At 52.7% G+C, this 142,027-nt stretch overlaps 1 protein-coding gene and 1 long non-coding RNA gene across 5 annotated transcripts; both read right to left on the bottom strand.

Annotated features, from left to right (window-relative positions):
- Window positions 1-76,811: 76,811 nt before the first annotated feature.
- LOC117007583 lies at window positions 76,812-81,304 on the bottom strand. Its single transcript, XR_004420173.1, has 3 exons — window positions 81,221-81,304; window positions 79,349-79,581; window positions 76,812-77,053 (listed from the first exon to the last, which is right to left on the bottom strand). It is a non-coding gene; the product is annotated as an uncharacterized LOC117007583 (long non-coding RNA).
- Window positions 81,305-84,514: 3,210 nt separating this feature from the next.
- On the bottom strand, window positions 84,515-141,581 carry PTPRU (protein tyrosine phosphatase receptor type U). 4 transcript variants are annotated; one of them, XM_033080557.2, is made up of 32 exons: window positions 141,486-141,581; window positions 125,017-125,145; window positions 119,565-119,836; window positions 119,412-119,493; window positions 118,615-118,730; window positions 118,249-118,423; window positions 117,019-117,312; window positions 116,128-116,436; window positions 112,702-112,811; window positions 112,175-112,376; window positions 111,234-111,336; window positions 110,850-111,123; window positions 109,203-109,239; window positions 108,560-108,698; window positions 107,013-107,042; window positions 105,911-106,068; window positions 103,529-103,719; window positions 102,295-102,367; window positions 102,071-102,147; window positions 101,313-101,330; window positions 100,486-100,522; window positions 100,081-100,178; window positions 99,854-99,970; window positions 99,083-99,237; window positions 97,639-97,774; window positions 97,397-97,546; window positions 97,120-97,293; window positions 94,985-95,125; window positions 93,311-93,436; window positions 90,858-91,015; window positions 89,593-89,728; window positions 84,515-87,349 (listed from the first exon to the last, which is right to left on the bottom strand). In XM_033080557.2, exons 1-32 carry the CDS (start codon window positions 141,556-141,558, stop codon window positions 87,287-87,289), a joined length of 4,353 nt encoding a protein of 1,450 aa, XP_032936448.1. In that variant the 5' UTR covers window positions 141,559-141,581; the 3' UTR covers window positions 84,515-87,286. The 4 variants fall into 4 exon arrangements, with proteins under 4 accessions (XP_032936448.1, XP_032936449.1, XP_032936450.1 ...); XM_033080558.2 differs by lacking the exon at window positions 101,313-101,330; XM_033080559.2 differs by lacking the exon at window positions 107,013-107,042.
- Between the last annotated feature and the right edge of the window lie 446 nt (window positions 141,582-142,027).

The following is a 142,027-nucleotide window of genomic DNA, read 5'->3' as shown; positions in this document are numbered from 1 at the left end:
GGAATAGGGGGTTTGGGGGAATTCAGGCAGGGCAACAGGGGAATAGGGGGTTTGGGGGATTCAGGCAGGGAAACTGGGGGTTTGGGGGTTTGGGGGATTCAGGCAGGGGAATAGGGGGTTTGGGGGATTCAGGCAGGGGAATAGGGGGTTTGGGGGATTCAGGCAGGGGAACAGGGGTTTGGGGGAATTCAGGCAGGGAGTTTGTAGCTGATCCTTCCTCCCCTCCCTGCAGTACTGTCGCATTTCCAGCATCAGACACTGCCACAGCAAAGGGCTGATCTCTGCAGATCACCCCCTTCTAAAGCAGGGAAATGGGAAACATTCCAAATAACCACTTTGGAACTTTTTGAAGTGAAAATACTCCCTCTGAGGGGGAACATTTGTTTCCAATTAAGTGTTTGGTTAGAAAAGAGAGAGAAAGCTGGATGGGTGACATCCAAAGGGTCACCTCTGGTGCAGAGAGATGGGAGCTCTGCACTGACCCAGCTGGGAGGGAGGGATGAAGTTGTTTCCCTTTGGATTTCCCTGTAGATGGTGCCTCTAATCTGTGCAGAGCTGGCCCAGCTGGCAAAGCTCCATGTCCAGAGATGATGCAAACACCCAAGGCCAGAGCAGGGAACCCTGAAGTGATGCATGACTTTGCTCCCATCCTCAGGTGCACATCTGTGAATATTCCGTGGGGTTTGGAACTGAAGTGAGGAGTGCTGCTGCTGGGTATTGCTCACATTTTCCAAGAGAAGGCTTTGCAGTTTTCCTGCTTGCAGTGAGCCTTTTGGATGCCCTCAGCACTTTGGGAAGACTTCCAGGTCCCCTCAGAAGATTTTTCTGTCCCCAGCTGTGTCACCTACCCCTCCTTGCCCTGAAGGAGCCCGGCTGTCACATTGTTCAGGGATCAAACCACCCTGTGATGGAAGCTGGGTCTGAGCCATGAGCTGCACTGGGAATGGGGGCCCTGACCTTCAAGTGGCACCAGCAACTGTCCCAAACTCAGTGGGGGAACATGAGCCCAGCCTCGTGTCCTTGAACAGCCTGAGCTGAGGGGAGCGCAGGGCCGTGGGGGCAGCAGCACTTCGGGCATCAGCTGAGGAACTGGAAACTTCCACAGCAGCTATCTCTGGAGAAATCCCAAAGAGATCCTGAGATGCTGCTTGGGGGTTGCTCCAGGGTCTGGCTGTGCTGGCCTGGTGGAGCTGAGCCATGAGGGAGGGTCCCTGCTGGGGCTGTCACGGGGGCCTTTGGCTGCCACAGTCCCAGGAAGCAAAGGGGCTGGGTCAGGGGTTAAGCTCTAGGGTGTGAGTGCTGTGGGGGAGAAACTGTGCAATCCTGGGCACCCTGTGGTCAGAGCAGGGGCTGGTGACACCAAGGGTGTGGCTTTGATCCCTGTGTGGGCCATGCACTGAAATCCTTCCAGCTCAGGATATTCTGTGATGCTGTGAAACCCACTGCATTCCCAGCACCCCTTCAGGATCACTGCAAAGCACAGGCTCAGCCTGGCAATAAGATGTGCCCAAGCCATGTGCTGAGAGCTGGAGTCCCCTGCATCTGAGGCAGTGTTATTCCAGCACCTGGATCTAAACAAAGAGAGCCCTGGCTAAACCCTGCACTGAGCCATGGTGCTCAGTGGTGCCAAGTGCTGCCTTCAGCAGCCAATTCCCAGAGGGATGCATCTCTTCATGCTGGATATAAACCTTAAATTTACATCTTCAGTTAAAGAGCAGCTTCCCAGATAAGGCTTCAGTCTCTAGTGAGGATGATCAGAAACATCTCCCCCATTAAAGATTTCATCCCTTTTTTCTGATGAGGAACTGGCTGTGCAGGCGTTTTATGGGTTCCCCCAGAGGGGGTCTGGTGCAGTGTTAAATCTTTGCTGTGTCAGCCTGAAAAGTCACTCGAGATGGTGCTTAAACACCTCCTCCAGTCCCCAGCCAGCTGAAAATCCTTCCCTGCTGGATCACAAGTGGGAGATTAAAATCAGCACGTGCTGTGCATCCAGCAGGGAGGATGGTGGGGGCTGTGGGCATCCCTGTCCCCTCCCTGCCACCCACCTGCTCCAGGGCCACCTCCAGCAACTCCTCGTGTCCCTCCTGCCGTGCTCCACTTCCCTCCCCCGTTTATGGAAATTATAAATGTCCCCGAGCAAGGACTGATCCCTAGCACAACACCAGCAGTTCCAGAGTATTCCAAAATCCACATCACACAGCTGTGCCCGGCCTCCCCCCTCTGTGGGCAGCACAGAAAACCAAACAAACACAGCCCAAGTTGTTAAAATAACACTGCTTGTTGCTCAAACAGGCGAAAGCCTGGGATGCAGAATTAAAGGCTCTTATCCCTGTAACTCACCTGGCTTTATGGAGCACACCCAGCATCCTGGCCACCCACTGCTCCGAGCTTTCAGCAATGCAGGAGCTGTGGGGGTGGGGAGGTGAATTAAAGATGAAGTGGCAGCTGGAACTGTGAAGTTCCTGCCTTAATATCATTTTCGGAGCAGTGCTGTGCGTTTGATAACATGTGCCATGCACACGGTTATTTCCTTGAATTAGATAACAGCAGATAACACAATGATCCTAATCTGCCCCCCAGCCCGGCGCTGGAAACCTGGCATTACAGAGCCCGGCTTATCTGATCCTCTGAGCTCTCCCCAGTTCCCTCAGAGAGACATGGCTCAGGTTAGCACTGCTGCAAGCCAGCTCTGCTGGCGCTGGAGCTGACCCCAGGGCGTGGGGCTGGAGACCCTGAGGAACAGGGGCTGGAGACCCTCAGGAACTGGGGCTGGAGACCCTGAGGAACAAGGGCTGGAGACCCTCGGGAACTGGGGCTGGAGACCCTCAGGAACTGGGGCTGGAGACCCTCGGGAACTGGGGCTGGAGACCCTGAGGAACAGGAGCTGGAGACCCTCAGGAACAGGGGCTGGAGACCCTCGGGAACTGGGGCTGGAGATCCCAAGGAACGGGGGCTGGAGACCGTCGGGAACTGGGGCTGGAGACCCTCGGGAACGGGGGCTGGAGACCCTCAGGAACGGGGGCTGGAGACCCTCGGGAACTGGGGCTGGAGACCCTCGGGAACGGGGGCTGGAGACCCTCAGGAACTGGGGCTGGAGACCCTCAGGAACTGGGGCTGGAGACCCTGAAGAACAGGGGCTGGAGACCCTCAGGAACAGGGGCTGGAGACCCTCGGGAACTGGGGCTGGAGACCCTCAGGAACAGGGGCTGGAGACCCTCGGGAACTGGGGCTGGAGACCCTCAGGAACAGGGGCTGGAGACCCTCAGGAACTGGGGCTGGAGACCCTCGGGAACAGGGGCTGGAGACCCTCGGGAACTGGGGCTGGAGACCCTGAGGAACAGGGGCTGGAGACCCTCAGGAATGGGGGCTGGAGACCCTCAGGAACTGGGGCTGGAGACCCTCAGGAACAAGGGCTGGAGACCCTCGGGAACTGGGGCTGGAGACCCTCAGGAACTGGGGCTGGAGACCCTCGGGAACTGGGGCTGGAGATCCCCAGGAACGGGGGCTGGAGACCCTCAGGAACTGGGGCTGGAGACCCTCGGGAACTGGGGCTGGAGACCCTCGGGAACTGGGGCTGGAGACCCTCGGGAACGGGGGCTGGAGTCCCTCGGGAACGAGGGCTGGAGACCCTCAGGAACAGGGGCTGGAGACCCTGAGGAATGGGGGCTGGAGACCCTCGGGAATGGGGGCTGGAGATCCTCAGGAACAGGGGCTGGAGACCCTCAGGAACTGGGGCTGGAGATCCTCGGGAACTGGGGCTGGAGACCCTCAGGAACTGGGGCTGGAGACCCTCGGGAACTGGGGCTGGAGACCCTCGGGAACTGGGGCTGGAGACCCTCGGGAACGGGGGCTGGAGACCCTCGGGAACTGGGGCTGGAGATCCCCAGGAACAGGGGCTGGAGACCCTCAGGAACTGGGGCTGGAGATCCTCGGGAACGGGGGCTGGAGACCCTCGGGAACTGGGGCTGGAGATCCCAAGGAACGGGGGCTGGAGACCCTGAGGAATGGGGGCTGGAGACCCTGAGGAATGGGGGCTGGAGACCCTCGGGAACTGAGGCTGGAGACCCTGAAGAACAGGGGCTGGAGACCCTCAGGAACTGGGGCTGGAGACCCTCAGGAACAGGGGCTGGAGACCCTCGGGAACTGGGGCTGGAGACCCTCAGGAACTGGGGCTGGAGACCCTCAGGAATGGGGGCTGGAGACCCTCGGGAACTGGGGCTGGAGACCCTCGGGAACTGGGGCTGGAGACCCTCGGGAACTGGGGCTGGAGATCCCCAGGAACGGGGGCTGGAGACCCTCAGGAATGAGGGCTGGAGACCGTCGGGAACTGGGGCTGAGGATCCTCAGGAATTGGGGCTGGAGACCCTCAGGAACTGGGGCTGAGGAGCCTCAGGAATTGGGGCTGAGGATCCTCAGGAATTGGGGCTGGAGACCCTCAGGAACTGAGGGAAATGAAGTTGGAGACAGCTCTTGCCAGCTTTATAGGGGAGGACATCTCCAAAGTACTTCCAAGTGCAGCATCCTGGGTGGTTCTCACAGGGAGATCATCGCCCACCACTGGCTCACCCTCCAAGAGGATCCATCTCACCTCATCTAGGTGGGATAACACTTGTCCAGGACCCACTTCACAGCACTGAGAAGTCACAAGGGGGAGGGGGTTTTGGTTGTTTGGTTTCTTTCCTTTCCCTAAATCTCCCCTGGATCCTGGTGTTGGAGCAGTGCTGTGACAGTCCTGCGTCACAGGCAGGACTCATTTGCTGTGCCTGCCCTGCCTGGGATCCATCCCATCCCATCCCATCCCATCCCATCCCATCCCATCCCATCCCATCCCATCCCATCCCATTATCCCATCCCATTATCCCATCCCATCCCATCCCATTATCCCATCCCATGCCTTTGACAGGGATGGCAATGCAGAGATCTCCCCTGGAGGCACAACTTTGCTGCCTCCAGCTAAAGGCTGCTTGAGCCCAGGTTGGTGAGACACCTATGACAGCTCTGGTCCTGCAGCAGATCAGGAGGGCTTTGGACACGAATGAAAACCCTTTCCAGCAGTTCCTGGTGGGAGAAGGGGCTCAGATACACAGTGGGTCCATTGCCAAGTCTGCAGAGACAAAACCAAACTGGCCCCTCTTGTCTTGTGCTCGTCAGGGCTGGGAGCTCGGCCCCTTCCCAACCTTTCCCAGCTGGAAGCAGTTTCCTCTCCAGAAGGAAGGATGCTCCTTCCCTCCCTCAGGCACGGTGGGGAGTGGGTATTCATGTCTGGTTTTTCCCTGCTGGCATTTAATGGGCGTTTTAGCAGCACAAACAGAAAATGCTGCATATTCATCTTCCCTGTGTGGGACTGAGATGGAGAGGAGGGAAGGCAGAAGCACCTCGGGCTCGTTGCTCCAGACTCATCCTCAGCAGTGATATTGAGGATGAAGAATAACTTCATTTCCAGCCCTCCTTTTGTCTCCTTTCCTTGCTCTGCACACCTGGCAGCAGGAAAATCAGTCTGGCTGAAATGGCTGGTGGGGTGGGAGAGAGCAGATAAAACTTGGGCTGCTCGTGGAAAGATCAGGAAGTGCATCCATTCCCTGCCAGGGCTGCAGGATTGGCAGAGCAGCAGTGTGGCCAAGAGGGATGAGGGCATCTCATTGCCTGGTTCTGTTTGCTCTGAGCAGAGCTCACTGGAATGGAAAAACACAGCCTCAAGGTCGTCTGACCAGTTCCAGATGCAGCTCACGGTGAGTTTATATTCGTGCTTGCCCAGCAGGAAGTGTTAATGACTAATTAATGCCAGCCCAATTTTGCAGACTGTCCTGGCAGAGCTCTGGCTGCAGGAGCTGCGCAGTGGCACCAACACCCAGCAGAGTTTCTGCCACACAGACTTGTCTCACACAAGTAAACCCCACCAAGAGCCGTTCTGACTTGCCCAGGAAATCAAAGCAGAGCAGGGCCTTTGTGCCACATGTGCAAAATGGCACATGGATAATTTAAAGTGTTCTTTGGAAGCATCTGGAAATATATTGCAAAGCATTTTAAGGAGAGTAGTAAATGTCATGTTGGATTTTATGCAGGAGAGGACATGCAACCTGCCAGGGGTGTGACATGTTTTCCTCAGCTCAGAGTGACTGCACAGTTTTCCAAAGAGCCTGCCTGGCTTCCTGGGCTCCAGCACTGCTCAGGACCAGGGGCTGCTTTGTTCATTCCCTTCTGCAGAAGGAAAAGCAATCAGGAAGCCCTTGGTGCTGACAATCAAATCCCTTACAGAAGTTGGTGTTTCAGCAGTAATTTGTGGGAAAACACCCAGGGAGCTGTGTGGATGTCAGCAAAGAGCATTTCCCACTCCATGCTGCTGCCCCCAGAGATGCTGGGCCCTGGAAGAGCTGAGCCAGCACTTTGTGGGGTTGGATCATACAGCCAGGCTCTGCTCTGCCCCTCACCCAGCACTCACTGTGAATACTGCCCCAGGGAGGTGTTCATCAGGGCTGGGATGGAATTCCCAGAGCAGCTGTGGCTGCCCCTGGATCCCTGGCAGTGCCCAAGGCCAGGCTGGACACTGGGGCTGGGAGCACCTGGGACAGTGGGAGGTGTCCCTGCCATGGCAGGGGTGGCACTGGGTGGGCATTCAGGTCCTTCTAACCCAAACCAATCTGGAATTCTGTGTAATTCTGGCTCCTGTGCCTGTCTGGGGGCACTTCTTGCTGTCTCCTCTGCCTGGGCTGCACCTTGCTTCTCTTCTTCCTCCTCTGCAGCTTCCTGTGCTGTTGTTACATTCTGGTTCAAGTGGGTTTTAATCCACATAAAACAACGAGCAAAATGTAAAATATTATGATATGATGAATATGATTTTATATTGTAGTTAGCTCTAGGCATTCTTTTTCTTATTTCATCATGATTGTTAGATTTCTTTTATTCCTTTCATAAAGAAAAACATTTAATGTAAAAATAAAAGGAGTTTTGATGATTTGGGTGAATTGCAGTGCTCAAGGCTTTCCTCTACATGTGCTTAAAGATGTGTGTGAACTTCAGTGCAGGAGCCTGAGGAGGAAACACCTCATCCAAGTTCTGTCAAAGACAGGAGGAGTTTGATCACGGAGCAGAGAGGAGCACAGCAGCTTTGGGTGGGAAGAGGAGGGGTCCTTGTCACCCTCACATTTGGGAACAGGCTGGAAATGTCTGCCCCAACCAGGACACCCAGAAGGTCCAAGGTGATTTGGAACCTTCCCCAAAATTCCCAGCTGGTACAAAGCAGGCAGTGCTGCTGTGAGCAGTGTTGTGGGAGAGGCTGCTGCACTCTGAGCCCACAGCCCAGTGTTCTATCCTGAGGGACAAATCCAACAGCAGGGATGAGCACTGGGGCAGGGCTGGGGGGCCTGGGATCTCCATGGATCAATGGGGCAGGAGCGGGCTCAGCTCTCCCACTCCTTCCCACTCACCAGGGTCTCCATCAGGCCTCTCCCACTGACTTCTGTGATCAGATTCTGCCCTTGGCACAAACACTTCACCCAGGAAACTTGCTCTTTTAGGATTTTTTCTCCAAAGCAAAGCTGCTTAGCAGGAAAAGTTCTGGAGCTGAGGAGTTGATGGTGGGAGCCAGCACAGCCAAATCATGGGGATCAGGATCAGGGGCAGTAAATCCCCTGGGATTCCTGGTCTGAACCCTTCTGAGCTGTCCCCAGTGCCTCCAGGGACAGCACTTCAGAAGAGCTGTGGAGGGACTGTGCTTCCATCCCGTGTGGAGCAGGGCATTGCCCTGTGCTGAGGAAAATCCTCTGCTGGGTGCTGGCAGCTGGAAGAGGCTGTGCCCATGCCCTGGAGCCCAGTTCTAGAGCACAGGGATGCACCACGAGGGAGCTGTGGCTCCCAGACTTCTGAGACACCGTCACAGACAATCATCAGCCTGATACAAAGCCAATTACCAACTATTTTTAGAAAGCCTTTGACAGCCTCCTCTCTTCAAACCAGGGGATATTTATTCATTATATTCCAAATGAGCTCGGTGCCCTGGGGCTGATGCACATGTCACAGGCACGGAGTGTCAGCAGCCCGGCATTGGCAGTGGCACCGGGCACAGCAGCCCTGTCACCGGCGGGTGCCACCGGCTCAGGCATCGATGGCAGCGCTGCCTCCAGGGACAATTAAACACTAAGTGGGCATCGGGCAGGGTGACACCGGCCTGGAGAATGTTCGGGTCACTGCAAAGTACAGATAGCAATAAATCCCCAATGCTGCAGGAGCCACCTGGCCGGGAACGATGTGTCCTGTGCAGGGAGGGAGCATCAGCGTGAGGAAAAGTGAGCTCAGAGCTCAGCTGGGAGGGGGCTGCTGCTCCGCGGCTGGAATGGGCCTGGTGCCGTGAAATGGAGCACTCCTGGTGCTGTGAAATGGAGCACTCCTGGTGCTGTGAAATGGAGCACTCCTGGTGCCATGAAATGGGCATGCCTGGTGCTATGGAATGGGCACTCCTGGTGCCATGGAATGGGCATTCCTGGTGCTGTGAAATGGAGCACTCCTGGTGCCATGAAATGGGCATGCCTGGTGCTATGGAATGGGCACTCCTGGTGCCATGGAATGGGCATTCCTGGTGCTGTGAAATGGAGCACTCCTGGTGCTGTGAAATGTGCATTCCTGGTGCTTTGAAATGGAGCATTCCTGGTGCTGTGAAATGGAGCACTCCTGGTGCTATGGAATGGGTACTCCTGGTGCTATGGAATGGGCACTCCTGGTGCTATGGAATGAGCACTCCTGGTGATGTGGAATGGGCATTCCTGGTGCTGTGAAATGGAGCATTCCTGGTGCTGTGAAATGGAGCACTCCTGGTGCCATGGAATGGGCACTCCTGGTGCTATGGAATGGGCACTCCTGGTGCCATGGAATGGGCACTCCTGGTGCCATGGAATGGGCACTCCTGGTGCTATGGAATGAGCACTCCTGGTGCCATGGAATGGAGCATTCCTGGTGCTGTGAAATGGAGCACTCCTGGTGTTGTGAGGACGGTCCTGGTTCCTCTCTGCCCAGCAGAGGTGTGAGCAGCACTGGAAATCCAGTGGCTCAGCACCGGCCCTGTCTCTCAGCCAGCCCCGCTCCTCAGCCCGCTCAGCCTCGCCTCCCTCGGCCACAGCCCTGGAGACGGGAGCAGAGCCGGGTGTGACCTCCCCTAAATAAACTTACTTCTTGCTTCTGAAAGCTTTCAGACCCAGGGCCAAATTCAGAGCTGACGCTCACATGGCACAAATTCCCGTCTCCCCTTCTCTCTCCTTTTCCCCACATAGAGGTTATTTTAGGCTGGGAGTTATTTTAACTTGCACCTTTCCTTTCGTGCATAAATTACACTTATTTATATTGCTTTCTGCATCAGCAGCCAGGGGTAAGAAGTGCTCAGGGAGCCTCAGCAAACCTGAGAGGCTCTGAATCGTGCCACCTTCACCAGCAATGCTGAATTTGCCCCCTGGCGTCCCAGGGATGCAAACATCCTGACTGGAAGGGCCAAGACAGGATATGGAAGTGCTCAGCACCCATGTCCTGCTCTCCTGACTCGTGTGAATGGTCTATGATCTCCTGGCCAGGTTCAGAGAGCCTCTGGCAGTTTGTCCTGGGTTTGGAGGGGGGAGCGGAGCTCATGAGCCTCTTGCAGGGCTCTTGCCAAGGGAAGTGTGGAGGTGTCACCAATTGCTCCATCACAAAACAAGGGCTCCTCAAATACCCCTGCTAGAAAGGGCTCACAAATATCCCCACTGGGAAAGGCTCCCCAGATATCCCTGCTGGGAAGGAAGGGGAGGGTGAGAGCTGCCAGGGTGTGAGCCAGGCTGGGACATCTTTCTGCCATGGGAGGAAGGCAGATGGTATCAATTCATGGCTTTTAACACAGGACTACTGTTTAAACAAACTGGGAGTTGATTCTCAGCTGACAACTCCTCCAAAGCCCAGGATCTGTGCTCACCTCCTGCAGGAGCAGTTCAAGTGCAATCAGCTCAGCCTAATTAACGAATTGTGCCCGTCAATGTGCATCTTACCTTAAGCTGAAGGTAAAGCCCAGCTCTGAAGGTCGAACCAGGTCCTTCCCAGGCTAAACCCCACTGCTCAGCCTGGTTAAAGCTCCAAGGGTTTGACCCTGGGATCAGGATTTGCAGCCTACACTGTGTCTGGGCTGGTTGGATTCCAAGTGACAATTCCCAGGCACTCCAGTGGACTTTGCATTGAGCCACATTTACTGCTCCGAGCACTGCCTCCATTCTCTGCTAAGTGTACCCAAGTTTTAGTGTTTAATATTTAAACATGAAAGTTCTTTTGAGACATTTAAAGCGGAATTATTAACAGCCCCATGTAGAACTGACAGGTTAACAGTGCGACAATTAAAAAGAAAGGTTAAATACATTTTCTTTTCAGACCAACTGCTGTTGCCTAAGACTAATAAATCCACCAGGAGATGGTTTTTAGAGAGTGTGAGGGGCTGTGTGTCAGCTTTTATAGGCTGGAGTTTTTCAGAAATCACTACACTTCTCTTTCCAGGCAGCTACAGGTTTCAGACTATATTTAGCAGATGGGGCTTCTTCCAGAGTTGTGTGAATCAAGCTGGAAAGAAAACAAAATGGAATATAAAAAAAGCAAACCCTACTGGCTGTGGGGCTTTAAACATTCAGGTTCACAGTTGGCTTGGCTTTTTTAATGGACCATGATTCTCTTTAGTCTCGATGGCTCTGAAAACACAGGGGCTGGATAATAGCAGAAATTCTGGCTCTCTGAGGCAGCAGTTCAAGTGCTGAACTCCTGTTTCTCCATGGGAAAACTGCTGTCCCCCCTGGCTGGCAGGACACGGCCTCGAGAAGAGCCAGGGTGACTTTCTGGGGACAGTGAGGTGCCAGCTGGGCCATCCAGGCCATGAAATGGCCCCCAGCCCCTCCTGGGTGTTTGTGGGCAAAGTTCAGACCTTTCAGAGAGACCTTTTCCATCTCCTTGCTGTGTCCAGTCACACAACCATCCCTCAGTGTGATTCCCACATGCCCTGTGGTTGCACAGAGGATGTGTGGCTGCAGGGTCACAGAAAAAGCAGATTAAAGGGTGATCCTGTGACACCCTGAGCGAGGTGGCCGTGGGGGAGCAGGTGACCTCCAGAGGCCCCTGAAGCCCCAGTTGCCCTGGGACTCTGTGGAAGGAAGGGCACAAGAAGTTCAGGATAAATCCAGCCATGACTTTGGAACGTGAGGCCCAAGGACAGCCTCCAGCTCCCTGCAAAAGCCTGGGCACTGGAATTGCTGCAGGATGGGCAGACAGACCAGGGAGGGGGTGTGGCTGTCCCCTTCCCCATTTCCTCCCTCCCAGGAGTTCTCTCCTGGCCCCTCTCAGACTCCACAGGATCCCAGTCCATCTCAGCATCACCTTTCCTACAATTACATCTCTCTCCCAGCTTTTCTTCCAAGCTCCACAAGTCCCTCCTTGCCAAGGCTCCTGATGGACATTGGTTTGGGAAGGACTCACAAATACCCCCGCTGGAAAGGGCTCACAAATATCCCTGCTGGGGGTATTTCCAAATTCCCAAATTTGCCACCATGAAGGGTCATGTGACTTACAAGTAGAGAGGAGCATTTACTCACCCTGTGCTTTTAGCATGTTAAAAAACACTGTCTGGTGTTTTAAATGAGTTCCTGACAGCAGCAGTGGAGGTTCCAGACTATTAGAAGCACATCAGAGGAAGGCATTACAGGATGGCCACAAGCCATGGTTCTAATCAACCTGGGCTTGATTTATTACACTCTATAGCAACCCATATAAATTGATTAGGCATTTATTAAAATGGTTGTTAATCATGGAGGGGGAGAAGCCGAAGGGTTAAAACTCTGGGGAGAGCACCAGGCTCCCTTCCAGGCTCCATCCTCTGAGGTGTCCCTCTTCCTGCCCTCCTTCAGGCCATGGAGTGAGCATGGACAATGACACAAGACTGCCAGCGTTGTCCCAGCACTGTCCCCGTGTGGCAGAGGGACACCATTCAGCATGGTCAGCATTCCTGGTCAGCCTGGGGGAGCCACGGTGAGTGGCAGGTCTGCAAGGATCCAACAATCCCTGGGCATTAAACCACCCTCAGAGCTGCTGATGTTCAGAACCCAGGAGCAGAGGGTGCCTTTTAATGTTCAAATATATATTTTTAAAAGGTCAGTGTGACAGCATTATAGGGGATCTGGGGATGCTCCACTCCTGCCTCAGCTCTGCCCTATCTGTCACCAGCACGCGCTGGTGTCAGCTTTTCCACCCTCAGCGCATCCCACAGCTCCAGCCTGCTCTGATCTCCCCTCTTCCTGCATCCCCCGTGAATTCACAGCCGCTGAGTGTGATAGGAAGGAATTACTGTTGTCATAAAACCAGCTCATTACATCCTTCCAGCCTGAGGCTTTAATGAGCACCAGGGCTGCCCAGTGCTGTGATGCTCCCTCTGAGGCAGCTGCACATGGAATGAGTTCTGTGGTGTCTTTAATTCACTCTGTGCAGGGCAGCAGGCAGGTCCACCCTGCAAGGCACCAGGGGAGTAGTGGAGACATTGAGGAACACCTTGACCCTGCAGTGGTGCCTTGGAATTCCTGGAATGGCAGCCGGAGCTCCAGAATGGAGCTGCTGTATCCAGGGGTTCAGGGTACCTGCAGAATCAGGCTAGTTTGGAATACAGACAACTCCTGGGATGCTCTGATTCCACAGAAGTCAGCACCTGCAGAGAGACGAGTTCTCCCATCCTAAATCATCAACGAATTATTGGATGGTTGGGTTGAGAGGGACCTTAAAGCCCATCCCGTTCCACCCCTGCCATGGGCAGGGACACCTCCCAGGTGCGCCATGGCCAGGGTGCTCCAAGGGTGCTTCTGTCCAACAAGGATGTTATTCCTCAGTATTCCCCGCGGTTTTCAGCTGGTTTATGGCAAACAGGCCCTTCAGGAACAGCCCAGGAAAGCTTTGATGATCTCAGAGCTGCTTTGCTGGGACCAGTGCAATTCCAGCTGCTCTGAGCTGGCAGGAGCAGGACAAGGGATGTTTTCATGGGGTTTCTTTGCCGGGGTGTGCAGAGCAGAGCTGACACAGACCCACAGGGCTCCCAGTGACTTAATTAAAGTCAATCTGCAAACAAATCACCCATCACCCTGGAGGCCAGAATGGGGTGAACCTTGGGAACAACAGGGCTGCCCTGCAGTGAGGTTATTTCTCTGGAGATGGCACATTTTCCAGCCTGGGATCTGGAACATTCCCATGAAATCCCTTCGAGCACTGGATTTTATGGCAGCTTTTTCACCTCAGAGCTATGCTGGCTTTGCTGCAGAGCTGCAGCATCATCTCCCACCCACAGCTGCTCTGGGCTCAGCTGTGTAACCCCACTGTCCCCAGCGATGCACTCAGCTTTAACTGGGCTGGCTGAGAGGCTGGAAGGGCTTAGTGCAGCTGGAGGGGATGGGTGCAGCTGGAAGGGATGGGTGCAGCTGGAAGGTCTTTGCCCATCATTTAGCTGGGAGCTGGAAAGAAGGTAAACAAAACACATCTCAGCCAATTCCAACCAGTTTGTCCCTGTGGCCACATGTGGCAAAGCTTGGCTGTTGTCAGGGGCCTCAGGAGACTTGTCCATGCAGGGGACTCTCTGCAAAATTAATCTGAATTAAGCAAAAGCAGAAATTGCTAGTGGATTTGCTAAACTGTATTAAGCCCCAGTGTGAGTTATGCTATATGAAATTAAGATGGTGTTAATTTTAAGAAGGCTCCTGTGCATGTTTGAGGAACATGTAATCACCCTGGATCTCTCTCTGGAGGAAAACAAGGGGGAGAAGCTGTGGAGCTGGGGGAATGCAGGTGCCTGCTGCTCATTCCAAACTGTGGGAGAGGGATGTGGTTTCCTCCCCTTAAAAGCCGTGAGGGAGGCAGAAAGGACAGTGGCTGTGGACACTGGGCCATGCTGGGGTTCAGGGCAGGATTAAGGAGGGGTGTCTGTGGACCTCCCAGGCTGAGCCCCCCAGGCTGAGCCCCAGCACAGCTCCATCCCAGCCTTGGAGGAGCAGCAACACCGAGGATTTGCCCTAAGAACTCCCTTCCCCAGCTCTAATCCGTGTCACTTTAAGTACAGTAGAGAACCAAATCTGACAGCTGGTTGGGTTTACCCCAGCACCGAAATCTCCATGTGAAATACTCTGGGCTTTTAAGCCCTGTTTATGCCCCAAAGTAAGAGCAGCATTAACTCCCTGAATGCAGCAAACAACCCGACTGACACAAATGCACTTATGTGGGGAAGAGGAACAAGCTGTGCTACCATGAGTGGCTTTATACCTCCAACTAAATCCACTCTTGCCTTTGTGCTGATACAACTAATCAGCAGTTAATATGCAGTCCCATCAGCACACAGAATAACAAAGCCCTGTTTCCCCAAGATCTGCATTTCATGCTTGATTGCGAGCTCCGATCAAATCCTTTCCTGCCGTTCCAATGGGTTTTGCTAAATTCTCTCCCCTGGTGTGGAGCCTTTGATGACTGGTGAGGTAGAAGCCCACGCTCTGGCCTGTTGTTCAGACAAGAAATGCTGATTGGGAGCATTTATGGGCTTTCTCTCTTCTACCTGACCAGTGTTTTCACAGTGTGGATAAAACCTTAATTGTATGTGAGACTGCTTTCCTCCCCCATCAAATCTGCTTGAAACTGCCAATGGCTTCAAAAATTATTAAGGTCAGAATAAACATGCAGGAACGCTCACGCATTCATTCCATCATCATACAAGCTTAATTTCCTTAGGCAAGCAGGCTAAAAATATCCCCTGTGCCCAGAAGAGGTAATTACACCGGCATAAAACTCCATAGGGTTGAGCTGGTTCTTGCCGTGGTTTGAAGTGGGGCCCTGACACAGCACATCCCAACCATCCTCTTCCCACCCTACACACCTCCCACAGCCACTGCAGGGTGGGGAAAATGCTGAATTATGAATTCCCCCGGCATGGAGCAGAACCCCAGCTCCTTGTGCCAGGATGGGCAGGGACAGCCGAGCCTGGAGGTGGCTGGGGAAGGTGTCCTCTTGGAGCATGTCCCCACCCCCCAGGACAAAATGCTCCTGTCAGGCTGGGTTTGGAAGCCAACTGCTGTAATGGTGACACACAGTTCCAGATCATCCCTGCCAAGCCTCATCCAGAGCTGGCACTCCCCACCAGATTTCCCGGGCATTGGCACAGAGTAAACCCTGCAGCAACTTGTGGGCTAGGCTGGCCCCTGCCCCAGCCCTCCTGCTGCCCTCACACCTCACAGGGCAGGGGCTCTCTGTCCAACCAGCACAATTCCCACCAAAGCTCCAGATCCAACTGGCCTCTCTTTTCAGGGAGAGAAAAATCCTGTGACAGCTACACCTACACTCATGTGACCGCTTGAAAAGATGCTTGATGACTACAAGCACAGTCTAAGTGTCCCCCTTCCCAATAATTCATACAGAAGCAAAGAATTATAATTATTCCTTAAATTATTTTTAACCAAAATGAGACCTCTCACTTCAGTGTTCAAGCTCCCTGTGTCTTTCCCAGGCAATCAGGGGCACCAAGAGGAGCTAACAAGGAGAGTGACACCTTCATTTCACACAGTTCAGCTCCAGACAGAAGATTTGGCTCTGCCCAGTGACCCCAGTGAAGTGTCTGGAGCCCATCTCCTGTTGAAGGGAGTCAGCTCTTTCCCTGCAGGGCTCTGTGTGGACAGTCTCTTGGGACCGAGTACTTCTTGCCAGGCACAAGTGACCCTTCTCTAGATCCTGGAGTAGTCAATTCTCCATCAGGAGAATTTACATTTCCCATGTGAAGCTCTCCACACAGGTAACTGGGTTGGCTGTTTGATGCCATTTCCTGTTAGACAGGCCAACAAAGAGTAAATAACCCTTTAGGAGGAACCACTCTCCCTTAACATCTCTCTCTTGGGCATCTCTCTCTGCCATTTAAACACAATCAGTTGCAGGAGGAACTTTACCAGTTGCCTGGAGAAAACAGCTTTGGGAGGATTTTCTTTTAGCAGGGCACTTTCACCATTCAAATGAAGTAGATCATTAAAAAAAACAAGCACAGATCTGCCATGTAGCCGAAGCTAAAATTGAAATTGGACAGGTTGATTATAACCTGTCCCAGCCACAAGCCAGTGAAATTCCATTGGCAGGGCACGGAGGCACCTGAACCTCCCTGAGAGGAGTTCAAGCCTTTCACCGGAGCTGTAAACTTGGGGCAGCTGCTGCTGCTGCATTCACTGAGCACCAGCAGGGGTGGGCAGGCTCATTTCCATGGGGAGCCGAGCTGCTGGAGCTGCCAGGGGAAGCTCAGCATGGCAGATGCGCCAGGGGAGCTCAGTCCATGCCAGGGCTGCTCTTTGAGCCTCACCTTAACCACCCTTGCATTTCCTGAGCTCCGCAAGTTCAGTGCCTTGGGGGGAACCTGGGCCGTGGCAGAAAATCCACCCTGAAGGAAAAGCTTCCCTAAGCCTCACAAGGAGCTATTTAAGGAAGATAAAGTCCAACTCTGATCTATTCCTAGGGAATTTCCATAAATTGTGTTATTTCTGAATCTTTTCCTACAAGAATGAAGGCTAGAAGGGGTCCTCTGGCTTCATCTTTTGGCTGGCAAGGGATTTTTTGCAAATCAGCTTTTCAATAGCTGGATCAGTTTATGTGAGTTCACAGTTTAATGCAAAGGAGGATCCTTGGATTTGTGTGTGCGGTGTGGGCAGCATGTTAAATTCTGAAAACGCTGAAAGTTGGATCTATCTCAAGGAATCTCAGACAAGCCAAGCCCTGCACACTCCAGATCGTCTTTAGTCAGGCAGCTCTTTTCACCCCAAAGTGAATTTAATCCCAGTCATGCCATGGCCACCACATCTTATAGCAGTGACCCCCACAAGAGCACTCAGAACCCAAAACTCCTCCTGCCAGTCAGGAGAGGCTCTGCAGCACCAGTCCCTCGGTTTGTGATCTCCTGGAAGCACTGTGGACCCAGGATGGTTTCCTTGCTCCTCTCCCAGCATCCCCCACGTTCTCCTCTCAGTGTTTGGGAGCAATAATTTATGTGCAGAGTGAAAGAACTAATTAGAGTGTCTCTTGCTTTTTGAGGGGGAGCAGAAACCACAGCAAATGACATTCCAGCAAAAATGGGGTCAGCTCGGATTAAACTCCCTTCCCATTTATCTTTGGTCTTTAGCATTAAATTTACCATACATATTAGAAACAAATTTTAATTTTCCACAGCACTGGGCAATATCTTCTCCTTAAAGCCTAGCAGAACATTCATTAGCATCCTCTCCCTCCAGTTCAGTGTGATTGTCTCCTCATTTGCACATAAATGTGAACTTTGCTGCCCGGACAAACTTGTCTGAATGACACCAAACGTATCAATACTCAGCTCACACCTCCCCACACACAGACCTCCACCCACACTCCTGTGCCTGCCCTCCACTCTGCTGGTTTGAAATAATTCCCAAAAGCTCTGGGAAGAAGAGGCTGCTGGAAATACCAGTATGGAGAGATAGAAGTGAATGTATCAGTTGGACTTCCTGTCTAATTAAAGCAGATTTCCCACCTTAAGGTCAGGCTTTAGAGTTAAGCCCATGGCATGAAAAGGTATTTCCAGAGGGGAATTCATCCCTCTGGGCAGCCGCTGGGAGCAGGGAAGGCAGCCAGTGGTGAGGGATCCATGAGGAGCCAACAGTGCTCAACAGCCTGCTCCTTCCCAAACTGCCCCTCTGAGTCAGTCAGACCCCAAAAATCCCAGGAATAACCCCTAGTCTCATTCCTATGGATGTCAGAGGCATTCCTCTCACCCACCTTCAGGTTCTCTTAAGGCAGAGGACAGCCCTACCTCCACAGCCAGTGGGCACACAAATATTCCCAGGGTGTGATTCCTGAGGGCTGCTTCAGGGATGATCCACACCTTGAGATCTGCTTCTTTCCCAAGCAGAAGACTCACACCTCCTATGGGACAGTGATACAGGATGAATTTCGTGCCCATCTCTCCACAAAGTACTTAATTTTAAATAAATAAATAAATAAATAAATAAATAAATATTGTCCTGTGTATCCCTGCACCTGGAGGAGGGGATTTGGGCTGTGGAAAAGCTTTGCCTATCTGCACCAGGGAGATAATGTCACTTCCGTGTCCCCAGGCTCCAAGAGGACAGGACCCCACAGAGGGCAGAGGAATCTGAGAGATAAGGGAATACAAAACCCCGATGCCATTTCAGCTGCAAATCCCTAGCCCGGTGGGCAGAGCCAACTGAGTGAGGTGAAAGCTGTCTCAGATCAGGGAAGCCCAGTTCTGAGCCCTTCACAGGCATTTGTTCCTCTGCTGTAATGTAAAATCCCATTTGTTCCTCTGCTGGGATGCCCCCGCAGGTAACAACCCCACAGCATGAGGGGACAGTTGTGACACTGAGGGTGGCTGTCCCAACAGGCACGAGCAGCCTGACATTTACCGTGTATTGCAAATATATTGACCCTCTCAACAGCATCCAAATGTTCCTGCTCCTGACTCCAGCAAGGCAAACAGGGAAACAGCAGCAGTTTCTTACCTGGAGCTGCCAGGGTGCGAGGTCTTTCCCAGTGGATCACAACAACCTCCACCAGCAGGGACCTGCCTGGGCAGGAGAAAGCTCAGTGTCAGCAGCTCTGATCCTAATTTCACTCCCAGGCCTCCTGTACATGAGTAAAGAGTGAAAAGAAGTCTCAGTATTGGGATTCTTCCCGTGTAGAAGCGAGGCTGGAACACAGAGGAATTATTAGAGGGCTCGATGGTGCTGCAGATATGGGGAGAGAAAAGCCTGGGAGGAGATAGGAGATAGATAAGCAACCCTGTGCAGAGCTGATGGATAGAGAGGGAGTGTGGTTGCCTTTCCTCCCTCACTCTTTTAAATATTGATCTGGAAGCGTTCTTGGGTCTGTATCAGTGAGCTCTGATTTACGCTCCCAGCTCTGGCTGCCTGGGTTCTTTTCCCAGTGGAAAATCAAAAACCTTGTACCTACAAATGCCCATTTTCCACTTGGCCAGAGCTGTGCCGAGGGTGAGCTGCTGCCTCCAGCTGTGCACAGGTGTGCAGGGGCTTTCCCTGCAGAATGTGGGATGGCACAGTGATGGGGAAAGGCACAGAGCACTCCTGGCACCCTGCAAGGAACAGCCGTAAGGTTTTCCTCATGTGCTGTCCTTTGATGTGTCTCTGGTTCAATCCGAGCAATGCTGTTTAATGTCCCCTATGTGCCCCCTCTGAGGGCCTCTTTGAACTCGAGGAATTGGGTTTTTCTTACCATTTCCAAGCCAGGTTTAATGACTGCAAGAAGCAGCCCAGCCATGGCACTCCAGGCACGAGGTGCTCTGTCTGAGGGGCTGTCAGGGAGCAGTAAAAGCACACACGGCAAAGACAGGTCACAAGTCACCTGTGCTACTGCTCTCAGCACAAATATGCCTGCTGCTCTCAGCACTGACTTCCCCTCACCGTGCTCCAAGTGCTGCCCTGCACTGAAATGCTTTCATATCTGCAGGGAGGGGATGGGGAGAACAAAACTGTTCCCCGAAGATAAAGAGTGCAATCGTCTATTTTATTTTCCACTTTCCACATTAATGATGAGAAGTTCTCCTCCAGGGACAGCAGCAACATGCTCCACTTTACCCCTCCCCAGTCAGCATCACAAAGCATCCCTGGACGTGGAGAGGCGAAGCTCCAGGAAGATCAGAGCCGGGGCAGGAGGGGAAGCAGGGCCAAGGCAGAGCCCGAGGCCATGGACAGGAATTACACCAAGGTCAGCCCTTGAAGTTGTGTCTACAAAAGCAAACGGAGGCAGAGCAGCTCTGTTAAGATCCCCAAAAGGAAAAGAAGAAAAAAAAACAAACACAGGGCAAAGAAAAGAAGATGGCACAAAAATCCAGGCAGGAGCTGTCACACAAGAGAATGCTTCTTTTTAAGCCAAAGATAAATAATATATAAATAAGGCTTTCTGCTGCTTGAAGATACTAGAGTTGATCAGAAGCTCAAATACCTCAAGGAAATGAGCTTTGTTCACTTGATTTCTTCCTCTGACTGCTCCTTTTATCCCTGTTTTCCCTTTTTACACCAGCTCTCTGTGTATGTGACATTGTGCCCTTCTGAACAAAAAGCTCCCCCTCCAGTTGGGCCAGCACTGACTCAGCTGTTGCTCAGATTTCTTGCAAGCCACGGTTCAGGAGACAAAATCTTCAATTTGCCTTCAATTCTGGGATCACTGGAGATCAGGGAGCAGGGTGCGGGTGTTACTGGGTGAGGGTGCACCAAGGTCCTTGAGGGACTCTTTCACCTCCAGGGACCAAGGTCCTTCTCTACAGATGGAGATCAATCCTCCTGGAGCTGCTGCAGGGCTGGAGCCCCTCTGGAGCCAGGCTGGGAGAGAGAGCTGGGGGTGCTCCCTGGAGAGGAGAAGGCTCCAGGCAGAGCTCAGAGCCCCTTGCAGGGCCTGAAGGGGCTCCAGGAGAGCTGCAAAGGGACTGGGGACAAGAACAAATCTGGTACTTGCCTCTATTTTTCTGCAAGAGTCATTTTAGGCTCCACAGCCTCCCCTTGGTCTCCTTTTGCCCTCCCAGATGTTGTTTTTTCAGCAGGATGGGGCTCAAAGCTCGTGACACACCATGAACAGCCTCGTGCTAAATGCCAGGAAATTCTGCAGCAAAAGCAGGCAATCACTCTGGGCAGCTTAATCTTTGACTGCTTAAATTAAGATCTTTTACAAGGGCTTTATTTTCAAGGAAAGAGTGATCAGCTTGTCCTGAAAATGAGATTCTTTTAAAGTGTTTCATCTGCATTTCCCGCGTTTGACAAGTTTGACGTGATGGAAGCTCTGGTGGAGGATGTACTTAGAGGGCTTGGTGTAAATCTGGGCAGGGAATGGATCTGTGTTCTCAGGGAATGGATCTGCAGCCTACTCCAAGTCAATTACTGCCAATGCCCCACCTCTGCTGCTTCCCACAAGCAAATAAATCCTGAATTTGTTGCTACATTCCCATCCCTGCATTTTTCTTTGCAATTAAGTACTGCTTTATTTCATAGCTGTAAAATACATCATCCTAAAGCAGGAGTGAGGGTTTCACTGATGTCCCTGGGAGCCACCAGCAAGCCCAGGAGGTGTCACAACAGTCAGATCAGTATGGCATCACCTGGGGCTCATTAACCATGAAAGCAGTGGCTCCCCATTCTACCCAGGGCACGGGAAATTGGATATCTTTGTGTTCAGTAAGGAAGTGACAAAAATAATAACAGCGCCCTTGGTGAATAACAATGATGGACACCCCCAAACAGCCCACTGGAAGACACCAGCCAGGTGGGAAATGCAAGGAACACACATTTTACACATTCCAATTTGTTCTGCCCTTTTCCTCTGCTCAATAAGGGAGAGGAAGCGCTTGGTGTGTGGAATGGGAAAGAGAAATCAGGTGGCAAAGGGCCTTTCCCAGTGGGCACCGCTGTGCTGGGTGGAGCTCCTGTGTCCCAGCAGGAATGGCAGTGCCTGCCACCAGGTATGAACAGTGGGGGTTCCACCATCTTCCAGGCAGTTGGCTCCCATTTAAATAATGAGAATCTTAATTTTTAGCTTGATTTGAGCTGGACTTCCTTGTATTTAATTCTAGCACAGAGATGCAGGACCTGGGATCGGAGAAACCTGGTCTAGAGAGAGTTCCCTGCCCATGGCAGGGTTGGAATGAGATGAGATTTTAGGTCCCTTCAACCCAAATCATTCCATGATTCTCTGATCTTGTTGGACTGAGCTGAAGCACAGGGACGTTGATTCCTCAAGAGGAGAGCTGGGACTGCTCCTAAACAATCACAACCAGGCCCCTTCTCTGCAACCTGGATCCATAAATGATCCGTGTCCTTTTTCTTTTTTCTCCTTTCTCGCTCTTTTCCTCCTGAGTTCAGTAACAGCTGCGACAACAAGCTCAGACTGTTGGTAACATTAATTACACCCAGATGGGGGGCAGAGCTCCTTTGACACAAATCCTGGCACTCCAAACCTCAAAGTGTCCTCAGGAAAGAATGATCCAGGGGGGCATAAAAAGGGATGGAGGAGAAGAGAGGTGGAGGTGGAGATAGATGGAGGAGGAAGGAACGAGTCAAGGAACGAGCCACATTTTGTGCTTCTGCCAGTCCCACCAAGTTCTCCCAGTCCCACAATGTTCTCCCAGTCCCCCACGTTCTCCCAGTCTCCATGTTCTCCCAGCCCTATCCTGCTCTCCCAGTCCCCTCATGTTCTCCCAGTCCCCCACATTCTCCCAGTCCCACCATGCAGCCGAGTTATTGCCATGCTCCCACCCCTTGTGGGGTGCATCCCTTCCAACTCGCTCTGGCCTCCAGGAAGCCCAAGCAGGTGGGGAGAGCCCAGCCCTGCCCCCAGGCAGGGTGAGGGCCTGAGAAGCCTTGCCCTGTGCAGAAGTGGAGAATTGCAGTGGATCATTCCAGGCTGCAGAGGATGGTGGTGGGAGCGGAGCGCTGCCAGACCCCGCGCCCCACGGAGGGTGTGGGAAGGGGAGCCCATCCCTTCAGCCTAGGGCAGCAGCATCAGCTCTCCTCCATGAGACACTAATGCAAAGAACATTTATCCTCGGAGAGCCAGCCACACGTGATGACAGCTCTGTGCACACAAACGTCACTGTGCATTTCCCTCCTGGCCGTGCTGGGCTGGAGCTGCCAGCCCCAGGAACACGGGGAATGCGGGCCAGCAAGGAACGAAGTGGGAAAACACAGCTGGGAGAGACAGGCAGGACTGGGGCACAGGGGCAGCAGAATCATCAAAGCAGGACGAGGGGTTTGGGCCGTGTCCTTGACCTGTGGTGTCTGTGTTTAAGCAAAAAGCCAGCAATGGAGCAGTCGCCCTGCAGGACTGAAGAGAATTTTAAATGCAGCAATCAGAGATATCCACAAGCTCTGCTTTTCCATACAATTTTCTGAATTTGGCCCATTTCCTGCTGTGGGCTGTGCAGCACCTGTAGCTGACAGCTCTTAACAGCAGCCTCCTCATGCCCCCATTGGGATCTTGGGAGGCAGCAGTGGGAATGTCCCATGCACCTGCAGTGCTGCTGGAGATGGTTGGAATACAGCTCCATGTGAACTCACAGCAGCTGGAAAACATCCCCCCTCCATCCCCTGCCACTCAAAATACGGCTTAAATACCTTATTTGCAAATACAAAGAACAGGAAGAAAAAACTCCCAGCTGGAGGGAAGCAGCTACTGGATAAGAGAAGATGTGTGTCCATTCTGACAATTCCTGCAGGGAAACAATTGTTTTAATGAAATAAATCAGAGAAATACAGAATGGGCTGGGTTGGAAGAGCTCTTTGCAGAACCGCAGAGCCTCCTCACAAACCCAGCAGGTTTTTTGCAAGTCCCTTCCTGCAGGAAACACTTCAGACCTCCAGCACCTCTCCTTGTCAGCATTCTGCCCTGGGCTGGGGGCAAAGTCTGACACCAGCAGAAAATATGGATCCCATTTCCTCAGCGTGCTGGAGGGGGAGGCAGGGATGAGGGAATCGTGCCTGGTGGCCCAGGGAGGAGCTGGTGGGAAGACAGCAGTTTTCACACAAACCCACAGGGGGTTCATTTGCCTCTGCTGAAATCCAGTGTGTAATTAACTGATCTTTGATAACATTTGCCTTGTCAGGATAGAATTCAGATTTTATCTTGTCTGACAGCAGCATTTATGGTGTTAATGCTGGGAAAGAAAGGGAGACGCTGTAATTGTGGAAACCCTATTTAATTTGAGGATTCTGTTATCTTGTCACCGGGGCTGAGATTTCACTAATAGATTCTGACTCTGGCAAAATTATATGCTCAAATAGATGGGATTTTAACAGACAAGATTCCATTGATATTTCTGTGAAGATACAGTGGCTGCACTGGGTGTTTAGAGATGTGGTTTTTGCTTTGGGAAATCGTGGGAGCAAAGGGGTCAGAGCAGAGTTGGATCATCCCAGGGTGGGAGCAGAGGGTCCTCAAAGCAGGCAGGACACAAAACCCCTGGTGAAGTCTCCAAGGCACCAGCTGTGACTGGATCATCCCACCCTAGTGTGACCCAAGCAGGAAGGACAGGCCCTGGTGTGCTCTAGGCCGGGTCCATAAACAAAGGTGTTTCCCTGGAAGGACAAATACACACAGAATTTTCAATACCCTTCCCAGCTAATGGGCGATCAATTATTTCTATTTATGGCAAAATCATAAACTCCAACTCCAGGAACCCATTGCATCTCCATCAAGATTATTGATTATCTTGCAGCTTGCTAACAACTGTTCCTGGGAAATCCCTTCCCTTCAGCCCAGCCTGATTCCAGCACACATCCTGCAGAAACCCATCACCACTGCCTGTGGGGTGTGGATGTGGATGTGCAGGGTTTTGGAAGGCCCTGCTCACACTTGAAAATATTTGCCTGGAAACCAAAGTGGTGATAAGGCTGCCTGTGCCCGCTATCAGGCGGGAGCATGGAGCAGGTATCTGCTCCACAACACGGGAACACTCGGCTCCCATAGCATAATCCAGCCATGCTGGATTTACCCAACATTTATCTACCTCGTTTTTCCCCCCCTTCCTCTGTGTAAGATAAGAGCAACAACAACAATAAAAAAAATTAAAAATATAGGAGGGGTTTTATCACATTTATTTATTTATTTATTTATAGCTGATTAATTCTTATCGGTGATGCCAGCTGTCAGCAAGACAAATGTGACACCCCATTAACACCTGATTCCCAGGGAACGCTGCAGGATGAGCGATGTTGTTTTGGTCAGGCACCCGTTGGGTTTGGCCCAGGGCCCTGAGGTCCTGGATATCTTCCTTCCCCAGGAGTATCCCAGAGCAGGGGCGCTGAGGGAGCGACCCTGCGTCCCCTTCCTTCCCTCCCTGCCTCCCCTTCCCTCTCTCTCTCCCTCTCTCCCTCCCCTTCCCTCTCTCCTTCCCTGCCTCCCCTGTTTTCCCAGCGTGTGCTGCCTGCTCATCCTGGGGGGGAACTGTGCCTCCTGGAGAGTGTTCCATAGCCTTGGGCACTGCAGTTATTTCCGGTATTGCTCTGAGGAAATGGGGCTCAGGCTGGGACCCGAGTCAGGTTCTGCAGCCAGAGCCGGTGAAGGAAGGAGCAGTGATAGCACAGAGAGCTCGGGCAAAAGGAGCTCCCATTTCCCTTGGAAACACATCAACATCCTGCTCAAAACACATCAACCATCCACTGAAAGCCAAGAAGCTTTTGTTTTCCTGATGAAATATTGAAATTTGCAGCAGGAAGCAGGCAGAGCTCATTGCGGGGGGACGGGGGGGGGGGAAGATAAAAATCATTCTCCCAAAAGCTGAACAAATTCCATCCTTAGGGTAGGGAAACCTCCTGAGCACACTCACCTCTCCAGCCAGAATCCTAAAATAGTTTGGGAAGGGACCTTAAAGACCATCTTGTTCCAACACAGGGACACCTCCCACTGCCCCAGAATGTTCCAATCCCCAATGCCCAACCTGGTCTGGGACCCTGCCAGGGGTCCAGAGCCAGCCACAGCTTCAGTGGACACTTCAGTGCAAGTTCTAAACTTCCACTGCCCTATGTCCCTGAGTGCCACATCCACAAGCCCTGCAAACCCCTCCAGGGCTGGTGACTGCACCACTGCCCTGGGCAGCTGTGTCAGAGCTCGATAACCCCTTCCCATGGAGAAATGTCTCCAAACATCCAATCTAAACCTCCCCTGGTGCATCTTGGGGACGTTTTCTCTTATCCCATCACTTCTTACCAGGGAATAAAATCCTTTCCTTGGGGGAGAAAAGCCTGTTTGTTTAGAGAGTTCCTTCCAATTCCATTGAGACAAAAATTAAACTCCCAGGAAGATGTTTTGTTCCATCTTGCTTGCTTTTTACCAGTTCTCTCTCTATTAGAGTTAGTGAGATTCTTTTGAAAGCACAGAGTCTCATCTTCACCTCTGCTCTCTTTTTGGAAATTATTGAGTGCAGCTCTCTTATCTGGGCAGAATTAAAGGCCTTACAAGGTGTTTGTACCCTGCTATCCCTCCTCCTCAGCCCTCCAAAAATGTTACAGACTTTAAATAAGTATAATTAAAGAAAATAAGGGAAAAGAAAAGAGCTGATGGTAAAATATCGTTCTTTTGTGAAGGGGAGTGAGAAAGCAAACAAACCTTCCACGGGTGGCTAGAAACAAAAGGAAACAAAAGCTGCTCCGGGGCAGATTTGCTGGGACGCGTGTGAAACGCTGCACTGCAGATGAGCCCTGTTTGGTTTGGGCTCTGTCCCGGGGGTGACGAGGCATTAACCCCAGCACGGAGCTCTCTCGTGGCTGGGCTGTGCTGTGCCCAACCCTTCCACTGGGATGCCTCTGTCTGGGCTCTGTGCATGGAGTGATTTTTGCTGCGTGGCTGTGTGGCGCAGGGGTAAACCCGACAGTCAGGCTGAGTTTAGGATCTGGATCTTCTCCCGCTGGTGTTTTTGTGCCTTATCTGTTAGTGCAGGGCTGGAGCAGGCAAACACAGCCAGGAGACGCGGAGGGGCTGCTCCTGCTCCCAGCCCCAGGTCTGCGGGAGCGCTGGGCCTGGGGGCCCAAAGGAAGCCGTGCTGCCCACCCAGCGCAGCCCGCACCGGCAGGGTCAGCTCAGGCACTCCTCTCCACTCCTTCCAGTGGCACTGGGACAGAAACTGCTCTTCTGCCAGGCCTGACGCCCTCCCCCGAGCCCGCTGAGGGGTGTGCAGCACAAACCCTGCAGGAGCTCTGGCTCACTGCTCACTCCCTGGAGCCAGCCTCAGCTTGTCGCAGAACAGATTTCGTGTGAGTGGGGGCTTTGTGTCCCACCAGGAATGCTCTCAGTCTGCTCCCCACTCCTCTTGGAACAGCTGAGCCAGGACAAGAGTTAGAGATTTTGTCCTTCCAGGTGGAAAAGGAACCAAGAGTTAATCCCACGCATTTGGCAGACATTTGCAGGGTGAGATTTAGGGAGAGGGGCTGGGTGTGAGCCCAGCAGGTACCCACAGCTTCACCCTGAATCCTCGTCCTCCCCATCTGCTCTCTCTTTTCTCAGAGCTCCTTGCTGGGAAGACCATTTCTGCAGAACGTGGAGGAGAGTTGTGATCACTGGCAGAGGAGTCAGCACCGTTTGTTTAATAAATACTGATGGGAGGGCGGTGGTGGGTGAGCGGAATTTCACCTTGAAAGCTGCCCCGGGCAGCCCTGCCCTGCTCGGGGCACTCACTGATGTGCAGAATGTGTGTGAGACGAGTTAAACACCAGATGTCGGCGGGTGCTTGATGGAGTCGTTAGTGGGAGCACTGGAGTGGGCAGTGCTCGGGGGAATTAATGAAATCGTTCAGCCCTAGCACCAGAAGAGGGAAGGGCTGATGTGAGATTTGGAAAGAAGTGAGGATTTAATGAGGTGCAGAGAGGCCACAACAGAGGTTTCTGCTCTAATGGGGAGAACGTGGGGTGGGAGAAGGGGCCGGGACCCCGGCACAGCCCAGCGGGTGCAGGGGAGATTTGAAGCAGAGCTGAAGTGCCGGGGCGCAGCCGGGAGCTGCCTCTGGGGCACCGCACCCGAGCACAACTATGGAGAAGTGAAAGGAAAGGGGAAAAGGCCACATCGAGAACAAGCAGAACCCATTGCACTAATGTGATCAAATCTGCTTCTACTCGGGATGACTGAGCAAGGCTCCCGTACAGATGGTGAATTATTGGGTTTTTAAAGAACACATCTTCCCAGACACACAAAACCAGGGACAAAAGTTTGAAGCTTTTTCCTTGAAGAGTCCCAGCGGTCTGAGTGATGATGAAAAGACCAAGGGCACAAGTCCAGGTGGTAAATCAGTCCAGAGAGTGCAGCACAGTGCTGCAGCCCTGCCCTCCCTTTCCTCATTAAACGCTTTTATAGCCCAGGCTGGGGGCAGGTGAATTTGCATTTAAACTTTCCTTCTCCCTCCGTGGTGGCACCTTCTGCCTTCTGCTTCTTTAAATCAGGAGATGCAGAATTGCCAAAGGAAAATAAAATAAAATGTCATCTTTTTTATTTAATATTTAACTGCTGCTTAGACTCCTCCAAGAAAAGACCCTGATATTACTGTTTGGATTGAATGACGATGGCTCCGCCTGAAAGTTATATATTGCTGGTGCTCCATTATTCATTAATCGTAGCTTTTCCTGTCAAGATCAACATGTACTTCTCAGCTGGTGCCTTGCCTGTGCAATGCCTCAGATAGAGAGGGAATGTAAAAAATATGCCTCTTAATTGTTTGGGGATTTCAGACACAGCTTTTAAAATGTCAGTGTTGGCTCCTGAACGATGGCATCCTTTTCCCTGTGAGCTCTGGATTTCCAACAGATGTTACCAGCCCCCAGCTGCAGCAGCTCCTCCAGGATCTGGAGAGGGAAGGAGCTGCTGCAGAGTACAGACAGTGAGGTCTGGGGCTCAGTTCTGCCCTGGACAAAGCCCCGGCTTGGGGACTCGGTGCAGCCTGAGCACCACTTGCTGTGCCAAGGCTGGAAGAGGGACTGGGCTTTCAAAGGGTGCTGGGAGCTGCCAGCAGACAGAGAAGTTTAGGGGGAAGGAAATAAATTTAGGGAATTTTCTGTCCTGCGGCTTAAGGGTGAGCATTCCTGGGTCATATCCTCCCTCCCCAACAGACCTCACCTGGGTCCGAGGACACCTCTGTGGTTCACCTCTGGGGGATGAAGGTCAAGTTCCATGGGCCCTGCTCTCCTGGAGATGCTGAACACCCATTTGCCCATGGGAAGCAGGGAATTGATGCCTTGGTTTGCTTTGTGCGTGTGTGCAGGTTCTGTGTTCCCTATTAAATTGAATTTATCTCCATCCATGAGCTCTCCAGATTTTGCCCTCCTAATTCCCTCTCTGATCCCACTGTGGGGAGCGAGCTAGGTATGAGGGGCTGGGGCTGGCTGGAGTTAAACCATGACATTTCTGCAAGCAGGACACTCCTCAGGACATGAGGTGGTGCAGTGGAGAAGGAAAAACCACAGGTTTCAGCAAAGTTGGAGTGAGTTAATGACTTGTACTGAGGAGAAATTGTTCCCAAAGCAGCTGTGGCTGCCCCACCCCAGGAAGTGTCCTAGGCCGGGTTGGACACTGGGGCTTGGAGCACTCTGGGACAGTGGAAGGTGTCCCTGCCAGTGGGATGAGGTCCCTTCCAACCCAAGGCATCCCTGGTTCCATGAAGAGCACACAGAACAATCCCATGACAGTCCCAGAGCACCCTTGGGGTCTGTGGGTTCAGGGTGGGCACCCTTGGGGCACAGGGCTGTGCCTGGCCAGGAGCAGAGTCTGCCTTGAAAGAAGCCCTGCTGGGAGCTCGTTCCCATGGCCATGGTGCTGCCAGACCTGCCCTGCCCCATCCCCTGCCCCTCTGTGTTCTCCCTGTCCCTGACCATGTCCCTGTCCCTGCTGGTAGCAACAGGAGGGCACAGTTCAGCTGTGCCCCCTCCCCAAGTGAAAGCCCAATGTCTCCAAATGTCCCTGGGATGTCAGGGCTGTTTCCACAGTCACTGAACGTGTCTGTTGTGGGGCAACCAGGAAACCAGGACGCAGGGACAGCCCTGCTCCCCTCGCTTGTCCTTCAGTTTAATGGGATAAAGGCATAAATCATAGATCTGATACTGCACGTGTGCTCTGGCTGTATTTTTTTTATAAAGAACATTTGCTCTGATTTATAGAGCCCTGGGTTTTGAATTAGTCTAGCTTGAAAACTGAATCAAATCTTTCCATCAAGTCTGGTTTTTTGCATTATGAATGGCTTAGCTGTTTAGTAATGGAATGCCAATCAGCCATTGCGCTCTCCATGGGCAATGCCAAGAGGATCATTTCGGAACATAGACTCTGTGATTACCTGAAATGAACTGTAAAATTGTATTTTGTTTAAAGCTTTCTCTTCTGCTGGGAGGTTCCTGAGCAGATTGTGGAGTCGCCTTGCCAGTGGTGTGATGGGGGTTAAAGCAGGAGGGGCACACTGAGGGAAGAGGCATTCCTTGAGCTTCTGCCAGAGCTTCCTCATGTGTGGAACCAGGGGGATCACTTCCTAAGCCAAAGGGGTGGCCAACGAGCTCAGCCCACAGCACATATCTGGCTTATACACACAGTGGGACAATGGGTTTTTCCTGCTTCTGCCTGCTCTCCCTGCTTGGGGAAGGAGAACCGCGTAGGAGCAGCACTCCTGGCACAGAGGCTGCTGGAGCCATGGATCCAGCCACCAGCCTGGAGCCCCTCACCGACCTCTGCTGCTCCTGGAGCTGCTCTCTGGCTTTGCAGGCAGGAAAAGATGCAGCACAGCCCCCAGCTTTGCACAGAAGCTGTGCTGGGAACACTGCCCCACATGGGGCTGGGGCAGCTACTGGCACAGCTGGAGATCCCGGGGACAGGTAGGAGTTAGAGGACAAGGAAAACCCTGGAATGTTTGGTTCCCACTCCCCCCAGCATCCCATAGCCTGGCCTGCCACAGAACAGCCTCCCATGGGCGTGGATCTGACCCAGGACAATCAGCTAACATTTGTGCCCTGAGCTCAAACCTCCCGAGCCCCCTGACCTCCCCAGAGCTGCTGCAGCCCCATCAGAGCTGCTGCAGCCCCACCAGAGCATGAGAGGTGAGAAATACTTAAAAATCCTCAGACTCCGCCAGGCTGACCCTCCCCAGCAAAGCCCACCCTCCTTCCAGACTGAATTTGTCAGAATTCAGCTTTAATGGAGTTCTTTCCAAGGAAGGCACTTGACACCAAGGTGACAGAGCTCCCCACCTTCAGCTCATATTTTTACTTTGTCACATACACAGAAGCATAAAAATAAGCTGTTTTTCAATCAAACAACCCAAGGTTGTCCAAATCTTTCATATTCAACCCGAGTGAATTATTCAGTGAATTATTTTGCTGTATTTAATGAGTTCCAGTTTGATTTGACGACGTGTAAGTTTACAAACACTCTCTGTTTGCTCCCATCCATCTCAATATGAGAGATTCGCTGAGATATTCCTTTAAAGTCACGTTTAATGGCTTTGGGTTAGGTCTCATTAATACAGAAATGATTTTACTAAAGAGCTCACACGCTAAACCCACTCTGCAGAATACATCAGCAAAAAACACTTTAAATGGGCTGAAATAAATAAAAAGCTTTCTGGAGCTTTCATATGCAACTCCAGAACATCTAAGCTGAGATATACTCGAATGGTTACATTAAATCCTTGTTTTGTAGAGAAAACTGGTGCGATTCCACGTGAGATCATGTCAGGCCAGGCTCAGGGCCACAGCTCCAGGCTGGCAGTGGGGAGGGAAGGGGCCCCTGTCTCATCTCAGCTGTCCTCTTGTAAATTTGGGTGTTTTGGCTAGTGCTTTGACCCCCTTTTCTAGCCTCCCTGTGTGAGTTTTGCCCAGTGCAGGGGCATCTCCCCTCCACACTCCTTCACACACACAGCCACAGGAATTCAGAAAAATCAGGAGGAAAAAAAATAATATTAACATGAGCATCAGACTCCAAATTGGCTATTTGCTGCAGCTTTGCGCCTCATGGGGGACTGTGAGTTCTGGTTGAGGCTTTTCCTGTCATTACATCTCGTTTTCCTCCCTGTCCTGTGCCACTGCTTCAACATCTGATGCAGCTTCACTCAGGTCATCCCTGGGGACTTCCTCCTCTGCTCAGCTCCTGCTGACAGAAGGTGGCAGATGCATCGTGAATCCAATTCCTCTGTCAAATTTGCTGGGAAATAACTAAAACATTAAAAAATCATAGAGGTGGGAGAAAGCAGAGATGCACACCCTGTACTCACAGCGTGGAGTTTCTTTAGAACTCAATTTCCTTCAGAAAACGGACAAAACACCTGCAAGAAGTTCCCAATTCACAAATTGTGCACAGGGTCTCACCAGGAGGGTGTGCTAGTGGTCAGTGAGAGGCACAGCAGAGAGTGGGGCTGTCCCTGCCTCAGTTTCTCTGCTGAAAAGCAGAGCTGGAGGTTCCAAACCCTTTTTATTTTAATTCCCTTTGAGGCTGACACGTGAAGAGCTACCCAGGAGCAAAGCAGTCGCTATTAAGTGCTGGATTCTGGGAACAATACACGTTTGATTGTAGCAGTGGCAGTAGATTGCCTTCCATGAGGGTGTCCTGGCAAGTGCTGGAGCTGGGATCTCTCCCAGTGGGAAGAGGCACGAGCTGTGATGTATCGCTGCACTCTGGAAACAGTCAGAGCATGTTCCTCGCAGTGGGAGCTGCAAAGCAGCTCCTTAAGCTTTTATCACAGCAGGGCAATATCGACAGCCAATGAAGCGCCCCTTCCCCGAGCCCTTGCAGAGGGAGGAGTGCTAAAATCCTCCACCCGTCCAGCTCCCTGCTGATTTCCATCCGTGCTGAGCTGTCTCGGGCTGCATCTCACCAGAGGGGGGTTCTGCCTGAGGGGCTGTGCACGAGGACAGCGGGCTCCACAAACCAGCTCTAGCCACTGGACAGAGGGGGGCAGTGCCCTCGGGGTGGGGACAAATACCCAGGGATTTCCTAGCTGGGAAAATCAGGGAGCTGCAGGATGACACCCCAGACCTCACTGAACCCCCACCCCACACCCTGTCCACGCTGGTGACTGTCAGGGAGGGTCCTATGCTAGAACAAATTCCATGTGAGATGAGGAAGGGGTCCCAAAGGCACCCTGATTCCCAGAGACTGACAGGCTTGGCACTGCAGCATGGAATAAGATAAATCTGAACAAACACAAGGTGTTTGATACTTCACCTCTGCTCCACCTGCCTCCCTTCCCTCTGTCTCAGTTCTGCCTCAGAACTCCAGCCAAGGGTGATTAAGTCAAAGAGCAGATTTCCTGGTGTCCAACCACTTGGGGTCAGGATCTTTTAATGCCCTGGCACGCGAGCGCAGCCTGCAGCACAGCCCCTATTCATTTTCGGGATCGTTACTATTGACATATCACTCACGATCCCTCCATCGATCCTGGCACACGGGCAGGGCTCAGAGCTGGCCTGGAAGCTCAGCTCCGCTGCAGCCTCTGGATTGATGGGCAGGGAGCAGAGGCTCTTCCTGGAATCACAGGCTGGGTTGGAACGGCAGCTCTGACAGTGAAATGCCAGGATTTTGGTAATTGCAGGCCTTGGGAAGGGCTCTGGAAGAGGAGAGACAAGAGCTAGAGCGCTGTGCCAAGTGCCTGTTGGAGATGCTGGCACAGCACTCAGGTCCCCAGCGTCCCTACATTTGCATCGTGCGTTCAGTTTGGGGGCCCTCAGGACAAGAAGGACCTGGAGGGGCTGGAGCATGTCCAGGGAAGGGAACAGAGCTGGGGAAGGAGCTGGAGCCCCAGGAGAGGCTGAGGGAGCTGGAAAGGGGCTCAGCCTGGAGAAAAGGAGGCTCAGGGGGGCCCTTGTGGCTCTGCACAACTCCCTGACAGGAGGGGACAGCTGGGGGGGGTCGGGCTGTGCTCCAGGAACAGGGACAGGAACAGAGGGAACGGCCTCAGGCTGGGCCAGGGGAGGCTCAGGGTGGATTTTAGGGGAAATTTCTCCACAGGAAGGATTGTCAGGTACTGGCTCAGCTGCCCAGGGCAGCGGGGGAGTGCCCATCCCTGAAGGGCTTTAAAAGCTTGTGCAGGTGACCTTGGCAGTGATGGTTGATAATCTCAGACTTTCCAACCCCAATGATTCTATGATTCAGTCCTTCTCCCTAAAAAATTGGTGAACCTACTGTTCCAAAGCTCCTGGATCACCATTCCAGGAAGAGTAGAGCTGCCCACATCCCCAAAACCAGGCAGAGCTGAGGTCCGTGCAGAGGAACTCACCCCCTTGCAGTCAGCTCCTCATCACCTTTGGGTGGCTGCAGACATCTCAGGGCACAGCAGGGCCCTGTGTGCCTGTGGGAAGAGTGGGATGCACAAATTCCAGCTCTCCAGCTTGATTCATGTGGCAATTCCAGAGGCTCTGAAATGCAGCGTTACTTGCACAGAAAAAGCCAACGCAGTGACTTTCACAATAACTTTCTGTTAAATGATGCTGCTTTCAGGCCCCAGGAAAGGGGACATGAACAGTTGGGAAGGCAAAAAAATAAAAGATATTTTTAATTTTAGGAGGTTTTTTCCCTGCTCTGAAATATTTCACCTCCGAAGGCGGAGCCTGGGCTGGCAGGGAAGCACAGCAAGGTTATCAGGAGCCCTGGGCACAGCCAGGGCAGAGCTGTGACCTCACAGGAAGCAGGGCAGAGCTCTGCAAAAACAGTGTCCTGTCCTTGTCACCCTCCACACGCAGCTTCTGGGGGTGAACAAAGCCTCTCCCTCTCTCCACACTAAACTGTCCCTGTCTACCTCCCTAGTGAGGCCTCCAGCTCATCATCTGTGTGCATCACTAGATGAGATAAAGACTGAGGTGTAAGGCAGATGGAGATGGATTGATGGAAAGCTGTCCAGCCATCCATCTACTCCTCCAGTCATCCATCCTGCTCACTGAGCCCTGCTGCACTGCCCAGCTCTCCTCCTGGATGAAGACTGAGAGGAGATGGATGGATGGATGGATGGATGGATGGATGGATGGATGGATGGATGGATGGATGGATGGATGGATGAGTGGATCTTTATTTAATGCATCCATCTCTCTCTTCTCCCAGACCCATCAAACTATCTCCTTATTTTTCCTCTGCCTGTTTGTGCCCAGAAAGCCTGATCCATCCAGCTCCCAGTTAAGGATTTTACAGCACTTCTCATCAAAGAGCAAATGCGTTTGACCCTTCTCAGCACCATAAAATTACTTGCATCACTCCTTGCGTTTGTTATGGTTTTAATGGAGAGGAGCAGAGCCTGAGAAGGAGCAAATAGAAGGTGCTGTCCCCAATTAAATGTCAGCTTAATCATCCCATGAAGGCATGAGCAGCATTCCAACAGCCAGGTGGGTTCAGCAGGGAGTGTGTGAGGGACCCAGCCCAAAAATCCCATAAAAGCCCCATAACTCCCCTGGCATGGGTAGATCATATCCTTTGGGATGGCACCAGAAGATCCATTGCTGGGGAAAAGCAGCCCCCAATGGGGGGGAAGAGCTGGAGATTTGGGTCTGACATCTGGAGGTGGGGCTGACTGAAGCCCAGCTCCCTCCCCTCTCCAGGCTGTGTTGGGTAACTTAGGATGGCTCAGACACATGGCTGGGAACGTTCCCATTGCTCTTCCCTCCCTGGATCCTGTTCCCACTCTGGGGACAAAGGAGCTTAGCGAGGGTGGCTGCCCTGAAAAGTCTGCAGCCAGACTTTATCACACCTTAGAAACCAAGAAAATTAAAGGAGAAAGGAAAAAATATTGACTTGGAGGCCACTTAAGTCCTCAGCACAAGACTGGGGCTTTAGCAAATGTCTGTTTGGTAAAACTGAACTTCTGCACAGAGAAAGCTGCATCCAACCCCCTCCTTTCTGGCTGCCTCTGGGACATTTTTGTCTTTGTTCATTTTTCAGCCTTGATAGTTGCAAAATAAAAGACATTTCTGGTTTGAAATGATTCTGAGTTTCACAATGTCGAGTTGATTATCGTGAAATTAATTATTACAAACAGAAAGTTAACACGGTAGAAACGGATACAAAAACCTCCCCAAAATTGCCGAGGGAATTATTTGCACAGATCAAAAGCAATTTACTCTGCCAAGCTTTTATGTTGCAAATGGTTTTTGAGAGCTCCTCTTCCTAGCCCAGCGTGGTTGGTAGGGGAGGTTTGCTGAACCTAAAACATTTGGCAGGGCAGGAAAATTTTCCCTCCTCCTGTGTAAGTGCGGTCATTCCCTGGAGGTGGAGGGATCACAGGGAGCAAAACCCAGGGCAGCCCCAGGAAGGGGCTGAGACATCCCCCTGCTCCCAGATCTAACACCAAGATTGAAAATTGAAGATGAGGAGATGAGGGTGGGAGCACCTGGCTGGATAAGCCAAGAGCCCTGCACAGCAAGGGGGGTGCCTTGGGTGCAAAATATTTTGGGAAATGCCCTGACAGGCAGGAGGGGCCAGCAGGCACAGCAGGACACGGAAAGGGCAGCTGCCTGTCTGCTCATCTCCCATCCCAGGCAGTTTGTCCTTCATTTCCTGAGCTACAAATTCACTTGGACACATGTTCTGAATTTAGAAACAAGCACATTTGGTGGAATTCATATTTTATGAGACTCCTTTTAGGGGCATATTGTAAAAGAAATTACTAAATCTAATTTTTCCATTCTCTTCAATCTCTTAAAACTTCCTAACAAGTGTGAGGGAACATAAAAGGACCTGCTTAGGCTGTGCTGTGAACCAGGAGATTCAGGAGTCTGTGAACATCCCAGAATTTACCTGTACCAATGAGACATTTAGAATTAGGACATGGTTTCCTCCACAGCAGCCCAGGAGAGCTCTGCCATTACCCCTGACTCAGGTCTGGGGTAGGAATCCAGTTAAAACATTAGAGACCTGCAGCTCCAGGAGTGTGTTCTACCCCTGCTGCATGGTCCTGGACACAGGTTTCCATCTTCCACTTTATTCTTCATTTAATCTTACAAACCATACACACAGAATCACATCCAAAACAGTTGAGGCTGTGAAGTCCAGCACTCAGACCTCCGAGAGCTCAAATTTGCCATTCTAATTTCACAGATACAGAGACACATGCATGTCCCTGCACTCCAGCTGTCCACTTAGTGCTGACAAAATGTCAGGGCCTCACTGCTGCAGGAGCGGCTCGTGGTTTTCCCAGACACAAAATGTGGATGTGTTGCAGAAAGCCTTCCCCCGAAACGTTCTCCCCAGAAATGGAGGGTCCTCAAACCCCCAAAAAAGGCTCCCCTTTGCCAATAAGGCAGGATTTGTGTCTTGGGCTATGACTGCATTAACACCAATATCAGCAGAGTTTTGGAGTGCTTTGGAGTGCACCCCCCCCCCCCCCCCCCCCCATCCCATGCTCTGGACATGACTGGGATGCTCCTAGAGCACCTTCTCACCCAGGAGCTGGCCAGGAACCAGTTCAAGCTCTTCAGGATGGCTCCAGAGTGTGGACAAAACTGAAAGAGACACATCTCAGTCCCAGCTGAGACACCCATGGAGATGCCCAAGAGGGCCAAGTCCCCATCCCTCACCCCCAGCCAAAGCTCAGAGGTTTGGGATTTCAAGTGTGCAAACTTTCTCTCCACCTTCTCCAATCTATAAATCACCCTTCAGACACTTAGGTTGGGGAAATAAATAGTCCCTGCCACAAGCAGCGAGAGATAAAGTCATAAGAGTTCAAATGTGTGTCTAATCCCTTTAATAGATCTCTTGCTATTAATTTCAGCACTTGCTGTGGCTCTGCCAGGCCCTGCCATCATTCTTGGGGATGATATCTGCAGGTGGCCTATCTGCCCCATCCAAACACTTTTCATATTTCAGACTCTGGGCAGTCTTTGCGTTCAGCACAAAGCAGCCAAACACCATGGGAGTCACTTAGACATAAATCTGCCACCCATCCCATAGGAAAACCAAGGGCTAGAGGGGACAACGAAGAGGTCCTGGGGTCATTTGGCAGTGACAACCTCCCACACAGCTCCAGGCTGGCACAATTCTCCTGCTCATTGATGTTGGAAGGTGTATTTGCTTAGGATCTGTGTGGGACAATCCTGGGCACAGCACCTCGGGATCTGGAGGGGCTGGAGCATGTCCAGGGAAGGGAACAGAGCTGGGGAAGGAGCTGGAGCCCCAGGAGAGGCTGAGGGAGCTGGAAGGGGGCTCAGCCTGGAGAAGAGGAGGCTCAGGGGAGCCCTTGTGGCTCTGACAGGAGGGGACAGCCGGGGGGTCGGGCTGTGCTCCAGGAACAGGGACAGGAGCAGAGGGAGCGGCCTCAGGCTGGGCAGGGCAGGCTCAGGGTGGACACCAGCAGGAATTTCCCCATGGAAAAGGCTGTCAGGCCTTGGCAGGGGCTGCCCAGGCAGGTTTGGAGTCCCCATCCCTGGAGGTGTCCCAGGAATTCCTGGATATGGCACTCAGGGCTCTGGGCTGCAGACAAGGTGGACATCGGGCACAACTTGGACTCTATGACCTTGGAGGCCTTTTTCAACCTCAGTGATCCTGTGACAGTTTGGAAAAGTGTAGCATTGACCTGAGAGTCTCCAGAACAAATCTGGCCAGTTTGTGCCCTTATAACTGACATCCCTGGGCACACTGAAGGTCAAGTGGTGAAGTTTCCTTTCTGCTCCAATCACCACTGATTTTTAAGAGACAACAGAGAGCAATCAAGGAGCCTGCATGTCCTTCCCAGAAGTTAACGGGCCCTGACACCTCATCCTGTGCTGAGAGAGCTCTGCCAGGAGCTGCAAGGCTGAGCTTGCGACTGCCATGTCCCCAGTGCCCTGTGGGTGCCCAGCTCAGCACCTTCCACCACACGGAGCAGGGGAGCTGCTTGGGCACCATGGCTCCGCAGCCAGGAGCGATTTACAGCCCCCAACTCTCCACCTCAGCTCCAACTGTGTCCAGCCAAGGGCAGCACTGCCCAGACAAAAGGCAAAGGACAGAATGCAGCGAGGACATGGGAAATGCAGTGTCCTCGGAGCACACTTCAGCCTGTATGAACAGCCATGAGCACACTGCAGTGATGTGAACAACCATGAGCACAGGGCAGTGATGTGAACAGCCATGGGCAGTGATGTGATGTGAACAGCCATGATGAGCACACTGCAGTGCTGTGAACAGCCATGAGCACACTGCAGTGCTGTGAACAGTCATGAGCACACTGCAGTGATGTGAACAGCCATGGGCACAGGGCAGTGATGTGAACAGCCATGAACACACTGCAGTGATGTGAACAGTCATGAGCACACTGCAGTGCTGTGAACAGCCATGATGAGCACACTGCAGTGATGTGAACAGCCATGAGCACACTGCAGTGCTGTGAACAGCCATGAGCACACTGCAGTGATGTGAACAGTCATGAGCACAGGGCAGTGGTGTGAACAGCCATGAACACACTGCAGTGCTGTGAACAGTCATGAGCACACTGCAGCCCAAGTGAATAGCCACGAGCACACTGCAGCCCAAGTGAACAGCCACGTGCACTATGACCAGATGCTTCCAGCAGAAAATTGCTTGGCATTAATTCACAGGCAGCTCAGCTCGTAAAGCCGGGCCAGGCACAGGAACTGAGCTCGGCATCCACTTTTCATGTCCTCTGTCCCTCTCTCCATGCCTTTGTTGGGATGCCAAAGCCAATCAGGAGGTGATGAACCTCCCTGGCTCATGTTCATTTCTGGTAAATAATGACCATTAGTATTCAGGCCAAAGACCTTGCAGCACTACCCAGTTCAATATTTGCTGCCCTGTAACAAAGGCAGTCTATTTCACATGCAGAACCTGGGAGTGTAACCTTTTGTTACTTGAGTTTCTTAAATTTTTATCTCAGAAATCAATGAAAGAATTGGAATACTACATCTCATTTTATGGCCCGAGAAAAAGAAGGAGAGCAGAAGAGAAAATTATGAAAGAGAGGGAAAGGAATGAAAAACAACACCCAAGTTCATCCAGATATCCTCATAAATTCTTTAACAATTTAATTACTGGGCATTCTGTGCTTTGGTTTTAAAGCTCTGAATGAGTGCTGGGGTTATTCTGTTGTGTGGTTTTTTCCCCCCGCAGAGTCTATAGAATTGCTTGTGGTTTGTAGTTGATCTTCTTGGAGAAAGAAATTATTCTCCATCCAATTAATCTAATTAGAACGTAATCAAGTTGTAGAGATCTGTGCAGCAGTGTGAGTGATTAGGAAAAATTACCTTTCTGCAAAGAGTTTGAATTTAATTTTAGTTCCATAATCTGAAGCCCAAATAAAGGAAAGTGTAATTTGCACTGCAATCCTTCATGCCATGCTGCCTCTTTCCTGGGAGAGCAAATTCCAGCTGGATCCAAACATGGCCCAATCCATGCAAAACCAGTGGGCTCCATTTTCTAGAGGGAAATGGGAAGAGAGACTGCTCAGGATCACACAAGGGTGGGTGAGAGCTGCACTGGGAGGTGGCAGAGTTTGGGTGTGGGATGCTCCAGGGGTGACTTTTGCAAGCAGGTTCTGGAAAATTCCCCAGTAGGATGGAACCGACATCAGCTTCCAGCTTATGGGGCCCGAGGGAATGGCTGGAGCTGTGCCAGGGAGGATCAGGCTGAGTGTCAGGGACAGGTCCTGCCCCCAGAGGGTTTTGGGGCACTGGCCAGGCTCCCAGGGAATGGGCACACCACCTCACCTTTGCTCTTGAAGGAAAGAGGTGAAGAAAAAAGAGATGGTGGGAAGGGGAGTGAAGAGGGGGGGGTGGAAATTAATTGCTTAAAACTCCTATTGCTCTTCCCTACCTCCTTCATTACCTCCTGCTTGCTGTGAGTGCCAAGGTTCATTTCCCAGCTGGCAGGGCCTGGTGCCTCTGTGTGCCAGGGCTGGTGATCCCAGAAATGTTCCCTGGAACCAGAGGGGGCTCAGCTGGGGCTGCAGAGCCAAATAAGTGTGAGCAGTGTCCCTCATGCAGCAAATCTGTACCTGTCTGGTGATGGATGGATGGATGGATGGATGGATGGATGGATGGATGGATGGATGGATGGATGGATGGATGGATGGAATCATGGATGATGGATGAAGGGGCTTGGAGTGTTGGCTGGGAGCAGGAGCAGAGAGGAAGGAAGATGGTATCTGGTAGGCAACGGAATCATAGAATCCCAAAATTGAAGTTAGAAAAGCCCCCCAAGACCAACCTGCTGGATGTCCATCTTGTCCCCAGCCCAGAGCTCTGAGTGCCACATCCAGGAATTCCTGGGACACCTCCAGGGGTGGGCACTCCAAACTTCCCTGGGCAGCCCCTGCCAAGGCCTGAGCACCCCTTCCATGCAGAAATTTCTCCTGTGTCCAGCCTGAGCCTCCCCTGGAGCAGTCTGAGAATCAAAGAGGAGATCCCTCATGCAGAGACAGTAGGATGGGATGCTGCAATCAGAAATTGCATGAAAACCTTTCCTTTCTTTGGTGACACCTGGCTAGGTGATGCTGTACCAGTCACTGGAGGGGCTCATTTGTAAGAAGCATATCTCTCTTTTTTTGGTAATAATAAAATGCGCCTTTTGCAGTGAATCCTCAGAATTCCTTTAAAATCTTTCACATCCTGCACACCTCCTCAGGCTGGATATGGCCAGGACAGCCAACACCAAGTTCTAAATGAAAACAGCAGTGAGGTGAGACAGCATGATCTGAACACAGAGAATATTCTCCTTTTACCTCAGGGAATATTACTTTTTATGGATTTTTCCTGGCCTGTATTTGTAGCTTGTTCATGTTTTGTGCTCCGTTCCCACAGGAGGCAACTTGCAGGGTTTTTCCTTTGGGCTTCTCTTGAACAAATCAGGATTTTTAAAAAATAAATTCCATATTCCAGTGAGAAAAGGAGGGTGGGAGCTGCTGGCAGTGATGGAACAGCCTGTATGTCACAGAGAGCCCATTTTTACTGAGTTTGGATGTTGTGAACTGAGATCTTCATCCTGCCAGGAACTCCCCAGGGTTGGCAAGGTCTCAGCTGGTTTCCCAGTCTCCTGCTCCAGGAACAGGCCTGGTAGAAACACACTGGACCATCCTGTTTGCAGCCCTCAGAACACATCTGCAGACAGACAGGTTCACTCCTGCCTTGGGATGCGTATTTTAGAGAACCAGTATCAACATTTGGGATTTCCATTCTCTAAATCTGTGTTTCTTTGGAGCTCATTGGGAAGGAGGTTCAGGCATGGTCTGTGGGTTCCTGACCTCTGCTTTTGAGGAAAACTCTGACTTCTTAATGTTTCTTGCCTGTTTTCCTGCACATCCTCCAAGGAAAGGGTCTGTGATGTGGTGTCTTTCCTTCCCTGGCTGGAGCTGTGCTCACATGAGCATCTCACTCCTAGGAAAGCCTAAAAATAAAAAAAAAAATTGGTCCCTACCCCAAAAACCTTGAAACTTAAATCCATGAGAAGTTCAAAGAGGGAAAGCGAGACAGGCACAGAGAGGACAGTGATTTATCCAAGGTCACCCAACAAATCAGTGGCAAAGGATGTTCCAACCCCCACAAAAGTCCTTCATAGCACAAAAATATTTTCTTGTAATGCAAAAAATCCTCTTTCCTATATTTAGCTTGAGAATTACTCCTGAAACACATTAGTTCTCCAGGCTCCTCGGACAAAATAATGTTATTAGACCGAATGCCAGTGGAGGCAAAGAAGATTTGACATTTCACTGAAAATTGCACCCAGGACTATTAAGGAAGGGGAACTTATTTGGATGCAATGCAGGCATGAACTCTTCAGATTTACACTTTTCAGTCAGAGCTGCCTGCAACCCTACTGCAAAATCCGAGGAGAATTTTGTACTTTTCCCCTCCTCTCCCTCCCTTTACTCTGAGACAAATCTCCAGGAAAATTCATTACATGGTTTAAGCGGCGGGATTTATCATTCCATTCAGCTTCCCCTACTCTCAGCTCTCCTCGCTGTCACACCAGCGAGGTAATTCTAATTTGTTTCTTTCATATTTCACCCGTGATGTGCGACTCTAGATGACGGCGAGAAAATAGAGACGAGAGCAGGGAATGGCTTGGGGCTGCACAGGATGAATTTCAGCAGCTGCGTCACTATTTGGGGCTGGGGAGCCTCAGGAGCTGGGGAGACACTTCAGGTCAGTTCATGGGGACCTAATGCCAGCCTCTAGAAGGGCTCCTGCACAGTGTGGGGGCAAACCAGGAGCACAGGTGAGTTTGTCACCTGCCACAGAGAAGGACTGTCACCCTAGAGAAGGGCTCTAGCTCAGCTGTCCTTGGGGGTGCTGCATTCTCTAACATCTCCACCTGGTCAGAGCCCTTCATCCCACCCAGAGTCTCCTCCCTGCAAAGTACGAAGGTGGAAGTAACCACCCCTCCAGGGACACTTCGCACCTCTGACTGATGGGGAATCTCTGCTAGGTGCTTGGTGTCACCAGACAGCATCCTCCTGAGACAGGACCCCCACACTGAGAGGAGACAGGCAATGCCAGCAGCTGGCTTGGTCACAAACTCCCTGGAGCATCAGGAAAAAGCCACCAGAGCTTGAAGGGACCCAAGGCAGCAGTGTGCCCAGGACAGATGCAGCATCCTCATCCCTGTCCCCCATCATGGCCCAGGTTCCAGGTCACATCTCAGGGGAGGTGACAGTCCTGCATCCTGTCCCCTCTCCCTCCTCCCCCTAGCCCAGGGAGAACCTCCACAGGTCAGTGTGCAGCTGGGAAAGCCTCTAGTGGGAGAACCACTTTTGGACAAGACCCTAAATCTGGCACCCAAGTCCCATTTAAAAAAAATCCTTGATTAGGCTGTCCTTTAGCCAATGTAAATAATAAATTGATGGTGTTTCCTAATAGCCTTGTATAAATACATCTTCCAAATAAACACCCTGGCCATACCCAGAGAGTTTGTTCCTCTCTGCCTGGAATTATCACCTCATAAACAAGAAGCTGCTCCATACGATCACCTAATTGATCCATTTTGCCTGATTCCCAATAAGCTATAAAAAGGTACATTTGCTGTGGGGAAAACTAGGGTTTTTATCATCTTCTGCCTCATCTTAAGGGAGGATAAAAGAAAGAAGCCCACTTTATGTTTGCTAAAATATTTAGAACAAGCTGTGAAAGATAGAAAACATTTTAGAACAGCTGTAAGTTGTATTAATATGAGAGCCCGTCCTTGAGAATAAACTGCAGTCCCAGGCAGGTAAAAAAGCTATTAAAGAGATAAAGAGATCTTCCTTTGAATTGACACATATCTGATTTGATTGCAGCACCATTCCCATGCAGTTCCAATGTTCCTTCTCTGCTAATACCGAATTAATTCATTTTGATTATTGTTATTATGGCGAATGGCAAGCGGAATTAGCAGTGATGAATCAGGCGCTTGCTGGGGAGTGCGGGCTGGGCTCTCCACCTCCCACCGGGACACGCCGGGCCCTGTGCGCGCTGCGGGGCCGTAAAAATGATGGAGGGGAAGGGGAAGGGAATCATCTGCAGATTAAAAAGATTCCATGCAAGGTAATGTCTGCCAGCCTTTGTACGAGACCCAAGATCATCCCTGTGATCTGCAGTGAGAGGCAGAGGAGTTTTTTCCCTGTTGAACTCCAGTTTTGGCTCAAGGGAGGGTGGTGTGGTCAGGGCTGAGCCTGGTCTAGCAGAGCAGCCAAGGGGCAGCTGCTGCAACTTCAGGGGCTGCATTTGAAAGGCAAATTTCAGCTGCAGAAAGGGGAGCAGGTCTGGGAAGCAACTCCAGAGCTGCTGCATCACAGGGTCCCTTCCTCTTGCCCAGACCAGGTTTGCCTGGATTTCTCTCCTGCTTGACTTGAACAGAGTTGGGGATTTTGCTCCACAGCATTACCAGGAAACAGAGAATCACAGAATGAAAGAATAATTTGAGTTGGAAAAGACTTTTAAAGACTATCCAAGTCCACCTTCCAATGTCCTAGGTGCCTCCCAGCACCTCATACCTTCTCCTGCAGCCTCCTCCAAGTCTGGTGGTGGTGTCTCCAAACCTGGGTCCTTTGCATGTTCAGGATCAACTCTGTCCATCCCAGAGCTCCAGAATCAAGGAGAACTTTGAGGTGCTGAAATCCCCACAGAGCAGATGCCAAGTGTGTGTTTGTTTGTTTGTTTGTTTGTTTGTTTGTTTTGTTTGCAGACACAGGAGTGGTGCAGAGCTGTTCAGCATTTCCGGTCCTCCCCTCCAGAGAAGCCGTGGGGAGCCGTGTCTGCCTCTGTTTAACCGGCAGGAGAGCAGGGAGGGATGCAGAGGTGGATGTGCAGGAGGGAGCACCGGGAGCACAGTCCAGGCTGGAAGAGGATGTGGTCTCCCATGTGCCACAGCCACCACCTGTTCCCATCCCATATCTGAGCCAAACCAGGGTGCTGAGGTGCAGGGATGTGGGAACAAGGAGAGGGTGGCAGGGGCAGGGGAAGCTGCATCGCTGATCCCAGGTGTGGTAGTCCTTTGAGGGTTATCTGGGAGGCACTGATACCTCAGGGGTGTTTATTTCAGCAGCAGCTGTGGCAGCAAAGCAGAATTTGGGGGTGAGGGTGGCCACATCTCCCATTTCCCAGTGTCTCACTAGTCTCAGCATCACCCCGGCTGCTTCAGGAGGGGTCTTCTTGCCCTGTTAATCACTGCAGGGCTCCAGTATCCCTTCTCTCTGCATATCCATCTCTGCCCCCCTTTCCCATGTCTGGGGATGCAGCTATTTCTGTATTACAGGGAAGTTTTAAGAGCAGAATCCATTAGGGGCTCATTTACAGCTGTGCCCTAAGGCAGACGAAAACCTCGCTTCAGTGAGATGATGGACTCATCCATCAACAGCTCCTCGCTGGCCTGCTCTGTCTGGGAGCAGCTGTACTGAGACCAGCACCAGCCCACACCTATGCTTTCACTCCCTGGGCAGCCTGGACATGCTCCAGCTCTCCCAGACCCCTGTAAGCAGTAGCTCCCAGACAAAACCCCTGGCACCATCCCCACGAGCTGAAGGGAGGAGGTTTCTCCTCCATGCCCTGATCTGCACCCTCTGCAAACTCCTGGGCTGTGTCCTCCCAGCTGGGTCACAGGAATGGAGTTTGAACCTCTCTGGGACAAGGGGAAAGACCCAAATTGTGTCCAAACCTTGACTTCCTGCACGGAGCTAGCAACAAAGTGAGATGCAACTCAAATTTCCTCCCAGCTCCCACTTTGATCAATCTCTTCTTATTTCTCAGTGGCCATTTGTGATAAGGGTATAAGAAGAGCTTCCTGGATCAGATCAAAAGTCTGTTGAGGCCAATCTCCCGGAGGGCTGGCACAGGAACAGGACAGGCCATAAACCATTCCCAGTTCTGGCCATCTGCAGCTTGGGGCCTTCCTGAGCCAGATGGAGCTGTGAGTAACCTGTTTAAAAGCCCTTGATGGCCCTTTTTTGGCCACATTTCTCTAATGACTTTCCAAACTCGTCTGTGTTTGGTCTCCCCTGGCCTTGCCATGAGTTTCACAATTGGATCAGGCATTGTCTGAATGTCTTTCCTCCAGAAGGGCACAGATAAAGTTATCTTGGATTTCATCTGTTGCTGGCACCAAGCTGAACTCAATCTTTCTTAAATCTCTGCCAGGAAGTGCAAGTCATGCCTGGCCAAAATCTGGTGTGGGGCAGGGCCTGGGTGCCCAAGGGACCCCCAAATGGATCTCCCTGAAGTCATCTATCTCCATAAGGTACAGTCTGTCCTTAAAATCTCCCTAATTCTGAGTAAAGGTGCTCCTATTAGGACCATCCCAAAGGTTTGTATTTTCAGATGTCATAAATTTTCCCATCACTATCAGGTTCCTGATCTACCAAGACAGAATAAATTATTTTCTTAAAAAGATGGAGAAGCTAAAGGAATTAAATTACATTTTTCAAAGTTGTGCCTCAAGAGAGGAGCTTGTACTTCTCTAATAAGGCATGAAGAGAAAGCCAACCCTCTCCAGAGGCCAAAATCCTTGGTTCATTTTCAGCTGGAGGTGGGACAGCTCTGTCCCATCTGGCTGGTCATGGACTGGCTCTGATTAGATAATGTCAATCTGGCTTTCCAAAATTTCCATCAGGCCTGAATCAAGTAAAACATAAACCACAGGTCTCTCAAATCCTGTTTTCAGCCTCTGTGGTTGGAGATGCTCATGCAAGAATGCTGTGCTGCTCCCCCTGAAAATTTCCAGAGGGGAATTGAGGACTGGGAAGCCCCCATGTGACATCCCCTGCTGATCCAGACCCTGACACTGTTGGCCATGAACAGCGATTTAGTGCTGAACGGTGAAACTTTGTTTATTGGTGCTCTCTCCATGCACCACAGGTGGTGGCAATGTTCCTTCTGGTGTTTTCTGGAGTGGATGACAAGAAAGGAAGGATTGCAAGAAATAAAAAGAAAGTTCCTAACAACGAAAGGGATCAGCACACACCTCGATCTCCTGATGTTAAACACTGCTGACACAGGCCCTGCACTGCACAGATCTGTAACTTCCTTTAAATTAGCAATTCCACAGACACAGTAGGAGCTTGCATAGGAATTGTCCATAAAGGGAAGAGAGTCACAATATCAGCCTAGCATGAAACCCTGCTTTCTGCTTTTTAATTAAGATTTCAAGCTTGTGTCTCCCCTGAGGTGCTGCAGGAGGTTTTGTCAGATACAAGAAGCAGCCGGGGTCCCTCTCAGCAAATTGGCTTTCCCAGCTCTCCTCACACACTCTTCCACACCAAATTCCCAGTGCCAAACTTGGGTTACAGCACCCACGAGATGGTAAAGCCCATAAGTTGGGGCCTGGACCCTTCCCTGCAGGCTCAGGTCCTTTTGTGAGTCCCCTTTCCCAGCAGGGTCTCCATGGAAGCAGCAGGACGTGGGGTTCAGTCCATGTCACTCTCAGTATTGGACAGAAGGGCAGCAGCTCCTGGGATGACATTTCCAGTGTGAACACCTCTGTTTATGTGTTTTTAAAAGTATTCTGCACTCTGCCATGTTCTCTCAGCATTCCCTTGGAGCTCCTTTTTCTCTGGCTGCTCCCACCTGCCATGTATCCCTGAAGCTGGAAAGGGAAATCAGAGAGACGTGAAGAATCAAACAAGTTATCATCCAGAATTAAATTTCTCCATCACAACCCTATTCCCTCACCTGGAATTTCAGAGCAGAGCGCAGTGGATTATGAACACCTCAAAGGCAAAGCAAGGAACCCAGGGCTCCCTATGGAGAGCCAAAACAACCCCTCAGACACGCGGGTCACAATCAGAAATCCCTGTCTCCCTCCCTTCTACATCACTGCCAGTTTTGGACTCGTTCAGGAGGACGCAGAGGCACCCCAGGCACCCCAGCACGGCTCTCCCCTGGCTCTGGCAGTCGCAGATGTGTCAGGACTGGTCGCTGTGCACATCCATCATCCCCAGCAATGGATGAATTCCCTCCAAAGGAAACCTTTCCCGAGCACACAGCGCTCACATGCAGCAGCCACCACATCCCCCCTGCCTCTCGCTGCATCCCTGCAGGCAGGCAGGGCCCAGCCCAGCCAATGCCCCAGAGCAGGGATTTGGCTTAATTTGCACTGAACCGGGTCCCCATCATCGCCACCTGCAACACAAAAGGAGAGGCACAACACAAAGCTGCTCATCCTGGTGCTGGTTGTCACCAAGTGGAGGGGACACTGACAGAGTGCCCTGGAAGCACCTCTGAAGGTTTCACAATTACACCCATAAAGAATTTAATGTGCAGTAAAAGCAGTGAGTGAGTTACAGAGGGCTGGTGTGGAGAGGGAAGCGAATGTTTTGCCCTACAGATGTTCATAAAATATTTAGTAACTTTAAAAAGAGGAGGGGAAAATGCAGCTCGATAAACCACTGTTATAAGCAGGTCCACTCTGCCAAGCAGCCCGCGGAATGCAGGATTCCTCTCGGACTCATTACCTCCCATCGCGGCGTTAATGGGGCTGTGGCCGCTCAATCCTCTTCCCCCACACAGCAAAGCAAACAGCTTTATTTAGAAGCTGAGATTGGAGCCCGGCTCCACCAATACTGCTGGCCTGGATGTAGTTAGGCATCCGCAGAGCAAAACTCTAGACAAGGGAAGAGAGGAAATTCAGGTCAGGAAGCTCCCTGCCCACAGCAACCTGCACCCAGCTGGAACAGAAATTAATTTGGGGAATGTGAGGTTGTGGTGTGGCCTTTTCAAGCACCTGTGTTTGACTGGGGCCAGAGGTAACTGTGTAGAAAGTTTTTCAGAAGAAATGAGTTGGCTGCCCTTGGCAGTGAGCTGGGGGCTTTCACAGAATCACAGAATCCAGGAGTGGTTTGGGTTGCAAGGGACATAAAAGCCCATCCAGTGCCAACCCTGCCATGGCAGGGACATCTCCCACTGTCCCAGGTGCTCCCAGCCCCAATGTCCAACCTGACCTTGGACACTTCCAGGGATCCAGGGGCAGCCACAGCTGCTCTGGGCACCCTGTGTCAGGGCCTGCCCACCCACACAGGGAAGAAGTTCCCACCTAAACTTCCCCTGTCAGTCTGAACCCCTTCTCCCCTTGTCCTGCCACTCCAGTTCCTGATAAACAGTCCCTCTCCAGCTTCCCAGGAGCCCCTTCAGATCCTGGAAGGGGCTCTGAGGTCTCCACACAACCTTCTCTTCTCCAGGCTGTGTTTGTGCTCTCCTGCCATGGGGATGGACCAGTTCAAGCCATATGTGGAAGACTTGTCCAGTGCTTCATCCCCTCCCCTGCCAGCCTTGCAGTGGGGTTTGCTCGGGCAGTGCTTCCCTCATTTCCAGATGTGGCAGCTGAGGTTGGAGCAGGTGCCAGTGGGGCAGCCCCAGAGGGGCTGAGCTGCCAGCCCTGGCTGGGAGAAGCTAGCAGAGCATCTGCCTTCCATAAACGAGGGAAGAGCAGGTGATTTCCAGCTGTGTGGAAAAGCCCTCCCGGGAGCAGCGGTGCCGTCACTGCCGTGGAGAAGAGCACAGAGCTCCCGATCTGCCCGAGCGTGGGTGACACAAGGAGCAAACCAGAGCATCCTCACACTGCCTCAGAGAAAGACAGGAGAGATAAAAACCCCAAACTGCTGTTTGACATTTGCTCATCCTAAATGAGGATGAAGAATTCAAAACACGTAGGGAAACAAAATAATGGGAGAACCAGAATCCCATGCAATTTCCATTTGGATGTGTCAAAACAACTTGTTTTGGTTTGGCACAGCAAGCATCAACCTGCCTCTGCCCACACTCCTGGGGGAGCTGGGGGACAGCCACCAAGGCTGAGGGTGGCACCCCAGAGGCCACAGAGGAAAAATGATCCAACCTTCCTTAAGGACATCATTGTTCTGAGCATCTCTCTTGGGGCACACAAACACCTGAGTTCTCATTTGGCTGCAGAAAATACAAATAATCAGGATAAAAGCATTTTGACAGGAATAAAATCTGTTCTTTAGGCTGCAAATCTTTTTTTCCTTTAATACAAGTGTGTGTTTTGAGTGAAAGGGAATTAAGAGTCTAAAAAAAGAAGTTCTTTGAATTAAGACTCATTTCAATTTAAGGCTGTTGAAAGGCAGAACGCCAGGTGTTGTGCAGAGGTTCCTTTGTTCATTGTCACAATTCAACGTGGATTTGCAAAATACTTTGACTAAATCTGTTCTGATTTTTCTGTCAGAAACATTTCAGGTGACAATTTTTACCCCAAAAGCTCCACTTGAGGTAACTCAGACAAAACAGTTTAACATCAGCCTGGAGGGAAGTATTTTGTTCTTACTTCCCCAAAGAAATGTACACTTCAAACACTTGCAGGGGGAGATATTTTGCAGGAATCTCCAGTTTTACAGAAACCCAGTAGAACAAGGATGTCTGCCTGGAAAAATCTTGGTCAAATCCAATATATCCCATGGTCCTCCCCAGATGGCAGCATCTGGTTTAAGGTGTCATCTCTCCACAGCTCAGCACTGAGGTGAGTGCACAAAACCAGGTGCAGAATTCCCAGCTCCAGAAATCCGGAGCTCAGTGCTGGTGCCCAAGCAGGGCCTGGGGAGCTGCAATGCCCAGGCTGGCCTGGTCCAGGCTGTGCCCCTGACACTGATGGGGCTGTGATGAATTCCAGCAGCTGGGCAGATGCCAGCCCACAGCCTCCCTGAGCTCAGCACCAGCCCTGGCAAATCCTGTTCTGGCCCTCCTTCTGTCCCTCTGTGCCTCCAGGAGGGGCTGGTGGCTCAGATGGGGTGAAGAGAGGGATTGAAACATCTGTGCACAGCCACAGCTTTTGCCTCAGGAAGGAGCAGCCTGCAGCACAACCCCCTGTGAAAGGCTGAGAGCTGATTTATCACCACCCTTTTCCAGCACAGCCATCCTGAACTCATCCCTCCGGAGCAACGAACTCTCTTTTCTCCTCCTTCATCATTCCAAGATGACAGGAGTGGCTGTTGCCCTCCAGCACAGTGGGTCAGACCTGCTCCTGTGGTGCCCAAAACCACACTGAGCTGGGGCCAGGTGTGCTGCTCTCCTGCAGGACCTCAGGGTAAAGAGACCTGAGGGGTCCAGAGCTCTTAAAGTTCAGGGCTTCCTCTTACATTGCTGGCTTGGCGAATTTAACTCTTTACAGAAGTTTAGATCTTCCTTTTTTTCTTTTTCTGCTTCATTTTTTCCCCTGTTTTTCATTGGAAAAGCTCAATTAGACTTGCCTTGTGCTTTTCCTGTGAGTTTGCTTTGGTTCACCTCGTTCCTGGAGGCAGCCCAGGTCTCTGTGGGCTGAGGCATTAAGGGCAATCCCTGCAGCCCAGAGTGATGGGGCTGCAGGGCTTCATTGAGTCCTTTGTGGAGAGTCTTCTCCTGGCAAAAATGTGAATTTTGGATAGCGAAGCAGGAACGCTTCCAAGCTCACTGGTGGAAAAAGGGGGCTGTAGCCAAGTGCTGTAATTCAGAGCAGACCCTCAGCTGACCTGATTACAGCAGAGCTGCCACCAAACCTGTGCTGGCTCAGGGGTGAGGAGCCATCCGAGCGGTCTCTGACAGTGCTGGACTCACTGAGCTCAGCTCAGCTCAGCTCAGCCTGCCCAGGTTTGCAGGATTTCATGCATTTCATCTTGGAAAGGTCCACCAGTGAAAAATGGGGGACTCTACTGCTCCAAAACCAGCAATTCTGAATGTAAAAACAAATGGAAATGTTAAGGTTGGTTTGTGTTCGAAGCACAACCACAGAGCTCATCCCTGGACCACTGTGAGCTGTCAGAGCAGGAGCCAAACCTCCCAGCTTGGACTGTGAGCTGGGAGGAACCAAAGTGGCCATGCACATCTCAGGGTCTTACCATCATTATTGCTCTTGTTACCAGCCAGAAACCCCCAGCATGGCCTTGAAGCAATTCAATTTTAAAAACCCACAAAAATATAAATGGACCTTCCAGAATGGGTTCACATTTTCCTTGGCTAATGGCCCATTTTGTGATTCCAGCTGAGCCAAATCCTAAATTCTAAGAAAAGCTCCATCATCTCCCTTCTGTTTGAAGGGAAACTGCCAACATGTCTCACCCATAATCGTCTGGATCTGAGGAGAGACATTCAGATTTATGATGGGAGGCAGGGAGCCAAGTCCCATTGATCTCCAGTGGAAATCCCTCAGTGAGAAATCCCTCACTTCCATTGCTGGCAGGGAGAGCCAGGCTTTGCCTGTGTGGCTGGATTTGTTCTCCAGCTCTCAGCACCATCCTAACGGAATTCCTGTTTGCTATCCTGTTATTATCTCTGATTGAGGGGGATGGGAGAGGGATTTAAGCCAGTCCTGCACTCTTAGGCTTGCAGTGATGTGCCTTTACAAGCCCTTTTTCATTTGTTGTCCTCAAATCGAGTTTCCTGGGAGGGTTTTCACTGCTGGGGCAAAGTCTCACCCTCCTTTACTCAGCTTTAGGCTCAGGCACAAGTGGGTCAGGGTAATGACTCACTTTCAGTATTTAAAGCCAGCCCAATAAATCCCTAAATGACTTTCTAACGATGCAGTAAACATAATCAATGCACATTAACAAAGCACTGGGAAGCCAAGAAATTCTTTGGGGGGTAAAACTCATACCATGAATCTTTCCATGTTGTTGTATCAGGCAGGAACCACTGACTCCCTCATTGTGTTCGACAGAGACGGATGGGAAATATTTTCTAAAACCATTCCAAAGCTAGCCCAGGTTTTTCAAAGAGGAGTTTTTGGAGCAGAAAGACATAGGCCTGATTTTTTTTTTTTTTTTTTTTTTTTTTGGTATGTAAATGCTTTAAGATTCAGGTACATACCAAAAGGGGTTTTTACAAATGTCAGAGAATCTGGGGTTTCAATGACCTCTGGAGGTCTCTAGCCCTCTTGAGAAGGCTTCAGTGTTACCCCAGGACCTTGTTCAGGCAGCCTCTGAATAGCTCAGGGATGACAGCTCCTCCTGCTCTCCCAGGGCTGCACAACCTTCCAGGGAATGGAACTGAATTCTGGGAAGATTTAGGGTTTCCCAGCTGAGTGTATTCCTTTCCCATCTGGAGGGGGAAATGGGCCTTCCTCTCAGAAGCAGATTCTGGGTGAGCTTTACTCACCCTGACACAGACATAGGAAAGTCAAACACATTTATACACCTCCAGTACTCTCCATAATCCTTCTAGAGGAAAAAAGCCCAAACAAATCATCTCATGCTGCACCAGCTCAAAGGAAAACACCAGGCTGTGGAAAGATTTGAACATGAGCCAGTCTCAGGTCAGGACATGTGAATCCTGCCCCTGGAGCACCCTGAGCTCCAGCCAGCACCTCTAGTACTCCTGACCAGCATTCCCAATGACTCCTGACCAGCATCCCCTGTCACTCCTGACCATCCCCAGTCACTCCTGACCAGTGTTGTCACAGGATCCAGAGGTCCTGACCAGCCCCAGCCCCTTGTGTTCCAAGATGCACAGACACCAAGTACAGACACTTGGCACAGACAGTAGCCAAGTCCCTGCCCAAAAAACCCTGCAGTAAAAATAGACAAGACAGATAGAGGCACAGATTTCTGGAAAGACACACATTAGGTCAGGAGCAGGGTTGAAATGAGAGAGCAGGGAAGTAGCAGGTCTCAGGTCCCACAGTTAAAGCTTTTACTCTGGCACTAAGGCACAAACCATACAGTTCAAAATGCCCTGGTCCAGATGCTCTAGTTACCTCGAATTCAGAGCCCAGAAAGCTGCAAAGCCTGAGTCAGACACTGAGCTGAGATGCCCCAAAACAGCTACAGGCCCAAAGTGCTTCTCCCAAGACCCACAATTCATTCACATCCCTGGTTTTCAGCCTCCTGAGACAATTTTCTCTGAAGATGGGCATTGTCTTCAACTCCCACAGCTTTCCCTGGGCTCTGACTCATCACCCCAACCCTTTCCCTTGGAACTCAAGATGTGCTGCCATTGCATCATTAGCTGTAATGGCAGATAGTGTTACTGATAGTCACCTTTAATTAGCAGCCCAGCAATCACGCCAAGTGTGCTTTGTGTTCCTTACCCCAGCGCTGTGTTTGGGCTCACAGAACACTTACAAATAGTATTAATAGTAATTGCATCAATAATAACCACGGCTGTGAGTGTTTATGTATCATCCATCTGCTCCCAGATCCGCAGTGACAGATAACGCTGCAGCCATCTGGCCTCGCTGGGTGCGCTTGGCTCCTGCTTCTCAGGATGGCAAAAGCCAGCCCCATCTCTATCCCAGCAGCTCCCACTGGTTCCGACTTGCTAGCAGTGTAAATCACCTCCTAAACTGCAGACACTCCTGGAGAGGAGATGGCAACCCCCAGGCTAAAGTTGGGAGCACCAAGATGTAAAGCGAGAGCTTCTCAGTGCAGTTGCCCAGAGGAGAGGGGAGTCTGCCAATCCCAGTGAAAAAAGGACAGACACCACTGCAAACGCACAGGCACCCCCAGCGCAGTTACAGTCTCATTTCACCACTTTTTAAAGCATCCCTGGCTCCGGTGTGGCTTTGAGGGGAATCCCCCTTGTCCCGGCCCTGGGTGCGGTGCTGGTGAGGCCCTGGCACAGCAAACACCACACGGGGTGTATTGAACACTGGGACACATCCCAAATGTCACACCATCAGCGTCACTGCCCAACAAAGGACAGGATCTATCAATGTATCTGCAGGGAGGACTCCCAGGTGACACACGAGTGAGCCAAGTGCCTGCTGGAAATTACTAAAATCATCCCAAAACTGAATATTTTTCAGCGTCTCTTTTTTTCTTCCCCCCTGTCCCCAAAGCAAGAGCTCCAGGGTGAAAGTGAGAGCAATGTCGGATTTGTCTTTACAAACAAGCTGTGGGTCTGCTGGTAGATAAGACCAGTACTGAGAGATAAAAGAAACAATGGGAAGGATTCCACTGATTGATGAATGGAAAAAGGTATTTGCCTTTACAAACAAACTGTAGGTTTGCTGAGAAATTAAACTGGATATTGAAAGATTAAGCAATGGGGGAAAACTATGAATTCTGTAAGAATTAGAAATTAAAATGGAGGGTTGTACATTAGAGGGGAATCTCAGGTATCAGGTGTTTGGGAAGTCTGTGCCTCTCAAGTACCTCAGCCCATGGGGAAAGAGAGAGGGAAATGTGGCCAGGAAATTGGGATAAAGGGGGCTGTGTCCTCCAAAATCTGAGAGACCCCAGGGGATGCTCCATGGCCTCTCTCTTTATTCAAATAAAGTAAAAGGGACTCCTCTGCCTCCTTTTTGGACATAAACCTCTGGTGTTGGTGGATTAATTTTCCTGACAAAAGGAAGAACTGTCCCTGTTCTCCCAGCAGAAGGAGCCCACAGGAAGGAGCCCACAGGAAGGACCCCCTGGAAGAAGGCACCAGAGGTGCAGCAGCGATGTCCTGCCCCAGGAACTCTGGCCTCGAGCGCTGTGCCCTGAACAGGATTTCCATCCAGCTCTTGCACAGGAGGCCTCCCAGCAGAGCAAGACTGAAAATCACAGCTCTCAGGAGCAGCCTGGCAAAGGATTAATGCTTATTCCTGCTTCCCTCCCCTGAACAGGAGTTCTGCTGTGGTTATGCAGAGCTGCAGGAAATTACTTCCAGAAAAAACGCCATGGGCAGATCTGGGCTCCTCTGGCAGGAGGCCCCTCAGGGACAGACAGCATAGCAGCCAAAGCAATCCCACAAAGCCTTGGGATCCCCACTTTGGCTTCTGCAGAGCCTTGGAGATCCCCAGTTCCCTTCCAACATTTTGATCCTTAATACCCTGATCTCATGCCTGGCTTCCCTGGCTGCAGATGTGTTTGCTGCCAGCAGGAAACTCTCTGCTCTGCCCAGGAGGGCACTCAAGCAGCACTTGCAATTTTGGAGGAGTCACTTTGGCTTGCTGCAGCCAAGGCAATCCAAACCATCCAGGTTGCTGGAGCCCTGCCAGGTCCTGGCAGCTGGAAACAATTCATGGCAAACTGGGCATCTCCTTTGGACAGTCTTGACCCCAGCATAGCCTTCCTGTCAGTGGGAAAGAGGCGTTCTCTGAGCTGGAAGCTCCAGGGGATTTGCCCATCAAGAAATCCAAGGCCATGTAGCCCAATTCCAGCTTAGACAATGAGCTATTTCTGTGAAAATAGCAGAAATCCTCCCCAGAAAGCTTCTATTTCCAAACCTCACTTGAATTCCTTTTCTACACTCTTTGAGGGAATTTTACAAGTTTTGAGTGCTTCCACAAGAACTTTCTGGTTTCAGCCAAAAATACCTTTTTGTGTTAGAAACCACATTTGAAGGTAAAAATGCTCATTCCAAGATAAATATCTGTCAGGCATTCTCATCAAACAAGGAAAAATCTAGCACTTTTCTCTATAGATAAGAACAGTTTTGACCACACCATTAAATTTTCCAATGGAAATATCCTTCATGTGAAAGTGTGTCCCATTTCCTGAACCACATTCCTAAGTGCTCAATGTTCAGGACAAGCAGCAAGATTTGGTTTGCCCTTGCTCCCAGACACACAAAACTCTCCAGTTAAAATTAGGGGAAATAACTACATGCACAAAAAAAGGGAAAAAAGTTTCAAATAAACTCTCCTCTTTTCTTTTGCTCCTCCCAGCTCAACTGAAGCTCTTCAAAGTTTCTCCTCTCATGGAGTTGAGTCATTAGTCTTCAGATAAGTGATACTTGAGCCTTTGATTAAAATGGCTGGGGAGCGTCTCTGCGTGATTAAAGAAAGATAACACAATAAAAGGAAGAGGACTTTACACCATTATTATGGCAAATAAGTGCAATTCCCAACCTGCGAGCTGCACCGACTTGTCTAATGTAATAAATGCTTCCCCTGCTGGAAACATGTCAAATTAGACTTTGAGATGTCAGCCTCGAGTGTCCGAAGGCCTCGGCGCCTTTGGGGCACTGCCTTTTGGGACTGCCAGGCTGATGTGACATAGAGCTGGAGGTGACACTGCCCCATGGGGCACTGAGCGAGCAGCTGAGGAACGCCAGCGCAGGGTCTGCCAGCTCTGAGAGGTGGCAGAGGGTGCAGACAGACCCACAGATGGATGGAGAGAAAGGAAAGAGTCTGGGAGTAGCTGGAAATGTGGCACAGGCTGCCCAGAGCAGCTGTGGCTGCCCCTGGATCGCTGGAGATGTCCAAGGCCAGGTTGGACAGGGCTGGGAGCAGCCTGGGACAGTGGGAGGTGATCCTGCCATGGCTGGGGTGGGACAAGACCTCTGAGGTCCCTTCCAACACAGCCCATCCTGATTCCATGATCTGGGATCCAGGAGAGGCTGGCTGGACCTGTGCAATGCCCCAGCAGGTCTGCCCAGGTCAGAGCCAACAGCTGCAGGTCCTTGCAGGGAGACTTCCTAGGGCTTGGGTAAACAGTGGGGGAACAGCTTTGTTTAGGTAGAAAAATCATCATTTCCAATCTCAGCCAAACTAGAATAGCTGCTCTTAAGGGGGAAAAAAGCCATTTTTTGTCCAAAGCAAATGTCTACCTAAGGATTTAGTCAGACCAACCCGATCTGACTCCCTGATGGAGACCAACCTGGAGTTTTTTGCTCTCTTCTGGAAGAAAGGATCATTCATTCCCTCCCCAGGCACAATGTGGGGCTCCATTCTCTCATTCAAGGAGCTGCTGTAGTGCTGTAGCTTGTAAAAGTGCAGACAGATAGTTCACAGACATATCCTATTTGTGGCTTAAAATACACCAGTTTATAATGCAAATGATATGTCAACAGAATAGCTGCACTTGGCAATACTTCCCAGAGTAAATTAAGCAGTTAAACATACCACGTGTAATATTAAAGAGGTTATGTGTAACATATAATAAGCACTTGAAGCCAAGTTGTCAGGAAGCCAGGTTTCCTCAGAAATTCAGCTCACAGGAGCCAAGGTGCTCCTTCCCCCTTGAGCTGGTCATGTTTGGGAAAAATGGGGATTCTGCCAAAATACCTCAAACCACGATGGTCCCAGCTGGGGCCTCATGGGGGCCTTATCCGTGGGATGAATGGCCCAGTCTCAGCTCCCTGGTTGGCATTTCAGGAGCTGGGGCACACTCAGGGCTTGCTCTGTGCATTTTTCACAGCTTGAGCTCTGTGCATCTGGGAACTATTTGCACAGGCAAAAATATTGCAGGATCCTGTCTTCTCAAGGCTTTGCACTTCCTGGAGGGTGGAAATACCAGGCAGGAAAAAAAAAAAGAAAAAAAGGTCTTGTATTGTTTCAGCTCTGCAAATTGCTCCCTAAGGCAAGTAATTGTTGTAAAAAACATACACAAATATTCAGATTCAGGTTTAACCAAATACCAGGACATTGGGATTTATTCAAGTGTCAGCAGCCCCAAGCTTGCCTGCTTATTTCAGGCTCCTCTACATCAGCAAATGTTTTCTGTTTCACAGAAAATCAAAGTCAAACCTGGGGGCTCACAGGGCCCAAAAGAGTAAAATAAAAATGTTCCTTGCGTGCCCCGTGAACCCGCTCATTACACTCTGCTCTCCACAGTGGAAATGGCTCTGGTGATTTATGGGGAATCAAAGCTAAAATCCCATTTGTTTACTGAGGTGCTGCCTGGCTCCAGGATGTTGTTTTAAAGGGTTATAGTGGAGTGATGCAAGAGGTGTTCCTCAGTCCCACCTTGCCTGGGCTCTGCCCCACCCAGACCCCAGCCCTCCCTTTCCCCAGCACTTCCAGCCTCTCCCAGCTCCCCATAACCATTCTGCACCCAGTGTCCTCATGGACACCTCGCTTGAAAGGAAAGCTTGTCTCTCTCTCAGGCTCCAAATTTCAAGACTGCTGTGAACATTTAGGGTAATATTTTTCACACATCCTACGAGCTCATCCCTCCCCCTGCACACCCATGTGCACATTCCTTATGGCTTGCTTCCCGTCAGGGCCTCAAGGGCCTGAAGAGATGGTGAAGTTTCTGTAAAGTAGGTAATTCTCAGGCATTTTCCACAGTTCATGACCCTGTGAGAAACCCCTGTGAGAAACAAAGAATGATGCATCATAAACCCCTGCAAAAGGATGGGTTAGAGCTAATTGCTTCAAAAACATACACAGATGAGAAATTCAGAAATACAACTGGACAGAAATACCTCTGCTGTTAATAACACCACCGTGCTCCTGGGCTGGGCTGGGCTGGCAAAGCCCTCCAGGCACTGAGGATCCAGTAGCCTCTCCCTGCCAAGATGGGAAGATTTGGAAAAGGATGTTTCTCCTCCCTGCAGGTGTAATGGGGTCATCAGCCAGATACTGTCCTCGATTTGCTAAATTAAATCATCACACTCCTTGATTTTCCTTCCTAAAGGTGTCATTTCCTGTTCATTGGTGTTTTTCTAGCTCTTCTTTGAATCTCCTCCAAGATTTCCACTCCCTTTTGGAAGCAGGGATCTTGAGCCAAGCTCAGGGTTATAACAACCTTCCTGTGCAGAACTGGCCAGTGGATCACAAGTTGCTCATCAGGGACCTTCTGTCCCAGGGCTTTCCTGGATCATCAGTTACCCAACCCTGCAATGATCCTCTGCATTTCCTGGCTCCACAGCAGGGCATCCTTTCCCAGATTTAGTCATTTGGGAGTTGTGTGAGCTGCTCATCCAAGCTGTGTCAGTACAGAGAAACACAAATAGGCGTTTTCCAGAGGAAATCCATCCTACTCCCAGGGTTATCTAAGGTCCAGTGAATAACTCCTGCTCTGGAGGTGCCTCCACCCATCCTAGGACCAGCAGTGGACCCCACATACCTGACCTTTAGTGACATCAGCTCAGAGAGATAAATTATCTGACATTTGGCCGTATCAAATACGGTGTTTACTTGACCCGAGACTTGGTCATTAACAGGGGCTCTGTGGGAGCCCCTTTTCTTCCCCATTCTTTGTGTCACTTCAACATTTATCCATGAAGATTTTACAACTTCTTCTCTTTTCTTCCCCTGGGTCCTTCCTGGGGCCATTAAATGCATGGGGTCAAGACCAGCCATTTCAAGTCTCCATGAGAAAAAAAGCTCTTTGCCTGGAATCTCCTTTTAAGACTCCATTTGGAAACCAATCACAAACCCCATTTATTTGATGTGCACCAATGTTGCTTTTGGATGGCTCCACTTTATCCATTAGGATTGTCCTATGACATGAAGCCAAAAGCTTTTGAGAAGTTTGGCTTGTCACACCCAGGGGTCTGACCCCTGAGCGACACAACTGTAAAATTCCATCCATTAGGCTCCTTTGAAAATCTCAGCTATAAATCTTCCAGGCCCAATCGTTTCCCTGCAGAGCTCCCCTGGAAGCAGGGAAGCAGGTTTGGGAAGCCCATTCAGATGCTGGTGGGGACAGGGAGGGAAGGGTCTGGTTCCAGCTGCACTCGGGTTTCTCCTTCCCGTGTTGACCCAGCAGTAGACTCCCAAAAGGATTCATATTTTCCATGTTGCTAATTTTAGGCTTTAGCTTTCCAACACCCCCAGACTTGGAGACAGAGCCCTGCTGCCTCTCTGCAGCTTAAATGCTTCCTAATGGCCTCAACCCTGAGATTTACACTGAGCCAACTCACTTTGAAACCCTTCCATAAAAACGCCTTCTGCAAACAGATTTGTTTCATTATCGTCAGGCCTGACAGTGCCTGAAGTAACAAACAACTTCAAACTCCTTCAGATTTATTGTGGCACCAGGTTTGCACTTCACTGCAGCCCCATGTACCTGGGAGCGTGTCTGAGTGGGGACAGACAGGGGAGGTGGATGGAGAGCCCTGGTGCAATGGATCGGTGATTATGGTGCAATAAATATTGGATGGAGGATCTATGATAACATCTATTACGGCTTTATGAAATATTGATAGTGTCTGAATACATATTGCCTGCTGAACAGCTCGTTCCGGAGATGTTTAATGAAAGACATCTGTCGTTTTATCCTTGAATCTCCATGCAGGAGAAGGATGGCCCCAGTGAGGGCTTCCAGAGCGGAGAAGAAATGGGCTGAGGGACTCAGACTCACCTTTCCAGAGGCGTGGAGAGACACAGACTGTTTTATGTACACAGAGCCTTCCATTTGGGGAATGAATTAACTCCGTGCTCCTCCAAAATCAATCCCTGCACAGACAACTGCCTTTAATGGGGCCAATAAAAAGAATGCACAGACTGCTGTGGAAAGGAGTGGGAGAGACTGGGGACTCTAGAAAAATCAGCATTTCCTTCAGACTCTTATCCCTGATCCTCCCCTCTCCCCTCTGAACCCTGTGTGCACCACTAAGCCACAACACCCCCCAGGGGATCTAATCTATGATACACATTCACCCCAAATCATGGAATTATGGAATTGTTTGGGTTGGAAGGACCTTAAAGCCCATCTCAGTCCTCCCCCTGCCACGGCAGGGACACCTCCCACTGTCCCAGGTGCTCCCAGCCCCGATGTCCAGCCTGGTCTTGGGCACCGCCAGGGATCCAGGGGCAGCCACAGCTGCTCTGGCAATTCCATGGCAGCCCCTGCCCACCCTGCCAGGGAACAATTCCTTGCCAAGATCCCATCCAGCCCTGCCCTGTGGCAGTGGGAGCCATTCCCTGTGTCCTGTCCCTCCCTGCCTTGTCCCCAGTCCCTCTGCAGCTCTCCTGGAGCCCCTTCAGGCCCTGCAAGGGGCTCTGAGCTCTGCCTGGAGCCTTCTCCTCTCCCGGGGAGCACCCCCAGCTCTCCCAGCCTGGCTCCAGAGCAGAGGGGCTCAGCTCTGTCCAACTATTCCCAAACTGAAAAGAGATTGGCTCCATTTTAGCACTATTACTTTATGAAAATGAGAGGAAGATCTTGCCTTTTCCCCTGAATTGCACCCCTTCCTACTTGAGGCTTCACACCAATTTAGTGAACACCCTGAAAGCCCTCATGTGGACATCTCTTACACTGGTAACTTACATGGTATTAAACAGCACCTTTAGCTAGATGAATGGAAGTTTAAATAGTAGTGTAAAAAAAAAAGAAAGAGATTCATGCCCCTCGTGACCATTTATCCTGTACCCAGTTCACTGCCCAACCCAGTCTGCGGTGCTCCAGGCTCTTGGCTCACCCAGCTCCAAGGAGGATCAGAGGCACATGGTCATGGGTTGGCTGAGCCCTGCTGTAGGTCAGGGCTGGGGCTGAAGCTCCTCTCCGAGAGAGCCGAGGTCCAACCCGCCTGTCCCCAGGCTCGGATGGAGGTGGAACGTGCACACCACAAACCAGCAGCCACAGCCAAGCTTTGTCCTTCCCATCCCACCCTCCTTCACCTCCTGCCATCCACAGCAGTGTTTCTTGTCCCTGCCCTGCTCAACACCCCTTTTCCAGCAGCATTTCCCTCCCCGCTGCCAAATGGATGCTGAGGAGCCGGGGACAGTGACACACGGCTCTGATGTCCCTCGCTGCTGCAGTCTCCTCCCATTTTGGAGAGCAGCAGCAGGTTAGATGCTGTTAATGGCCTCTCCACTGGTTTATAGCATCTCTGGCAGTGTTCCTGGCTCAGCCCCACTGCTCTGCTGCCCCTCTCCGCTCGAGGACTTGTCCCCTCCAGCAGCAGGACCGTGCCACGCGTGCCACGAGTGGTGCCACACACGGGGCCGGTAGGGGCACGACCAGAGACAACACATCAAAAACACATTAAACAAAGCCAGTGAGCCTCAGCTTGGGTGGGAGGGGGCTTGGGGGGAAAGGTATTTTTATTTTGTTGTGTGAAGTGAATGAATAATTCATAGGCAAATCATTGACATGAAAAATTCCTCCATTTCTCCTCTTTTGTGAATCGACAGCAAACAACTTCCCCATTCCTCCCCTCTGCATTTTCATTATTCAGAATTATTCACTAAACAATTGCTTGGAATAATTCTGGGGAGCAGATTCTCTGTCGAGGATGTCGTGCTGACGTCAGTGGAACTGGAGCCAGCAGGAGTTCGGTTCAGAGGCCCTGAGCCTTCCAGCACCAGGATTTGGGCTCCACGTTTGAGCCATCCCGACCAGAGGGGGCACAGAGAGGCTGGATGCTCCCGCTCGCCCTCTCATTACACAAGCCGAGTTCTGCAAATCAGGTTTTCCACCATGAAAATTATATTTACAAATGACCAGAGGCTGAAATCGCTGGGATGCAGTGGGAAATTGCAGGGTGGCACTTCTGCCACCGTGTCTCATCTCCAGCCCTGTAGGACCAAGGCACAAAGTGGGATTTCTCCATTTCCATTTCCTCTGCTTCAAATGAGCCCTGCCCTTCCCAGGAACTCTTCTGCACTGCCAAGCTCACCAGTGCAGCCCTGCCTTTGATATTCATGGGAAGTGAAAAGAAAACAACCCAAGGTTTGCTTTTCAATTTCATGGGAAATTTTGCAGGTGGCTTTTGCTTGGTTCTGCACTTCATTTATTCATTTACACACTGACCCAAACCCCACATGAACAACTGAATGTCTCCAGAATACCACAGCTCTGACTCAGAAAGTCCTTGATATTTATCTGCCTGCAGTTTCCAATAAGTTAAACCCAGCTGACCTAAAATACCAAATTCCTAGGGAGCTCTTTGGCTGATGACTCCCAGGATCTGACAGCAATTGTCTGGGGTGTATTCTCTGTATTTATTTATTATAAATGAGACACCTGACACCATGAGATCATAAGCAATTTCCAGCTCTCTCCAAATCACCGGTAGGGTTCCAGTTTGGAGCCTCACAACATCATCAATTCTGCTGCAAAACTTTTCTGTGCTGATTGCCGGTAATTTGCAAAATGTAAGCTGGAGGGAGGGAATTGCTTGGAATTGCTTCCAGTTCTCCTCTTCACCTTTTAGTGGAAATCAGCCCTTGTTGAGCAGGCCAACCAGATTGTTGTGACGACAAAGCCCCTAAAAACCTGGAGATCTGATTCTCCTTTGATTGCCAAAATGCAAACATCATATCCCTGTTTCCAGTCCTACCTCGGTGAGGATGCTGACTCCTTTGGTCATTGTTTGGTTTAGCATCTGTTTTCCACACATCACTCCCCTGCACCTGGATTGAGGTGAATTTCTGTCACCACCTTAGACCTATCTGTTTACAGATTTGACAAAATAATTTCCCAACAAGAGACAACATCTCATAAACTTGATTTCTGCAAAAATCTGCAAAAATCAGATCTTCCCTTGCTGTCAAAACCCTCTCATTAAAACTTCTCCCACCACAGCGAGGAGGATCTCCCACTGAGGGAACACAAATGCAGATGAGCTCTGCTTCCAAGAAGCCTCAGGTAACTGCCCAAGCGAGCAGGAAGGAGCTTCTTGCAGCTGAAATCCTCCAACATTTCCTCTTCACCTGTTTAAATCCCTCCTTTGGTACTTCCACCCACTCCAGCCCATGCTGCGGAAGCTGCAGGAGCGGGAATGTTCCTGGCAGGGAGGAACCCGTTCCCCCCATGCAGGAGCTCCTCACACCTCAAGGATTCATCCCTCCCATGGGGATGCTGAGCTGGCTCCAGCTGCGGTGCTGTGGGGGCAGATCCTGCAGCCGGCAGACAAATGGATCATTGCGAGTTTCTGCAGAGATCACAACACATCCAGGGACTCACAGCCTCAATCTCACTCTCGTTAGGAGGTGCAGCCCTGTGCTCCAGAATGTCTCATTCAGCTTTTCCTGCCCATCATCCTCCTGGCCTGGTGTCCGGGGCAATCCCAACTCAAGGTCAAGTTCTGGGCTCTACCATGGGCCATCAACAAGCTGATCTAGTCCAAGATGACCCTTCTCACTGCAGGGGGTTGGGCTAAATAACCTTTATTTGTCCCTTCAACCCAAACCATTCTACCCAGCAGCTCCCACGGTGCAGTGGGGATGGTGGGGACAGAAAGGATTTGATAGTATGGACCCAGCCTGGGAGCCAGGGCAGCCAGATGTCCATAAGGGACACCAAAGGGATCTCCAGATGCCCAAGCAAACTGTAGGTGGGTGTGTTTCTGGGTTTTGGCTTTGGTTGAACCCTGTCCTTTTGTTGGTGGGCAGCAGCAGGGCAGTGACACAGAGCAGAGCCCGTTACCCACCGAGCTTGTGAGACCAATAAATACAGACCCTAATTATTACTGACCCAAGGGCAAATCCCCATTCCCCCTTTACTGGGGGCAGTTCACACTACTGCAAAAGTAGGAGTGGGCTGAGCCATAACTAACATTACATTTGCTCAGCAAACAGCAGGCAGGGACCAGCACTAGGCACCCCTGGGGACAGGGCAGAGGGGCTCAGTGTGGACACTGCCCTGAGCTCGGGGCAGCAATGCTGGCACAGTCAGTGCCCAGGAAATACAATCCATCACTGCAGCATCCTTTGATTGGGGCTCTAGAGGACATTGTGTCCTTCAAAGAGGCTAAAACAGCGAAGGAAATCAGACAGGACCTGGACAAAAACCACCCTAGCTCTGACTCCCACACACTGTCCTCTGAGACAGAGACCATGAGTCAAACCTTGCTCTTCCCCCTCCCCTCACAACACCCTGGCTCCTCTCAGCTCTAATTAAAAGGAAGTGAGTGCTCAGAGCAGGGAGACAATCCTGTTGTGAAACGGGGCTGGGATGAATCATCTCTTGAGGGCATGGTCCTCCTGGGGGCTGGAGGGTCCTTCTGGGACAAGAGGAGGCTCAGCAGTGAGGGACAGCCACGACTGCTCCCAGCCAGCCCTCAGTGTGCCCTGTGCCAGCTGGCACAGCTGATGCCATGGTGCTCTGGAGCATCCTTATCTCCCCAGGAGAGGCTTTCACTGAACCCTCGAGCACTGGGAAATGGAGATGCTCAACTCATCCTGCTCTGCAAATCCATCAGGGGGAGGATGGCAAGGGGAACAGCTCGTCCCTGCCTGTCATCCCATGGAGGCTTTGCCTCCATTAGTGGCAGCTGATTCATTCCCAACCAAGCTCAGGCAAAATTGGTGCCCCTGTGATGGGAAACCAGCAAGAAGTTTGCTGACTGTTGGTCAGGCAGCACGGGGGGCACAGAGAGCTTGGATCATGCTGTCCACAGAGCCTGAGGGTTGATCCATGCCAGAAGGGTTGTAAATCCACACTTTCCTTGGCAGAAGCTCCCTCCAGTCTGGGCTGGCCATTTCCCATATGGGAGAGAAGGAGCCCCTGCCAGAGCCGGAGTGTTGTCCCTGCTGTGCTCAGGAGGAGGGGTGGCAGCACATCTAGGAAGTTTGAGCACCTGGAGATGGACCCAAGCTTGCTGTGGTGACAATGTCGAGATGGGCTCCCAGCCCAGGTGCCCCCCACCAGCTCCTGCACCTGCAGCAGGGCTTTTTCCTGGGATGTCTGGGTGGGAGCAGGGCACCGAGGGGAAGCGGCACAGCCTGGCACGGCCCCCACCCCCAGACACCCACACAGGCTTCAGGTGCCCCCTCCCAGCAGCACAAAGCACCAACCTGCCCTCCTGGGTGCTGCTCTTCCGCTGCTGGTGTTTTGTGAGTCACATCACTGATGTCACCTCCCCGCGTCACCGGAGCTCCGAGATGGATCTAATGAGCCTTTGTTTTCTTCAGCTAAGAAAAACCTCAAAGAGGCTCAGTCTCCAGCATCCTGAGGAGCCAGCAGGTTGCTCTGCCACTGTCTCTGTCCTCACAGGAGGACAGAGAACTGCAAAAGGGGCCAGCAGGCTGGCTGAGAGCTTCAGAGACCTATGGGCAACATCCAGGTCACTCCAGAACCCCTCTGTCCTCACCAGAACCTGCCACGTGCCACCCTTCTCACACTAAGGCAGGTGAGCCCCTGCTGTGCCTTGCACTGCTCTGATTCCATGAGGGAATGAGGGACAGGTGGCAAAAGGGCAGTGTCACCATGCCTGTGACATGTGACAGCATCTCTGAAGGCCTCTGCACAAGGAGCTGAGCTATGTGACATTCCTGGCTGGAACTCACCCCTATGTGCTGGCACTTACCCTCTGCCACCATGCTCTGCCCTGCAGTCCTGGGACCACCAAACCCAAGGGACAGAACCACCCCTGGCATCTCCCTGGGGCTGCCCAGCAGTGTTGGCCACACATGGGGAGTGAATCCTGGTTTACACCAATATACACAGGGAATTTTAAGCTTGTAGTGCTTTAAATCCAGAGGAATAAATCATTGCAAAGCAGAAGGGAACAAAAATCATGATAAAAATCAAGGGAAACGAAGATCACTCTTCTCTCTTCCATGAAGGTCACTAAAGAGGGAAACATCACGTGAGGCCCCTGGGCGCCCAGCAGTGTAAATAGTCAGTGGACAGAGGGCATCTTCTGTTAAAGAAAGTGTCTTGCTAAAATACATAGGCATCATATAAATTATTGGATAATGAAATTTCAGTTAATTTGCTGCCTGGTGAGCCCCAACCCTCCTGCCACGCTCCTGAGCAGAGTCAATAATCTTAAGAAAGAATTACATTGGTATGGAGGCAGCTGGTCAGCTGGTCAGTGGAATCTGGGAAAGAGGAGCTTCTTCATGATTGAGGGGGGAGACACTGCAGCCCCACAGCCCATTCCCCCTTGTCCTGCCCCTCCAGTCCCTTTTCCAAAATCCCTCTCCACCTCTAGGAACGCTTTAGACACTGGAAGGGGTCTAAGCTCTGTCTGCATCTTTCTCTTCTCCAGGTGAGTATTTCCATCACCTTCATCTCCCTCAGGAGCAGCCAGCAGCAAGTGTCCTGGGAAGGACACACAGAGGGGATGACCACATAGGACCACTTCCCAGGAAGTCCTTTCCAGCCCTTTCTAATGTTCAGCTTTGCAATGACCAGCCCCGGTCAGATCCTTTGCCCCAGACTGCCCCGGTTTCTCCCAGACTTCTCCTTTCACCTCTGCCCTCAGCTCTCCCCTCTCTCCTGGGGCTGCAGACAGGCCAGGGATTGTCTCTGTTCACTGGGAACCTCAGGGGGTTCAAAAAAGCCGAGGAGACAAACACCCCTTTGCTCTCAGGTTGCCTTGACTCCATGGGGGGAACAAGACCCAGGAAGGGGAAGGTTGGGAACTTCTTCCCCTTCGAAAGAAGAGCTGCAGTGTTTGAAAGCAACGACAAAGGGCAGGATCAGGTTGTGGACCCGTGGCTGGAGTAGGTACAAATCCCATTCTAACTCCTTCCCATTACCCTTTTCCTTTCTCCCTCTGCTGCTCTGAACCACTGGCACTTCATAGCACCAGATATTCCACACGTTCCATGTAATTTTGAAGCCATTATGTCAGCTGCTCTCTCCCCACAGCTCTTGAGACCCCCAGTTGCTGTGTCAGAATGTAATTAGCTTTTGATGGGATGTTAAGATTCCTTGAGCTCCCGTGGAGAGGCAGCGTGGGGAGAGGCAAGGCAGCGAATTGTGATTGTCACTCCCCATGGGAAGCACTCGAAGACCCTGGAAGACTCATTTGCAAAAATGTAAAATAAATAAAGAAATAAAGAAAGAAACCCAAAAGCAGCAGACCCAGTAGGCTTTGGTTTAATCGACTGAAATCACTAAGATATCTTTACCTCCGTGCTCTTTCCAGCTTGAAGAAAAATGGGAATTAACTCCCTGGTGACTGACGGATGGTGCCGTGGGGAGGCAGCAGCCAGGGCTTTATTCCACACCCAGCTCCTGGGAAGCTGGGAGAGCCCTTCCAGAGCTGTTCACCCCTGTCTGTGAAAACAAATTGCTTTGAGCTTTGCTGCTTCCCGCAGCTCCTGAGCTGCTCCATCCAAACTGGGGCCAGCCCCTCCATCTACCCCAGAACCAGCCAGGAAACACTTCCCTAAGCACAAACCTGCCACAGCCTCCCTGCAGACACAATGCCCTGATGTCAATATAGGTCTGGCTCTGCATTAGTTGATGGTGTGAAACACAGATGTATCCAATTCAATCCTGAACCATTCCCATTGAACGCCAGTTCAACTGGATAATGGGCCCTATTGATTGCTTCCAGGGCCAGACCAATCTCACTTGTCCTTTCAATGATTATTGTGGCATTCTCTACATAATTTCTGCTTGGCAAAATTAATTCCTCTTTGCCCACCCCGTCCCTGTGGATGGGAGCACATTCCAGCCTCCATTCCTGCAGAGGTATAAGTTAAGGTGATCTCTGCAAGGACTGGACTTAATTCACTTCTAAAGTGTTGTCAGACAATTTGATATTTTTGTTTCTCTCTAGTACTGCCACTGGCATTAGTGGAAAGAAAACAATAGCTGCATCTGGTCACTTAAGGAGTCAGCCCCCCCCTTCCTCAGCTCTGCTGACATTCCTGTCTCCAGCCTGGACAGTAATGCATTCCATTTTAATTTTAGTAAATGCTTTCTTTATGATCAGAGACATTTTTCATTTGTATGTGTTTGCATCTCTCTTAAAATTCAATATTTCATTTGGGGCTGCCAGGTTATTGCTGCTCCTCAAAATAAAACACGTGTGGCACAGGGATATTTCAAATTATTTTTACTGGTTTCCTCCACTCAGGAGCAGCAATTGCCTTCCCAGCCACTCTGGGAGAAGCAGAGAAGAGTCAGTTCCAGTCCCTGCCCTCTGCACAGTGAATCTGGGGGGAAATGGGGCTACTTGGGGCTGCCCTGTGTACAGAATCACCCAAGCAAATCAAAAGGAGAGGCTGAAGGAGATGTTTGCCCTCCTTTGGCCATCACACCAAAGCTCCTTTGACTTTCCAGCCAAACTGGAAATCTCCAGCCAATAACTTTATACAGTATTTATATCGTATTTCCCGTGGGGTCCAGCACAAGATTCCTCTGCATCTATCCTGTGCCTGCCTTGAGCCAACAAAACCGAGGGAGAGGTTCTGCAGAGGGTTTGTTAGCAGGAGCCTGTGCCTGCGTGTGCATATCCACCTCGGATAATCCCAAAGCATTTACATGAGGGAGCAGCCCCTGTGCCAGCCCCTGAGCCTGCAGGGGGAGGGAAGCAGCCTTGGAGGGATTCCTGTGGGATAGAAGTAGCCAGCACTGGAGTAATTCTGGCAGCAGGAGCTCATCTCTGATCTCCCCTAACAACGGCACAGAACTAAAAGGTTCAGCCATGCCAAACCCACCTCTGCCATCCCAAGGCTCCGCAGGGAGCCCTGCAGGAGCTGTGTTTGCACGGCTCGAAGAGAGGAGAGACCGTATTTTACATAAGCAATAAATGTCAGCAGCAAAAATCAGGCTTCAATTCCTGTCGATTTTCCATAAAAATAAAGGCTGGATACTGAGCTGGGTAACCAACAGGCAAGCTGAATTTTCTTTAAAACTGTGGTACCTGGGGGTGTGAGAAATCTCACTTCCTCATCACAGAGCAACCCCTCATTAAAAGTGGACTTCCCACTTTTGAACATGCCCTGACATCTCAGGATACACAGGGAGCAGCTCAAGGTCAGACATCTCCCAGTGCAAGAGCCCTCTTATCCCCAGGCACTCTTGTATTTACAGCATTTTTCCCAGTTTTTTTCTTTCCTAGTCTTTCTGCCCAGCCCAGGTTTAAATGACTGGAGTAATAAAGTTCCCACCACTTCCCCTGGAAGATTATTCCACGGTCTAACAGATTTTGCCATTATAATTTTTTTTCTTCCCAAGACCTAAAATTTGATGCAATTTAATTTCACCCCATTATATTAATGTACGGAAAGAAAAGAGAAAAACCACAGGAGTGACAGAGGGGACAGAAGGATCTCGAAGGGGTCTGGGCAGGATGGAGCTAAGGAGTGACAGATCCCATGACAGTTGTCCCAGCCTGCTGTCGAATGTTGGATAATCCATCTCTTCCCGTCTCTGGAATATCAGCCCCCAAGCTGCTGAGGCTGTGCCTGCACTGAAGAGATGCTCCCAGTGACCACGGGCTGGGCAGGACAGACACAAATCCACCAAATTCGGCGTGAAAACTGAACCCAGGGGAGAAGAGTTCAGGGTGTTGCAGCGCTGGCAGAATATGCTCTTCCTTCCCTGATCAGGATGTGTTATTGGGGAACAATTAAAGACAAGTCAGGGGTAATTAAAGGTAATTAAATCCTGTCAGTGGGGAGTGAGATGCTCGGGGGATGCTGTGCAGAGCTGACAGGCAGAGCAGCTGCCCTGCAACAGTTCTGCCCTCTGGGAAGGCGATGAGACTTCCCGGGATGGGGCCACAGCTCCGTGCCGGGGTCGGGGCTCCCCCAGACCACGCAGGAACCAACCTCGAGGCCAGGCAGGCTCAAGCTCTTTGGTTTTCCCATCTGGGACATCCTTCCCGCTGTAAAAGGTGTTTCTGAAGGAACTGAGGAAGAGCTGGTGGGGCAGGGAGGAGCTCCCAGCCTGACTATCCCCCCGAATGTGACGGGATGGGACCTGGGATAAGCTGAGCGGGCACAGGATCCCGGAGCGGAATGAAGCAGCTGCTGGGACTGGAAAAACACTGACTGCAAATGGGAGTTCAGCCTGAGGAGCAAAATCTTTCCCCAAAAGTCAGCAGTCACTCTCCTGCAGCGTTCGTCTTCCCTGCATTAGTGGAAAAGCAAATAACTCCTGATTTGCTCCGAGCTCCTGCTTACACGTGCGAGGAGCTCCATGAATGCCCCTTTCCACGATTCCCAACCACATCCGACTGAGCAACAATAGGTGGAGCTCCAAGAGCTGCCGGCGCCCAGGAGGAGCGCAGAGCACACGCCGGGAAGGGAGAGGCACGGCTGGGCTGGCCCCGGGTGGGACAGGTCCCACTGCCTCCAGATCAGCCTGAGCTGTGCCCCGAGCTCCGATGGACGCGGTCTGGCTGCCCAAATACTCTGCATGGGAAAGACCTTTGCTTTCGGAAGAGCTGGGGCATTAATGAACTCGGGAGGGATTTAAAGGCCGCGTGGATGTGGCACTTGGGGTCAGGGTCCGTGTGGGTTTGGCAGTGCTGGGGGAAGCGTTGGACTCGATCTCAGAGGGATTTTCCAACAGAAATGATTCTGTGAAGTCTTACTGTGGGTTCTGTGCCTGGCTGTGTCCTTGCAGCCAGCTTTGCCAAACCTGGACTCCAGACCGTGCCCAGTTATTACAGCAGAGCCAGACTTGCAGCTCTCAAATTGCAGTGTAACTCACAGTAGAGGTGCACAACCTGCACCAAGTCCCTTTGGGGTCTCTGGAGGGATTGTTCTGCCTGTGTAGGTGTAAACAGAGGGTACTTCAGCCAGCCAGAGCCCCACACACTTGGTTCCTGCAGCAGGACCCCGTGGATGTGTGCTCCCTTTGCACCACACAGAGGAGTTGTGCAGAGTTTGTGGTCTCAAGAGACAAGAAAAGCCCCCCAGCAGAGCTCTCTGCCTGCAGGACCATCGGGCAGTGTGGGAATGGAGCATCCCTGGGCTGATACCTGGATGCTGGAGCCCGTTTGCCATGCCCATGGGAACAAACCCCCTGACCCAGCAGGGTGACTGATGGAGGCAGTGCTGACAGTGCCCAGGGGTCTCAGGGCTGGCTAGGATGGATGTGTCCCCAGCCCTTGTGTCCACAGGGCTCTGGCAGGGGCTGCTTGGATAGAGCCTCTCCAAATCCCATCTGCCAGTGTGGGCTGGACTGTTTCCAGTCTGGATGAAGCCTGGAAAACCTGAGCATCTCAGAGAGGGTGGAACCCAAACTGGGGAGATCATGCCATCTCTAAGCTTTGGACATGAAGGATATTAGCTTAAATACCAACATTGGGCCTGCAGATCCCAAAGAATCTTGTGAGACATTCACCTGCTCCTTCACAGCAGCAGCACATCCACAACAGCCACACACACACCAAATTTGGGCTATTCCTACCCAATTCCTTCACTGTAGATCTGCTGCCACTTCTGTGGACACAGAACTGTGCATCAAAAAAGGGTTAAAACCCCAAGGCAGCTGCTGATTGCATTTTTATGTAGTTCAGAAAGGCCAGTGAGTTCTAGAAGCAAACATTTTCCCTTTTAATGACACCCTAATAATTAAGAGGGACCTGCCTCCCCACAAACATTAAAGCAAGGAGATGGATTATCCTGGTTACCCCAGCGAGGGATCTCCTGTGCACAGGTGGTGTGGAGATACCAGGGAAACAGCCTGGAAAAGAGACACAATAGCTTCAGGACAGCTCTGGCACAGGCAGGTCAGCGCTGCTTCCCTCCACTGTCCCTGCTTGGCCCCAAACAGCCACCCTGGGAGTGGAGCTGTGCCAGGAAAAAAGAAAATGAAAAGAGCTTTTGGGGTGAGAGGAGGAGTTATTGCAGATGTTTGGGTTATTGCAGGGTTTTGCCTAAAAGGAGGAGGAGGGAAGGGAGAGACAGTGGGGGAAAGGAAATATTTATCAAGCTTTAAAAGAAGCAGATGGTGGCAGTGGAAGAGAAAGTGCCTGTAGGTTGAGTGGGAGTGGGATTAGTCCTGAGCTTGCAAAGGTCTGTTCTGGGCCACCATATCATTGTCAAAGCCTCAGGGTGCTCTGCACCAGCCTGGGGGCTCTGGGCAAGGCAGGATCCTGTGGCTGCCTGGGGAGGGTGCCAGTGGTTTGGCAGCATCATCCATTAGAATCCTCAGTGCTCTGCGCTGGCAGGCACCTAGCCGGGACTCCTGTGTCACCATCCCAGGAAGCCCAGCTGCCACCTGAGCTGTCCTCAGGCCGTGAGCCATCTCCAGCCAGGACTGTGGGGGACACAGTTTCCCCTCCAGCACTGGCAGGGGGATGCTGGCCCTGCTGGGACTCGCCAGAGGAGCCGTTTGCCTGTTACAGGCAGGATGGAAATCTGCCTAATTAGCACCAGTAAAAGCAGCAGCAGCAGCAGCAGGGGCCCGGGCAGCCCCTGCCAAGCAAATGTGTTCAAATCAAACTGCAGCTCCTTTGCTCCAAAGTTTACAAGATGTTTCTTTCAAACCCTCATTAAACCCTTCTGTCGTTCCCCCGTGCCTCAGTGACAATGCCAGCACACACAGCTCTGCTCCAACCCTGCTCCTGCTGGAAATGTGGATGTGGGCACTGCTGGCACAAGTGGCATGGAAAGGTCAAGGAAGTCTGAGGGATTGGATTTTCCACTGTCCAGGTCATCCTCTAGACACAGCCGCCTCTGAAAATGTCCCAGGACAGCATATGGAAGTGGAAATGGAGACATTTTCTGGCCAGTGCAGCCCCAAGTGCAGCAGGACAGAGCCTGACCTGGAGTGAGCAGGTCCTGCTCCCACCCCAGGCAGGGCACAGGCACATCCCAGCCGAGCTGCTCTTGGCATCAGCAGAGCCCTCTCACTTGGGGCCCAAGCCTTGAACATGATTTTTGGAAAGAATTTAATTCCCTGGACTCTAATTAAGTGCTGGGCTCCAAGTCCTAGCTCTGGGTTAGTGCCTGGGCTGCTTGCCTGCTGCTGGCACAGCCCAAAACTGTCCCAGCCCAAAACTGTCCCTTCTCCAGGTGGGGCCTCAGGAACTGGGACACAGCCCGAGGAAAGAGCCAAACAAAACCCCACACTCCAGACAGATTTTGCTCCTGACACTTACTCTTTATCCCGAGGGTGTGGGAACACCTGCCCAGGGTTTGGGGCCCCCAGACTTGTGCCAGGGGGTGGTATCCCTGGGCATGTCCAGCCTGGGAGCAGCGAGCAGGGCCATGCCACAGGGGAGCCCAGCCAGCTCCAGGCACTGGAAAAGCTGAACACTCTGCCAATATTTACAGTAATTTCACTACTATAAGGCACACCCTTATGACTAAAATTTTTTCCTAAACCCAGAAGTGCGCCATATAGTCCGGTGCACCTTATCTGATCTACAAAGTTGCGAAATTTGCCACCCCGGAAGTGAGAGCCGCGAGGCGGGGCGGCGCGGCGGGAGCGCCGAGTAGCCATGGTGGGGCAGCCGCGGGCAGCCCCAGGCACGGGGAGCAGCGTGGGCTGGAAGGCAGAGGGCAGCCCCGGGCAGCCCCAGGCACGGGGAGCAGCACGGGCTGGAAGGCAGAGGGCAGCCCCGGGCAGCCCCAGGCACGGGGAGCAGCGTGGGCTAGAAGGTGGGGGGTGGCCCCAGGCAGCCCTAGGCACAGGGAGCAGCGCGGGCTGGAAGGTGGGGGGCAGCCCTGGGTGCCCCAGGCACCAGGAGCAGCGCAGGCAGGGAGGCGTTACTACTTTGTTACTTTGTTGTGCACGGCAGCCTGAGCCAAGGGGCCACAGCCCGATAGGGGCCGACGGGACCGCAGTGCGCCGAGCCGAGCGAGGGATGGGAGGCAGGGCAGTTGGCACCGGCGAGCGGAGCGAGGGATGGGCGGCAGGGCAGTGGCGCCACCGAGCTGAGCAAGGGACGGGCGGCAGGGCTGCTCCGCGGAGCCGCGAGGGGGAACAGCATGGTGCCACAACGGAACCGCGAGGCGGAACGGCACGGCAGCGGAGCCGATCTGAGCAAGGGACAGGCGGCAGGGCGGCGCCGCCGCCGAGCCGAAGCAAGGGACGGGCGGCATGGTGGCCACTCCGCCGAGCCGAGCAAGGGACAGGTGGCACAAGCAGGAGCACCAAGCCGAGCGAGGGACGGGCGGCATGGCGGCGGCGTGCCGAGCCGAGCGAGCGATGGGCGGCAGGGCGGCCGTACCACCGAGCCGAGCAAGGGGACAGGCGGCATGGTGGTGGCGCCGAGCCCACTGAGGGACAGACGGCATGGCAGGAGCGCTGAGCCGAGTGAGGGAACGGCACGGCAGCTTCGCGGAGCCATGAGGGGGAGCAGCACCACGGCAGAACAGAGCCGCAAGGGGGAGGCAGCCCCGCGGCTGCGCTGAGCCACGCCAGCCGGCACTGGGGGTGGGCGGGAGTGCCAGGCCCCACTGCACAGGGAGGGCGCCTGGGGCTGCCTTTGAAAGCCTACACTGATCTGTGAAAAATGTTTCCAAATTGAGCCCCTGCCAGTAAACTCCACGATCGCGGGTTTTCGTTACTAATTCGTTACTTTGTTGCGTGCGGCACGGATCTTCGCGGCAAAAAAAGTGCGCCTTATAGTCCGGTGTGCCTTATCTGATCTACAAAGTTGCAAAATGTGCCGGCTCCCAGGGGGTGCGCCTTATAGTCCGGTGCGCCTTATAGTCGTGAAATTACTGTACTCAGCACTCTGGGCAGTCCATCCTTTCCTTCTGCTGTGCTCAGGACTGCATTAAGTGCAGTTTACAGGCAGCAAGTTGTCCCACAGAGAGCCTGAGAGGCGAGGAGGGAAACAGCAAGAGGGGAAATTAGCTGGAGAAACTCAGCTCAGCCCCAAGCAGAGCATCCCTCCCACTACCCTGAGCACAGCACTCGGAGCCTGCTCCTCTCTGAGTGCTGCCTGCCTTTGGCTGGAGCACACGAGCACTTTCCTGCCCTGAGGGGTGTCCCCACAAGCATCGCCTGAGAACAGGCTTTGGAATGGCCACCTCCATCACCTGCAAGAAGCCGAGGATAAAAGGAGAAGAGAAAGAGCTGCAGTTCAGTGCTGGCCGTTTGTGGCCTCCCACATCGCTTCCAGCACCTGGCCAGGGCCCTGTGAGCACAGCCACAGCCAGAACCAGAGCCATAGCCACAGCCAGAGTCACAGCCACAGCCAGAATCACAGCCAGAACCAGAGTCACAGCCACAGCCAGAGTCACAGCCACAGCCAGAGCTACAGCCACAGCCAGAGTCACAGCCACAGCCAGAGTCACAGCCAGTGTCACAGCCAGAGTCACAGCCACAGCCAGAGTCACAGCCAGTGTCACAGCCAGAGTCACAGCCACAGCCAGAGTCACAGACACAGCCAGAGTCACAGCCACACCCAGAACCAGAGCCACAGTCACAGCCAGTCACAGCCACAGCCACATCCAGAATCACACCCAGAACCAGAGCCAGAGTCACAGCCAGTCACAGCCACAGCCAGAACCAGAGCCACAGCCAGAGCCACAGCCACAGCCAGAGTCACAGCCACAAGCAGAGCCAGAGCCAGAGCCACAGCACTGCAGGAGAGCCTGGCACAGCCAGTGGCTGAAGTCAAACAGGAGGTGAGTCAGAGCCAGCAGGGCTCGTCCAGCCCAGGGGGAGCAGCACAGAAGAATTGAGGCTGCAAAGGATCTTTAATGGCATGTCATGTCCAACCATTAACCCAGCACTGCCAACCCCACCCCTCACCTTATCCCAAATTCCCACAGTCACTCTTGTGTTAAGCCCTCCAGGGCCGGTGAGTCCAGCAGCTCCCTGAGTTGTGGGATGAGCAGCCCAGCCTGGCTGTGAAATGCTGGGTTCTGGAAGGGTCCCTGCACAGGGGCTGAGCTCAGGGACAGCACAGACACCAGCCCACAGAGCTCCCTTGGAAGTACACTCCAAATTCTGCAAAACCTGTTTGGGGGAAGGACAGGAAAAAAGCACCAGGAAACATCAGGTTTCAACTCACAGGGTTGTGTTATTCCCCTTTTGATGCAACTTTTTATTTTGATTAAAAAATGCTTTTGTGGTCTTACACAAACCCCCTCTTGCCCGAAGAGCCAATGTCAACACAGAGCTCTGAGAGCTCCTCAGAGGGAAACGTTTAGAATTACAGAATGAAAAACAAAAATTAAAAGCAGCAGACTGATCTTTTCTGAGCTTTGCTCCATCCTTCCCAGGTACATTCAGCATTTTTACTTGTCTCTCTATGGAACACTGACATTTTGGGGTCCCACACCACTGACAGCTGAAGCAAAGCCCAGCTCCCAGGTGGGCAGTGTCCAACCCCTCTGATTCCACCCCTGGATCTCATCCCAGGGGAAAGACCCTGGCTGGCTTTTCCATGTAAAATCTCTCATCTTGGAGCCAAGTCAAACACCTTCCCTTCTTGGCATGGTGTGCAGAGCCAGCCAGGCTGTCAGTAGTTCTATAGTTAATGCTGGGAAAACCTTGGATCAAAAGAAAAACAACATTTTCCCACACAAAAATGCAATCTCCAACCCCTTCCTGTGCTCAATTAAAGCAACACCACTAATTAGGCTTCCATCTACCTATCCCACACCCTCTCCTGGGCCAGCAGTTTCCTGCCCACCCTTGTGCAGCCTTTAGCCAGCCTTTCTCCAAATAAAAAAACAAACATTAAAGGCACGAAATTGGGCAAGGATAGGTTTGCAAACAACCTCAGCTTCTGGAGCTTGGCAATATTTGATTTCAGCCAGAGAAACTCAAACTAAAAGGGACTTTTGCCAAATGGTCTGGCTCCAGGGCAGCCAGTGCAGGCAATTCAAGGTATTTGTGCTCCAGCCTTGCATTTCCTCTTGCTATAAGAGGAGGGAAGGGGAAATTCTGTACTTCCACCTGCATTTCTGTGACTCTGAGTAGTTCCAGCCAGGCCCACTAAAGCATCTGCTTGCGTGGATGTGTTTCAGGTGCGCTGAGGGGTGTGAGCCTGTTTATTTGTGCGTGTTTGTGTCTCTGCACTCCGGCTGTTTGTTGGAACAGGCTGCACTTCTCCCTGCATATGTCTCTGTGGCTATATGCCTGACTGCGTGGGAGAGCTTCCCGTGGCTTTTTGGTGCCATTCCCAGGCAGCTCCGACAGCAAAAGGCACACTCTGCAGCAGAAATTATTAAACAGTGAGGGAAGAAGTGGGGAAGAGCCGAAAGGGTTAATTTGCAGAAAATCCAAATGGGCAAAGAAGTGCCACAGAAGGTGGTTTTGGTGGCTCCTCCCAGACACATGGAGGAGAGGGGGCAGGGGGTTTGGGAAGGGTGAAAGGGAGAGCCACAGGGTGGGAATCACAGTGCAGTGCCCCACAAGCTTCCAGCCTGCATTTTATTCCCTGGGCTTTTAAAAGGATTCTTCCCACCGACCCTTTTCTGGCATCTGAACCAAGAGGCATCGGGAGCAGCAAACCCTCCTGCCAGCACCTGTTTGGCTCCCAGGAATTCCAGGCCCCTGACACTGACGTCCCACACGGCTTTTCCCAATGGAAAGGTCCTCCAGTTCCTCCCAGAGCAACTCCACACTGCACCTCCAACACAACCACCTGGGATGACCAGCTCTGCACTCCTGACCCTGGGATGACCACTTGGGATGGCCAGCTCTGCACTCCTGACCCTGGGATGACCACTTGGGATGGCCAGCTCTGCACTCCTGACCCTGGGATGACCACCTGGGATGGCCAGCTCTGCAGTTGCAAAGAAACCTGGGGGGTCCCATCCATGCACAGCCCATGTAGGCGTGGGGCAGCATCGCTGGGGTTGCCTCCAGGACGAGAGTCCCTGGGGGTCCCATCCACTGCACTCCTATCAACAGCCTCGGTTCATCTCTCTAACAAATCTTCCCTGTGCATCTTGGTGGAAACAGCCCAGAGATAATAATGGTAGATATGGGTTGACCTATGGGATTCCTGGAGTGATCAAACTGTCAGATAACAGAATAAATCTTTCTCGTGGGCTGGGATTAAATCAGAAAGTGTTGGCTGCTGCGGCTTCTTATTTATTTGTGTTCTCTTAAATTGCATTTCCCTTCCCCCCATGAAGAGCATTGGCTGCCTGCAGCTGTAAATTACTGCAAACCTTCTGGTGAGTTGAGACACTGAGTCTCTTAACCTTGCAAACATCTCCTGCTTTCCTTAATGGTCTCTGAGAGCTCTCAGGAAAGAGAAAGCAAAATGGGCAACAGGATTTGATGGGAAGTTCTTACCTTGGCATTGCCCAGCAGCTTGACCCAATCTGGAGACCCCCTGCAACCCCTTGGTGTGGAGCTCCTGGGTGTTTCATGGCCTTGGATGCAGCATTTCCTCTCTGCTTCCCCAGCCTCCTCCTGGCCCTGGTTCCTGCAGCACCTTGGGGCTGGGGCTGGGCTGTGCCTGCGAACAGCGCTAGGGAGCTGGGAATCACAACCATGGAGCCACAGTCATTCAGCCTGGAAAAGACCTGTAAGAAAAGGTGGCACAGGTGGCCCAGAGCAGCTGTGGCTGCCCCTGGATCCCTGGCAGTGTCCAAGGCCAGGTTGGACATTGGTGCTTGGAGCCACCTGGGACAGTGAGAGTTCTTCCTGCCCATGGCAGGGGTTAGCACTGGATGGACTTTAAGGTCCTTCCAACCCAAACCATTCCATGATTTAGGATTCTAAGATCATTGAGTCCAACCATGAACCTGGCACTGCCAAATCCACCACTAAACCACATCCCTGGAAGGGGCCATGGCCCTGCTGTCCTGCACAAGCACATTCCCAGAGTCCCCATTTGCTCTGACAGGAGCAGCACATGGATAACTGGGCTCAGGCAGCATCTCTGGGGCTTGGGTGGGAGATCCCCCATGGCAGCTGTAGAGACAGGACCCAGGGCTGGCTGGAGGAGGATGCTTGGAGAGATGCCCAGAAGGGTTTGGCCTCAATGACAAGTCAGGAGAAAATTTTGACAGGGTAAAATATGTCCTCCTTGAAAAAAAATTAAAATAAAAAAGAAAAAAACGTACAAACCAAGCCCAAATCAAGTCAAGGTGTGAAATTTTCTACATTTCAGTGCCTAAGTCCCAGTTTCAGAGGAGGCTCCTGCTTGAGTCCCTGGTGCTCCTCCACCTCCCCAAGGTGAGCTGCAGGGGAGTCAGAAGGGAGATCCAGGAAAGCTGGGATGGATGCACGGCAGGATGTCAGTACAGGCTTATATAGGAAAAGCTCTCACACTTTCTAATCCTTCCTTGGAGCAAAAACTTTCTGAATCATACCTCAACAGCCGCCCTTGCCAGAACCCCAGTGAATTGCCAGGGGTCTGCAGAGCCACCAGGACATCCTCAGGGTCAGCCTTCCCCATCCCAGCCCTTCCCACAGCCACTCCAGCCTCCCTGCCATGACCTAGACACTTCTTGCCAGAAATCCTGAGAGGAAAAAATCAGGCTATGAGACCTTCTTCCCAGCCAGACATTTCTAATGAATTTAATTTTGTAAAAACAAAAGTCCTGGAAGCACCAAGTCAGCCAATACCTCTTCAAAGCTCATTAAGTGTCCCGCAGAGCAGGGAGAGATGAGCTGCTCCATGTTGCCGTTTTTGTTGCTGTTTTAAACACCATCCATTCCAGAATGACGAGAGCTGGATAGATAGGCAGCACCTGAGGTGTTGGTGTGTGGGTCATCAGCGGGCTGTGGTTCTGCCAGCACCTGGCACCACTGTGGCCACGGTGACCGGCAGGGGACAGGCAGCCATGTCCAGAGCCAGGCTCTGCTGAGCTCTGGCAGTTCCAACACTCAGCTGAGCCCTCTGCATGGGCAGCAGCAGCACGGGTGCTCTGAGCGAGTCCTGCCTCGCTGGCACTGCACTGTCCTTGCCCAGGAGCTTGGGCAGGGCAGGGCAGGGGGACACAGCATCGTTGTCCCCAAGGTGACAGTGAGTGATGGAAGATGCTCTGCCTGGCACAGGGGCTGCTCTCAGCCCTTCCCCAGGATGCCACACGCAGAGGGAGCAGCCCAGGACTCCAGCTCAGATAAAGTCAGGCTGGGTTTAGGAAGGGAGAGGTGAAGTACCGAGAGATCTGAACACGCACAGTGAACCAAGGGCAAACTCCACTCTTGCCTTACCTGAAGGACCGTCCTCCAGCCCACCAGCAAATGGGCATTTTTCAATCCACTGGCTCCACCAGCATGGCTTCTTTGGGACTGAAGGTTCTCCCATCACTTTCTTCACCTCCTGGGACTGGAAAAAAATTGCCACTTGGCCATTGACCCTGAAATGCAGAGGGTCTGGCACATGGAGGTGCGGGTCCATCCATGGGTGCAGGGCCAATGCTGTGGAAGGGCTGACTGAGCCCCCGTCGTGTCCCTCAGAGATCCCCTATGGACTCCAAGGGCCCCAGGCTGCTCAGGAAGGGGGAGATCAATTCCCTGCTGCCATTAAACTGCAGAGACACCTGAGACCACAGATAAATCACAGGTTAAAGCTGTTCCATCTCTTCCAGTGGGAACACCTTCCCTGTCCTGTGAACTTCAAAGACATGACACTAAGAAGAAGGTTAAATGATTAATTTGTTTTTCAAAACCATGTCCTGAAAAAAAGTCGATTTTTTTAGTCAGAGAAAAATTGTTTTGGTAGCCCAGGCCTCCAGAAGCTGTTTGGGAGTTCATTTTAGTTGACTGAATGTGCTCACACATCTGTGATTAGACACTCATGCTACAGATATTTTTGTTAACCTCCCTATTTGAAATTCTCCCCAAACTTCCCAAGCAGGATTTTCTTGTCCAAGCATTTGTGTTTTGTATCTGTGCTGAAATACTGCCTTATAAATAGCAAGAGCTTTATCTTGACTCTAACCAACAACCTCAACTTAAAGCTAAATGCATAATTTACTGCAAATTAAACTTAATGGGACTGGAATAATTATGTTGACTTTTGGAAGTACTTAAGGATAAATACATGATTAGATATTTTGCACACCGTGAGGAAATATTTGTTTCAAAATACAAATTCTTCACATTGAGCCTTTGGATGGAACATTTAGAGGTGACATGAGCAGCATAGAGATTACAGCCCAGTTCAGACAGCTTAAATAAATTATCCTACAGCACTCGGAACACTAGAGAGCTGGGAAGTCTCTGGAAGAGCACAGAGTCTGTGCCGCTGGATTATGGCTTGGGGTGATGGGCACATCCCTGGATGGAGTTCTTCAGGCTGGCCAGGGGAACAAGGTTATGCCACAATGTCATTCCACCCAACCAGCCCTCCCCACACTTTTGCCCAAGAAACAAACCAAGCAAGGGCAGATGGGTGGTCCGGGCACATGGCCCTGCCCCAGGGACAGGAATGGGATGGGTCTGTCCCCATTCCAGCCTCCGCAGGGCTCTGCAAGACAAGGATCAGAGAGGAGGTGGAGAGGACGAGTCCAGCCTGAGCCAGGGCAGCTCTTGCCCTTGCAGGGACATCCCATGTGATAAATGGGCCACTGGAATTAATTGAATTGGGTTTCATTTTAATGAATTAATCTGCCAAGGTTAAGCAGGAGGGTTTAACACAGCCTCTACCAGCCCTGCCCTGCTCTGCCCCTTGGCTCGAGGCAGCTTCCAAAATGCCACATCAAAAGGAAGCCCAAACTTCAGAAGGCTGAAGTGCCATGAGCCGCTGGGAGGGATGGGCATGGGGGCTCCAGGTGGGACCCCCACTCTGGGAAGGGATTGGCTTCTCCTGAAGGAGGAGAGGAAGAGGAATGAGGAATCCCTGCCCACCATTCCTTTGCCAACCTCGGTACCTGGGTGGGTGAGATCTGGGCACCCTCCTGACAAAACTCCCCATGCCCTGCAGAGGTTTTGGGGCTGTGGGCTCTCCAGGGGCAGGATGGCCATGGTGGGGCTGGTGAGGATAAAGCTGAGCACCCTCTGGGAACACTGACTCCTCTAGTCAGGTGGAGAGGGATAGGACAGGAGTCCCACCTGTAGCAACTGCTGGACACCCCCTGGGCTGGAGCTGAACTCCCCAACACTTCAGTGCCATCTGTCAACCAGGATTAGGGAACGAGCCTGTGGATGGAATGAGAATATCCAGGTCACCTCCAACAATACCATGACATTGGCTTAGGGAAATTATTACCAGCTCTACCGGGCATGTGTGCTGCAGATAACAGCACAAAGGAGTGGAGCTGGCAAGAAATTCCCAAGAGCCAAGAGCTGGGCACTGGACATGTATTTGTATTAGTTATTGACATGCAAAGTGCTCCCTTCAAGCAGCTCTGATCCATCCAGGCCTGGCAAAGCAGCAGCAGGAGCCTCAAGCCATACCCATGCCAAGCTCTCCTGGCTCTGCACAACAGGGAAAGAGGGGTTTCATCTCATCTCATCCCATCCTATCCCACCCCATCCCCAGAAACCCCCAACAGGTTACTCACCAAGACACACTGATGAATCCCAGGTGGGACAGAGGACATCTCCACAGGATGAGCACCTGGACTTCTGCTCATGTCCTGGCACTGAGACCCTCTTGGCTCTCTGAGCAGTCCATGCCACTTCCAGAAGTTGCAAGAATGAAGTGAGGAAGGACACTGATGCCACTCACACACCTGAGCTCCTGGGGCCTCTGAGAACCACCAAACCCAGTGGCCACTGGCCTTGTTCCCACAGAACTGCTCCCTTTTTTACCTTAACAAGCCACAGCTCTTGGGTCCTGATGGGAGCAGTTGCTGTCTCTTTCTTCAGACCAGTCTGAGCCCACTCTGCCCTCCAGGACAGCCCTGGGGACACAGAGCTCAGGCCCAGGGACACCCCTGCCAGAGTTGACCCACACATCCAGGACCATTCCTAAAGGCAGGACTTGGTTTTAATTTGCATGATCCCCCTTTTATTATTTATCAGTAAAGTGCAATTACTGTTTCCTCCACGAGCCTTAATTAAATATGAAGAACAATCTTGACAAGTCAATTAGATTTTTTTCCTTGGTCTCCATTAAATTAAGACTCAAGTGTTACTGGAAGTGTTTCATATCACAACACATTTAACTGAAGGCTGCTTCGTAATAAATAAATCACCGAAAACAATGCAGCAACTTTTCCTGAAGGCTCTTCTTACAACAGGATTTCATTTTCCAGCTGGGAAATTTTTCCCTCCACACCACTGCTTTCAGGGAAGAGAAGTTTCCATCAGAAGCTGTGAGCAGCCAGGGTGGCTGGCAAACCCTGCCCAGTCTGAGATCTCCAGCAGGACACTAACAGCGAAGCTCTGGAAGCACAGGGCAGCCCCATGAGGGCTTTGTAGGAACTTGCCCCTGCAAATCTACTCCCAGAAACACCCTTTAAAAGACAGGGCTGAGGGAGAGAGGTTTTTTCTACACCTCGGGGCTCCCCACATCACAGCTCCCAGGTCAGAGCCAGGAAAGAACTCCAGAGGCCATCACAAATTTGGAACATTTATTTATGCAACTGATTTTCTTAAAAGGAAAGAAAGCCAAAAATAATAATATAATAACAAAATAATAAAAAAAAAACAGTTAACAACAGCTGGAGGTGCATGGTACAATCCACATCAGATGTGTCTCTCCCTCAGTCCCACTGCTCCATCCTCCTCCATGGTGGAGCTGCCTCATGGTCCCAGATCCCTTTGGCACCAGCTCTGGGATGCTGCCAGCTTTTAGGATCACCTTGACTGCATATAGACAAATTGTTCCAATCTGATGTTTTTTCTTGGGTTTTAATTTTTCCCTTTTTTTTTGTTTTGTTTTTATTTAAAAAAACCCAAAAACAAACAAAAAACACCACTCCAATCTGTAATACCAATAAACATTATTCATCTTAAGAACAGTATTTATATTTTTATATATAGATTTCTATATATATATTTCTATGTACAGGATGTCCTTGCCTCGTGTCAGAGGAACATCTCAGTAGAAGCTGGAGATGGGTTGGGTTTTATAGCACTTGGATTTCAAAATCTGCCCTTCGCCAGAGATGCCCTGAAAACCCAGAGACACTCAACAAGGAGGTATCAAAATAAAATAAAACATATATACAACTCCTCCAGTCTCTGTAGGACTAACTTGGGTTTCAACTCTCCTCCTTTTCCTCCTTCTGGCAATACTTTACCTGCAGAGCCCTGTGGGATGCTCCCTCCCTCTGGACCGCAGGGAAGATGAGGGTGGCCCAGGCAGCAGCATCCCTCCAGCTCCATGGGCTGGACAGCCCCCAAACCATCCTATTCCCAGGGATTTCAGAGGCCCAGCTCAGCCATTTTCATAAAAAACCAAACAATTTCTGCTCCCAGCATGCAGCACCTTCCCTAGGACAGCACAGGCAGGGCTATGGAGAGATGGGGACTGGGAAAAGGACACTAATTTATCCCAGTGTGAGTACTGGTGTAGCCAAGTACTGGTGTTACTGGACCATTTGGGGGTAAAAAAGACCTTCTGGTGACAAGACAGAATGGGCACACAGCAGGTGAGGTAGCAGGGATGGAAAGAAGGAAGGAATGATGTCATATAGCCCTTGGAATAAGTTATTGTCAGGCTGTGAATTCCTCAGGGAGGAGGTGGGAGAGCCAAGGGTTTGGGATGGTGCTGAAATCCCCATCACCACAGCGGTGGCACGTTGCCCAAGGGGAGAGAGGGCAGGGATGGCTCTTCCTGCTCTCCTTCACCCTTGGAAGGTAGATGGAAACATCTGGGTTTGCTCCTCCAGCATACAGCTGTGCAGCCTTCACGATTCCTTGGGGAGAATTCCCTGGGCAAAGGGATTGCCAGCCCCACGCAGGCAGGGTGGGGGAGCTGCCCCTGCCCTGGGGAGGTGGGGCTGGAGGATGGGGGGTGGATGACACATGGATGAAGGACAGGGTTGCCCACATGAAGCCTCCAACATCTGAAGACAGTTTCCCATCTGCTCTGCTCTATCCCCACCAAAAACGGCAGTGAAGGGTTCTGCCTGGCCTCAGGACAGAACCACCCTCCCCTCAGTGCCCTGGGCAGACCACAGACCTGGATGCTTCTGGCTGCACCTTCCCAAGGCAAGGTTATTTTATTACAACCAGGCTGAGAGCAGAATCCGTGTAATTACCATAACATCAGATGGAAAATGTGCCATTTCACACCCACCTGCAGCAGGATGGAGCTAAAAAGCATCAGGTACCTTCAGCCACCAGCCCTGGTGGCACAGGAGTGTGGGGACCTTCCCCTGTCCAGCACCAACGCAGAGCAATGGCTTTTGCATAGCTCAGCCCAAGCCAACACCAACCCAAAATTCATCCTCCCACCCCACCAGGCTCAGCAAAACCCAAGAGCATCAATGGGCAACTGCCCAGGTGTGGCACCCAGGAAGTATTTGGGATGGACTCGAATTTTGAGGACATTGCTTCAAACAAAGGAAGTGACACACGGGGGATGGGTTAAAAACAGACCCATGGGCCAGTGCCTGTGGGGCAACAGGAGGAATTCACTGCTACAGATGGAGAGGAAGGTATGGAGATGCTGGGGAACCATCCCCTCAAAAGCTTTGCAAAAGCACCAGGAGGGTCCAGGTGCAGAGGGACATTGCATAGCCAGTACCCTCCATCCCTCCCATCCCTCATCCCTGTCTGTCCAGGGCTGGATACACAGAGGGTCAGAACTCACAGAACTAGAACAGGATCAAACTCATGGTGCCAACAGGAAGAAACTCAAGAGCTCCTGGGGGCCTTTGCTCTGGCTCAGAGCGAGTCCCATCAAGGGAATACCTCTGACAGTCTCCAGGGTCCTCGAGGAGCAGCTTCAACTGCACACACAAAAGAGCAACATCTCCCAGTATCCATCCTTCCCTGCTGGGAAACAGCCTCAGCTCCTTCTGGCCTCCTCTTCTTCCCCTCCCTGGCCCCCTCTCCAGCAGCTTCAGAGACCCACAAGCATGGCAGGGCCACATCCCACATACACCAACCCCAGGCTGTGATTCCAAGGAATGGGATGAGTTGTGGGCTTGTGGGCTCCACCCACTCGGACACATCCAGGGCAGGGGGGATGGAGAGCAGAGGATGGAGAGTGGCCAACACATCTCCATCTCCTTTCGTCTTCTGGATCCAGAGTTTCCCGGTGGGTCCTTTGCTGTTCCCCCCCCCCCCCCCCCCAGGCAGGGACACAGTTGTCCAGTTGGGAAGCACGGCTGGCATGGCCCCTGCATGAGCCCTTGCTGCCCCTCTCGTGGCTGGGTGCTATCTGGTCTCCAGGGACTCCAGGTATTCCAGTGCTATGTCGTAGCAGAAATGGTACTGCTCCTGTTTGGACAGAGAAGAGAGGGTGTTACAATCCCGAGGGTACTATTTCCCAAAGTTATCCCTATCTGAGGAAAAACATGAGTCAACAGCCCTAAGGAAACACCAGTCAGCCTGTCAGGGCCTCCTGACAGTTCTGCTGAGGCCACAGCCAGAAAAAACTGCACTCCTGGCAAACAACACTCACTGCTGGGGTAGGGCCATGGTGCCCCAGATCCAACAGCTCCACACACACTGAAATCCAGTATTTTGGGGACACACAGTGCCTTCTCCTGCCCCGAGGGAGGGACCAGGACTGCAACATACCCTTACTGTGGAAATACCTTTATTCACCACCCCAGGTACAACCAGCACTGGGGGCTCAGCAACCTCATCACCTCAGTGACTGGCATGTGTCAATCAAGTGGTGCAGAGACATGGGAACTAAGGAGTCTGGGATCAGAGATGTCTTCAATAAAACCTTAGGCAGGAAATCGAGGAGTTTTTGTTTCTGAGTTCAGCAGAGGCTGGAAAAGGGGAGAGCACCCAGGCAAATAGCCGTGGTTGGAATGGAAGGAGATGCCTTGCTCTGGCTGCCAGGACATTCCTTTATCACAAATTCTCTTGCCCAGCAGGACCAGGCTCACTCCCCCATCTTTTGCTGAGACACCCAGGGATGGTATCAGCATCCTCCCACCCTTCAGTCCCTGTCAGTTGTGCAAAGGGAAAGCCCAGAGTGGCTGACTCCTGGTTTTATAACAAAAATCCCTGAACTGGGGCTTGTGAGGGCAGACTCATGCATCCCTGTCCTCCTTTCCATGAGCTGTTCCCATGGTCTCTTGCCCTCATACAACTCACAGCACAAAAACCTTGGGAGAGCTCTGACCATGGCAGTGCCCATCCCAGGAGATGTTGCTCCAGTGAGTGAAACCACCCAGAGCAGAGGGAAAAACCCCAAACAAATCAGGGTTTTGGAGTTGCTACAGGTGCTGGGACATCAGGTGGGAGCACTCTGGGTGTGACAGTGGGGAGGGAGAGGGGAGAGCTCATCTCCCCAGATCCTGGCTGCAGGATGGGTATTGGAGCCTGAGCACCGGCATGAAAATCCTGTTATCCCACATGGGTGGGCAGCCACGAGATCCCAGGTGGGAACAGGCAGAGGGGGAGAAGGACTTCAAAGTGAGGAGGCTGTGGCAGCCCAGATTAAAAGCACATAATGCTTTTTGGATTAAGGAAAGGGATTGTTTCCATTTATCATCACATAAAAATAACCCCTGGGGGAAACAGAAGGGAAGAGGCGCAGGCAGCGGGAAGTGCTCTCTGCTGGGCTGAGCTCCTTACACCAGGCATGGATCTGGTCTCCCGGTGACTCTGGGAGATTGAGATTCCCAGAATAGCCAGTTCAGGTTCATTTGAGGCAGGAGGAAGCTTGTATCCTGATGGGAAATGTTGCCTTTTTTAATACCCTTGCAATTTAGCCCAATGGGTCTGGTGGCCTCATGCTTGTCATATCATCTTTCCATAATCTGCATCCCTCCCCCTGCTCCCCTCTCCCCTCCCTCACCTTCTCCTCTGCTTTTAATTTCTAATGCAAATCACATCCCCTCCTCAAAACCATTTCATTTTGCAATTTAGGGATTTTATAATCCAAATGGGGTAAACATTTCCAGCTGACTTGCTTTTAAAACATCGTGAGGCTCCTGGATCCCTCCACCATGGGGACAGATACGTGTTCGCTCCCTCCCCGTTCCATTATCGGGGGCCTGAATTAGGGTATGGACTTTTTGCCCTGACCTGCTGCCAGCTCCAGCCTCCTCCTCAGGACACATCACTCCATTGCTGCTCCCAGCAGCTTGTCCACCCAGTCATTTCACTCCAAGGGCTCATACTCTTTTGTATTTCCGACAGAAATTTATCTGACTCCACACCAGCGCTGCTCCCAACACCACAAACCTTCCCAAGAACCGCAGTCACATCCTGTGGATTAATGTGACTCTGCCTTGCAACTCCTGGGGAGGATTTCCAACAGTCCTAGCACTGACTCTGAGGCCGTACTGGCATGGCAGGATGAAGACAAGCCCAAGGCTGCTTTGAGGAGCTGCCTCACTTCCCAGCCCATTCCAGCACAGTGCTGGTGGGAGGATGCCCATGATGCTCATCAGGATTTGGGGTGGAGAAGGTGGTGTTTTGGGAGGTGAGCATCCCCAGCACCTCTTCTCCGTACCAGGACCGGCAGCCAGGGTGGACAGGGAGGGTCTGGTGCTTACCAAGGTCTCCACCATATTTGGTTTGTAGTTCCGAAGGGTCTTGGCAGCGAAGAAAACATCTGCCATGTTGTGACACTTGATCATCTCCAGGATCATGGTGGAGGCACAGAAGGTGCCACTCCGGCCACCTCCATTCCTGGTGGGACAAACACACATCAGGGGTGAGAAGGTGGCATCAGAGCACCTTCCTGCTCCCTCCAAGTCTCCCTTTCTCTATCCAACCCTGCATCCCAGGGATGTCCTTTGAGACATCTCCTAGAGCAGGGGCTTGTACCTGTACCAGGTGACCTGAACCTGCCCCATGGGGTTGCAGGACAATGGTCCTGCCCAACAACCCTCACAAGAGCATGAAAACACCTTTTTGGATCACCAAGGCTGGATCTTGGACATTTGGGCTCAGCTCCCAGCCCTGCCATGGATCAGCTCCTTGTAACCTTGGGGAAGCTGCTGTGTCCCCGCTGCACAGGGTCACCCTGCGCTGGTGACATGGTGGTGCTGCTGCCTGAAGAACTACCCCATGATCCACACAGGGCACTGGGAACCTCCCCAAATCCTGGGCTGAACTCCTGTTTCCACAGCACCACACCTGAAGCCTGACAGCAATGGGAACAGGGGAGAGGAAGAGACAACATGATGCCAAAGCTTCATAAAGCATGTTCTCAAATTATCCTTCAGCTAACGAAGATGGACAAGGCTGTAATTAGTTTTTGATTAAAGGCTCGCCTGCTGTCTCTCCCCATCTGTGAATGTGCTGGGTCCCATCTGAGGGGAGCCCACATCGTGTTTGTGAGCCAATCCCACTGGGAGGACAGGGGTGGAGACCATCTCCAGACTGGACAGGGCTTAGAGCAACCTGAGGTCCCTCCAGAAGGAGATGAGCTTTAAGGTCCCTTCCCAGCCAAATCACTGCATGATTCTCTGTCCCCACAATGAGCAGCAAGTGGTGGGAATGGCACAGTTCCTGCCACGTCCCTTTGGAGCCTGTCACACACACGGGATGTGGGGACAGGGCTGGGACCTCTGCTAAGGGTGGGGGACCAGCACGAATGGCAGGTTGGTGTCACCCCTGCTGAGCATCCATCTCACAGAGGAAGTGACCACAGGGTGCCTCACCCAAAACTCATGTTGTGGCACAGGTATCCCCATCTGGGGACAAAGTCACCCCAGTGAGGGCTTTGTGGAGGATCTTCAGGCAGAGCTGTGGCCATGGAATCTAGAGGCATCTCTCCCCCAGCAGAGCTTGCTCCTCCCCAGCTGACACTCACAAGCAGTGCACCACAGTCCTGCCATCACCACTTTCCTTCTGCCATCTCTCCACCTGGGCCAGGAGGTGCAGGAAGGACTTCTTGGAGTCCGGGATGTCTCGATAGGCTGACCAGCGCAGGTACTGGAAATGCCGGACCATGAGGTGCCCCTCCTGCAGCTGGAAAAGCAAAACTCATCAGCTGGAACCCATGAGCTGCCCTAATTTCCTTCCACGGAAGGTTTGACAGAGAGCAGGAGAGGTTTGCCATGCATGGACAATAGAGGCAGAGAGGGGAGACCCTTTCCTGCTGCTTTAGCATGGATGGTTCAGCCCTGGCCTCCAGCTCACACTTGTTCCACCACCCCATCCCATCCAGGAGAACTCCACTGCCATGATTTATCTGACCTCACAGTCCTTGGGCTGTCTCTGTATCCCCCAAAACCTGTTCCCAGGCCCCTGAGCCTCCCCGAGGCTTCTCCATCACAACCTTTCCTTTGCAAGCCAAAGATCCATGGGATGTGGTTCTGTCATGCTCGCTGTAAACCAGGAGGCTGCTGAGAGGCTGCCACGGAGGTGGGAGCTTAATACCTGGTAATCTGGTTAGTTTGGAAACCTAATCTGGTTAGCTGGATCCAGGAGGAAGATTACATCCATGGAGCACAGCAGGCTTTAGCTGGGCAGATGTGGGGTTCCTGCTCAGGAGCACTCAAAGCATTTTAAGTACAGGATGGGATGAGACCACGGTCACCCCCCTGCAGCTCATGTGTGGGGAGCATGTGAAGGAGAAATGGGAGGTCGGGCCCAGATGGGGGGCACTCAGCTCTGGAGGGTTCTGTCCACCCAGTTTCAGGTTCCTGCTGAGTGGGATGAGCACCAGACCTTCTCCACTCAGCAGGACCATGTGTTCCTGTAGGGGAACAGGTATTCCTGGGGACTGGGAGCTCGGGGCACTTGGTACCCACTCAACCTGCACATTTCAAACAAGGGCTTTCCTGAACCTTTCTGGGAGCTTTCCTGAACCTTTCTGGTTCTGGGAGCTCTGATGTTAGCTGGTGATGTGCCTGTGATGGACTGACCACCCCAGGCTCCAGTTTTTGCTTCCAGCTGGAAGCCAGGAAGGCAGAAGAAGAAGAGAAAACAAATAAATGGAGGTAAAACAGAAGAAAACTCCTTTGACAGCCTGGGAAGGAAAGTTTTGGGATCTGCTTTGTAGTGAAAGCTCTAGAGCATTTGTGACATCCTCAACGCCCATCTCCATTCCAGCAAGGCTTGGCACAAAGTGGCTCCATGCATTTCCCAGCCCTGCTCCAGCAATCTGCTCCCTGGAGGAATCCCCTCGTCCATCCAGAGATTTCCATCACACTGCATTTTAATTTAGCCTGGAGTATATTCTACCACCTGAGAGCTGAGCATATTTGGTATAAGATTTTGTGCTGACACCCAGGAAATGCCAGATGCTCCCTCAGGGAGCGTGAACCAAAACCCTCTTTGTGTTAAGAGTTCAGATAATCAGGATTTATCTCCTTTGGCCCTGGCCACCCCGCCAAAGCACCTTCCCAGCTGGGCCATCAGCCAAGCCACACATTCCCTTCCAAGCTCCCTAATTCCCATCTGCCCAGTGACCTTCACTGGGGCACTGGCCTCAGCCTCTTAGCAATCATCAGGAGTTTAAAGACCTGAGGGATGCAACCTCATCCCAGCTGGCATTTGTAGGTAAATCGGCTTCTCCTTTCCATGTACAGCTCTGCATCACCACATCCCTTCCCTGCTGCCCTGCATTTCTCTTCTTTCAAGACATGCTTAACCAGCCATGCAGCACTGACAAAGAGCAAAAATCTGTGTGGATCTTCTCATTCTGCAGGGAAAGAGCTCTGCTGGTGCCATGGGAACTGCTGTGCCCACGTGGAGTGTCCATCCTGTGCTGTGTGTGGCAGGGCAGAGATGGACCCTTCAGGCAGGAGGAAAAAGTTTTCCTGCAGTTTTCTAACACCTTTCAAGGAGATGAGAACTCCAGAAAGGTTGGATGGAGCAATGGTAATTTTACAAGTTCTTCTCTGGCAGGAGGAGAGCTGGGTGGGGTTGAATCCTCTGCAGGAGCTGAGTTAGGCTGGAGACCCTAGCAGTCAGGAAGGATCCTACTGCTCTCTACAACTCCCCGAAATGTTGAAGCCAGGGGAGGACACTCTCTTTTTCTAGGTAACAAGGGATTAAAAAAGAGAAAACACACTCAAGCTGCATCATTGGAAGTTTAGATGGAATATTAGAGGAAAATTTCTCCACCAAAAGAGTTGTTGAGCCCTGGCACAGGTTGCCCAGAGCAGCTGTGGCTGCCCCTGGATCCCTGGAATTGTCCAAGGCCGCCAGGTTGTATGGGGCTTGGAGCAGCCTGGGATAGTAGAAGGTGTCCCTGCCCATGGTTTTGAAGGTTCCTTCCAACCCCAAGCATCCTGAAATTCGTATAAAGCAGCTCACCCGTGTGATGTTCTGAACTCGGAAGAGCCGGGACACGATGTCCTCATCCGCCACTCCCGAAATGTATTCCACCTCCATGGGGCCGTACTGCTGGAGCCCCGGCTCAGGCCAGTACTGCAGGCAGGGCTGGGGAGAGAAGCACAGCTCACCATGACTGGGGATGTGGGCTGGGACACAGGGAAGGGCATCAGGCACCTGGAAATGCCTGTGAAGAGAGCAGCTGGTGCTGGACCCTGGGGGGCTGCTGGCACGGGGTGGCCCCAGGCTGGGATGGTAGCCCCAGAGTGGGGTGCTATACCACAATGCTGTTTCTCACTCAGCACACCAATGTCTGGAGGATCTCCCAGCTTATTGGGGGATCAGAGATGAAAGGTCAGGTCCACCCCCAGCACCCGCACAGCCCCCTCACACTGCACGGACACAACAGCTGACACTGCCTGGAATGGACACTGCTGTTTCAGGAGACTGTGGGATGGGCTGTGCCCCAGCTCCAGCACAGACCTGATCCTGGGCTGCTCCCAGTTGGCTCTCAAGCCCTGCTGACTTTAGGAACCACTCTGCCACCAGCAGTGACAGCAATGTGGGATGTCAGCGCTCCTGATCCCATGGCCAGGACATCCCACCAAGCCAAAGCAATCCCAGTCTGCATCCCTGAGGAGCAATTCCCTCTCCCTGTGTCCATCATGGCACTGACGGATGGCCCGGTCCCTGATGGCCCGGTCCCTGAAGCATGGGTGAGATTGTTTTCACAGTGTGACAGCTGGGAAACCAGCACCGACACAAAATATATGATGTTTGTCACAGCACTTTCACAGGGCATTTAGCAACACAGGTCAGCCACAGCCTGGGCCCAACTGCACGGCAAATGTGTCTCAGGAATAATTGGTTATTAATAGGTGCTATAAATCTCTGAGATCTCTGAGCCTTCCAGACTCAGAACTATCATTTGGATATTAAAACTTCCCTTGGCAAGGCGTAGTTCAAGTGGGGGCTGTACCCTCAAAGTCACCTTTCAGAGCTGCCTGCTGGAAAGGTTGATTTATTACCTGTTGGTCTTACATCAGTAAACATTTAGGATCCAGCTAAATATTGTAATTCAGACACCCCCCGAGGAACAGATGGTGAGAGAGAGGCAGGGCTGAGTAACGAGGAAAAATAGCAGAGGGAAGAGAAGGGATTCTGTTCCTCTGCCCTGCTCAGGTGAGACTCTGCCTGCAGAGTTGCCTCCAGCTCAGGGGACATGGACCTGTTGGAGCAATGTCAACACAAATGGAACGCCAAGAGAACACCAACAGCAATTTAATGCCAACACCAACTCAAGGCCAACACCAACTCAACACCAACATGACACTAATGCAATGCCAACACCAACACAACCCCAATGCTACACCAACCAATGCCAACACAATACCAACACAATGTAAGTGCAACACCAATTCCCTGCACTCAGCATCCATGTTGGGCTGCTGCTCAACATCCCTTTGACTCCAACTGGCCAGCCCTGTGCTCACAGGGGACAAATCCTGAGTGCTGCAGACAGTCTCATGTCCACTTAGAGAGGAGAAATTGCTGAGTGAGCAAGGCAAGGGGGTGCAGTGCTGACAGGGCGATGGGAACAGAGCAGGACAAAGCCACCCATGGGGCCAGCACAGGCCCCAGGGCAGCAGCACTCACCCAGGCAGAGTTGGACTGGTTGAGCTGATTGAGCATGACAATGGAGGTGCAGCCGTAGTCGTACACCAGCCGCCAGAAGTCGGTGGTGGTGTTCTGCAGCGGGTGCAGCGTGACGATGAAGGCAGCGCTCTTGGTGTAGCTCTACGGAGAGCAAAGACAAGCACCAGTAAGGACATGGTGGTGACACTGGAGCCACTGTTGTCACACCCCAAAGAACCATGCAACCAGATGAGTGGGACCAAAACCCTCTTCTCTGTGCCTGAGCAGAGCTGGTCTCTTTGGCACAGCCTCAGTCTCTCTGTGCCCTGGTGATGGGGTGATCCAAGTGATCCCTGCCTTGGTTAGGATGAAAACACCCACATTTTGCTCTCACAGGAAAGAGTATTTTGCATAAATAATTAGGGAAAAGATGTCACCTTTGAACCAACAACAAGCAGAAGCGGTGTCTCCCAGAAGACCCCAGACCCCAGCTCTGCACCCTGGCCCTGACTGGAAGTATAACCCACAGCATGCCACCACAGGGCACTGAGAGCAGCAGAGACAACCACTGACCTAGGCTCATTTTTTTTTTTTTTTTGTGAGGAGGAAAGAAAGCTCCCCAAAAAAGATCCTAGAGATTGCAAGAAGGAAGTGGGAGGGAAGGAAATTGCTCTATCTCTGTTTTGTGCCTAGAACAAGATGCATCCCCTTGGTCATCCTGCTGCTGCTTTGCCAAGGGACAGCTGAGCTCAACACTGCATCAGGCACACTTAAATTAACAGTTTGGCTCAAGCCGCTTCAGATACAGAATCAGCACAGTTCTCTGCTAAAGAGGGGTCCTCTGCCTGCTGCAGAACCTCCTGACTGAGCTCATAGAAATGTCCTTATTGAACCATTCCCCTAGCCCTGTCCATGGGCAGCAGTGAGACCCTAGCACTCAGCAAAAGCTTTCCACCCTCAAGGAGGGGCATGAGAGCAGCAGGGCAGAAGAGATTTCACCAGGTGCTGCTCAGGCTTGCCTTGGCACCCTCCTCTTTGGCACAGGTGTAAGTGACAGCAGGGTGTGGACAGGGCATGGATCCACTGGCACCAGCACTGCTAACAGGTGGCATAGGCCAAGCTGATCTGACAGATGGACAGAGCAAACCACTTTGGCACTTAAAGAGAATGAAACTTTTCTTTTTTTTTTAACCCAAAGAGGGAAATTAGGTTTTATCCCTTCAGCAAGAATTTCATCCAAAGGGCTTTGTCTGTCTATAAAAAATATTTAATTCACTGACCCTTTAGCAGAGATTAAGGGAGGCTCAGTCATGCATAAAGATAAAATGGATATGCAAACAGCAAGCAAGCTGGAAACGAAATTCCCATCCCACTGCAGTGCCACTCCCCACCACCAGCAGCCCACTCTGCTTTACAAACTGCTTTTGCTGTGGGAGTAGGAATCAGGGAGATGGGATCTGCACGGAGATCCAGCAGGATAAATCATCCACAGCATGGAAAACATAATGCTCAGCCTGGTGCCAGCGCTCAGCTGTGACCAGGAGGCTCCAGGGAAGATGCCTTAGGTATGGGGGGCTCTGTGCTGCCCATGCAAAGCATTTCAAGGAAAGGGAAGTGGGGCTGGTGATGAATGACCCCATCCCTCAGTGTGGGCTTGGAGCCTGCCGCATCCTCTGCTCTGCTTTGTGATCATCAGCCACTAGGAGATAGCTTTGTCACCATGGGGTCCTTTCTGATTGCACCAGGGGGATACATGGTGGCTCTGGGAGCAGTTCAGAGTCCCCCAGGTTGCACCAGAAGGAGAGGCAGGAGGACCACGGGGAGGCTGGCAGCACATGGGGGGCTTAATGCTACCAACCCCCACAAAAGCTTCCTCTCCCTCCCCTGCTTCACTGTCACTGAAAAATCCTGAAGTCCCTCAGTGCCTGGCTTGTGAGAACAGGAGGAAAACTCTTGCGGAGTGCTACTACACAAAAGAAGGGGTGCAGGATTCGTTACACCAGTCCCAACCTTTCCCTCCTCTGCACACAGCTGCCATGAGCCTTCCTGCCCTTGTGCAAAATGAGGCCATAAATCCAAACCGAGCAAAGTTTTGCCATGAAAAGTTGCCTGAGCCCATGGGAAGGAGCCCCTTCCCCCCGCCAGGGAACACTCACATCAGTTAAGGCCGCGTTGATGTAGTTGTTGCTGTCTCCATCCACAGAGATGAGAAAGGGAAGGCATCGGTCGGGCGGTAGGACGTCCATGCTGCGGTTGCGCTCCCGGTTGCGGGGCAGGAGCGCGATGCTGCACTCCTCCACATCCAGGTGTGGGGTCACTGAGTTCAGGGTCTGCAGGTACACAGGTCCCCCTCAAAGCCTGCCTAGTCCCAGCAGGGGTGGACACCGTGACGGTGAGGACAAGGGGGAGTTGCAGAGGTCTTGGGACGCTCACCTGGAACTCCTCCCGCAGCTGCGAGGAGTTGCTCTGCGGCTCTATCCTCACCATCTCCTTGTAGGTGGGCTTGAACTCGCTGGCGGGGATGCTGGTCTCCCCACACAGACAGGCCTCCAGGATGGCATCATGGATGAAGATGTACTGCTCCTTTGGGGAGGAGAGGGTACAGGGCTGAGCCTCTAGAGCCAGCTGGTGACAGCAACCCCAGGCGTCTCTGGCTGTCCCCGACACCCACTCACCTCCGTCTGTATCATGTTGATCCTCCGCGAGCAGAGCGTCTTCACGCAGTTGTAGATGTCCACGACGCCCTCGCACTCGGCCATGTCCAACATCACATCCAGGACGATGTAACAGCCAGTCCTCCCTGTGCCAGCACTGGGGATGGAGGGGGAAACAGCAAACACATTCCCAGTCTGTGCTGGCATCCACACACAGCCCAAAAGGTTGCTGTGCTTTGAGCAAGGTCTCTGTAGGTGAGGGCTAAAATGAGGGCTCAACACACAGATCCTGTACCAGGCAACCCCGCAGGACTGCCAGGACCTCACACACCTCCAGAGCCTGGCTTAGCCTTAAACCTGCCCAAACATCCTTGCTGCAGCCTCAAGGGCGTGTGACGGTCGGGCAGTGGGTGGGCACCCATGTCTGAAGTTCATTTTTAATTTGAGACAGCAGTTTTGTTGCAACAAAACCAACAACTAAACCACCTAAATGCCAACAGTCCTCTGGGATCCAAGCCCAAAAGCACCAAGGAGGGATCAGCTCTGAGCCCTGGGAGAACAAGGAGGTTCCCCTGGCATGGGCAGGTCTGAATGCCTCAGGGCAGGCCCTCAGGGTAAGGCTGAGCCCAGCAGGATGCCCAGAGCCAGCCCAGCAATGGTGACATCCCAGGCCCTAGCATGGTTGGAGTCACAAGCAAAGACCTACTGTGCCCTGACCCCCCCATGATGTGTCAAGAACAGAACCACCCTCCTGCTCCTTTCCTACAGAGTCTTTTCCACGGAAGTACTAATTTCTGGGGCTGATGAATCACTCATCGTGATTATCAGTGATTACAGGCTACGGGCACTAATCACACTGGCTGGTGAATGAACACTGATGAGGCAGTTGACGGGGAGAAATCAAATAAAAAATAAAAAAATCCCTCCCACTCATCAGTTCCTCCTGGTCTGCCCAGTGGAGGAAGAGCCATTAGCCCATCATGTGGGAATGTCTGCTCAGGGCACAGGGAGCCACCAAGGCTGCTCAGATGTGTCACTCATGCTTCCACGTCCCCGTGGCTGAACCCTGCAGAGACAGCCCTGTGGGTAACCCTGGGAACAGGGCTGTCCTGCTGCTCCCCTCTCCATTCAGCCAGACCTCACGTCTTGACCATTAGCAGTGGTCAAGCTGCCCATTGCCATTTCTCTCTTGCCCACTAGGACAGAGCTGTGTCACCAGTAACAAATTAGGGCAGCCCAAAACAGCGCTGCTCCCTGCTTGTCCCCCTGGACCAGCCCCAGCCGCTCATCCCTGCTGCCACCAGCCCAGTGGTGACATTTCAGACAGATGCCATCGCAGAGGGACATCACAGCCACCTTGGAGGGGTCGGAGGAATCTGGACTAGTGGAAGGCGTCCCTGCCCGTGGCACGGGGATGAGCTTTAGGGTCCCCTCCAGCCCCTCATTGCACACACCCTGCCCGCACCTGCAGTGGATGACGATGGGGCCAGCGTCAGGCGGTGTGGACGCCTTCACCCTGCGGATGAAGGCCAGCAGCCCTGTGGCATGGTAGGGGACACCGTGCTCAGGCCACGACATGAAATGGAACTGCTTCACCTCGTGTCGGGCCGAGTAACCCCGCTGAAAGGGAAGGGTGAGAGGGCAAGGTCACTCAAACACCTGATTTTCTCAGGAATCCATGATTTTGCCAGCTCAGCATCCAGGCAGATGGACTACACAGCAGTCACACGCTTGGGCAGCCCCACAGCTCTCTCCTCTTGGCTGCAAGATGGTTAAAAATCACCAAGGAGAAAAAGGAGGAGGTGGCAGCAGCCTCAGGTCTCCCTGCCCTATAACCAGACTGCAATTCAACATTCCCGTAGATTAAGGGGTAAATTGCACTGGCTCCATCTCCAGTTACCATGTTGCAGAGTGATGGCTACATCGCCTCCAGCCCAGAGGAGAGGAACACATCCTTCACCCCCACCACACTCACACAAAAATTAAACACTCATTCACTGTCCAAACAAAGGTGTGACTGAGCCGCTTGCCTGGCACAGGGTGCAGAGCCAGGGAAAAGGCAAAGGAAGGAACAACTGGTGACCCCCATATTAAATAAATAAATAGGATATTATATAAATAATAAATAATATAAATAATAATAAATAAACAGGATATTTGTAAATGCCAAGTTGTGGAGGGTGAGATGTGCCAGAGGGGGGGGTCTCTCCCCGAGGCAGCCTGGGCAGGGCCGTACCCTCTCGAGGGCGAAGGTGCGCACAGCGTACTCAGCCAATGTCTCTGACTCCACCAGTGTGATCTTGATGTCCCCGTACATCTCAGAGTCATCCGGCCAGTACTTGGAGCATTTCACCTGCAAGGAGAGCACAGGGTGGGGGGTTTGGCCCTGTGGAGGTGGCTTCCAGCAGAGCTGGAGCCCAGAAGGATGGGACGGGATGGGATGGGACGGGACGGGATCCTTACCCGGCCCACCTCCACTAGCTTGGTGATCATCACAATGCTGGAACAGTGCTCCTGCCACACCATGCGCCAGAAGTCATACACCATCTCCTGCTTGGGCCCTGTGGGACACAGTAAAAGCCCCTACAGATGGATGGGCACCACCGGCAGAACCCAGCCCTGGCAGGGGCCCGATGCCACCCTGTCTGCCCTCCTGCCTCTGAGACACCAACCGCTCCAAGTCACTTCAGAGCCCTTTTCCCCAGGGCTGTGCAGTGCCAAGAGGAGGCAGGAGGGGTGGGAGCTCCTCCATATTGGCCACTCCCTTCCTTTCCTGTTCCTGCAAGGTTTAATCCCACCAGGAACAAAACCTGGCTGCTGCATCAGGAGCTGAGGAGCCACTGGCTGAGAGGGCAGGGCATGACTCACCTTGTGTGGCTATGAAGTGGTTGGACCTGTGGTACCCCTGCAAGGGAAGAAGAGACATCAGTCTCAAACTGGGGCACAGACCCTTAGACATTTGCCAGTCACTCAACTGGTAGAAATTCCCCACAGCCACTGGGCCAGGTCCTGCAAATCCACTGCAGGAGGAGGAGGAGGAGGTTCAGCAGCCATCCCACACTCAGTACACTCTGTCCTGGGAGGGGGCATCTCCTGCATCCCATAAGATGTTCATGTAATGCCCAACCTGCACCCCTGATCTGCACCAAAATCCTTTATCAGCACCTTGAGGGATCCACAAGCTCCACTCCAGCTCCTGCTGCCACCATACCACTCCCAGGAGAGCCTTATTAGTGACCCCCCCACTCCACACCTGATGCTGAGACAGCCCCACTCTCCTTCATCCAAGCTGCCCAACCCTTAATAAGGACATGCCAAAGAGCAAAGAGCACATTCCAGCCAGGCTACTGCCAGAGGGACTGCAAACACAGCATCCCACAACCTGGACATGGGTCCCGCAGAGTCAAACCACTCCACACACACAGAGGTGACAGTGGCTTCTCCATCCCCCACAGGTCTTTCCACAGGGGATTTTTGTGCGTCAAATTCAACTCCTTCTCTGAGCACACGGACCCTGCTTTCCATGTCCCAGTGCCACACAGACCTTGCTTTCCCATTCCCTGGACCATTCCCAGGCTTACAGACACAATTTCCCAGCCTGCCTCTCCCTGTGGTATTTAGACCACACTGGCCAAGGCAAGGCTTGGCAGGAGATGAGGGCAGAGAAGGGAGGAGAGAGGGAACAGTCTACTTACTTCTCGGTTAATCCGAATCTTAACGATCCCGTTTGGACACAAGTTTGAGAGAAAAAGATCAGAGACATTAGTGAGGCACAGAGTAGAGAGGGGTTAGAGCACCCGCCCCAGAGCAGGCCACAGAGAGATAGGGCAGAAAGGACTCAGGGGACAGGGACAGGCTGAGGGACACTGCTTGGGTACTGGGATCAGGCCACCACTGACAGACAACACCCTCCGGGCAGGACGGAAGAGTGGGATTTGCTGCTGCTTCCAGGAGATGCTGGAGCCTTCCTGCACCTGCTCTGGTCTCAGCAACACTGGAGGTGACAGGGGACATCACTCCTGGGGACACTGCTCTCAGAGGACACCAGGGCTGGGCTCTGCCCAGATTCACACACACTGGCTGGATTCAGGGGTACCCTGGTGTGAGCCCCAGATTGTCCCTTGGTCCTCTCAACCTCTGCATGCCCCACCCAGGGAGAGGGAGATCCACTGCCACATGAGCAGGTGAGAGGGAAGAGCGACAGAAAAGCAGAGAGAGAATGAGAAAGGAGGGACAGGGCAGAGCACAGCACGGAGAGATGCAATGAGCAGAAACTGCTGATGAACACAAATAAATCAGGCAGGTCCTTCATGATGTGTTCCAGGGATGTGTTGTCCAGCCCACTCTGGGCTGTCCAAACTCCTCCAAATGCTGCTGGACGGACCCTGAGGGTCCACAGGAAGCTCCTGTTGCAGCCCAGAACCCCAAGGACACCAGCCCTGTCCCCACTTACGTCGATGTAGTTGGCATTGATGTAGTCGGAGTTGGGGTCACCCAGCAGCGGGTGCAGCTTCACGCGGTGACGGTCATCTGGGGAAAGGGGACAAGGAACTGTCAGTGCCTGGTCACCCACCAGGGCATCCCAGGCAATCGCTCTGGCCCAGGAGTCTGCAGAATGCAGGATTCTGGGATTCTGAAGCTGTTTGGGGTGTCTAAGCCTTTGCAAAAGGCACTCACATGTGGACACATGATCCTGTCTCCCTTTGGTCTTGTCTTTCTTCTTTGAAGCATCCCAGCCTTCAAAGAAACTCTGTAAGGAAAGGATGGACATCTCGAACCAGGGGCAGGACTGTGGGGTCCCCCCAGCCCCAAAAGCTTCCTGGTGAGCAGGACAGACAGGGGAGTCCCTCCACCTCAGCACCTGGCTCCTGCAACCCCAGCTCCACCTCCACAGCACATTCTCCCAGCTACATACTCCTGTTGCATCCACAACACAGTCCATTTTCCAGCAAATTACAGACTGCTTGGGTTTTTTTGGCTTTTTTTTCCAGGGTTGGTTGTAGTGTTTTTTTTCCTAAACCTTCCCAGCTCCTTTCTCTCCCTAGCATAGGTTTGTGTGTAATAACAGTGACATTCATAGATTGGCGTAAGAGGGGGAAAGTGGAAGGAAATTACATGTTTTCTCCCCTCCCATAATATCTGAGTGCTTTCAAATGACTAGTTCCAAGAACATACAGCAGCTTTTCAAGGAGCACTAATGATTATCACAAGCCCTGGTTTGTCCAATGCGTGAAGTGGGGGAGAGCTCCTTTCCTGAAACAGCTGAGCATTAAACAGTAATTTCCCTGGGAAATTTCAATCTCTAGACCTGTGGGACACCGAGGAATCAGGAAATGACCCCACTGGCTGTGCTGAGGCAGAGGCTTGAGAAATAACCTGCTCCGTTACAAGTGCTCCAACCTGGCCAGTTAGGCTGGACATGATGCTGCCAACAACTCTTGGGAAAGAAATCCCTCCCCTGGCATCATCCTCTCCAGCATCCTCTCCCCAGGTTCTCCATGGTCTTGGAGCTGCCAGATTGCAGAGGATTTGCTTGTCCTTAGGCTATGGCCATGCTTATCACACAGGCCAAGTGTGCTGGAGAGCAGAAGGTGACATGGTGATGCCCAGGGGAGGGAAAGGGAAAGGAAGGAGCAGCCCTGGCCCTTGAAGGAGAGGTGGGATGACACACTGTGGACAGGGTTGACCAGGCTGCTTTGGTTCATCTCAGGGACCTGTTCAAGCTGACAAATAACCCAGAGCTGTCAGCACCAGCCATGGGATCCAGACTCAGGACACCCCCCATGCTGACAATGCCAACCCAGAGCTCCAGACCTGGAGCATCCTCTCCTGGCACACAGATCCTATCTGTGTCCCTCCTGTCCATCCTACCTCCCACTCCCCCTGAGGTGCTGGCACAAGCTGTCCCCACCTCATACTCCTGCTTGAAACCGTAGCCCTCGGCTGTCTTCATCTGGTTGATGTGCTGCAGGAGGTCAGCCACGCGCACAGCTGGGTGCAGCTGCCCGGTGTGGTACGGGGAGCCCTTGCGGCCGCACTGCCGCCGTGGAGAGCCCCCCAGGAGGCTGCTGGACTCGTTGACCACACTGCTGCGCTGGTCACCTGCACAAGAGAGGGACAACCAAGGGCTAGCAGGGCAGCAAAACCTTGGGCTGCATTCCCCATTGCCTCCTTGCACCCACAGAGGGGTGGGGGAAACATCCCTGGGAGATTCTGGTGCTGCAGGCCCTCTCTGGAGACCATCAGGGGTCCAGCCCCCAAACCCACTCCACCCCCTCATGCTCTCTGCAGCTCTTCCTACACCACAAAGCCAAAAATGCCCAGCACAGCCTTTTAGGACCCCAGCAGATCTATCAGAAATCAGTGGGCAAGGCCATAAAGTGGTAATAATCTTTTTTCCCATCGGCTGGAACAATGAGCTCCCAGGCAGACCAGCAAGAGCTACATGCCCAAATATTCACACAGGATCCTGAGTTGAAAAATCACCTTGTCAAAGTCTCCAGCACAGCTTAACAGTTCATTTCCCTCACTGCTAGTGACCAGCACTGGCTTCCTCATGCCACAAATGGAGCTCGTTGCTGTCAGATGGAGAGTCTGTGCAGTATTCACCCAGATTATGCCTTTGCTCTGTCATTACCAGCACAGCCAGTCTAAGACCGCACCTGTGTTTCTCAGTGGAAACTCCCACACCAGATCCCAAAATCTGGGTTTGCACAAAACCTGATGCTCTGTGCTACTCCCAGAGATGGGCAGGCAGGGACCCATGGAATGGTTTGGGTTGCATGGGACCATAAAGCTCATCCAGTCCCACCCCTGCCATGGGCAGGGACACCTCCCACCATCCCAGGGTGCTCCCAGCCCTATCCAACCTGGCCTTGAGCAGTTCCAGGGATCCAGGGGCAGCCACAGCTGCTCTGGGCACCCTGTGCCAGGATATCACCATCCTCGGAGGGAACAACTCCTTCCCAATATCCCATCTAACCCTGCCCTCTGGCAGTGGGAACCAACAGGACAACACAAGGAGAGTGCTCTACATCCCATGAACTGACCAATGGGCTCATCAGTCACTGGGATTAATGAGAAATTAATTAATTGCTGGCACTTGCAAGGTGCTGCCACAGCCTCACACTGAGGAACCACTTGGTTTCCATGAGGATTAGTGACTTTCTTTTAAACACTCAGAAACTGAAGCATGGGGTGGGGGGGAACAGCCACCAACCAGTCACCAAGTCATTCATTTCCCTTCATTAATTAAGGATGTTTACAGGCAGTGGAGACTCTCCCAGCCATGGCAGGCAGCCCGTGCTCCCCAGCTCAACCCCAAAAGCTTTTGGGAGTTTCAAGGATAGCAACCAAAGACAAAATACACCTAAGCTAGCTCTATGTATTAAGAAGAGGAAAAGTTTGCCCTCTGGACTTTAATGATCCATGAGACAATGGCAGGAAGCACATTAATCCCGCAGCTTGTGCGGAAGAGCCGTGAGCAGGCAGCATCTTGCAGTTACTGTAACAGATGTTATTAGCATATGGCTGAAACTGGGGCATCCAAAGAGTTATTTTACAACTAAATCAGCATGGAGACACATCCCCCAGTGGGTGTGAAGTTATCAGTCTCCCTCTGATGTGAGCGCAGGGGCTCTTCAACCCTTCAAAGCTCAGGCTATGTGGGAAAGGCCGGGAGAAAGCTTCCAACCTCAGCATAAGCCAGGGGGTGCAATTCACCCAGTTCCAGGGGAGCTGCAGCCAGATCCTGACCCCACAAATGGCCTCAAACTGCCCAGCCACAAACTCAGATCTCCATGAGAACATATAGACCCAGCTCCCCACAAGAGCTTCCCCTTCAGCGTAGCCTGGATGGTGGCAAAAGCTCCAGCACCAATGAAATTCACACTCCTGGAGATTTACACAGGGCAGGGAAGAGCCTGTTATGCCACACATATCAGTCTAAAATAGATGTAACACCAAGCCTTCAATAGAATCACAGAATATCCTCAGTTGGAAGGGACCCACAAGGATGACTGAGTCCAACTCCTGGCCCTGCACAGACACTCCAACAACTCCACCCTGTTCCTGAGAGCATTGTCTAAACACTCCTTGAGCTTGGGCAGGCTGTTTCTGTGATATTTTGAGGCTACTTGGCACCTTTGCTGTGGCTGGAAAGAAGCAGGGGGATGCCAGGGTCCCCATCCTTACCTTGGTTGCCACAGTTGTGGGATGGGAGCAGAGTTACCACCCTCACTTCTGTTTTCACAGCTGTGGAAGGAGAACAGGGGAAGCCAGGCTACCACCTCACCTCTGTTTCCATAGCCATGGGTGTCCATGAAGGACAGCCCCAGGCGCTCATCCTCCTGCAGGGTGCTCTGGTCCGTGAAGCTCCTGTCGATGGCGCTCATCATGTGCGTCTTCTCATGCCGGTAGTTTATGGTGGCTTTGGTCATATTCACAGGTTTCCTGCAGCAGGGAGGAGCAGAAGTGAGCAGGGCTCACCATCAGGTGCTCCAAGGCCCCCTCAAAGCTCCTGGATTATTCCAGAGAGCAGGACAGATTATTTGCAGCAGTGTGGTCATCATGCTTTGGTGCTTTGCTGTCCCAAGCCAGTCACAGCCACATGTGCAGCTCCCTCACTGGTTGTAGCAACTTCAGCTGTTCAACCTCAATGTCCCCTGCCCTTGGACAGTCAGGAGTGCTCCTTGTGCAGTCAAAGGGTCTCTCCAGCCATCTCCCATTGCATGGATCTGCCCCAGCCCTCCCCAGCCTCATTTCTCCAGGCACTACCCCCTGGTCTAGTGGAAGGTGTCCCTGCTCACGGCAAGGGATGGAATGAGATGAGCTTTAAGGTCCCTTCCAAGCCAAACCAGTTGGTGACTTTAAAGCCATGTCAGGGGCCAAATCCATCCCAAGGGATGGGCTGGACCCCCTTGAGTAAACCCATGCTCAGCACCCACTGCAGAGGCTTTTCCCCCATGCAGGGTCTCTTTAGGCACCTAACGAAGATGCTGAGAAATCCCAGGAGTTCCCACTGGGACAGAACCTCACACCCTAAATTCAAGTCACTTAGGCAAAGAAACCTGAATGAATGTTTTTGAGAGGCAGCATCAGGCTCCGAAACCAGAGCAGCAATTAGACCAGAAGGATGAACAGGAGGTCTGAGCCCATGTCAGCATTGTGGTGGGTCTGGAACACTGCAAGGCACTGCTAAAATCTAGAATTCCTCTCAGAGTCGCTGACCCTTCCCCTTTATGCTGCCTTCTGTCTCTAACAAGCTCAGCAGCATTATTTTCCCTGATCCAAAGAGACCCTTAAAATGCACTTGGCAGAGATAAGGACTTGTTGGAGCAGCAGGGTGAGGGGGGCAGCCAGGAGGAGGGTAAAGCAGGAGAATGACAATTACTTACGGGTAATAGGAGTAAGAATAGTAGTTCCTCCTGGCAAGCGTGCAAACAAAGAGAACAGCAGAAATTGCATAAGCAGCTTTTCTCCAGCATTGGGAAGGGAGGTTACAGGGCAAGTCAGCTGCCAGAAAATTCAATGCACTGTAAAGGAATCAGGCTCCCCTGTGGCACCCACAGGTTATTTACTCCAGGCAGGAGCCAGTATCCTGGTAGAAGAGCACAAGCACTGGCTCTCAGCATGACCACACTTGTAGTGAGTGTCCACAGCACCCCTGTCCAAGGGGTTATTCCGTAATTTTTAAGAATGAACAGCAAAGATGTCCCAAAAGTAGAGATCTCCCTCAGGCTGCTGGTTAGGGGCCCAGAGGGGGAGATGGGGTTGGGATGTCACATTCCCAGTGCACCTTTTACTAGAGAAACATATACCAAAGCTGCAGCCACACTCACATCTTCCCACCCACAGCATCACTCCCCAAAACACATCAGCACTGCTGGCATTTGCTTCCATCGGGGACGGATCCAATAGAGCCATGAGCCAGCCCCGCATCTCAAAGTGTGCAGGGATGCTACAGCCCTGCTCTTCTAGCAGTGTAAATCCGCAAGGATCCTTCCAGGGTATACGAAGCCATAAAGAGCTTTGCAGATTTACAGGGGCCGAGGCTCTGCCCTGCTGTTTTTCTCTCCCTCTGGCTGTTCACGTACTTTGCTCCATCCTCCCAAGCCCCGTGTTTAATCGCTGTCCTTTATCCTAGCCCTGAGAGCCCCGCCAGCCCAGTGCTGCCTTGAGCCCTGCACGGAAGAAGCCACTTTTCCAGGGCGTTGCATCCACATGAAAAGCAGTGACTGCATCCCCAGCGCTCCTGGGGATGAGTGTCCCGAAAAGCCCTTGCCCTCCTCCCTCCCACCTCATGAGCTCCCCCAGTGCAAGCCCACCACGACAGCCACGGCCACATCCATGCTGGATGTGCTCATGCTGGCTGGCCAAGGCAACAGAGAAGCCCAGAGGCAACATCTCAGTGTAGATTAAGCTGATTTTTGTAAGTTTGGGCTGGGGGTGCAGGGTTGCACACCCTGAAGTCCCGTGGCTGCTGTTGGCAGGGAAGAGCTGGCGGAATGGGGACAGCTAGGCTTGGCACCGGTGTAGGGCTCAGGCACAGGCCAGAAGTGTTTCCATCCATGCAGAATCACCAGAGCAGCACAAAGCCAAGAAGCAGCAGAAGAAGAGGCAAAAGACCAAAAAACATGGGGGAGAGGGACAGTGAAAAAAAGCTGCAGAGGGTGAAAGGACTTTGCTGCTCGGCCCCCAATGTCCCTTGCCATGCATGGTGTCACAGAGCACAGAGGCTCTATGTGCAGTGGGATGCACAAGCACACAGAGACACAGCTCAAGGGAGCATCTGGAGCCTGCCCAGCACAGCTGAATGCCCACCAGTAACTCCAGTTAGTGCTGGGGTGGTGGAGAAGGGCTGAGCTGGGAGGGAGGGAGGGAGGGAGGGAGGGAGGGAGGGAGGGACGGATGAAGCATCAGCCACCAGCCCAGGTCTCCTTACCCTTTCCTAATGGCGACGATGATGGCTCCCAGCAGGATAATCAGAACGATGAGCCCCCCAGCACAGATCCCCAGGATCAGGCCCATCTCATCCGAGTGCTGGGACACCTCCAGGGGACGCTTGCTCTCTTTGCAGGCAGCTGCCAGGGGACAAGGACAGGCAGGAGGGATGGGTGGACAAGGGTGCTGTGAGTACCCACCACACTCCACTCCAAGGGGATTGGCAACATCAGACATGAAAACACTGGGATTCATCTCATGGCATGTTCGTTTTTCCATGAACACACATTATTCTACCAAGATGCTACAGGGCTCCGCAGTGGCACACTATGACCGTGGACAAGTCCCTCTCACAGTTCCAGTGGGGTGAGACAGTCCCTTTGTGCACGTTTCATCACACCCCACATAAGATCATCCATCCCTGGATTCAGCATCCAGCACCACCACTCCAGCCTGCCATCTCCACCATGGTAACAGCATTAAGAAGGAAAATTCAACCAAGGGGAAAACCCCAGATCCCAAAGAGAGTGGGAAACAAAAGAGTGTGGGGTGGGGCTGGAATAACCCATCACATGCAGCCCACTGGCACAGCTGTGGGGCCGGAGCCACAGCGTCTGTGGGATCAGGGGAAAGGGAGGGCTCACCTTTGCGAGCAATCCGGACACAGTTCAGCCGAGTTTCCTATGGAAGTAAAAAGGGGGATCAGTGCTGGATGAGCATCCCAGCGGCTCCACTCCCCACTCCTGCCCCAGCGAGGCTGGGTGGGCACAGGGATGGTCCACTGGTGCTTCAGCCCCCAAATTGAGGGAGTCCATGGGTGATTTGCGCTGCAGCACCCAAACAGCTCCTGGGGACCCATATCCCAAGAGATGCTGCTGAATGATCTGTCCTCAGCATTCCCAGGTTTAGCTGGAGCCACTGCTTCTGGCACAGAGGGGATGGCAAAGCTCAAGAGTGTGGGAGGATCCAGCAGACACAGCCAAGCCACATGTTACCAATGTGCCAACAGTTACAGCTAAAACATTCCCAGGCTGTCATCCAGAGCTTCATGGGTTTGTCTTCCATCAAAGTTTTAAGTCCCAATCCTGGTGCTCTGCACCTGCTGCCAAGGTTGCCATGAGGTTCCAGCTCAAGTCTCCAACAGCTTCAACATTTGCAATTTAGGGATGGGTTCAGCTAAAATATTCAATTTTTCCATGCATCTAACTTCTGTTGCAAAATAAGAAGCACCATTGCAGCAGTAGTGTCTTCTTTTCCAAGCATCGTCCAGTCTCACAGGGACACCAGGCACCAATGCTGCTCTGTCCACCCTCTGCCCAAGATCTGCCCACAGGATATGCCCAGGGCAGAGCCAACTACAGCACTGCTCTTCCTGGGATCTCCAGCTTTTCCTTTTCCTGCTTCTTGCTTCATCTGGCACACAAAACATGAAAATCCCCAGCTACGATCCAGCGTCTTTCCAATATCTGATGGCAGCTGGGATAAATCCATTGCCTCCCAGCAGGAAAGATGTAACACAGCATCAGCCACCAGTCATCATCCAGTGATGCGAGCCAGAGGCAAGATCCTCCCTATCCCTCTCGGCTCTAGTAACAACACAGCAAAGTGTGAATGACCCCGGAACAAAGAAAAGGACTCAGTAACCACTTCCCAGCAGGACAGAGATGTGCAGGATCAGGATGCTCCCACAGGTGGGACAGAAGCTGCCAGAGCAGGTGATGCTGAGAAGGGTCCCTACAGGGAACCAGTGGTCCTGCCGGCTTCTGGAGGAATCAGCCCGTGGGATGCAGCGGGTGCAACTCCGAAGAGGGACCTGGCAGCAGCAGGGAGGGAAGGGCAGCCCAGGAGTTCCCAGGATCTCTAGAGCTGGGACTGGCCGTTCTGCCAGCGCTTGGTCCCAGCAATGACACACAGCTCTGGCTGCCCGAACAGTCCTTCTGCAAGCCACGAATGGGAATGGAGTCTCCCTTGCACTGGTGCTTGTTGGTGTCCTGGCTGGTACTGCGGTGGGTGGAGGAAATTAGGCTATTCAACCCCCAGCGTCGGCATGGGGATTGGGGATAGGCACCACCCAGGGGTGCTGGAGCAGGACATCCACCCATCATCTCAACAATGGCAATAAAGGGTGGCCTGGAGCACCAACTGCCCCCTGGCAGGACACCAGGGGTGAACCCAGAGGGTGACCCGGGGAGGGGGATCTAATAGTAGTCCCATTTTTATCAACCCCCAGACCCTAGTCGGCCTTTACCTGATCCAACCCCTGGCTGGAGCAGGGTGCCAGGGCTACTCACCCCTTTGAGGTTGCTCATGGCCTGGAAGTAGATGAGATAGGCCTTCTTGGGCTCCAGGGGCGGGTTCCAGTAGCCACTGTAGGTCTGGTTGTCCCCCACAGTGAAGGGCTTGGCCTCAGTGAGGCTGCTGGCAGGCAGCTCTGCCCCGAAGTAGTGCACGGAGCCGCGGGACATGGCATCGTCGAAGGTGAGCGGCACTGGGAAGCACTCCTGCCCCCCCAGCTCCCGCTTCAGCTTCTTGGGCCGGTCCTCCTCCACGATCACCTGATAGGTGCTGGTGAGGGCCAGGCATGGGTTAGCTTTGGGAAGAATGGTCCTGCCCTTCCTTGGACCCCACTGTGCCACCCCATTTTGGGACCTCTCCCACCTGCAGCCTCGACCTACCTGATGGGAGCCCCTCTGCCCTGCGCCGGCCGCAGCAGCACCGTGATGGTGCTCTCTGACTCGCTCAGTGGTGATGGCATGTCCCCGTAGTCAAAGGTGGGAGCTGCAACGGGAGCTGGCATGAGTTCCAGGGCTCCCCTGGCTTAGGGGGAAACTGAGGTATGAGCAGTTTTGCCCAGGGCAAGGCATCATCCAGTGGTGTAATACAAATTATTGCAAATAAAGTAAAAAAACCTCTCCAGGTCTTGAGCAAGAGTTGAGAGAAGACCCCTGAGTGTACACACAGGAGGTTACCAACACCAGTCTGGCAGAGGGGGAGAAACCAAGAGTGGGATCCAACCTCAGCAGGACCCAAATGTTCCAGCCTGTGCCCAAGAACAGCACCACTCAGAATTCACGGGCACAGTGCGAGCTTCCCCCATGCCAGGGCAGAAGCACACCTGAGCCAGACCAGCAGCACCCCTGGACCAAGGTGGGGGACACCCCTCATGCCTGGCATAGCCTTGTGGTCCCCAAAGTGTTGCTAGCAGCCACTGGGGTCCAGCTTGAGCTGCTTTGTCCCAGTGATACATTCACACTCAGCTCAGCCCATTTGCTGCAGTTAATGCAATGCCACGGACATGAGCACAGATCCCCGAGTACTGCACAGCTTATTAACAAAGCCAAATTAATCCCTTGCTTACACACTGAGAGCTCTGAGAGCACCAGCCACCAGCACCAGGCTGGCCAGACTCCCCAGACAGGGACCCACCAGACTGGGGACTGCCCAGGGGCTCACAGCACAGCTGCCATCACCAGGAGCAGCATTCTATGGTAGCATCCGGCCACCACAACACTCCCAGCCACCAAAACCATGGAATTGAGCCAGAGGCTCCACACCACTATAGGACACCTGAGTGGAGGAGAAGCCCCAGTAGCAGGAGTGGAGTGGGGGAACCTACCAGAGATGTTGGTGGTGATCTCAGTGAGCGCCGTCTGGCCAAAGCCCTTGCCGGTGCGGGCCCGCACCGAGAACAGGTAGGTGGTGCCAGGGTGGAGGTTGGAGAACACGTGGTAGGTCTCATTGCGCAGTTTGGACACTGTGCGCCGCGGGCCCGGCACGTTCACAGCAGGGTCTGAGGACTCAATGCTCTGGTAGCTGATCTGCAGGGACAGGGCACAGCATCACCTGTGGCCGTGGGAGAAGGGACAGAGCCCGGATTCGGGTGGAGAAGGGATTAAAGTGAAGAATTCAGAGGAGGGGATGGTCATGGGGCAGCCTGGAGGCAGCCAAGGACTTTCTGAGGTGAAACAAAAGCCAGAGGTTCACTGGAAAAGCCAAAGGGCTCAAGGCTAGCAGCTGCTACCTCTATTCCCCATGGCTGACAGCCATGGTCTCAGAGGGTGTCTGAGACCCCTCCAACACATCCCTCAACAGGACCCTCCCGTGTCCCCATGTCCCTCGGGTGCCACACCAGCCAGGACGTACCTCGTACTGTGTGATGAGGCCATTGGGCTCAACTGGTTCCTCCCATTTCAGGAATATCATGTCCTCCAGTGGGGTGAAGGTGAGGGACTCAGAGGCAATGCCGCCAGGCACTGAGGAAGGAAAGGAGGAGTGCTTGGATGCAGCTGGAAACCAGTCTGTAAGGAGAAGTCCTCCAGGAAACCCCTCTGGGTGGATGTGGCAGTTGTGCCCTGTGACTGAGCTGCCACATCCCCTTTGCCATGTCACCCATCTCCAGTATGTGCCACTAGACAGGGCTGGTGGCTCCCAAGGGAGACACCCAAGGCATCGATGCACTGGTGACATTTTGCCATGGGAGGGGGTGGTCCCCACACCAGCACAAACCCCACAAGTACCACTTACAGCACCTCAGCCCAGGCACCGACAGCAGCACAGGGTGCCCCAGCTTTCCAGCATGAGAAAAAGAAATAAATTCCCTTTTCCCCCACAGCTCAATTTTCCCCCAGAGCCATTAGCATCCTGTGATGACACTGCCAGGAGCAGCAACATCCTCACATGCAGACAGGTTCGACATGGCCCGGCCTCCCCTCTAATTAACAGCACCACAATAATAACTGTAATTGCAGATGGCAGTCAGTGGCGCCGGGATCAATATCTGCTCCTTTATGATGAATTTCTCCACCTGAGGCGGCCAGCAAGGAAAGGCAATGGCTCAGGAAGGCACCAGTAGCATCCCCCACTCCCAAACCTTGCAGGGGACAGCAGCTCTTCTCTCTGATTGGTTTTTTCACAGCTTTTGTCCGGGGGTAATTACGGAGCCGGGAGAGAGGGATCACCTCCCGCGCTTCCCACCGTGCAAACGCGCTGTTTCCACCTGATTTACAAGTTAATTTAATCAGAGGCACTGTGTCCTACACGTGTACACAGGCGCTTATTAAATTCGGGAAGAATTACAGAAACCTGTAGGGCAGGAAAGTGTGTACCTACAGAGATTGGGCTTTAATACATAGAACCTACACAATATATAATTATTTGTTATTTTCTATTATTATATATAGCCTGCATTATATAGACAATTACATCTTATTTTCTATTATTGTATGTTGTATCATTGTTATTGTCTATAGGATAATTTATATATTATATTAATATTATAATGCCTATATATTCACATATATAAGTACAGGTATCGTGCTTCCACCTCAGGTTGAGAGGTAGAGGATGCACACAGCAGCTCCCAGGTGTGCACATACCCCTGGGATATATGCTATCCATATGTGCACACATATATATATTTATGGAATTATATACATTTATCCTGGCTTGCAGCGCATGCACCCTGCCTGCACAGGGAAGACTGGTTCCCTGCAGCATCATCACACTGCAGGAATATTTCCACAGGTCCCTGGGATTGAGTTCTGTCATTTCATGTGCACACAGAATGAAGTCTCCAGCTGTGGGTCACCTGGATCCATAGGGGGCACTGAAACACCAGCTGGACAACCCACAGACACAGCACATTTCCCTCCATGTCCTGCCCACACGCCCAGCACAGCTTTTCCTGGGGTCCAAGAGGGATGCTGTAAATAATAGCCTTGGCTTGGCCCAGTTACTTGGATTTTCCAGCCCAAAACCAGGGTTTACCATTCAGGATGGGGAGGTGCCTCTTTGCAGCCCACCAACAGCAGCCCAGGGGATGCTGCTGCCAAAACTGGCCTCGTGCCAAAATAAACCACAATTAAGGGTCCTGTCATTTTGGCACCTTGGTTTACTTGCATGGGCAGCTGCTCATCCCACAGCTCTAGGAGCTCAAACTCTCATCCTCCCAAGCAGCCTGGGCCATACACATGAGGAGTATCTGCCATGGATATATATCCATAGGAGGATATCCATAGATCCAGTTCCATGAGACCAAATGGATACACAGCCTCAAGTTCAATCCAAGGGGGAAGCCACCAGCGCCAGTTAATTGAGGCACAGGGAAAAGCAGCTGGAGTGATTATAGTATAGCAAAAAGACATCTGGAGCTCCTATATTAATATTCCATAAGCAAACAGCTGGAACAGTCACAGCCCAGTGAGAACAACAGGAGCAATTATAGCTGGAAAATAAACCACTGGCAGGGTGGAGCTGGGTGCCCCCCTTGGGGCAAGCTCAGGGTTGGGGATGTGGAAAGTGCTGGTGTGCAGAGGAAGGTGCTGGATTTAGGCTTTGAAGATGAAAAAGGACCTGGAGATACTTTCAGCTCTGCTCCAGTTCTTCAGGTTTTGCTTTCCAGCCTGGAAGACAGGAGTGAGCATTGCACACACAACTGCAAGTCCTGTGCAGGGGAATTCTGTGGCAGGCTTCTCTTCAGGGGTCCTCCAGGGCTCTGGAGCCAGCTCAATCTTTTGCAATTACTAGTTCCTTCACTTTAATTGCTGATTCTTGATGCTAAATAATACTTTGGAGATTAATTCCATTTTTGCTTAACAAACAACTCCAGGTGAGAACCAGGGATACTCCAGCCACACTGGATGTGGCCTGTCACTGACAGGAGGCCAGCCAGCTCTGTCCTGCAGCTCCTGCCATATCCACTGGATCTCCAGAGCCCAGAGTGACTCAGGCACTGCTGATGGCGAGCTGCAGTCAGGGTGAGGGGCAGGTGAGGCTGGACCTGGGAGAACTCTCCAGCAGCCTCAGCTTGAGCAGATCCTCAGAGAAGGGCTCATCAGAGCAAGAGATTCCAAAACCAAGAAGTCCTGGAGCGATGCTGGAGTGTCAGTCAAGGATGTCCTCCTGCTCAGGTGACAGGGAACCCAGAACAGGGCACAGCCAGAACAGGGGGAAAACAGGAGCAAAGCTGCTGCCAGAAACCAGGGCCTTACCACTGCAGAGCTCTCAGCACAAACCTGAACCTACCCAAGAACAAGGGAAGAGCCCCAGGGAAGCCAAGAAAAGCTGCACCTGCCCTGGTGAACAGCACTTGCCCAGAAATGCAGCAGTGCCGAGTCAATTGGCAACCAAGCAGATAAAACATGCTACCTGACTGCAAAGCATTAATTGTTTTAATTGCTGTTATTATGGCTGCCAGGCTTTGGTTCCCAATAACAGGTGAGTGAGGATGACTTGTGCTGAGCCAACTCCCACACCCCCCATTGGACCAGCCATGGGTAAAATTCCACTCCAAGCATGAGGGCAGAGTGTCTACAGTGACATCCCTGAGCCTCCCAGCCTACCAGGCATCTCCTTTCCCCAAACACCATCACTGCCCCTTTCTCTCACCTCCTGTCACACAGCTCTGGGGCTGCAAGATCCTTTTCACCTCCCCTTTGGCTCAGGAGATATTCCCATCGTGCCCATGGGCCACGAGCCAGGAATGCACACCATGCTACAGGAACGCCCCAGCAGCTCATCAGCTACAGAGTTCCAATTCTGGGGATGATGCACCTCCCTGAGCAGACTCACCATCCTCATCTGTCTGGAATATCACCTCCTTGCCTTCCTTGCGCCCCTCAGGGTTGGACAGGATGAGCTTGACGTGGATGTTCTTGTAGGGTAGCAGGTTTTTGATGGTGTAGCGGTTGGCGTTCCGCTCCATCTTCACACACTCCTGGAAGGTCTGGTTGTGGCTGCTGCCCACAAAGTAGCGGTAGCACAGGGACACGGTGTAGGTGTGGCAGCGGGTCAGGTTGTAGCCCAGCGGCTCCCACTGCAATGTCAGCTGTCGGGACTGGATTTCAGAGAAAGCCAGGCCTTTGGGGGCTCGCATGGGCTCTGTGGGGGAAGATATGGGAGAGGTGAGCGAGGAGGCAAACATCTCATGGATTTATGTGTCTCATCAGGGAAAATCCTTTTACAGCATGGGGACAAAAGGGACAAGTGCAGAGAGCAACCCTGACTGCAAAACTGGGACCAGCCCTAGCACAGGATGCTGCTGCCCTGCAGACAGTGCGGGGGACAGCATTGACGACACCAGTGGGGACATCTCTCAGCCACCAATCCTGTAGGGACAGCAGCCCCCACAGGCTCATCCTTCCCTGTGGAGGTGAAGCAGGGTACCAGCTCCACAAGCAGCCCCAGATACCCAGAGAAAGGTGCCTGTGCCACGGGAGCCCTCGTGCTGTCATCAAGCCCAAGTAAGGCTCTCCAAACGAGAGGGACCAAGTGCCATCAGTGGGAGGGAGTTTAATCAGTTCTAATTGCAGTGAATGCGAGAAGTTAATGAGGGATGCTTCTGCCAGCAGCGCACACACACAGACACACAGACGTGCCTTGGGTCAGCTCCTCTCCTCACCACAGGAAGGGGGATGGCTCAGGGCGTCAGGAGTTCCTCCTGAGGGATGCCACAGGACCCACCTGCACACTTGGTGCGGCTGATGAGGGGTGGCCCCGGCTTGCCAGTGCCCCCCTCGCCGGGCCGGGTGAGCAGGACGCTGATCTCGTACTCCGTGTCAGGGTCCAGATGCCAGAGCTTGTAGGTCTGCATGTTGACAGCGTGGACCTCCGACCAGGGCCCCGAGGTCATGCGGTACTCGATCTCCTTGCGCACGATGGGGCCATCGCCAATGATGGAGTTGGTGTTGAGCTGGATGATGAGGTAGGTGGAGCCAGCCCGGAGCAGCTGGGGGGGCGCAATGGGGGTGGGGGGCTCTGGAAGAGAGCACAGAAGGGGCAGATGGAGCATCCCTAGAGCTAGGCCAGGGCTGGCACAACCACAGCTACCAAGGTTTTATGTTATTGTTTACAGGCTGCAGTCAACATGTTTCCAGCATCTTTTCCCACACCAACCCACCACACAAGAAGGGAACCTTTGAAGTGACCTAACTGTGACCTTCCAGTATCTGAAGGGGCTACAAAGGAAACAGAAAGGGACTTTTTACAAGGGCATGTAGTAACAGGACAAGGGGGGCTTCACACTGACACAGAGCAGGTTTAGATTGTGTACTAGGAAAGGATTCTTCCCTCTGAGGGTGGGCAGGCCCTGGCACAGGTTGCCCAGAAAAGCTGTGGCTGCTCCATTCCTGGAAGTGTCCAAAGCCAGGCTGGAGAGGGCTCTGAGCAACCTGGTCGACTGGAAGACATCCCTGCCCATGGCAAGGGATGGGGCTGGATGAGCTTTAAGGTCCGTTCCAACCCAAACCATACTGGGATTTGTGCTGCAGAGCACTGAACAAACTCGGATTCCCTACCCAGAGGATGTGGGAGTCACCCAAGTACAGGAAATACCAATCCAGTATTCAAACTTCAGTCTGTGCCTGCGCCCTCCATCACTTTCAGAAGGCTTTAACAGCTGCAATAGGGTTTCATCTGATCAAACCTTAATTATCTTTATAAGTCACACAGCCCAGCATGGTGCCACACACTTTCACCATAATTAATTAATTCCCACCCACTGCAATCAAAATAAATCATCTAAGGCCACTGGGAAAGGGAAATTCTGATTTTATGCTGCACAGTCCACGTTTAAAAACTCATCCACAGTGAAAAACTGCAATCACATGTCCCAGGCATCCCACCTTCCTCTGCACACAGCGGAACAGGAGTGGTCCGTGCATGGCCCAGAGTGGGCAAGGGCAGCTCGCGCACCTTTGACGATGAGCTCAGCGAAGTTGGAGACGCCGGCGCCGCGGGCGGACTGGGTGACGCAGCGGTACAGGTCCTGCTCTGCCTTGGACACTGTGTCTAGCTGGAACGTGGCCAGGAAGCGCCGGTGGCTGATGTGCTTCACCGAGGCAGCAGGGACCACCTCGCCACTCTGCCTCTGCCCATGGGACACACGCGGTGTCACAGGAGGTACAGTGGCACCTCCAGAGCCACCAGGGCTGTCCCCAAATGATGTCTGCTTAAAAGCAGGGGGATCGCCCTTCTCCCGCCATGTCCAGCGGGGTTTTCTGCCACAGGAGAGCCGTGTGTGCAGCTGGCTGTGGCAGTTTCACCACCACCAGTCCTCACCTGCATGAGGAAGCGCTCAGCCTCAGCCGCCTTGCCAGCAGCCACGCACTGGAAGGTGGCGTTTTGTCCCGCATTCACCTCCACGTCACCCAGGCGGGAAAAATGGGGCGCTTTCGCTGCCGAGGGATAGAGCGAGGGGTGAGGAAGGACCTGAGCTCCTAGGGGCCCCACGGCAGCACTGCCGCAAAAATCCCTCCACACCCAAAACCCCACCCAGGATGTCACAGCTGAGCCGAGCCTGATGCCCACACTCACAGCCTGGCTCCGAGTGAGCCATGTGTTCCCGTCCCCACAGACCCAGCCAGTGTCCCAGAGAGGGATGAGCCTTTCTCTCCAGCACCCTGCAATGCTGGTGCCAGATGCTGGGTATGGACTGATAGAGGGGGCAGGTCTCCTGCCCAGCCTGGAAGAAATAGGGATAACCCCAAGAGCCAGTGTGTTGGGATAGTCTGGGATTTTGGGTCCCCACCTGCCTGTGTGGCCCCTCTTGATGAGGACACTCACCGGCCTTGTGTTCAGTCTGTGCTTTTCCAAGGTTTTATAAAAACTAAAGCAATGTTGGAGCTGATGGGGACAGGGATGGAGATGCAAAAAAGGAGCCTCGGGGGTGCCCAGGAGATGGAGCTCCACCAGCCCAGGTAACACCAGGATGGATACCCAGGTACCACCAGGCTGCACCCTGGCATTAGGTCCTCTTCTCTCCCCAGGACCACCCCAATGGACACCAGCTCCAAGCCCTGCTGCCCAGCCCAACCCCGCAGCATCCCCCCACTCAGGTCCCATCCCATTGCACTCACAGCATGGATAATTCAGGAGCAAAATGTCATCCAGGCCCAGGTACCCTCTGCGCTCACTGGAAACCACTGCCTCGAAGAGCACCTGCAGCACCAAACAGGGGTCACCCATGGCCAGGGGGTCCAGGCTGGGGCCAGGGGTGCTGCTGGCCTCACCTGATACTCGTTGGGCCAGAACAGGCTGACTGCCAGCTCTGCCTGGTGCCACTGGCGGCCGTGCGAGCCGGACGCGTTCCAGACGGCGCTGCCCACCAGGCCCCCGGTGACCCGCACATAGGCGCTGAGCGTGCCGGGGCTGTGGCCGTCCCGGCTGAACATGAAGTAGCTGAACTGGAGGCAGTGGGTATCGTTCTCACTCAGTGCTTGGAGGAGCAGGTGAGCTTTCTGCCCTGGGCTGTGCTGAGAGGAATTCACCATCAGGTAGGAGCCTGGGGCAGCAGAGGAGAAGGGGGAGACAATGGAGTCACTATGAGGATGGTGAAGGGTCTGGAGGAGCCATACAGGGGGTGGCTGAGGGCACTTGGTGTGTACTGCTGGAGCAAGGACGCTGAGGGCAGAGCTTAGCAGGGGCTGCAGCTCCGATCTCTGCTCCCTGGGACAGGGACAGCACCCAAGGAACAGTTGGAGCTGGGCCAGGGCAGGCTCAGGCTGGAGATCAGGGAAAAGGGTCTTCCCTCTCCCATAGGGTGCTGGGCACTGCCCAGGCTCCAGGAGTGTTTGGAAATCACTCCAGGGATGCCCAGGGGAGATTATTGGGGTGTCTGGGCAGGGAGAGGTGCTGGACTGGATGATCCCTGTAGGTCCCTCCCAACTAAGGAGATTCTATGATTCTAATCCCCCTGTTCCACCTCTCCTGAGCTTTGCCAGCAGGGATAGAGAAGGTGGAGGACGTGGGACCACAAAGATGCCCATGTCCCCCAGGGCACTGGTCCATGACAGCCCATGAAAATGTGTAGGACAGGAAGGACCTGGGATGGACTATGGGGCAGATGCCTTTTGGGCAGCAGCAGGACACTGCAGTGGGACGTGGTTGCTGGATGAGGAGGGAAGGATCAAAGCTGCTGCCTCTTCAGATCACCAGGGTCAGGAAAGGCTCTGACGTCGCCTTCCTTTAACTCTCACAGCTTTGGCTACATCAATCCCCTTCCCCAGCCGGGCCCCAGCTGTTTAACTCCATGCCCAGCTCCTCGTATCATTTACCACACAGTTGTCACCACTTTAAACTGTGCTCAGCAGGCACTCACAGGGGGAAAACCTCGTTTGCTTAACGAGCAGCAGCATCCCAGCTCTCAGGGATGCCTGGGCTGTCATTCCCAGACCTGCCTCACCAGCAGACACTGCTGGGATCCCACCTCACACCACTCACCCTGTACTTAAAGGGCAGGCAGGATGACAATCCCAAAGGGGATCCCAAAGGCAGCATCATTCCCTGTTCCTGCACGCTCCAACCCAGGCAGTCTGGAGGCAGGAGGGGAATGCAGGAGTCCCAGCCCTTCGTGGCAGCTCCCAGAGCCGTGGGGCTGGCATACAGGATGGATGGGATACAGGATGGATGGGAAGCTGCCCCACCAAATCCTCCCCCTCACCACAGGCAAGGGGAATATTAATCTCCATTTTAATACCAGCAGAAGCTGTAAATAACAAAGCCGGGCCGTTTATTCAAGCCTACCATTGTTTTCCTGACAGTCAGTGCTTTGTTATTAATTAATTCTAAACTCGGGCGCTTTCCTCCCATCAACTCCCACTGAGCAGCTCCAAGAAAAGCCTATGGAAGGTGAAGGGGAACTGTAGGGGGCAGCCATCCATTCCCCTACAACACTTGGGATTGCAGGAGGCACCCATCCACTGCCCCAGAGTTTGGGACCTGCACCTGGGGGGACCCCAAAATACCCAGGGGGTCACAGCACCAGCTGGGGTGACACAGTGCCAGTGCCAGACACATCTCCCAGTGCATTCTTCAGGGATGAGAGCCGGGGCAAGGGAAAGAAATCCCTAAAGGGGAAATTTTCACCACATCGCTGCCCCGCGTAGCTGCCTGGCTCTGCCAGTCCCTTGGGGTGGCTACTCAGGGTGAAATAAAGCGATGACAATTTATTTCCTCAGAGTCCAGCACAGCTCGTTTCACACACCAAGGGGAAGCCACTATGTCCATGCTTCTCTTTTTTTCTCCTCTCATTTCCCCCAGCAAAATTACTTCTGCTCTAATGAGATCAGCCCCATTTGGTCCAGGCAACAGCAGAGTGGAGAGAGACCATTGACCCACCCCATGCCAGGGGACATCTCCCAAAAGCCACCTCATTAACAAATGGGCTCTCGTTAACAAACAGAGCCCCTTCCTCTGCCCTCCCTTTACAAACAAAAAGCCACAGGACCAAAATAAAGAGGCCAAGACTAAAATTAAACCATTGATGGGTTATTTTAAAAGACAAGAGAATGCCCATAAGGTCACTTGGGAGCAGGGATGTACCTGAGCATCCCTCATCGGGCAGGGCTTCCCACACACACTGTTTCCCCTCTTAATTTTCTTCCTGGTGTTGGAAAAAGCAGCATTGGAAAGAGCAGGTTCCAACCTCTTGCTTTTGTGCTAATTTTATCCTCCTCTGCTGTAAATATCTGGCATGAGCCTGAAGCCCAGGGTGTGGGTTGGGTTTCTTTTATAAATATAAGAGAAGCACAGATACTTCAAACTGCCAGAGGGTAGGGTTGGATGGGATATTGGGAAAGAATTGTTTCATGTGAGGATGGGGAGGCCCTGGCACAGGGTGCCCAGAGAAGCTGTGGCTGCCCCATCCCTGTCCAAGACCATGTCCAAATGTCCAAGACCATTTGAAGCCCTGCTTGCCCAGGGAGGGAAGGGGCAGCTCTTGCTATCATGCTGCCCATCCCAAGGGTCCTGCCTGCCACTGTATCCCGCCAGGAAAATCCCAAACAGCCCCGCAAGAAAAGGAGGAAGAACCCATTCCCTCTGCTTCCCTGTCTCAATGAGTTTTTCCTCCTACAAAATCACCGAGAGATAAAAATAAATTTAAAAAAACTTCCAAGAGCTATTAGAAGGCAGGGAAGGCAGGCAGGATGACAGGGAGAGGGCGGCACTGCCAGACAAGAGGTGCCAGGGGACCAGGTCTGAGCACTGCAGCATCTGTCTCCAGGAAATCCCGCTGGAAGAGAAGCTGACATGTGCCGAATCCTTCTCCATGTCAGAGCCGGCACAGGAATCGGGGAACCACTCCCCATTTCTGCTGAGCATCTCCCAGAGCAGCCCTAGAACCAAGGGCTGATCTCCCACCACCACGGCGTCCTTGGACACACTGCAGCAATTCCCATGGGAGCAATCAGGCTTCGTGGTCCAAGGGTTTTATGGATGTGCAGCAGGATCTGATTGGGAAGCAGTGCTGGAGCTCAGAGCTGAAGGAGCAAGTCCTTGGATGGGATGGGGAGACAACTGAGCTCTTCCAAGTGGGGACAACAGCTCAGGGACAGGGTTGTGCAGGGAAACAGCAGCTCCGATGTACAGGGGGTTTCCCTAATGTCAGTGAAGGAAAATCTAGGAAAAAGCACATTTGAGGAAAAAACCCACCCACAAATATGTCATCTTAATATTTTGAGTGAGGGACCTCAGAGTCCCTTTCAGTGCCAAAAGAGACTCCAGGAGAGCTGGAGAGGAACTTAGGACAAGGCATGGAGGGACAGGACACAGGGAATGGCTTCCTACTGCCATAGGACAGGGCTGGATGGGATATTGGGAAGGAATTTTCCCTGGGAGTGTGGGGAGGGGCAGTGTCAAAGGCCAGGCTGGGCAGGGCTTGGAGCACCCTGGGATAGTAGAAGGTGTCCCTGCTGGGAGTGGAACTGGAAGAATTTTAAGGTCCCTTCCAACTCAAGTTAGTCTGGGATTGTAGGCTTGTACCTGCCTTATCCAGCTCCCTGCAGCTGCTCCTTTAAAAAAGGAACAATAAAGAAATGAAAAAAACCCAATAATCACGATTGCAATGTGGGAGAGACCCATCTGTCATCTTTAGGTGAAAAAGAGACAAGTCAAGAGAAGGGGGGAAAAAAACCCCAAACCAAACAAGAAAGCAAGAAGAGAGCGGGATGGAAAGGTAGCAGCAGGTGGCCAGGAGCCAGCACTCACTGCAATAAATCCTACACTCCTTGAAATTGGCTGATCTCCAATAAAAACTCATTTTAATCTGAAACCACGAGACTCTTTGGAAAGTGCTCCTTGGAGAGGCCCTGGCGCTGTGAAATCCCTTTGATCCCCTGAGCTGCTGCAAGGACCGAGGGGATGATGGGGCTGCAGGAGTCTCACAGCTCCCCATCCCAAAAAGGGTAAAACCACCCAAAAACGGGGTCTCTGCACCCCCTGGTACCCCATGATCAAGACCATCTACCTGGTCTTACCAGCATCCTCTTCCCAGGGTGACACTGCAATGCTCACACCATCAAACCTGAGATGTCACATCTACTTCCCCATCAGTCCTGGAGTTTATCCCTTAACCTCTTTGTTCCTCGAGTAGGGAGAGCAACCCCATTCCACCCCACCCTCCAGCCCCCCCTGCAAGCCCCCAGGCTTTAAACTCAGGCAGTTCACTGCAGATTTTAAATTACAGCTGAATATTGAGCAGGAAACTCAACTAATTACAGGTTTCAGATTCCATCATGAGCCACCTCAACTCCCAGCTCTGCTTTCCCCAGGAAACCCCTCCCTGGACACACACCAATTAGGATAGTTCAGTTTAAAGCAGTTACTTGGAAAAATCATCAAGGAAGGAGCAGGGATCTGTCAGCAGATCCCTGAGGGTTGTTTGCCCTCACCCAGCACATGCCAAGAGGGACAGGATGGAAGGCAAAGGTGATGGGGAAACGTAATGGCAGAATAGAATTAGTGGAGCCCTGGCACAAACAAGACACAAGATAAACAGCTGGAGGCAGGTTGATGGAACAGTAAAGAGTTACCTATAAAGCAGGTAATATTTTAATAAACAAAAAAGGTTATTTTTACTGTTGAGCTGTAAACCAGCTCTCCTGTCTTCCTGCCCATCCTCAGCACAGGACTTGGCCTTCAGGATCAGGCAGGAGCCAGCAGTCCCAAAAACAAGGAGCATCCCATGTCCAGTGAACCCCACTGAGCAAATGGGTTCAGGGACGACTCAAGGGGATCACAGCAGGACAGAGTTTGGAGCAGAGAGTGAGCAAAGCCCCCAGATGCACTCAGGCATGGTGCCCACACCATCCTCGTGGAGAGGGGAGCTCCTCACAGCTGCCTAGCTGGCTCTGCTCCCCCAGCCTGGCCACCAGAGAGGACATGGACCCAGAAAACAACAAAATACTATTTAAAATCAATGAGATTTTTTTAAAAGTCTATTTTTATTCTCTTCCTTACCATTCCCAAGATTTTGGAGATGACTCCAACTCACAAGCCCTTCCCCACACTTGAAAAGGCCAGAAATGTTTTTTCCCCCATTTCCCACAGAACCAGGGAGAAGCCAAGCCTAAAACATTGCAGGAATTAAACCATGAGGAGCCACATAGTCCAGCCCTGGGGTACAGGACACAGAGGTGGGGTAGGGACAGAGGCTCCCAGAGACACAGGGACGCCAGGACTCACCGTGAGGCAGGTCAGGTGTCAGGTGAGGCATCAGGTAACTGCGGATGAGCTCCCAGTCAAAGTCATCGTCCTCACCCTGGCTGTACTCACATTGGTTGGGGTCACTGTCCTCCTCGAAGGTGCAGCCAGCTGTGGGGACAGACTCGTCAGCGCCTGAGCTCCCAGAGTAGCAGCCCCCACCCCAAAATACCACCAGGACAGTGTGATGGCCCTAGACTGCCCCACCAGGAATTGTGTGGTGCCCCTGGAATGCCCCACCAGGACATGCTGGGGCACTCCAGGCATTCCCCAAGGGCACCATGAGCAGGGCTCAGGTCCTGGGTGCTGCCAGGGCCCCAGGGTTCCTGTGCAGCTCCACCACTGATGTGAGCTGGCAGGTGTCAGGTCCCAGAGGGGCTTCAGCAGCAGGATGCAGCTCCCAGCTTTGCTTCCCAAGGGAACACAAGGGGCTTCCCCTCAAGAAACAGCACTTGGCTGTGGTGGCCACACAAAATTCGTGCCTTGACCCCAACCCTCCACCTGCAGATTGGGCTCCTGGGGGGGTCTCTCCATGGCCTGGTGCATGGCAGTTCTGAGCCAGGACCTCCCACTCCCCTGAAGGCAGCCCTGAGTGGCCCTTGGCACTGCTGAGTCCTTTTGGCAGGTCTATTTTATTACAGATTTATCTCCTGGGGGTCTGAGGGTGTTTACACCGCACCTCCCTGCTCCACAGCATGAGCACGGACTGAGCACGGAGCAGTGGACCAGATGCCAAAAAGCCACTTGTTCCCACGGGAGGTGACACAGAAAGAGCCTCCCCATCCCACATCCAGCCCCCTCCCATCACCCCACCTCCCAGTCCACTCCCATTTTCCAGCTCCCCCATCCATCCACCCCTGGGGCTCGGGCAGCTTTGCCATGGGGCCGCCGGGGGCTGGTTGGTTCACACTGCCCCATTGTCCCATTAAACCCACGATTACAGGGACCAGAGCACTGCGCTAATTAACGGCCGGCTGACGAGGGGCCCCAGGAAGCCCTGAGCAAGCGGAATGAACAAAGGCAAATATCCCCTAATGGGCCGGCAGGAAAACAGAGCTGGGCCAAGGGATTATTTCTGCTGTTTTCTTCCCATTTTATCCCAAATTACATCAGTAATTCCCCCTGCCACCTGGGGATTTGGCAGTTAATGGCATTGCTGTCGGCATGGGTTGTGCTTCCCTGTGCTCAGGGATGCTTGGATGCAACACTTAGTCAAACACAAGTCCAAACACTGGGAAAAAAGCCCATAGGATGCCCAGGAAATTTCAATTCCCAACTACTTCATATGTAAGAAGACAGTTGTGGCTTTTTTCACCCCTTTGCACTCATTTTTTAAAGCACGAGCGCACATTCCAGCTCCGTCACCAACTGTTTTTTCCTCTCAGAGACATAAGAAACTTCTTTTTAAAAAAGTGTAAGCAAATTCTCTCCTATTCATATGTCTGGAGGCACTGAGACATCACAGCTTTCTTAAAGCCCTTCCCGAAATGGAGCGTCTGCCCAGCCCACGTGCGGATGTGCCCCCGCACCACAGCCCCTGGTCCTCAGCTCTCACCACGAGACGTGTCAGATTTTAGAGTCTGGAACTTGGCTGCACTTTCTAACGGGAGGAAAAGCACAAATCTGTCAAAATTTTCCAGGAAGGAAGAAAAATAAAATAAATTTCAAAATAAAACAGTGTCAGAGACTAAGTGCCAAGTGATTTAAAAGAAAAAAAAGCCCAAGTGTTTCTTTCCAAGATCTGCAGAGCAGGATATTCTGGGAGGCAGAAATTTGTTCTTGGGGATTTTTTTTGGCCTGAGAAACCAGAGCCGAGACAAACAACGTTTCAGGCTCCTGGGGAAAAGTGATTCCTTCACCCCAGCCACTGAAAACATCACGAGATATGTACCCTCCCCCTCGTCCTGGACTGCAGCCTCCCCACCCAAATCCTGCGGCCACCCCCAGTGCAGCCACTGCCACCAACCCACAGCTCCATCACCCCAAAGCTGCATCCTCGGCCACCCACGAAATGATGCCTGGGCTCCAGAAGTTTAAAACGCAATTACAGAGCAGATATTGTGCTGGCCAAGCTGATCCATCTCCCTCCGCAGACAGGTTTATTGCCATGGCTTTTCTCGACGCGAGCCTTCCCTCCTATCCACAGCACAACATGAAGGCAGTTCCACTGGCCACTCCATTTCCCTGACTAATTTGTCCATGATTTGTACACACAGGGAAAAAAGCCAAAGGGTTTCACAGAGCCTTGGTTTCCAAGAGTTATGGGATGCTTCCTGCACTATCTCTCCCCAGCCAAGGACAGGGCTGGGAGAAGTTCAACCTCCAGCAGGTTCTCCCTCTTCGTCACAAGATTAAGGGCATAAAAATTAACACCTGAGCAATTAAATGCCAACAGCCCAACTCCACAGGAGGTGGTTGGAGGTGCTCCAGCAGCTGTGGAAAGTCAGAGGAAGGCAGAGAGGCTGCAATCCAAAACATCCATCTGCAGCAGTGGGAGAGTTATTCCATCCCAAGGGCAGCAGGACAGGGACTGTGGGAGCTGGGTGAGACTGCTCTGGGTATGGATACACCCTGAAAGCTAACCAAGGAGCCCCCAGCTCCCAGAGCTGGCTCCAGGCCACGGTGACAGCAGCTACAGGCACAGAGGTGAAGGCAGAGAGCACGGGAAGTGAGATCCCAACGCAACAGCAGCTAAAAATACTGCAGGGAGCTGGGGGTCTGCCCCTGGGGTAAGATGTGTCTGAGACACAACCTGAACACCCCAAAGCTGCCCAATCACCCCAAACACAGAGCCTGTGTCATGGACAGAAAGAGAGGCAGCCCGTACCAAGGATGAACAACCCGCACAAAACACCCAGAGCATCACAGTGTTCCTGGGCAAAGGGGAGAGAGGGATGAGCACCAACACAGGCATTTAACACCAGATGGACCAGAATATTTTTTAAAAGAAAGAAAAAAAAAAAAGTGGTTTGAGAGATTTGCTAGGGAGATGGAGACCTGTGCTGCTCAGCCTCCTCCAGGTACTGCTGCCACCTCCAAGGATCCACCATGTGCTCAGGCATAAGGGAACAGAAGGACAGGCACCAGTGTAGAGGTTAAACACGAGATGAAGCAAAATTGCTACAAAGAAAACCAAAACGGGTGGCTTGAGGGGTTTATCAGGGAGCCTGGCAGCAGGCTCAGCATCCTCCCAGGTACCAGTGCAGCAGCAGGGCATGCTGAGGGAGCAGAAGCGTGGGCATCAATAAGAGGGTTAAAACCCCGATGGACTAAATTTCCTTAAAAAGAAAGAAAAGGAGGTGGCTTAATGGATTCACCAGGGAGAAGGGCACCACTGCCACTCAGCATCCCCCTCTACAGGGATGGAGAGGAGGAAATCTGGGGAAGGACTAGCTAGCCATTCACAAAGAATAAGGAGGAAAAGAAAGACCAAACAGCCAAGTACAAAGGATGGTATCTAATTAATTCTCCGTGGCCACCAAGGAACCTAGCTGCCTGCTCACAGCCCAGCCCGCGCTCTTTCATCCACAGTCTACACTGCTCTCGCTTGCAAGTTAATTACACACTCAGACTTTTCCTGTTTAACCTCCTGCACCAGGGGACATGATCCATGGCTTCTCTTGCCTTTTATCGAGCAGCCTTGAGAAGGCTCCTGTGCCAAAGGGCAGCCCAGCCCAGCAACCATCCAGGATTGGGATCACAGCCCAGCACCATCCAAGATGGCAGGATTGGGATTACAGCTCAGCAACATCTGGAATAGCAGGATTGGGATCCCAGCCCAGCAACATCTGGAATGGCAGGATTGGGATCACAGCCTGGCACCATCCAGGATGGCAGGATTGGGATCACAGCCCAGCACCGTCTGGGATGGCAGGACTGGAATCACAGCCCGGAACCATCCAGGATGGCAGGATTGTGCTCTCCCCCACCCAAGACCCTCTGCGGTATCATCTGATGGGAATGGGACACCAATAAAGTCCCAAAATGGGGACAGGCCTCATGAAAAATGGGCTCATACCAAAACTTCAGCAAGTGCTGTTTCCCCAGACCTACAAAATACAGTGCAGCCACCCATGACACCCAGTCCCAACAGGAAAAAGCCCTTTTTGCTCCTCCCCTGGCTTAGCCAAGACTGGATCAGCCCCACGGTTATCTCTGCAGCCTCTTGGGAGCAAAAGCCACAGCACCCCATGGCACAGGAACCAGCCAGGGGGGATAACACTGGTCTCCTTTCAGAATCAAAATAAATTTTTTATCCCTGGCCTTTTCCAGCAGCTCCAGTCCTCCACCCCAAGTACGGTAATTTCACGATTATAAGCCGCACCATTTTGACTAAAATTTTGGTCCGAACCCAAAGTGCGGCTTATGATCAGGTGCAGCTTATATATGGACAAAGAACAAAAAGTTGCTGTTTTAGTTTGGAGGACAGGTGTCTGCTGAGAAAGGCAGGAGCTTCTCTTTGAAATGGAGAATGTAAACCCCCTCCCTCCAAATTATTATAATTTTGAAATCAAGGGGCTTTCAGGCAAAAATATGGGAATTAGGAATAACAGTTCTTTACTGGGGAAATTAAAATAGAAATACAGCACTACAAAGAAACAAACCCCAAACCCTGACAAAGTCAGAGTACAACCTGACACCCCGTCAGCCAGGGTGTTGGTAGCAGTCCCATTAAATGGTGGCTGCAGTCCTCTTGCAGTGACAGATGTGATTCAGTTGGAGCAGTGCTCCTGTACAAGGTGCAGTTTCCCTCCAGTGGTCCAGTGGTGATGTGGAGAAATCCGGTTTTCCTCTGGAGTCCAGTGGAGAAAGGGCTCCCTTAGTGTCCCAAACCCTCTGTTTTATCTTGGTAAGAAATGTTGGGCTCTTTCCCCTGGCTGCAGCAACTCCCAATGGGATGCAGTAATTTTATCAGTCACACAGTGGGACTCAATGGCCATTAGCAGAAAATGACTGGCTGGAGGAAGGATGGGTTGTGAAAAGATAAAGAACAATGCCCCACTTGGTTTCAATGGATGCCCATTAGCAGAATATCTCCCATGCAGATAAGGATCAGTGCCCCCACCCTCAATAGATGGTGATAGAATAAATACCTTTTATCACACTCTGTATTGTAATGTGCGGCTTATAATCAGGTGTGGCTGATGTATGGACAAAGAACAAAAAGTTGCTGACACCCAGAAGTGCAGCTTATAATCAGGTGCGGCTTTATAATCGTGAAATTACTGTAATTCTCAGCAGGAAATGGAGAGGATTCAGGTACCCACAGGACATACGACACAGTGCCCTGGTAGCCAAGTGCAAACACCCTGCAGAGTGAAACCGTCATATGACCACACTGAGATGTGGCAGGGGGTGAGCAGAGCTCTCCTTCCATCAAATCCAGAGTTCTCACTGCCTCCCAGGAGAAGGTATGGAGCCAGAGGCTTCGCAGTTGTACACCCCCAAACTATCACACCCATGACCTCTCCTCTTACACACGTGAGGAAGACACTCTTTGTCTGCACCAAAGGATGAAGCGCTTTACGCAGGGTAAAATGGTCAACAAGCTGCTGTAAATGAGGAAAGTGAGGCACAGAGGGGATCTGGTTAAGTCCCAGAACACTGGGAGCTCGGGATCACCCCAGGGATGGCAGAAAGCCCAGGGAGCTGGGTTTGCTGGGATACAGAACTGCAGTTCCAGCAGATCCCGGCAAGGTGCCATCCCTTCCCCAGCATCCCCGGAGCAGAGCCAGCCTTCCACCTCCCAGATCACAGCTGCTATTTAAAGGTGCTTTCCTTGGCACACTCCTACAGGAACGTGCCCCAGGAAGGAAACGCTGGGAGTTGCTTCCCTCCAGGTGCCAGCAGACATGGGGGACAGGGAGCACATTCTGCAACTTGTCTAAAATTAGATGCACTTCTCAGCCAGTGAGATCCTGTACACAGCACTCCACAGGCTCCAGGGCAAGGTTAAGGGAGCCAGAATCATTTCCATCTGCAGGGGGCTCACACTCCCAGGGCTGTTTGGTACTGAGGAATCCAGCTCAGTGGGAAAATCTCAACAGAGAGAGGGTCCTGTGTGGCAACACTCCAACATCTCACACTGACAGGGATCCCCCCACCACATCGGGTACACCAACAGTTCCATGGCCAAGCCCAAACACCTCAGGAGTTCACTGGGAGAACCTCTTCCAGCCCAGGCCATGGCGAGCTGGATCTCTCCGCAGCTGAACTTGGCACATGCAGAAACACTGAAAGTGTTTCTGTGCATCACTGCCCAGAGATGACGACAAACCCCTTCCCTGCCCTTCTGCTCCCCACTTCTGCCAAAGAGAAACTTTTAAGAGAAATATCACTGATTTCTCAGCCCCAATAAAAGCTGATTGGAAGAATATGGAAAGCAGCACCATTAGAATTCACACCAGTAGTTTGTTTTGGTTCTCCAAATAATTTTAAATATTGTATATAATAGAAAAATAATTTGTTCAGCTGTAAGAAACATCAATTTGCAACTTGAAGCCTTGTATATTAGCCAGAGAAGCTAATGTGTAAACATTAGCAGCTCCAGGAACGCGTGGGGTTTGGCCAATGCAATTCCAGGGAGAGAGCAGCCAGATATTAAGACGGAGGATTTGCATAATAAGTCACTTATGCCTGATAACCTCAGTGTTTGGAACACGCAGGACTAGAGAACAATATCCATCTGCCAGCAGCTACAGAAGACAAATCTCCTTTTATCCTTTTTTTTTCCTTCCTTTTTTTCTTTTTTTTGACTAGTAAAGACTCTCTATGGCTTTTACCTGCAGGTCCCCAATGAGTTGTCAAACCTCCTGCAGCAAGTACCCAGTCCCAGCAGCTTCTGAGGAACCGCAGGGATGGGGGGGGAATTGGAAAATCTGGATTCGTTACAGGCATTTTGAAGCAAATACAACTGGGAAAATACAACTCCACAGAGTTTGCAATGCCACAGGGATGGCTTGTGCTTGGGGAAGGATAGAGTGTGCCATACATCACTGTGTGGTGGAAATGCGTTTAAAAGTAAAGGGGGATACAAGAATCCTTCCTCGGAGCAAATCCAGCTGCCAACTGCGGCTCCACATGCTCTTAGCTCCAGGGGGATCAGGACTCCCGGGACCAGGGTAGGGCATCACTCTGCTGCAGGTGGCTACCAGCAATGTCTCCCTGGAGTGCACCCCCCCAGCTGCTCTGGAGATGCAAGGGGACACAAGCCAGGAGATTTTAGCTCCATGCCCAGAGGGGATGTGGGGATTTAACATCCCATCCAAGGGCTGCTCATGCCCAGCACCTGGACCCAGACAGTGCTGTTCCCAAGGAAGGACCAACATCACTCAAACCCAGCTCAAGCAGCACAAAAACACCCTCGAGCTGCACAGCCAGGAGGCCACTAACCCGCAGCACAAGTGTTTTAATAATGAACCATCACTTAATTAACGTCGTCAGTGCTGCCTCTTGGACTCCGTGGGAAGAAAAACAAGGCAGGAAACCTCTGGAAACCTCCATCCTGCCGTTATCGATCGCTCCCTGTGCAATTACAGCTCAGGGGCTGCGGAGCTGAGCGACACCTTGGGGAAAAAAAAATGGGAACAAATCAAAAACTGGAAAAGGCAGGGGGAAAAAAGCTCATTTCTCTCTCTGGCTCCTTTATTACTATCAGGTCCCCTTCATCCCTGCTGAGGGCCATCCACCCCACATGCTCAGGGATCCAGACACAACAGGACTGGGAGCCCTGAGGGGCACACACTGCTTTCAGGGGATGCCTGAGGACATGGAGATGCTCCCTTAGCATGAATTCAGGCAGGAAAAGCAGCTACCCAAGGACACAGCAGCACCATCTGGGGGGACCCCAACACCAGCTGCAGAAATCATGGGAAAGACCAAGTTTCCCAAATCAACCTCATTCTGCAGGGGATAAAGACAGGGGAAGCCCCAGTTTCCCCTCCCATAGCACGTCCCACATCTCCACAGTGATGGATATGGGAGCACAGTGCGGGCAGGCTCATCCTCCTAGGATGGAGCAAGTGCCAGCAGTGGGAGGGCCTCGGGAGGCAGCTCCGAGGGTCATTCATGGATTTCAGGGCAGAGAACAGAACCAGAGAGCCCTCAGACCCCACCCAGGCTGCAGCATCCCCACCGAGCCCAGCCAGGACCAGGCAGGATAATGGTGGGGAGAAGAGGAATGAGGCTCAGTGCCATGCAAAATCCAGGTCACCATCCTCCTCCTCCTTGCATGTCACCAGCAGAGTCAGGAACAGCAGTGTGGGCTGACTGACGTGGGGCTGGAAGGTGACAACATGTGACGTGGGCACATCCATCACGAGCACTGGGACTCAGCCCAACCTCTGCTGTGGAATGGGAGGTTACAGGCAGGAGACCTCACAGGAGGAATGAAAAGGAGCCCTATGCCCAGCGGGTCTGTCATAGATCTGGGGAACATGCCGGACCATGCCAGGCACCCTTCAGCCAGGCAACGGTAAGGAAAAGACAAATCAAGCCCAGAAAAAAAGAGAGGTTTGTTTTTACCAGTTTACCAGTTTTACCATGGTTTATCAGTCCATGAATTTGGCTCAGCCACTCCAGTTAACACTGGCTTGGACATCCATCCATCCTGACCTGCAGCACCCTCAACCCATTCCAGCAAAAACTCTGGGATTACGCTAAGTGTGCAGGAATGACTGAAAAGTCCTTCCAGTGCCAGAAGTGCACACAACACCCTGCAACCCCACGGGAGAACCGTGAAACCCCAGTGCCCAGCACCTTCCACCTCCTCCCTGCACACATCCTGCCTTGACAAATCCCAGCTTCCATCCAAGAGAAGCTGCAGCCACCATTCCATGGGAAGGAAGGGAGGAGACAGACCGCTTGCACAGAGAAATGCCATTCAGAGCCAGCAGCTCCCCCACAGGAGTGAGAGAGGGTGAGAGACTAAATAAAAAGTTCAGGTGATATAAAGAGAAATAGCCCAACATGGCGATGCACTGCTTTAGTTTAATATTGTTATAATCCAGGGAAAGCAGGCTGGTTGCTGGCTGCAGAAAAAAAAAATCAATGGGATATTATCACTCAGCAGACAGATGAAAATACAGTAAAAATAAGTAGAAATAATAACAGAAATAAGAGAGTCCTTGGGAAGAGTCCCAGAAGGGCAGTGGCTGAACCTGCACCATGAGGAGAGTTCAGAGTCTGCCCTGGCATTGGCGGGGGCTTCAGAAGTCACTCGCAAGCTGCTCCTTCCCCAAAAAACATACTGGAAAGCTCCAGCACCCACCTCCACAGGGTGCAGAGGCAGGTGCCCCATTGGCACCAAAACCACAGAACCAGATGTCCCAGTGAGGACCTTGAGGTGCCAGGGGGTGCCCAGGATCACCCACCTTTGCTAATTCAATTAACCATATTGAAGTACTTGGTAATTAAGGAAAGAGCATTTATGCAGCTAATTACCCAGGGTGTCAGCTAACAGGCAGAATGTGCTGGCAGGGGATGAGGACCCAAGGGTGTGTGGGGCTGTGACAAGTCCTTGTTCCCATGGGTGGGCTGCAAGCAGCAGTGAAGGACTTTGGAGGAAACACCATCCTTGGGTGAATCTGGACTGGACTTCCTGACCAGTCTTGAAAATTGCTACCATTGAACCTCCTCTTTGGAGGAACCCAAGGCTCCAGGGTCACTCAGCACAGGACAGAGATGGGGCTGCATCCTGAGAAGTCCTACAGAGCACCCCCAAAACCGCAGCAGCTCCACAGACACCCCCAAATCCACCCAAGCAAGGGAATGCAGTTTGCAGGAGTCCATCCCTGCACCTGCTCTCGCCTCCTCCACAGTGTTCTGCCCCCTCCGGAGAAAAGCCATTCCCACATCTCCTGTCAGGACACAGCAGGAAGAGCCCTCAGGTAGCACCCTGAAGTCAAGCCCTCTCTCTGGGGGAGCAGCTGGGCCAGAGCAAGTGATTCATCTCCTCTTCTAGACTTGCCTCTGGTGACATCCTGCTCTGGGGATCCTGCCCCAGCTAGCATGTCCAGCAGCTGAGGGTCCTCTTGCTGGACCAGAGCCTTGGCTCGGCTAACTGGGCTAATTAGGCTGAAGGCCTCCAGCATAAAGCAGCAGACAGGCTCGAACACCCAGGGGTCACCAGGGCTTGTCTCCCGAGCAGGGCCATGGGGACAGTGGCCTCATTAAGATTTGTCAATGTCACCAATGTCCCCATCCCTTGTCTTCAGAGCATCTCCTGCCGCCCCATTTCAGCCACAATCCTGATTAACTTAATGATGTCAGGAAAGGTTGGATCCAAATGGGGAGTCCAGAGAGTCAAAGCAGTTATTCGTTAATTTGGGGCTCCCCAACACCAGCACTGCCCTGGAACAGGCAAGGAAGGACCCTCTGACAGTCCAGGAAGGCTGCAGGGAGCTGGGGAAGCTGTGCCAGCACAGCCACCCTGTCACGAGTGATTTGCCAGTATTTATCAAGCCCAATTAAAAAAAGGCATCAAAAAATTGTGTATGACAAAAATATTCAGGAAGTTGCTCCAGCTGCAGCATACTCCCACCCCGCAGCTGCAGTGCAACATTCTGCTCCCACTGCATCCCTGATCGGGGATGGGGGCTTTCCCAGTTTCCAGTCAGGGCCCACCCTGGGTGGGCAGTGGGGTCCCCAGGCAACAGGGGGCATGGCAGGCACATCCCTGGCCCCGCTTTCAGCAGCAGGGCTGCCCAGAGCCTCCCACCCGAGCTGGGGCCACCACCCCTGCTGCAGGACACTGGGGTCAGCCAGGTGCCAAAGGGGTGCCAAGCACTCTCCCTTACCCTCCTCCTGTTCCTCAACATCTGGAGCACTTTGGGAGGCAGGAAGGTCAGGAAATAACAAATTTATGGCCAAAACCAGTCAAGACGCTCCATCCAGCTATGAATCTGTCACACAGTCAAGGTGACACACTGAGACCCCACTGAGCCCCAAACTGCAGGAGCATTGCACTCCTGGCATTCCCACTGCAGCACAGCCTCCTCTCCAGAGCAAGCAGCATCCCAGGGCCAGGGACCTACAGGAACAACCCCTGCACCCCTTGATACCCCATGGCACAAGGGCAATTCTGCTGTCTTGCTCCTGCAGCGAGCAGAGCACCAGCACCCAAATTTGAGGTCTGGCAGAGGCATCCAGGGATAGGAAACAGGGACAGCCCCAGCCTGGCTCACCACAGCCCACGCTTGGATTCGCTCTCCAGGTGGGAGAAATTGGGGTGCAAAGCCTGGACCCCTTAAACATGCAGGAAACATGTTCCCCCCACCAGTGCACAGACCTGGGCTGTGACACCCAGGCAGGACCTGGAGCAGCACACAAGCAGCTGGAAATGAGCTGGAATGAAGCCAACAACCACCCAGCAAGCAGGAACAACACTCCTGATTTAAAAAAAAAAAAAACATAAAATAACAGCCACAAAGTGCATGTGACCCCAGTGCTGGCAGCAGGGAGGGGGAAAGGGCTGCTCCACAGGCTCTGCCTTCGCCTTCCAGCAGCTGGAAGAGATGGACTTTGCCTTTTGATCCAGGCAGAGGGTACACAACCTGCCACTCCCAGGGCCTGGAAAGCAACAGCTCAGGAACATCCAGGAAAGTCCCTCTGACACCTGCCAGCTCCACAGCCACTCCCCAGAGACGCACTTCACCCGGCAAAGAGAAGCAGATCCTGTGTCCCCAGGACCACTCCAGACAGGCAGCTTCAGGCAGGCACCCCTTCCCCACCCCATCACCCACCCACATCCATCCCAGCAAGGGCAAAAGCTTCAGCAGCTCCTGCCAGACCACCTGGGGCAGAAAGGAAAAGCTCCATCTTCAGGACCTATTTATTTTGAGGCTCCCAACAAGGAGGCAATTAGCTCCAGCAGATTAATTGTTGGGTTGGGAATCCTTCTTGTCCAGAGGGGAAAGCCTCAGTTTCACCAAGTACAAAGAGGGGTCTCCAGGCTGGAATAGGAGAGTAGGATCCAAGGAAAGCTGCAAAGCAAATCCTGAGCTGCCACAGGGGAGAAGAGGTTTGGGAATCTTGACATTAAATCACACAGTAACTAAAGGTTCCCAGACATGTCTAATAAGACAATTATAGTGCATGTTAATAATAGATTATTAAAAAGCTTATTTATGGCGGTTTAAGCAGGCAGATGGCAGGGCCATGTCGATAATGCTCTCCAGAGCCTGTGCTGCCTCCCAGGGATGCAGCAGGGATTTGCCTTCTTCTGCCTCCAGCCCCTCGTGCTTAACCCTCGCATGACTGCCCAAAAGCAGAAAATCCCTGCAGAGGGAATGCAGCCAGGAAAAGATTGTTATGAGGCATTTTGGGGTGCTCAGAGCTCCCAGCCCCTCTGCAGAGCAAGGATTGGATGATGAAGTGATGGAAAAGCTCCATCCCAGGTGCAGTCAAGGGAAAAACCACCATCAACAGACAGCAAGGAACACGGCCACAACAAGGGTTAAAGCCACCAACAACCACCTGCCTTGGTCTTCCAGGGGGTGTCCCTTCTCCCCCAGGGCCTTCATCCTGATAGGCTTTATTCTGAGAAAGCTCCCAGGGAAGTTGAAAAAGGGCTGATTTGTCTTAGTTTGGATAATAAAGGGAAAAATGTGCATTTCAGGCCAGGAGGTGACTCACCAGCATCCCTGTTCCAGGGGCTCTAGGGCAGGTCCAGGCACCCAGAGGAAAAACATGAAACAGGAGTTTTGGAACAAGAAGAAAAGGGTAAAAATGAAACAAATGCAACTGCAAGTCTTGATGGGGAGAAGAAAAACAGGCATTGCCAGGCTCCAGCATGGAGCTGCTGATACACAGCCAGACGGACACGACCATCCAGGATCATCAGCATCACTTGGAGCCCCCCTAAATTCTGCTGCTCTCTCATGGATGGTGAAAATCCACCACACTGGAGTGTCCCTCTGCACACATTGGAGAGCCAAGGGCTCGGGAACCAGAAACCTCTGCCCTGGGCACACTTGGGTACGTCAACAGGATTTTCCGGAGCATCCCGATGCAGGAGCCTCAAGGGTGTTTGCACTGTCTGGGCGCTCTGGGAAAGGGCATGGCATTCCCAGGGCATTAAAAACACACGCAGGAGCAAACAAGAGAAAGAGCTTCTTCTCTAGCACGGCAGAACAGGCAAGGGTGGGGGGGAACGCAGCCTGAAACAAGCTGACAAGGAAAATGTAACGTTCTCGCACATTTTATGTGCTTGGTGAAGGCGGGGTGGGGAAAATAAAAATGCCTTGACATGGGAGAGTCCACGGACAGCCAGCTGGAGGGAAAACAAACACCGGGAAAAGCGCTGGAAGAGCAGCATCGGGCACCTGAGCACCCGCAGCGCATGAAACACGCAGCATCCGGGAACACCCCTGCTCCTGAGCCCCCTTCCCCGAGCATCCCCTGCTCATCCCTTCGGCCAGCACCTCCCGAACCCCCGTGGCCGTTAACGGGCAGGGGCTGCCCCGCTCCCGACCCCAATCCCAGCCCCGGGAGCGGCGTCTGCTCGGCTGTTCCCATTCACTCGACCGCGACAGCGCCGCCGCGTCGGGGTCAGGGTCACCCGTGCCACCTCCTGCCAGCGCTGTCCCGCGGGGACAGGGACGCCTGGGGGGCCCGTCCCCTCTGCCTGACCCCAGCCGGCAGCCACGTCCCACAGCCGCCCCAAGCAATCCGAGTGCCTCCGGAGACGCCACCAGCCCAGTCCAGGGCTCCCTGGCAATCCCAGCCTCCCAAGTGGAAGCTGCAAACCCAAATATTTTGTTTAATTGCTGCTAACGAAGTCGGAGCCGAGCGCAAACAGCTTCCGCATAATTCCGGCAGGAGTGCCACGCAGCACCGCGGTTGTGTGTCCCCACCGCCGGAAAACAGCCAAGGAGCACCGGGAGCACGGGCTGGGACCCCGAGCAGCTCATTGCTGAATTCTTAGGGTGCAACACAGAGAAGCATAGTGCACCTTACCATGGAATCATTTGGGTTGGGAAACATCACTGAGCCAACCATGCCCTCAACACGTCCCCAAGTGTCACATCCACCTTTCCTGGCAGGGAAGCCAAAAAGTGGAAGGAAACACCTGAGCCCGCACAGCGTCCTGCCCCGGGCCCAGCGCGGAGCCCTGCGAGCCAGGCGGCTCCTGGCCACGGGCTTCCAGCAGGAAAAGGCTCCGTGTCCTGCTGCAAGGGAGCCGAGGGAGGAGAGATGGGGCTGACAAAAGGCCGCTGGTGCCAAGCACAGGTCGCCGTCCCAGCCTGCTGACGCCACACGAGCCCCGCACCGCTCAGTTTGGGGGGTCAGCCAGTGCCTCCCAACATCACCCAGGTCCCCTTCTGACAAGCACAACGGGCCAGCAACAGCTCACTCACTGCAAAGTCTTAATGAACAAGAAGTTTGAAGGCTGCAGAAGGAGCTAACCCCCGTCCCCCAAGGCCATGGGGGGAGCTGCGACCAGAGCATCCCGCTTCCTCCCTGTGCCTCAGTTTCCCCACCTGTAGAAGGGACCACATCGCGCCCCTTCTTCACAAAGGCACGGCTAAAAAAAACCATCTTCTGAAAATATCCACCGAGACAAGCAGCTGGTCCTCCCCAGCGGCCCACAGCACGTGTAAATAGCTTAAATACGTTTTTCCCAGCCCTGCGCCCTGTGCAGCCCCAGAGATGAGCTGGGCAACCTCCCCGCAGCCGACCAAGCCACATCAGCAGGAGCAAACAGCAGATCCAGGTGAAAAGCAGCCTAAGGTGGAGCGGGGGGGCTGGCAACAGACCCCTCAAACTCCAGCTGGATCCAGTCCTTTCGGCTCCACTGCGGAGCTGAGCCTGCTCTGCATCTGCCAGGGAAACAGCAAACACACTCCTGATTTACACCAGGAGCGGGCTCGATCCTGACCTTCGCCAACGCCGTCCTGCAGCCAGGGGAACCCACCGAGGGAAAAGGGTTTGCTTAGGAGGGAACCCTGCCCACAAAGACCCCCAGTCCCCAGTGCATCCCCACCACTGCCCCTCCAGCCCCTCACGGGCTGCAGCAGCTCAGCCCTTAGAGCCACCAGAGCACCACACACCAGGGCTGGGGAGCAGCAAACCCCAAACCCCGTTCTGAAACCAGGAGGACAGAGGCCCCTTACTCCAGCAGATCACTGAGCCCCCCACCAGCTCCGTGCCTCAGTTTCCCCATCACCCCCTGCTCAGCCCCGAAACTCAGAGCAGCTCCCCCAGCACACAACCTCTCCCCCTCTCAAAATGCAAACCCATTCCCTCTCCGTTTCTCCCACCCTGCATGAGCCGGGGGAGCCTCAATGGCTTCACATCCCCCTACCCATCGTCTCTCCACCTCCCCATCCATCCCCCACCGCACGGGTCAGCCACCGCTTGTTTTCTGCTGATGGGTGTCACTATAATCTTTGGAGAAATGCCACTAGCCAAAAAAACAAAATCAATGCACCACCATAGGGACTGCGTGCAGGTGAGCAGCTTGGATTTAAAGGTAAAAAACCAAAGAACTAGGCAAAAAATACACTTTAATGTGGTCAGCATCGCCCAGGAGCTGGAGGTGACAGCACCAGGGACCTCTTGGAGTGAGGCACCAACTCCCTGCTCCCCCATGGCTCCATTCCCCCCAAAAAGCGCTCGCAGCCCCCGCCAGCACCTCGGGAGCCCCAAATTCCCATTTCCCGCAGCATCCAACCCCATTCCAGCTTCCCAAAGGGATCGGGAGCTAGTCATCGCCCCCCCGCATCAACCCTTTCCAAGCCCCTGCCTGGGGGGTCCCGGGGGACAGAGGGCTCTACACCGGGGTGCTCAGGGGGAGGAGGAGAAAATTTAAAATATGTAAACTAATCAATCGATCGTATTTCGGTAAAACCAACCCGGTATTCCCGCGGCACAACGAGAGCCGGGAGTCTGCGACCGGAGCCGCCGCGGCCGCCACCTGTTCCTACCGGAGGGTCCCCAGCTTCCGTCGGGGCCTCCAGTGAGACCAGCGGGATCCCGCCGGGCACCGGCATGGGGGGCTCCTCTCGCCCGCGCTCTCCCCACCGCCACCGGGGGAAGTTTTCCCTCCCGGGGTGCAGCGGGAGGGGGGCTCGGACGGCGACCCCGGTTCCGAGCCCGAGAGGGAGCCGTGGGGCCGCGCCCGACGGAGCATCCTCGGGGTGGGGGGCGCCGCCGAGATCCCCCAGCCGTCGTACCCCCGGCAGGGAAAACTTCCCCCGGTGCGGCGGGGAGGTGGGGGGGACCCGCAGGCGAGAGGAGCCCCCATGCCAGTTCCCTGAGGGGAGAGAGGCGGGATCCCGGTGGTTTCACAGAGGACGCGGGTCCCGAGGCGGTTCGGCGACCTCCAGCGGGAACAGGTGGCGGCGGGACGGGCGGGACCCCTCCGCGCACCGGGGTCGGTGGAGCCCCAGAGCCGTACCGAGCGAGCAGGACCCCCTCTCCCCGGCGCACACACCGCGCTTCGTTCCTACCGGCGGGCGTCTCGGTGTCCAGCGCGTAGACCCGTAGGGCGAGGGCGAGCAGCAGCGCCCGGGCGCTCCGCATGGTGCGGCCGGTGCCGGGGACCGGGCGGGGGGCGGCGGGGCCGTGGCCGCCGCCGCCGCTGCGCGCCCGCGGTTCCGGCGCGGCGGGGGCGCAGCGGGGCCTCGTGCCCGCCCCGCGCCTCAAATACCGGCGGCGGCGGCTCGCGCCCGCCCTGACGTCACCGCCGCCCGCGGGGGGGGCGCGGGGGGGGGCGCCGGTACCGGGAACGGCAGCGGCGGGCGGGGCGGCGGCGCCCCCTGGCGGACACGCGGGGGTGCCGCGGGGGAAGTTTGCGGGCAGCGGGCGGGGCGGTCCCGGGAGTTACAGGGGAGTTGGGGGGGTTCTCCGGTTCGAGGGAGAGGTCCCAGGAGTTACAGGGGAGTGGGGGAGGTTCTCCGGTTCCGGCGGAGAGGAGAGGTGGGGAGGGGTCCCGGGAGCTGGGGGCGGCGGGCGGCGCTCGGTTAAAGGAGGAGGTTCTCCCGTGCTGGGG

The sequence above is a fragment of the Catharus ustulatus genome, chromosome 26, assembly GCF_009819885.2.
Source record: "Catharus ustulatus isolate bCatUst1 chromosome 26, bCatUst1.pri.v2, whole genome shotgun sequence".
NCBI classification, from domain to species: Eukaryota; Metazoa; Chordata; class Aves; order Passeriformes; family Turdidae; genus Catharus; species Catharus ustulatus.
Note: the sequence above shows the minus strand (reverse complement) of the source record. Positions and strands in the feature narration are given on the sequence as shown.

Coding starts and splice junctions, on each gene's coding strand:
- PTPRU (XM_033080557.2), bottom strand. CDS start 141,558: ATGCGGAGCGCCCGGGCGCTGCTGCTCGCCCTCGCCCTACGGGTCTAC. Junction 112,812..116,127: donor ATTCCAGACAGATGAGGATG/GTGAGTCTGCTC, acceptor TTCCTTCCTCAG/TGCCTGGCGGCATTGCCTCT. Junction 107,043..108,559: donor ATCGTCGCCATTAGGAAAGG/GTAAGGAGACCT, acceptor CACGCTTGCCAG/GAGGAACTACTATTCTTACT.